The 106,997-nt window shown below is 40.0% G+C and overlaps 1 protein-coding gene and 1 long non-coding RNA gene across 6 annotated transcripts; one reads left to right on the forward strand and one right to left on the reverse strand.

Annotated features, from left to right (window-relative positions):
* Window positions 1-1,403: 1,403 nt before the first annotated feature.
* Window positions 1,404-57,993, reverse strand: KMT2E (lysine methyltransferase 2E (inactive)). 3 transcript variants are annotated; one of them, XM_059847379.1, is made up of 27 exons: window positions 57,668-57,993; window positions 49,106-49,162; window positions 39,576-39,760; window positions 32,796-32,907; window positions 32,159-32,388; window positions 30,475-30,555; window positions 30,243-30,301; window positions 25,983-26,155; window positions 24,941-24,979; window positions 23,121-23,333; window positions 21,610-21,740; window positions 20,416-20,533; window positions 20,156-20,265; window positions 19,041-19,302; window positions 17,091-17,189; window positions 16,184-16,348; window positions 14,911-15,219; window positions 12,836-13,090; window positions 12,515-12,659; window positions 11,561-11,814; window positions 11,355-11,411; window positions 9,928-10,491; window positions 6,772-7,073; window positions 4,980-5,068; window positions 4,765-4,878; window positions 4,517-4,608; window positions 1,404-3,677 (listed from the first exon to the last, which is right to left on the reverse strand). In XM_059847379.1, exons 3-27 carry the CDS (start codon window positions 39,644-39,646, stop codon window positions 2,163-2,165), a joined length of 5,559 nt encoding a protein of 1,852 aa, XP_059703362.1. In that variant the 5' UTR covers window positions 39,647-39,760; window positions 49,106-49,162; window positions 57,668-57,993; the 3' UTR covers window positions 1,404-2,162. The 3 variants fall into 3 exon arrangements, with proteins under 3 accessions (XP_059703362.1, XP_059703361.1, XP_059703364.1); XM_059847378.1 differs by lacking the exon at window positions 49,106-49,162; XM_059847381.1 differs by lacking the exons at window positions 4,765-4,878; window positions 49,106-49,162 and having other exon boundaries at window positions 57,668-57,992.
* Window positions 57,994-58,329: 336 nt separating this feature from the next.
* Window positions 58,330-106,696, forward strand: LOC132327807 (uncharacterized). Of its 3 annotated transcripts, XR_009486619.1 has the most exons (6): window positions 58,330-59,299; window positions 59,479-59,545; window positions 87,581-87,721; window positions 93,515-93,650; window positions 101,496-101,698; window positions 104,758-106,696. It is a non-coding gene; the product is annotated as an uncharacterized LOC132327807 (long non-coding RNA). The 3 variants fall into 3 exon arrangements; XR_009486620.1 differs by lacking the exon at window positions 93,515-93,650; XR_009486618.1 differs by lacking the exons at window positions 87,581-87,721; window positions 93,515-93,650.
* Window positions 106,697-106,997: the final 301 nt, after the last annotated feature.

Here is a 106,997-nt window from a genome sequence, read left to right on the forward strand (position 1 = left end):
GCCACTCCTCCAGAGAACTGCCAAGGCACCGCAGTGAGAAACTCTCTTGTCCAGTGCTGAGGCCCCCACGGCAGTTGGGTTTCAGGACCGAGTCCACCCTCTTCCTGGAAGTGATTTTAGTGGCTGCAAGGACAACGCTGCTCAGGATGATGCCACAATGGACTCAGCTGGAGGTAAAAATTATGATCAGCTTCACATCCAGCCCAGCTCTGTAATGCCTGGTTGCTGCAACCGGTTACAAATGCATTCTTGACTACAGAGAGAATGCTGGCACTGGAGTGAAAAGTGCCAGGGGCAGCCCAAGGCTGGCACAGCTCTGCCCTCTGCCTGGCCTTGGTGCTGCAGCAGCAGCACTGGGGAGCCCTGTCCAGGCCTCGTCCCATTCTGCTCCCCAGTGCAGCAGCTCCCTATCCTGCACTAAGACCTTGCCAAGCACAGGGGGGTATTTAACATTATCTTGTATTCAAAATGATTCTGTCACTTCTTGAAGGTATGGAAGAGGGGCAGACAACCGGATCTGAATGCTGGGCTAGAAAGGATGATGCACATCACAATCAGTGTCTGAGCAACTGCACAGAGGGTGGGTTGGGTTTTTTTCTGTTTTTGATAGCCTTATGCTGTCCTACCCTACAGCTGCTAGTGTAAAATGTGAACTCCAGTGTGCGTCCTGCAGAGCTAGCAGGTGTTGAGGAAAGCATTTCTAGTGTATGGTTTTAACTACCAAGATTCTTCTGTAGTTAGATGCAAATTAGAATTTAGTTGGCCCCCTTTCTCTTTTTTACATGTTAAAAAGAATTACCACTTCTTTCAGTGGGTGGCAGCAGCCACTCTCCCTCCTGTGCCCTTTCAGCGTTCCTCACACACGGGTTCTCCTCTCTAGTCTGAGGTGGAGCCACTCAGCACCTCCTGCTGTGTGAGCAGGACTGACAGCAGTTCCTGCTGAGATGGAAGGACAGCCTCACCCCCTGACAGAATAACTGCACTGAGGAGCACAACAGCACCATCTTAGTGCCGCTTGCAGCAGCAGGAGTAAATCACTTCCCTTAGGAAAACCCAAACTGCTGCACAGCTCCTCGCACCAGGAAGGTACTGCAGCAGGCAGGTGCTTTCCTGCTCTGTAACCAAGGTCATCTCTAGCATAAAAATGCCTATCAGTGCCCCTGCTGACCCTCTTGGTAAAATGACCCAGGACTCTGCTGTGCTCAGGGTGATTATTCCTCAACCTCTGAATGGAGCAGGGGAAAGAATCCCCCTCCTCCAGGCTGTTCCACACCTGTCTGTGCTACAGAAGTAAAGCCACAGCTGGAAACTGCAGAGAAGTGAAGAGTGTCAAAAGGAGCAGGGGAGATCAGAGACTTAAGGCCACTTTCCTGCTGATATAGCACCCTTTCAGGACAAGTAGGTAAAACTGACATAATTGTGATTTATTAACATGAATTAAAATGCCCAACCAGTGCTGCAATGTGACAGTATATTAAAAAAAATTAAAGATCATATACTGTACTACTTTCACAAAGATCACACCTTTTTTTTGCAAAAGACTTATTATATACAATACTATATCAAATGAAAGAAGCTTTAAGCAACTTTACAAGCGAAAGAAATACAGTATTTACAGCACTCGTCTCAGACATTAGAAACAGTCTATACATTAAATTACAATTTCTGCAAATAACTGATGAAACAAAAAGCCATGTCCACACCAAAACTATAAAAATCTGTATTGCATTGTTTCCTATCTCTATGCACACAAAAAACTGCTGACAGAAAATGGAAAAAAAAATTGTTAGTGCCATCACTTAGCCTGTGTACTTATTTAATTACATATGTATAAAAGTAATATAGAAAACTTTCACTAAATGAATTTAACTGCAACAATAAAATTTTAAACATTATGCAGCATCAAACCTACTGCCAGAAAAAACAGCTGGAATGTCCACTTACAAAATAAAAAGAAATACCTAATACTGGCTTAACAGCACATTTTCAGGAATTTTAAAAAGCAAAAAATGGAAAGGATACAATGGAAGAGCACTGGTGTTTGCTTTTATACAAAGTATCATGTACAAGCTTTAAAAAGTACCTTGAATAGGTACATATTAAATATACACAGTTTATATTACAGAACATTTTAAAAATGTTTATAACTAAAGGGATCTGTTTTAATGCCACCCTGACCCATGGTAATTGTTCTGGAAGGTGGGTGGCACCTGTGCTCTGTGAATGGGGATCTGTCCTGGCACGGGCGAGGCCTGCTGCTGCCCTTGCACTCCGTGGGGAAGGGTCACGGAGCCGGGGTGAGGGCAGAACCCGGAAGCAGTAGGTGTGGCAATACTGTTTGGTCCTTGAGGTTGGATGTGAGGACCCTGACCAGGGAGTGGGCAATGAGGTCCTGTGCCAGCAGGCTGATGTTGAGGTCCAGGTCCTAACGTTGTGTGATGTGGGGCTTGAGAGGAATAGGAGGAGACGCTTGTGTGAGCACTGGAAGGGAAATGGGGGGGTCCTTGATGAGATGGGTGGTGTAACCCTTGTGCTGATGAGGGGTGGTGCCCCGAGCCCATAACGCTGGAGGGAGGGGGCGGTGGGGGAGGCGGTGCCGAGTTTACAACGTGCTGGTGTTGTGCTTGCAAACCTTGGTGTCCCGTCGAAGGATGGGGAGGTTGGTGGTGGGGGAGAGGACCTGGTGGTGGAGGTGGCGGTGGCAAATGGTGACCAGCAGCTTGAGAATGAATGTGTGATCCAGGAGCCACTGCCATGGCATGAACTGGACCGACAACATGTGCTACAGAGTGCTGCTGATGAGTACTTTGCTGCTGGACAAGGTGGGGTCCTGGAGCAGGTGGTGGTGGAGGAGGAGGAGGAGCAGCAGATGCCGATGCCTGGTGATGAATACTGGGGTTCTGAGAGGACAAAAAATGCCCTGCAGCTACGTGGTGGCCTGGCACCGTTTGCTGACCCGCAGTGCCAGGAAGTGCTTGATTTGGTCCAGATGAAAACACAGTCTGTTGGGGTATGCTGCCCTTCAGCTGGCTGTAGCTCTGGAAGTTTCCAGAGGGCTGCTGGCTTTGATAGTAAGTGGAAGAAGGGGGTGGAGGGGGTGGGGGAGGTGGCGCATTGCTGTTTAAATTTTGTTGGTTGAACTGGCTGTAGGAAGCTGAAGATTGTCCTGATGTTGTCTGAGCGAAGAGGGGGCCGCTAGCCTGCGCCTGATTACTGGGCTGGAGGGTCGGTGCCGCCGGGTAGAAGTTCCTGTGTGTTTCCCTCTGGGGCGTTCCAACTTGAGGTGACTGTGGATGATGAGGTCTGTATGGAGATCCCAGCTGCTGTGAGTGAGGCTTTGGTGAAAGGTAACCGTGCTGCACAGGCGCATGAGGGGTAGAAGACTTGGGGGGATTTTCTACGTGAGGCGAAGGGGGGCAATGCAGCTTCAAAGGTGCGGAAGGCAACTTCTGTGAATGTGAAAGTTGCTCAGCAGAGCTGCGCAGATGTGACTGAGATGGATGAGTTTTTGAAAGTGCTTGGACGTTGTTTGTCAGCTGTTTCTGCTGCAGCTCAGATTTTGGATGATTCGCACTTTCAGTCTCGGGTGCATTAGCTGCAGTTTCCCAGTGCGAATCTGGTTTTGCGGGTGTTTTCCCAAGTGGCTGTGCTGAAACTACAGGACTCGGTGAAGAGGGCTGGAATGGAAAGAAAGGCAGTCAGTGCTCGATGTTTGAAATATTCAATCATGCATGCAATAAACAAAAAAGAACATCTCAGAACACTCTCCTCCCCAGACTGTGAAAAGAAGTGCTGAGGTGCAGGATATATATTTGGTGTGAGAAAAATATCAGTAACAGAGTAAGCTTGAGAAGGTACTATTTTTATCAAGTATATATCAATAATTCTTCCAAGTCAAAGACTACTAAAGTATATTTTAAAGTTGTAACAGAAATATGATCCATTAGGTCAAAGTCTGAATCCATTCTTTGTTAAAAGTTTTAGATTTCTGAATCTGAAAGAAGTAATTCCAGAGAAGACCACTTACAGGAATAAACAATTTTTAGAGTGATTTAACATTTGAAAGCTGGGGTAGTGAAAGCAACAGACTAAATAAGACAACCTGAATCACTTCACTACTCAACATCCTCGTCCATATTATCAGAGCCCTGACTGCAAAACAATGCCAAACCCTTGCAGAGCAAGAACAACCTCCTGTTAGGGGTAAGTCACATCACTGCTGTTGGTTCTGAGTGCCAGTTCTTCAGCATTCACACCTCAGAACAGCACAGATACAATCTCTTCACTCATCCATAAACATGTACACCTACTGAAAGCACACCATATAAACCCACTTTTTGGTGTATATGGACAAATATTCTTGCAAATGTGTACCTATGTTAAATTGCTGCACAGACAGATGAAGATGTGTGTACGTCACCAAAGTAGTAAATCCTACAATTAATAACATTTTTAAAGGTGAATCAGAGATGGATGGACCTATTCCTATGCATACTGTGCAAACACCTTGCATTACCTTGCTTGCTTTTGATGGACTCTTACAAGTCCTTTGTGAAGTATCTGGGGACGGACATTCAGAAGTTGGCTCTGGATTTTCAGAATCAGGTTCTACAGAAATAAAGCAGACATAAATATCAAAGTGAGAAAATCAAATCTTTTGCAGAAATCACTAAGCACTTTATATTTGACTTTAAAAGAGCTATTAAAGCTGTTGCTAGACCATTGAATATTTCAAGTGTCATACAAGGTCATCTGCTTACTGACCTTCCATAATTTCAGTGAAAGAAGGGGCCTTAAGCTGCAACTGGGAAATGAGATTTGAATGAGATGGAGACTGAACATGAGACGGTGAGCATGGCCTACAAGGTGATTCTCCCCCTACAGATGAAGCAGACCCAAACACAGTATTAGAATTATAACAGATTTCCACAGGGGAACTGGTTAGACTTGTGTATCTTCAAAACAATAAATCAACTCACCACTGTCCTTGTCTTTCCTATGATCACTGAGAAGTAAAGCTCTCTGATAACTTCGTTCTCTCACTTGTTCCACAGAGGTTGATGCAGTCCTGCAAGAGAAGGCCATTTTAAATTTAAGAGGATGTACTCCCATGGTCCAAATTTAGGACAAGGTATATGCAAATACTGAGTCAGAGAAAGTCTACAGCGTTGGCTGCATGTAACAACCAAATAACTGGTTGTGCATAAGGAATATTTATTACTTAAGTGGTTTGTATCTATTTTCTCCCACTTTAAATACAGTAATTTCCTGCAACCATGTTACATTAAAAAACTGGCATTTCTCTTATTAAGGAAGTATCTGTAGATCTGTGGGTTTTTGTCTAAACAACTGAAAAGAAAAAAAATAAAGGTCACGGTTACTGGTTCATAGTCTCAATTTGCAGAAAACTGTCTTTGTCCAGAACTGGAAGTAGTCATCTTGTCTGGTTGTTATTAAGAGCCTGCTCTTTAATAGCAGATGCACAGCTGTAAATTGTGTACCACTACAAATCTCCATTTGAACTTCTAAACTTGAATTGCCAGATAGTGGGTATGCAGTGACAGTCACATCTCTCTTCTAATCCATTACCTCTCTCAATCACAACCTGACCAAGAACATCGTAAGTGACAGCACTCCACAAAACTACTTTCCTTTCTGGCAGGGATGTATGGCATCACTTTACAGTACTGCTGCACTAGAATAAGCCTTGGTGCTGCTCTGCAAAATCTAAGTAGTGAATTCTTCCTGTTTAGCCTGTTTCTACAGTTTAGGGCAGTAAATTCTGCACAGTGAACTTAACAGCCACTTTTCAGTGGAACACTGAAGACTGCACTTATGTTCTCCTGTCAACTGGCTTTACAAAATCTTCTTCTCTGGAATAGCTGGAGCATCTGAGTGGAAGGATGTTCAACTCCTAAGCCCATGGTTCATCCTTACTACAGTTACACCATCAGTACAGTATAAAGAACATCAGCAGGATTTATTTTGCACTACTAATCTTTTGGAGACAGTGTCACCACAGTTGACCATTTATTTTAAAGCTACCAAAACCCAGTGAAAAAACTGTGCAGTGTTTTACACAGACTGAAGTCACTCCATCTTCTCCCCATCTACACTCTACCTCTCCTCAGGATCTGGGATTGTTTGGAGCATCTGGCATTGCACACACTGCCCATGTGGTCTGCAAACAAGGGAACCACTGAACAAACACCAACAATACTGTGTCACGACATGCTCCCACCTGAGCAGGAGCTGCTGGCCAGGCTGCATTCAGCCCTGCACAGGGCAATTAGGCAACAGCAAACATCCCACACGTGTCCTAGCCATGATTGAAAACCAAACCTCCTAAGGTCTTCCAGAAGCCTTTGCTAATCAGCATAGATTTTTCTCCTGTTGCACCTTATGCCCTACAGTACTTTTGGAAAGGCTTTGAGATTTAACATGAAGATTTCTCTTCATCTCACAGACAAAGCAGTGGAAATACAAGGACAGAAATGCTCAACCAATACCTATTTTGTCAGTAGAAGATAAATGAAAATAATTTAATAAGTATCTTCTGGGTACTTCTTCATGTAATCGAATTATTATGAGATGTCTGCTGTATTTCTGAGATAAAAGGTAAGACAACTCTTCAGTAAGCTGGAAGAAAAGCTTCCGTCAGTGACTTGCAACAGCAGTCTTAATGAAAAATAAATTTCAAATACCAAAGACTTAGATTCATATAAATAATTCTTCTGAATTAAACTTGAATCCTGTAGTTTTGTGGCTTACCACTGAACTTCTGGTTCACTCTTCTCACTGGAGGAAGATTCCTTAACTGCACAGTTGTTGCCAGTGTCTTCTGGAGCTGCATTATAAACAGTAGTTGGCAGTGGTAAAGGCAGGCTTGCAGTGTTATCAGTTTGCTCCCCATTTTCACCACTGTTGTTATACCCATCACTAGCACCATTATTACTACTTGTATTTCCTCCACCAGCAGCATGAGGAGATACAGTAACCAGGGGGAAGCTGTCTGTCTTTGAGCCACTTTTTCGAGCTTCACGCTGCCTCTTACGGTATTCTAACAAGGACACCTAAGGAGAAAAAAAAACCCACAAACAAGCATTAGAAAGGGAGTTTTGTCCATTTTCTTTCTCACAGTTTCTATTACATGCACTATATATTTCAGTAATACATACCATTTAACTGGTTAAAAAAAAAAAACGACAAAGTAATTGAAGATATTTCACCACAGCTGCAGTGGAATTTACAAAGTACTGAGCTACTACCAACTGTAAAGGTGATATTAAAAAATGCTTCTGCTAAGAGAAGCATTATGTGTTGTTCTGCCTCAGAGAAGAAGCAGATGTCACAGATCAGCAAAAGGTCCACTGCTGAAGTCATTCTGTTGGCTGTACAGTTTCTCCTGGAACTGCAGAATTTTACTATTACACTGATCTAGTAAAGCTAATTTCAAGGGATGTCACATCCAGGTCTCAGACTGACTCCCTTGAATGAGAACCCACTACCCTTCTGCTTCATATATCAAAGGATTCACTAAGCTCTTCATGACTTTTTTTAACATCCTGAATTTGCAACTTACTTTCCCCATTTATTCTGAATTTGTCTTTACTGCCCTTGAAGACAGACTGATTAAGAACATATTTTTAAGCTAACTCTATTACTAAAAATAATGACACATGGTTCCTATTTAATGTATTATGCATATACAATCACTACACCAAAGTTCAATGTAAGAAAAACCAGTTTTGGTGGTTAGTAAACTGCTTTTAGTGAAAAAATTACATGCTCAAATGTTTTCACCATGAATCTTCAGGATTTGAATTACAAAGCTGAAATATTAACCTTCAGACCTACTTTATTCAGTAACTACACTAGTTTGGTAAAAATTACATTTAATGTCTATAAATTTTCTTCTAGTTATCAACATCCTGCTCTGAACTACACAGCATCTGAACCAACAAACTAAAGTGCAATAATGAAAAAATTAATGTTTAACTGGCTTAATCCTTAATAAAACTGGACATCCATTTCTAAACAGAGAGAAAAACCAAAGCAGCTGCTGTTTCCAGTCCTAAGGGGTTTTGTTTGTTTGCTTTCAAACAGATCTATTGGAGACCCATCCATATGTCAGGGGAAAATCAGTGAAAAAACACTGATTTTGCATAAAAAAGTTCAGGTTAAGAACTGATCTCACTTTCAAACAATTTTGTATTATTTCCATATCATGTGACACTGACCCCCTAAAGAATACTGCTTTTAAAGAAAGCTTAAATGTTAAGAAACCCATGTAGTGTGGCCACAATGTACAGGTCTGTATTGATAAAGGACTTGTGCAATAGTAAGAGAAAACAGGAGCAAGTGTCCACAAAAACACAGAAATATGCAAAAACATCCTACAAAGACCTTCCTAAGGTATTGCTGTCTTACATGACCCTAGGGAAAAGGCTTTTATGAGTCCCCCTACAAAATTCCTGAATCCTCACCTTTCACCCTAGGTGGGATCTAGCCCACCACCTCTTTTTTTATACTGTCTAAGGTTTCAAATTTTTGTGTGTCCTCAGAAATCCTAAACCCCCTTCTCTTTCGGGGTACAGATGCAATTTGCTCTGGCTGTTTCTTCAAACTGAGACTTTTAGACAGGAATCCTGGAACTGGGGGGGTGAAGGGGGCAGCAACACCTTTCCTTACTGAAGGATTCCTGTAGCGTAAACTCTCAGCAGTAACAACCTGGAACAATCCTTGCCAGCAAGGGATGTGGGGAGGCTACTGAAATACTAAGTGCTGCTGGGATTTGTGAAGTCTTATTTAGCCTTCAGAAAAAGAAGACTGTCCAGTTACAGGAATTTTAGCTTATGTTTTCTTTTCATGTATGCCAAAATAGCAGGGCTACAGTAACACACACACAATCTATCAAATTCTCAGGGCTGTGACCAGGTAAGATCAGAGCTCCTACAATATTGCTCCATTTATGTCTCAGCTTGAAGCAAGTAAACAAAAATCCAGTTCTGATGAAGAACTTCTGAAGGAAGACTCCTCAGTGCTCTACAGCAGGATGCCCCAGAGCAGCAGGAATCAACAAGGGGCTGCAATGTGACCAAAAAACACCAAACCCCAGTGTGCAGGCATGTACACATGCAGAAAACCCCACCCTCCTCATCACTACTTCTGTAAAGAAAATAAATCACACCTTTGAAACAAGAAATATTACTAGAGTCTGTGATGAGGCAGAACAGGCAAGCTGGTACACTGGAGACCACTGCCTTTCATCTCTGTCATTCTTTCTGCAAACGGAGTCAACCTGACAGTACAATGCAGTCTAAGAATTACACAAAGTAACCTGCAATCCTGGTTTGAGTTACCCATGACAACATCACTTAACTACAACTGTTCCATGAGAGTAGCAAATTTAGATTGTGCTTATTTTTCAAACAATAAAAAAAAAAAAACCAACCAAAAAAAAAAAACCAATTAAGCCAAGAAAAATATTTCTTGGAACTAAGGATTTCCGTACATTTTTAACTTTCAAGTCTGAGTAATGTAAATCTATTCTTGCAACTTCTTGCAGTAATTCATAATAGATATTCACAGTATGTGGTCTCTATGATGCTAGTATATATTCTGCATAAGAGTACTGTAACACCAGGCAGCATAAGCAACCATTTTCAAACCTGAAAACAATTATTTATTGGGCAATTCATTTAAGATTCATATGAAATAGAATTTGTATCTTATACGTTGAAAAAATAAATTTACTAATAGTTTTATGCAGCTTTGCTCTTTGCCCATCATTATTTCTCCTGAATGTCTACTACACCGTAGTATGTAAATATGAGTTGGTTTTTATTACATTGGGGTTCTTTCTGTTATAGAAACATCATTAGCCAGACAATGGAAGACAGACCAAATGATTCTTAAATGTATAACCTTTTTCTTTTGTGGAGGGTTCTGGGGTGTGCAATTTCCATCCATCAAATTGTCGTTATTGACAGTCCTTCCAAAGCCAGGTGCAATTCCATCTTCTGAAGTACAAAAAACAGATGCTTCCATGAACATGCCTCTTGCATCGTCTTGAATCAGGCACTTTGACTCGTTTATTCTGAATCCACCTCCTACCTCCAACTGATGTGAAGGGGTCAAGTCCCTCAAATTAGAATTCATTGAGAAATTTACACCTGTCCTGTCAGGACTTTTTACCCAGGAAGAATAAATTGTGCCCCGTCCACAATGAGCAGTTTCTAATTGGCTGTTTGAATCAGTCCTATCATGTGTGGGGGCTTCCAGGTTTTTATGCAGTGCACTTTGCTCAATCACTTCGAGTCCCAGCTGGAGGTCTGACACAGATTCCATTTCTCCAGTGCACTGCCGTGTGACATCAGTCCTATTCCTTGGACTAGAATATCCAATAGTCTTTATTTCTTGCAGGCCCATTTCTGTCAGGTTGGAATTTCTGAAGGAATTCAGTGCTAGAATCGATGCTCTGTCATAACCCTACATGAAGAAAAAACATGTAACTATTTTTTCACACTCCAGCAAACCTATTTGACATTCAGATGTGCCTTTAAATGGGATTAAAGGCCTTCTAGTAGCACAAATTTATCAATTTTTAAGAAACAATTCTACAGCCAGACTCTTAGTTCTACTATTTCCACATATTACGGTAAAGCATTTTAATAAAATGTACATTAACCAAAGTAAAAATAAACAGTGCCAGGTTTTATTTATGACTGGCAGAGGAAGGGGAAGAACTTCAAAAGGAGCAAGTCCCAGGCCAGGACGCTAGAAAGCAGTTGCTTCAACATAAAAGCAATCCTCCTCAGTGTCAAAACACCTATTTCAAAGAAGGAGAAGGAAGGAGAAGTTTTTCGAAGACACTTCTGAATTTTAGGATGAAGCTCCATGGCAGGACACATGCCCCCTGCAGGCTGGGAATACCCAGGCATATTCCAACAGCACTTGCTCTTCAACTAATCCACCACCTATGCTAACTTAATAACCTTCTGCTCCGTTCTTTCACTTTGAGCATAACTGGGATCAACAGAAATAATTAAGAAATGCTGGTAACAAGGAGAAATGTTCATGTGAATCTAACTACAGTCTGGAAAGCAAAGTGTTCTCTCTCTGTTCCTATTTACAAATAAATTGCAGTAGTTACTCCTTTCCATTACAGAATGTAATCCTGATCCAAATCACAATTTTTAAGTGATACAGAGAAAAACCAGTTTAAAATAGAAAATATAACAGGTAAAGTGGAAATATGAAGGAGTAAGCAAGTAAAACCTATGGGGAAGTTAGCCCTCAAATTCTCAGGAACTTGCAGTGATACCATTTGCAGGTTTTGCTAATTTCCTTACCTCTTGACTGTAAGCTCGCCTTTTTATTTCTGGGGAACTGTCAGGTGAGGAAATATTCTAAATAAACAAGAAAAAATTGCAAGTCAATTTTTTTAGCCTAGAGAAATACCTCCCCCTCATTTTGTAGCAGGAGTACAAAATACTAATTTACACTGCAATGTCTGAACACTTTCTCTGAACGCTCTACAATTCATTATAAATCTCACCTCAAAGTGCATGGTATTTCCATGTATACATGGAGTTACAGGAGTAACTGGTGAATAGATGGGTTTGTAACCATTTCGACAAGCTTCATCTTCTGTTTTTACCCTGGGAGGAGTAGCAAACAACGATGGCTCGGAGGCAGTGATGTCAGCATGCGTTGGTGTGGCATAGGGAGAAGGAGTAGGTGTGGAAGTTTCTGAGAAAGCAGACTCCAACAGCTGATACAGTCTTCGTTTTTTTAGTGGTGTGGTTAGATCTGTATTAAAATTAGAAAAAAGTTACGTGATTTCTAGACATAACAATCACGCTTGTTTAAGTACTTTAGGTAATGAAATTGCGAATTCCAAATTAAAGAATTCTAAGATCAAAAAAATATCTGAAGGGCAGGCTTGCTGACAGACAAACTTTTAACAGGCTTCCTGAAAAATAAACTCTTAACAGCCTACAGACACATCAGTAAGTGAATTCCGTGTGCTAGGATGCTGGGAAGAACTGCCTATGTCTCCAGAGAAGGCAAAGTCAACTTCTATGCTTTTTTAAGTCTGTTCAGCTAAAAGGTGGTTTTAGTGCACTCCAATTATCTATTACACCTAAAAGATTACACAGCTTTTCCCCCTGTGTGCTACACTGGCCTACTGAGGTTTCAAGGCATTCTAAATATATAGAAAGCATAGAAAATTAAATTTATAACCTGACCTCTTCATACTAATACCAAAACCATCAGTCTTTTGTTGACTGTAAATGCTAGGACATATAATGGTTTCTTATCTAATATACATTAAAGGGAGAAAAACTCCCAGGCACTATGCAACTAAGCATTTCTTTCAAAGAAAATATCAGGAAAACATGCAAATACCCCTGGAATTTTCATCAAGTCATCAATTTAAAAACACAGTGCTCCACAATCAGCTACTTGATCATAGCTCTTATGTAGTATTTTTACAAAAGCTTCACACCTGTTAAGGAACAGCTGTCATTCAGTAATAAAGGACTTTTATGTTCACCATTGATGGCTGGACTTCTAGATCTCTCTTGTGATGGTGAATTAAACCTATCCATCGTTGTTGAGTTTTCTTCTTCCAAAGCCTGCTTCAACCAACGCTGTAAAAAACGAAGAAGTTCTAATTAGCAACTTAAAACTTCAATGATGAACATTTCAAAATGTGTAGCATGACTGGTTTGCCAAACAGCATTTTTCTGCCTGAATTTATGCTAATAAATAAAGACCTCTTTTTAATTAATATGGGATAGAACACTGTAACAAAGGGAAGCATTACCTTCTTACAAGAGCCAGTAATGTTTTCCACAGGTTCTTTTTTCCTCCTCTTTTCTGAAAGGAATGGAGAAGTAAAACGGATATAGTGCTTTGGAGTTGAATACACGTGTGGACTGTAAGTGAGACCAGGCAAAGAATTCAGCTGGGTAGCCAGAACTTCAGGGTCGGTGGTTATGCGTAGAGGCCTTTCTGGTAGAGTGTCTGTAGGCTTCCCTGCTTTATCACTCTTTTCACTTAACCATTCACTAACCAAGTGCTAAACAGAGAGAGAAAAAAAAAATTAGTGTTTTATGAGTGTGTTTACCAGTGGCTTTTTAGAAGTGTTTAGTTCAATTATTCACCTAGTTAACTACTGCACAAACCAGATACAGTTTGTTACCAGACTCCAAGTTTAAGAATACCTGGTAAGAATAAGCTCAGTTTTAGTGAAATCATGGGAACAGCACAAGAAATCAGTACAGATTTGCTTACACATGAGTTTGGGGGAGGGGCAGGGGTGTTTATTTATTTTCTTTTGTAGTAAACTACACTTAGTTCTTTTGCATTTAATTCTCACTGAACATTACAATACAAGTGCCCAGATCAACAGTATTTAGGATGTCAATTTAGTAACAGAATTCTAAAACAAAATTTAAATTTGTGCCTGAGTATCCAGGCTGAGGAGAAACAGCTAACAGAGCAAAGTTAAAGAAGCCGCTCATCAGATTTCCATACTGTCAGGACTGTGCCTCAGTCAACATGTCAGGCAGCTGCCTTCAACACTCTTCAACTGTAGAAGTAAATGTGGTGTAATTTAACACAAAGACACACTGGTCTAAAAAGGCTACTCTTTCCTAGCTAGTTCAGTGTTTTTAAAAAAATATGCCAGTAGATTTTAGTTTTTATTAACAGATAAACTAACCTCCTAGATTTTACAGAGATTCAAAATTAAGGGCATGCAACATTAAATAATATTAGTATGATATTAAGACTTTAACACAAATTATCACAATATATTTTATTTTGTCTTTTAAAAACCCATTTTTATTTTATTAATTTTTAAAGCAAGACCTTCTCTGCACTTAGGGTACACTGGATGCAATGCAGAGACATTTCACTGATACCTGAAGCCTGAATTTTACTGCACTTTTTTTTGCTGTCTCAGAGTATTAAACATTTCTTCCTTCTTTTCTGCTATGTAACAGGCAAGAAAGGAAGTGTTCCCAACCACAAGAACGTAACACTGATGCAAATAAGCAATGTTACAGAATGACTCAGGTACCTTTTGGAAAAAGCCAATCTAAATTATGTCTGGGGGTTTAAGATAGAAAATCATCTTAAAAATGTTATTTTTCTTTTGACAAGAAATTTTGATCTAGGACATCCCCCCACCACCTTTTCCTCTACTGATTAAAATTTTCAGGACTTCTTGCAAATAACACTATAAATACTTCTTAATGCATTCTGTGAAATTTAAAGCAGAAAGCTGTACTGCTTTAGTTGTACTTGCAAATTTAAGATTTCTGAGTGCCTTTTAATATTGTACCATTTCGTACAACTTTTTTGCAATGCAGTCTAATGGAAAGAAGTTTAAAAGCAAAGCATTAAAGAGTTTTCCCTCCATGCACATACACATTCGGGGTGTTTAGATCCATTGACTTCAGAACAGACATCTGAGAAGTACTAGGAGTTAGTGAGTTCCTTGGAGATACTGTTTGCTATCTGTAGCAAATAGTGAACAAAGGAAGAAAGGCAACTTTTATTTCCTTGGGTTTTTCTTTAAATTCAGCTTTAATTATATTTTGGTTATGTATATTATTTCAATCAATTTAGAAAGTTCATTTAGAAAACATTTTGTTCCAAAATTGCTCTGAAGATGTATTTAGGAAGTGTCTTAAATCCAAGCTAACTTCCACCACACGATGTTACACATATTTTAATCTAGTACCAATGAGTGACTACAATGGTGATTTTTCAAGAAATGAGTAAACATTTTAAAAACAACCCATACATACAGTTACACACTGATGAAGCAGCCTATAATTTTTTTAAAACTCTGTTAAGGTCTATATTTTCCTCATCCCTCAAGAGACTTACCTTCTTTGTTTTTGGATACTTTGTAGGGCATTTACTAAGTGCTGGAGCTTCTGTTTCAGTAACCATTTCTGTAACAACAGTTTCTGTTTCAGGCTCAGCTACCAGTGCTGCATTCTCAGTTTCGTTATGCTGCGAAGTTACTTCCACATCAGGAGAGGAGGGTTGGATATCTGAACACATGCTGACGGTCCTGTGCCGCCTGCGCTGCTGTCCGATGTGAGTTCTACTCCGGGAGAAGCTTTTCCTCTGTTTAGTTCTATTAACTTTGGCTGGGGTGGGCTTGGCGGCAGTTTCTTCTTTTGCCGGTTCCTGGGACAAGACAAAAGTCAAGTAAACAGATCATACATACACTTTTAGAGCTACTTATTTTTCTTAGGGGAAAAAAAGAAGTCAGTTCCCTCGTCTTTTACAGAATAAGTCTCAATCCCATTTTTGATGTCAGAACGACAGTAATTCTCTCCTTCTTGAAGGCAAATGACAGGATTTCCTGTAGTTTCCTCTCAAGCATGTGCTGTATCATCAGCAGTGTTCACACACACCCATCACCAGTCAGATCGTGACAGATCTGTGTAAGAACTGACATTCATTCATCCATAAGCTAGAAATCAACTGCTTATATCATGATGTCTTTCAGTCCAATATTCTTTTGGCAATTCATAGTTTACTAGGTGTTTAGATTTGTCTTAAGAGAATGCTGACACACACAGCTCAGGGAAACAATGCAGATTGAGAATCGTTATATGAGTATTTGCAAACTAAGAAGCATCCACTAACAACAGAGTTAAAAACTGTTTATAAAATATTAAGTATCATCTGCAAGAACTCAGAAGAAAACCAAACTTTACTAACTCATTTCCTTTAAAATAACAAAGATTATATTACTGTGTGTTCCTGAAAAACCCAGTGAAGAAACAAATGGTTCTCCATTGGTTACAGAGGGTGCCCAAGGATAGTCACGTCCCGTGGCTAAAGTCAACACTGATAAATGTTCTATCCTGAACTTTGAAGACTGAATTACACAGCAGGTGTGTGTGTGTGTGTATGTTTGCATAAATTCACGTAACTGAAATTCTTCATTAAAGAACTCTCTATGTATCTTATCTGGAAAAAAATTCAGGATAATAAAATGCAATGTAAAAGAACATTTTGGTTACATGTATTTGAGTTCAGAGAAAAAAAAAAAATCATACATCTTAACATGCAGCTTGCCATCCAAACTGATAAAATATGCAATGTTAAAAGCTAGCTTTAAAATAAAGCTCCAGATAACTACCTGAATAAATTCAGCATCATTGAGAATCTGTGCTTCCTTGCATTCTGATTTAACCTCCGTTTTTGCTGTGCTGATTCTTTCCAAAGCCTGTTCTCTTCTTTTTTCTCTTTTTTCTAGTCTGGCAAAAGCTTGCAGGATAGCTTCCATTTTCCGTTCTTCTCTTGTCTGATGGATTTAACAATAATCACGATCAGTTTTAGTCATTACCTTCCATATATATATAAATATGTAATTACTCTCGCTCCTATTTTTTAAGGACTTCTACACATGTTCAGTATATGTCTGACATGAAGATCAAGTTCAGCAGAAGCTCAGATTAAAGGGATATGTCACAATCACTGCAAATACTACTTCTGAAGAAAGGCTTGCATCCATACCAGCTTGACAAACAAGAAAATCCTACTCTGAATTTAAGAACTTGCCTGATTTTTTGAATACTTAACAAAAAAGGGCAGATTTTAAGATGCTAGTTTTATTAACACTGTTCTACCAAAATCTGAAAATTAGGATTTCTGAAACTTTTTATTCAAGAAGGGAATTCAAATAAAATAGGGGAAAATCTTGATTCCCAATGCTAGCTATAAAAATGGCCATTACAAATAACAAGCAATTATAAAGAGCAAATAATGAGATCTACACCAGGCATTGCAGAAATTATCTAAAGACACTAAAAAAATGATATACAATTGAAGAGAAAAGCAGATTTTGTCAGAATGCAATGATGAACCCAGATGAACTGTTCTCAAATAGCAAGCCTTGCATTTTAAGGCTAAGTTCATCTAAGGATCTGACTTTGCACATGCGCAGATCCTACAAGCCCACAAAAAGGCAGCAATTAGCATGGGAAGAGCAGGTGTCACCAAGCCTTAATGATGCCTTTTAGGCAGCTACTTGCTTTCCAACTTACCATCTTCCTTTTCCTTTCTGCAATCTGCTCCTCTGATTCCATTTCTACTTCATTGCTAATGGGAGTTTTTTCTTCTATATCATCAATAAAATCTGGCTCCTGCAAAATGGAAATTACTGTTTTACAGAAGTTCTACTCTTGCAAATTAGAGTCAACTAAAACCTACACAGAACTCAGAATCCTCAGATCACTACATGAGAAGTAACCAAACCAACAAATCAGGATGAAAAGTGTTCCATCCCCACTCCCTTATCCCACCGAGCAAAATGCAGTATCAGAATTAAACCTCTGAAACAAAGGAAACTTTTGGACACTAACAATGGCCACTGCTGTAACCACTTTATAATCAGTTAAACAGTTAGGAGCTTTATATCATCCACCCACAAAAAGTATTACTTTTAGTGAAACAGAATGAATGCCAAAGTAGATGTTATCAGATGTTATCAATTACACCAAAGTTTTACTCAGCTCTGAAGTGTACTCAATTGAAGTCACATTTTCCATTTGAAAAAAAAAAAATATATAATGATGGTGGCACATCATATGCAAACACAAAAGCTACCTACCTAACAACGGTTTTCTGTTTTGAAAGAAAAAACAAGCAGGAAAGTGTATCTTTGAAACTAATTAAGTGTTCACTAGTCCTATATGCAATTTCACTTTTACATAAAGGACTAGAAAAAGATTTAGAGTTTGTCCTAAAATATATATCTAAACATAGAGACCAGGCACATAGTAGTTTTTTCCTGGGGTGATATATTTGATGCTCCCCTAAAGAAAGTGTATGGGAAAATGTAAATGTACTTTTAACAGCTTTATTCTTCCCATAATTCCTACTCTTCAATTTTGAAAAAAAATACAAGTTCTCCTGTGAATGTTCTATATAAGTACTGTATATTATATTAAAAGATTAGGAGAAGATTCCATATATCAGCTATCATTTCTTGAAAACATGACAAAAAACACAAATCAAAAATCACTTTTGATCAAAAATCCCTCTCAATATGAGAAAGTTAAAATACTACCTCTCTGGAGACCATAATTTGCAAGTCACATGCAAATCTCCTGGACCTCCAAGCATTTTTAACCTATTTATCATCTTAGGAAAACTGGGTGTCAGTATGCTCATTTTTACCTTCCTTCTTTGAGTCCTAAAATGATGCTAAAAAAACTAGGAATTGCTCCCTCCCAGAGTAACTCCCTTTTCTCTGCCCCTAAATCATCATCAAAAAACCATCATATTAAAAAAAAATTATCACCACTACCTTCAAAATGAAGAAATGTAGACATTTAATAAGGTAACAATCTAATAATGTTGAATAGTTATCATTAATAGCTGCTCTGCAAAATTAGTAATTTATGTCATGGACCCCTCCCAACAGTTCTTTTAAAGCGACATTAAAAAAAAGACTAATTTAAAATTTACTATCACAGTACATTACCAGATAGCTTTACTGTACTACCTACACATTTAGTTTCAAAACACACTTTCCTCCTCCCAACTGAATTAAACACAGAGCTGCAGAGCTCCATTAAAAATGGAGTTGCAGTCAACACTCAGTATTCTGGGCTGGAGTTCTGTTTTAAGAGCAGGGCTATGTAATGCTGTGTTGAAAATACTTCTGAGTAACGGGCAAACTAACCAAAAGGCACTTCAAGATGGACTGGTATCAGACTGGGAGCTCTTAAAACCATGACATGAGGCCTTCACATCAGCAAATCACAAAGACATTCAGAGGAAAAAGGTCCAACACAGCTTTAATTACAACTGAATATTAAAGAAAACTGAAAATAATATATAAAATTCTAAACAGCTTATCCATCATTCTGACTTTTGATAAATCTCCACATTTGCTTTTCAGTGACTAGTTAAAATTCCTTTAGTAGCTATATAAAAGGAAAGTACCTATATTTAAGAGCTTTTATTTCTGAGCATCTTTGTGTCAGTACCTGATTATTAGAAATGGACAGCCTGAGGGGAGAGAGCTTCCTTTGTTTATTATCAGCAATTTTTATTTTGGTAGCTGCTCCTTCACAATCCAATGTGATGTTCTGATTTTGAGTCTCTTTCTCTCTTGAAACATCTTTCTCTTTCTTTCCCTTTTTCCTTCTAGTTTCATATCCAGTATTGATGTTTTCTGTAGGCTCGGAACGTCTGAAAACTGGACACTCAGGATTTTCTTTGAGGCAAGCACAATCCACTTTGTATTTACTGCAAGTAATTAAATGCAAGAAGGCATATTTGATTAGGTTGTACAGCAATAAGACCCTTCAATACTAAATCACTGATATTTCACATTAAACATGTGCTATAATGCAAACCAACCATGTTAAAATCCAGGTGACTCAAGTTTTCACCACAATATACAACATCACTATAACTCAAAAACCTTATCTACTGGTTAATTCTTTAGCTCTGCCACAAAGAATTCTTTTAAATGCAAGGTTAGTATTCTGCTTGAAGGCCTAAAGACATTTAAAAACCTGAGTATAATCCTAGGTGGAAATATAACAACACAAAACAGACGCATGAAGTCAGAGAGTTCATTTTATATGCAAAGATGGCAGACACAGTTTACAGCACGAGCACACCAAACTCAGAGTCACTTTGCACAATTTTAAGCTCCACTTGAATACACAGGAAATTCAAACATGTTCAAGTGAAACAGGCTGCCAGTTGTTTCAGGTACTAAACACAACTACTATGTATTTTTAGAAGGAGTATTTCTCTAACTCTTAACAGTGCCCAGTATCTTGAGACAGTCTGAACCCGTGCTGATTAACGCACGTGCTTTGTGGTCACACGCAGTTCAGGTCAAGCAGCAAAGGCATGTCTGCACAGCACTGCATCCAAGTTGGTTTAAGAGCAGGCCACAGAAATGCAGTAATAAAAATACACAACTCTGCCCACACACACATTGTTCATTGTAAATGCAGTGCCTAAGGAGCTTTGTGTTATTAAAACATGCAAGAAAGTAAATGATGCAAAACCAAAGCCATTCTGAATTGCAAAGTAACTTACTGAGCATTAGAGGTATTTTAGAAGAGCATTCTCAAATACTTACCAATTTCCATAATCAAAATCAAATGCTATGGTAATCTCTGCTCCCTTTGGAATGTTATGGATGGAGTAAATATAAAGATGAATTGTTCCATCTTCAATTACATGCCTCACCTGTAGACAAGAGAATATTATTATATTATCATGAATTACTTTCAAGTTCTTGTATAAAAATTGTAGGGATTGCTCAAATTACCAGGAATCTCATGGAAAAGGAGATTCCTAAGCAAACTAAACCTAGTTTAACTTCCTAAAAGCGCTCACCTCCGCATTTGGTGTACACGAACGCCTGATAAATCGAGCTTCATTTCCAAAAGTCCTTGCATCAACACACATTTCTAGCCCATGGAATTTGGAGTAAAACAAAACAAACGGGTATGGCCTGAAAAACACACAAGAAAATTGGGAATTTCCTAATTTTTGAAGATGCTAAACAGTGCTTATTCTCCTTATCAGTCAGCTTTGTAACATGATGCTTGGAACAATACACCAAATTTGGAGGTTAACCTAAGAATGACATGTTTAAGCTTCATGATTTTAGCAGGTACATTCCCCACATATACTCTCAGAATACCTCAGGATGGAGTTACAATCCTGTATCATCTGCATAGGATCTACAGGGAGAACATTAACAGAGCAAGCACTAGACATGGAAGACACACAGTTAAAGTTTTTCAAATTTCTTAAACTTTTTTTATGACAGGTCCCAAAGTGAAACTCAGAAATTTATATGCCACATAGTATAATTTTTTTTAAGAGTAAAACCACCACATCCCTGCCTAAGACCTGCAGCATCACTAGCACCAACCCTCCTGAAGGAAAGGGGCCTCCAAATACTTTATGAAGTCATGCTTTAAATTCTGCTATTTCAAGTGCCAAGGAATCAACCCTTCTATCTTTACTGAGCAAACGCTGGGTGTTCTATCTCCCCCAACAGGCCTCCTGCAAATTCCCGAGGAGGTGTGTTCATGCAGTTAGCGGCAGCATCAAAACCAATCCACAGGAAGAAGGAAGCAGTCACACACTGCTCAGTAAACTAACTGGAGAACTCTGGCACTAAAACGGCCCCAAGCTGACCTGTGTCCAATTTCATTCTCAGCCTCATGGACTTAAAATCCATTTCTCTCACAAAAGATAAAGCCTTTACCATTAATATATTCATTACTTTATGATGGCAGAACCTGTCTATTTCCTGGTTTAAGGTGTACAACCACCCAACTGAGCATGCAGGAGTTCTATAATCAGGGAGGAACAAAAACGAGAAAACCAGCTCCTGAACAAATCTGTAAGGATATCCAGAAGAGAAAGGGACATAAAAAGTTCCAGCTGTCACTACTTCTAATAAGACAATAAAATACAAGACACTGCTGGTAACTAAGATCCACCTGTACTTGAAGCAACAGTTTGGCAAACACCATTTTAACAATCACTTGACTGAAACACTAAGAATAAACAAACCTTTTAAAGAAATAGCCATTAGCTTCAAATTGTTCTCTCAGCATGAACTTTCCTCTGTATTCAATAATAAGTGCATCGGGAGGCAAGTCTTTGGCAGCCTTTAAAATTTTCTTGTTTTTTTGCACATAACTCTGTAAAGACATAGATTCATTCATGAATTTTTACTTTCTACCATTTTTCCATTATTATTAATAGCATATTGTATTTTCACAACTATTAAACAATTTTATATGAACTAAAAAAGCCCCTTCTTTTTATAATTAAACCTCAGACTGTCTTGCTCTCCTAGAAATGCTACTAGTTATCAATTTAGACACTGGAATGCTTTGGTCCTAGCTCTCCAGGACATGGCTGAAAACCAACATATTCATGTTTTTACAATTCAAGTACTATAGCCTTTGGGGCACTTAACTCTCACCATGACTAGGATGAATTGCTGCATTGTTTTGCACAACTTTCAAAAAACTTCAATTCCTTTGAACAAAACAAAACATGCAGACATAAAACATCAATTACAACTCATTAAAAAAAAAAAAGAACAGGAAAATAACATTATAATTGAAAAAAAAAAAGAATCCTGACAGAGTTTCCAAATTCATATCTTTAGATGGAAGGATGGCTTTAATTAAAAACCAATACATACCCTGGCAATTAGTGAACTCACACCTCTCATAATTGTCATCACCAATGAAAAAGGAAGTAGCCTCTATGTAGGCAAAAGGCTCTGTAAGTAGGGATATTCCTCTAAGGAGGGTGTCCCATATGCCATGATGGTCTTTGAGAAAAAGAAGCAAAGATGCTTCCATTAATCTGCTACAATAACTACTCCTCAAGATTTCTGCTACAAAATGCTAAGTTTTTTATATGGTTCTGATTTTAAGCCTGTAAGTAACTGGTAAGTTACTGATAAATAAGGCTAGAAAAAAGCATTGCACCATTTCTTCATAAACTAGAAATTACAGGATCATGAGTTAAAAAAGAATCAGTATCAGAAGTACCACCCATGAACAACCAGAACACCTACCACACCTTAAGAAAAATGAAGACAATGAACATCTTGATACACATAATAGGGGGAAAAAAAAATATTCAGTTCCAGTGGTTCTTTCTACTCTAACCACTCCAGGTATGTCTCAAAGAGAAACAGCAGCAAAGTTGACTAAAGCTGTGTGTCAAGAGACAGTCTAAGGGCAACTCAATGTTCAGGCTAAAACTAACACCTTAGCTACTTTTTAGGATAAATGATATGCAAATGTAAACATAACCAGCGTGGTATGGAATGCATAAAAATCTGAAAAATATGTTAAAATTCTGATGCTCAAATCTGGTGAGACAAAGAACAAAAAGTGAATGTGAAGTCCCTCTTTTTTTTTTTTTTGTGTTTTCTTCCTCTGGCTTTTTTTTGTTTTGTTTTGTTTTGGGGTTTTTTGGTTGTTTGGGGTTTTTTTAAGGCATCTAATGTCACGACACAAACACAGCATGCAGTAACACAACAAGGCACAGCTCATTACCTCTACCGGAGGTTTGAAAATCAGATTGCTGGTGCTGACTTCTTTTTTGTCATTTCCATTGCCTAATCTGAGAGCTATTTTTTGTGCCTCCCTCTGGACACCTTCACTGTATTGGTTATTATTTGCTTCTTCATAACGATCCATCCATGCCTTGATTTTAGTTTCCCATCCAAAGTTCGAACTGTCAGTAGGATCAATCTCTGGAGCTGTGCCCTAAAAATTGAAGTAAGTGACCAGATATTAGAAGGCAAGATACTAAAATAAAAAGAAAAATTCTATAACAAGACACAAAATGATGGGCAAAGGTATGCCACTGATTTATGGGTTGGGTTTCTTTAGCAAGCCTAGCATAAAACTTTGTATTGCTTAAAAACATTGAGTTAATTCAGTCCCATTACATTTGTCCTTCCAAGAATTTTATTATTTAATAAGTATCACCCGAGTTCAGGAATGCTTTCCCTCCTCAACAGTGATTCCTGCTCTTAGTGGGAAGAGAATGGAGAGTGACATTGTTTCCTCCCACAACTGCACTGCATCACGAATCTAAGTGCAGGAGTTGGAGGGTCAGATCTCCCTGCCCACTCAACTTTTGTGAACATATGCAAATATAGAGAACTCCAGCTTTTATCCTGTAATACACAGAACTTGATATTCCCCTTTCAACTTCAAAGATCATGCTGTATCTTTTCTTCTGCTGCATAACTTACTAAACTTTTCTAATTGTACACCTGCTACATTAAGGTTGTGACTCTAATGTTACAGGCTTTGCACATAAAATTTTTCTCTCCTTATCTGCTCCTCACTAGACAATTTCCTTCTGCAGTGCTTCAGATCCTTTCACTTTTAAAGAAAGTGCCATTGTACCTCCAGACCTCACAAGCAGCAGCCAGGCTGCAGCCAACCAAAGCTCCTTACGGACAGCAGCAGCCAGCCAACGCTCCCTTTTCTATCCACCTGAGCAGAGACACTATTAAACATTAATAAAACACAAGTAGTTCAGCAATTCAATTTACCTGGTTACATTTCTTCTGTGCATGAAGAAAACCATACACACAAACAGCATTTCAAAGGTGTGATGCTAAGACAACCATGAAAAAAACAATGGAACCTTACAAGCACCATATTAAAACCCCCACAAAATTAGAGATTTTTCTTCCCCAATTCCATCTTCACTGTTCCCAAGGCACATCTTAGATATTTGAAGCATAAATTGCATCCCACTTTTTTTTTATATATTCCAAGCATGAATGAACTGTGGAAATACCTAGTTCTCACACCATGCACATTTTTATGTCACAGAAAATTTAAAGACGGCTGTAGCATTTCAATCTTACAAAGCAGACATCCCAATACGATTCCCTCAGACTATGCCAGAACCAGTGAGTAAAATCCCGCCAGATATACAAGAGTCCCACGAGGCGTAGATGGAGGTTTGACAGAGCAGAACTACTAACTTAGCTTTCAAATTCAATACAGTCATTTCATGATTTCACTGCTAAACAGTTATGAAAAGCTGGAGCCACTAAATTCAAATGAGGCGTTCACTCAATTTTACTCCCTTGCATAGCACACATGAGCCCCAATTAATCCACTGGCTCTTGAAATAAAAATTTGCACTTATTTCAGTTAATTTTGCAGGACAAAGATGTAGTGCTCATACCTTAATTTAAAATCACTGTGATGCATACGTAATGTATTAGTTACCAAGAAGAGAATATTGTAGTTCTTAGTGTATAGCCCAAATCATACTCTTGATGCTTATTATTTAAGTAACGTACAGTTAAGGTCTGAAAAAAAAAACTCAAACAAAATCATATTACCTTTACTCTTGAAGATTTCCTGGATCCTTCTCGAAATGCCTGGAATAAAATTAAGATATTCATATTCACTGGAGGAAATACAAAATCTCTTAAGGAATTGAATACCTATAAATGAACAACTTTTCAATTAAACATGAAAGATGAAAACAACAGAACAAACTAAGCTGAAATTTCAAGAAGGTAAGAGTTTACATCTCACAAAATGTATTTTAAAAACCATTCAGCATTCCTACCTAAGTGCACAGTAGTCAGCTACCTCTACCTTTCTCTCACATTACAACTTGATTCTCCAGAATTTCAGAATCCAAGCCAAAATATCAAGAGGTAACAGAAGAATACATGGCAACAGATTTGTATTGAGAATTATTCAATCAAAAGGAAACATTTTACTAAAGATTTCCAAAAAGACATCAATAACTTATCCTGACTTTGAAGTTTTAAAGAACAAATTTCTTATCCAAGCCAAGGAAATGAACTACGAAAACCACTTATTTAGGAAGTTCCATGTACTTCACAAATTTTTTGTCTTCACATATTATACTGTTTATACATCTGTAGCTAAACAGCATAATGTCAGTATTTTTTACTCTGATTTGTTTAGCAGCTAGCTTTATGACAGCATACTTCTACACAATTTCTACTCAAATAAATGAAGTCACATCAGGACAACTGGTGGCAAGTGTTTCCGTACTTAAAACCACCACAAATGAAGACTTCCAAGGAATTCTTCTTCAGGTAACCCAAAGCTTGTTCTGCACCACCTCTAACTATTTCAAACGGTCCAGTAAATACAATTCCTGTGGTGAGATTCTGCCTCAATTATAAAACTGAACATGCCCAGGCTGGATATATTAACTTGAAATAAGGAGGAGTACCAGGGGTCAAGCACGCAGGAAGACTAATCATTTATTGCAGAGTAATACATTTCAAGCTAAAACCAGGTACTAAAATGCCTGATTTTAAAATCAGTGTCTCTTGGTAAGAAATGTCACATAGCTATAATTTATAACACAAAATAATAAGAGAAATTACAGTCACTTACTTTTTTGCATTTTGCAATGTTCTGTTCTTTCTCTCCACTTTTTTTCCTCTTCTTATCATTGACTTTTGTAACTCTTGTAGCAGTTAAAGTAATTGTCGTTGGTGTGTGTTGATAAGCTGTATACAGTTCCACAGGAACCTCATCACCACTCTCTGTTGCACTGGTGTCCCCATCTTTAAAACAAAGAATACTCTGTAAATAATTAAGTACTGCAGAAAGAACACTCACTAGCTACTCTAAAATTCATAATGACAAATGCTCCAAGCACTCATATGCAAAATTCACCAACAGTTGCAACAGCATAAAAATGAAGGACCAATGAGAAACTGGTAATTAAGACAGGTTTGTAATGCAAGGTAAGAAAAAGGTACCAGATTAAATTCCATTCTTTGAATGGAATTAATGACCATATTCCCCTTTATAAGCAAAATTAGAATCAGAACAAAAAAGGTTAAAAAAATCTGTTAACACATTCACTTATATGTAGCTTTTACTTGTAATACAGCATTTGGATTCTCTCAGATGACTGTATTCTAGAAGGGATTAAAATTAATGACTGACCAGCTTTTCTTGTGAAGCTCTATTAATTAATCACGTGTCCTAGACATAATCAACTATTTCAGCTGCAATTTGCACTGTCAAGTGCCTTTTTCAGGGTTAATATGTCAATTTAGCCAAAAGCCTTTTGTAGTCAAAATCCCCTAACAGTAACATTCTGCTACTCAGGAAGAGAAAAGAGACGATCAGACATAAACTGACAGATACTTTTTCTTTGTGCTGGGCTCTCAGAGACCTAAAGGCCAAAGCCTGAAATCTAGCATACATCAGCATTTATGTCAGACAAACACATATCCTGACCTGAAACAGGATTACCCTAGTTCTGTCAAGATGAAAGGCTGTGAAGGATGGGGAGGATTGGAAAAGAGATGATGCACACAGATAAGACACTGTTGTTTGCATGTGCTCAGTACAGGCTTCTCAGATTTTAGCAGCTTTTCCAAATATTCTGCATTCAGTAAATACACTTCACACTAAGCAAAACTTTCTCATATGGCACAGAAGCAGGCTTTACAAATACTTACTATGAGAGCAGAGAAAACGTTCCTTCTGCTCTCAGAAGGATGTTGCTTTAATCAGTGCACTCAGTCCTAATTCTCAAAACCCTCTTTACTAAATAAAGAACTCCAGCTACTGGTTACTCAGGATTTTTCCTGCACAATATTCCTTAACAGGATTCTTCTGTGCATAGCAAATCCCATTTTACCATCTTGGTTACTCTTTTGAACACCGTATACTTCATAAGCTAGGAATTGATGTTTTCTGAATTTGTTAACATCTCTGCGAAGAATATTTTCTAAATGAGCATAAAAAGCACATGGAAAGAAGAAACGTCTAATCAAAGAAGAATAAATAGCAGAATAACCAATGCCTGAGATACAGAAACCCCAGAACAGAAACTTAAAATTGTCAGTGTCTGTAGTCCATACACTAGTGCGTACAGAATCATGGCATCACAGCCACATGCCTCTCCCCCTTGCCCCAAACCCCACAAAACACTGTCTTCCTTAGGGAAGCAACATTTCAGTATTGCTGTCTACACTGTGCTCTAACTTACTGTAAAGAATAATTACCTCAGCTGAACATATAATTACATAGAGTTGTTTTGAGACACTCCTTTCTAACCTACATAACCTGCTTTCACTTTGAAGAGCCTTGGTAAAGCACTCTAAGGGGAGATCTTGAGTTTGCATGTCAGAAGCAAAGACAACTCTCCAAATTTCACAAGTTCTGGGCCCAGATTCATTTACCCATAAGCAGCAAGTGATCTTGACAGCATCAATTTCTAGATCAAACAGCTTAAAGCAACATCCTTGTTTAAGTTATACATCTAGATATTTTATCTCAAAAAATAAAAAAAAACCAAAACAAACTAACAAAACCCACCAAAAAAAGCCCACCCAAAAAACCCGAAACAAACCCCCTGGTGAAACCCAAAACATCCAGTATACAACTGAGTGAGTACTGGCTTAACAAAGGTGCCCAGTTCACTGAACCATAGTCGGTAATCCACTGCACATTAAGCTACACCAGAATTGTTTTACACCAGAAAAACAAAATCAACACCATCTCATACAACCACAGGACCCAGAACAATGGGCTAAAAACTTTGCTAGAAAAAATGATGTGATTACACATAAAAGCTTACACACAATTTTCTATCATGTGAAATGTTCAATTAGAAGCTCTTGAAGCAAACCAACCAATCTACTACTTTCTCCCCACCGTTAACCTTTGGATGAAACACAGCTAAGCCAGCAACTCTTAAGAAATCTTTACAACAGAAACATTTTACTCTAAAGAATTCTCATATTTAAGTGAAAAGCCCTATATATACAGACTTATCCATCAAAGAGCATCCAAATTATGCACTTACTTTTTATCAAACACCTGTAGTTAAAAGTAACATTCTGTTGGAGTATCTAAACCATTGAAACGATCCATTCAAATTGATGCCACTTTCGCTTTTCCTACTTGAAATCATCTGTGAAAACTGCCCATTTTACTAATATCTCACACGTCTCAGTTTAGACCCAAAATCACTAAGTCCAACCAAACTGTATAGCAGTCAACATAAGCTACATTCACCCAAGATAAATGGAAATTAAGAGGTCTAAGCACAGACATTCAAGTTACGTATTATAAATCACAGTAATCAATACTGCACTTTGATCGCATTTTAGATTAAAGAGAACCAGAATTTGCCTTTTTAACTGTTTTGATACTTTTGCTTTACCATTTAGTATTTCCTTTCCTACTGAATTCATGTAGCACATTTAGAACACTGATCATCAAGACTGAGGAGGGTTAAACATTAACTTCAAAGGTAAGATCTCATCAGCTCCTCCTAAGATTTTTAATCTCTCCTCCCTTAAGTTTACAGTAAATGATCAGATAGTGTGTCTGCAAATAGATTATTTAAATATAGCTCAAATCATAAACTTTCCCTATTTATTATGAAAATTCAAGTTCAACCTCACAGTATTATCAGACCAGTCAGTGAACTCATTAACTACAAATGAGTTATAAATCTACTTGTTCTACTATTTCAATAGAATAAACAAAAATAATTTTAAATTCCAAAAATGTTTAGAATTTAAATTTGGTTGACCTAGTAGGTCAATCAAAACTCTATAAAATAAGCTTGGTTTTATTAAAATGAAAACAGACAAAACAAAAAATGATCGCGGTTTTTTAAGTAGGTCATTAACTTCTTTAAAAGACTTTAGGCAACATAGTACCAGACAACACCAAGTGTCAACTGCACCAAGAAGCACAGTTGTGCCACACACCACTCAGACTTTCTGAAGCCGTATGAAGTGGGCAGCAGGACCATATCTACATGGTAATTTTAAAAGAAATCTTAAAACACACACACACTTCACTACCTCAGAGACATGATCTGGAAGTAAACCACGTTACATTTAGGAGGATGACCTCCTCCCAAGTTATTACTTTTGTAACAGAGCTTGAAAGTACCAGCTGTCAACCAAGAATTCTACAACACGCTCTGGTAATGGCCAGACAGAACTCCTGACAAGTTAGGCCAGATGAGTTTTGAAATCCTATGAACAAGTTCAAGAACTACTTGCATAAAATACCCAGACTGAAGTGGGTACTTGCACTACATGCCGCCTTGGTTATCAAAGGCAAAAAGCCCTCAAAACACCGTTACTACCCACATTGTATTGGCTTGGTTTAACAACTTTTCCCATTGTCCAAAAAAACCCAGAGCCATATCAAAACACCCAATCTACATCCAACATGTAAGAATTAGGATTTCTTCCTGAAACTTTCTTCCAGAATGAAAGTAGACTTAGAAACCCTCCCTCATTCCAAAAGAAGAAACCTAAAGCTTTTCCACTTTATTTTCAGCACCTTAGTTAAAGGAGTTAGTTATTATAAAAGCAACACTGCTTACTAATAAACTCCAACACTATTGAACAAATTGAATTATTCTGCACTGCTATAAAAAACCCACCGTGCTGAAAACCATTAATAAAACAGGTGGAGTTACCACAATTCTGATACTATGTTATCTTGGTAACAATACAGTCAAGTAAAAGGCAGTGATTTACTGAACTTCATATGCTGAAGGCTCTCAAAACTGTGGGAACCATGTATGTATTCTGAAGTCTTTATATAATAATTTAGATTTATTTTATCACCTTTACTAAGAAAAGACCTTTAAATTTTACTCACCTGACATATTTTCCCGTTTCCTTCGTTGCAACAGCACTGCTCTTTCTTTATCTAAACTCCTGAAATTAGAAAATAAATCAGTGCATTTAAGTATTAAAATAGACCTCTAGCATTTCCCACTGATTATTACAGAATAAATAGTAAAGTACCTAAATGTTCAGATACTTAGAAAAATAGCAGTTGTGCACTGTTCCATTCCATTTTAGAGTTCAAAATCAACCAAACTACTCACCTGGGTTGGCAACGTTCACACAGATATATGTCAGGAATATGCTGTCTGTCAATCCCCATGCAGTCAATGTGCTGCCAGACACTATGAAAACACCAAAGCAAAACCCCAACTTTAAAGTACAATTTTAAAAATTGCATGGACAATACACAGAGAAAGCAAACGGCTCTTTTTATTTCATTGTCATCTTTACTCAGATTGAATTCTGCTTAACACTACATCTCAATCACTATCTTTGCCACCACTCTGCTAGCAGACTTGGAAATTTTTCTCCAACATCAGAAATAAAATGGTAAATTATCACAATAGAGAACAAGATAGAGACAAATACCCTCAGCAACAAGACTTACGATTTACATAGCAACAAGTGGCTTGGTTTTAAACAGAAGGATTCAATTCCCTTTTAGAAATGGGTACATAAAATATTTCTATATAAAGAAATATACACTAAGGTACAGTTTGATTTCCTTATATATTTTAAGAAAAAAAATAAGTACACATTTTTATACACCCTGTTATAAACTGGTTGAACAGCACAGAAAGAGCTTTAACTTCTTCCCAGAGTCAGGGGAGAGACTGCTTGCTAGACTGAAGGCTAACACAAAACACTAGTTTACACTCAGCCCTACATTGCTGGAAGGATGAGGGACACAAAAATAATTATCTTCCCACTTGGAAAGAGTTGTGGTAAATTCACAACTCCTCACAGAGTATTTCTTCTTCAAAGGAAAAAGACTCTACCTAACTGGTGACTGCCTACAACTCCACTGCTGGAAGAACACCTTGATACATTTCAAAATAATGAGCAAGATTATCAGAATTTAGGACCATCAGAAATTACTAACAAGCTTTTTACATAACAGAAGAATGGAGCTCAAATTAATATTTTAACTAGCTATGACTATTATTTTATAAATACACAAATTTATAACAAATCCAGAAACATTCATTAACCAAATGTAAGAATACAGGATAATATTGAATAGAAACATACACATTTGTCTTCTCCTGCTAAGTGTATCAGCTCTAAAAACTTCTAATCTTATTTTTTCAATTCCAAGTATTCAAAAGCAGTCTCTTATTATACTGTGATCAAGAAGGTGCTTAAGCATAAACTCAGATGTCTAAATATTTAACTTCTGCTTCTTCACTAAGAATCTAGGTTAGTCTTTTCATACTTATTAACCAAATCCTTCAAAAAATGAAGAGTAATCAGAAAGATCATGCACACAGAAACCAATACTCAAGAAGTTTCTTTCATATAATTTTGCATCCTTCAAGTTCTTTGATTTACATATACATAATTCACCAAGATGCTTTATTACTCAGTACATGTACATTAAGTAATGCCTAGGTCTTCATTTTACCCCACTAACAAATAACTTGGGATAGAGCAGCACAGACATCCCTTTTAGAGGGAAAAAAAGGTATACCCTTATTAAGCAGCAATGAACAAGCAAAGGCATGACCAAATTCATGAGGAGTCAAGACTGACTGGAATTAAAATTATAAAATAATCACTGACCTTAACTATGTTGCCTATTAGAAAAATACACAACCTTCAAGCATTTTTTGATGGAAGGAAATTTCTTGTGACTCATTGTAATTAAAACACGATTTAGTTACATTTACTTTCAGTGCAGCCTTAAGTTATTTTTACTTTTTAAGTGATTTTAATATGCATTACCTGCATTTGTCACAACAGATCATATATCCATCATCATGTGTAAAGCCACAAATGCATCTGGTAATATCTGTTCCATAGCTTCCATCCTCTGACGTACTGATGGTAGTAGCACTGGAGGTTTCATCAAAGTTGGGAGTAGTAAATATGCCTACTTCATTCTTGCTTATAAGCACTGATGGAGGAGGAGAAGCTGGAGGCGTTGGAGGAGGCCGAGCACCATAGTTATGGTCCTAAAATTTTGTGAAAAGGTAATTAATTGTAAATGCTCACACACTGATGGTTATTCAAGCCAAAACATAAGAATTCATTTGGCAAAGAACTTCAGGCTTAATTTTGTAGTAAAAAGTTAAAATTTTAATCTTTTTATATCCCAATTTTATATATTTAAAATATTTTATATCTATATTTATATTTTAAAATATTTATATTTTATATCCCAATTTAATCTCATTTTCTAACTTCTCAACTATGTTGTACATTTAAGTGCACTATGTTCTGCTTCTGATAGACCATTTTTATCCAACTTACCCAACTCCCAATAAGATATATAAAGATAAGCATAAATCAGTTTTTCCAGATAAAACCAGCAGATTTTTACATAATGTATTTTGTACAGAATACTTTGCACAAAACTTACTGCATAGGGCAAACCAATGTAACTGTGTGAATGTGAGCCGCTGGTATACAACTGGTGCGGATAACTGTTCGATTTTTCAACTACCACAGGGCTAGCTTCTACAGATTCTGGTCTGCAAGGCAAAAGACAGAAGAAGAACAAATACAATTACTATGTCGTTTATTTTAATAAATTGGAGGTACTTGCTGCACAACTTCTAATTAATTTCCTGCTGATTCTGTTTAAAGCAGTGTATGGGGGCAGCAACAAACTTGCAAGCCCCCGGTAGTCCCCTGATTGAGCGGTAACAGAAGCTGCCAAAGGGAATTCTGCCCGAGGAGTGACGCTGCATTCCGGGGGCTGCACAACCATCGAGCCCTGCAGCGACACACAGCGGCAGTGGCGGGGCACTACCGCACTGACTGCTCCTACAAGCAGAAATCTAACTAGGACAAATTATCTAAACAAGGCAGTTTCTATTTAGTTATCTTTAAACAGAAAGAAAAAGGTGATAACAATTTGCAAGACAAGATTTTATATCAAAGGCGGTGCCTTGTTCAATATACAAACTATGGCTTATATGCACTAAACCACAATACAAAACAAGAAAGATAAAGGAATACTAGAACAAGAACTATTTGAGCCCAAAAAATTACATCTTCATGGCCTTTCTAGAGCAGTTGTTCATGTGAGCATGACTGAGATAACTTGCAGTTTTTTCATTGCACCATATGATTTAATAACACTAAGACAAATGAATCCAGATTACTAAAGCGGGTTTCTTTTAAACAAAAAAAAGGCACCACAAAATATCAACATGTAGAACTGAAGTGGACTTGATTCACATTACAAATCAGGTCTGGTTCAGTTTTCTAATTTTATTTTTGTTATGTGTGAATTCCATTGTCTGTCACATATCTTACTAATTCCTTGAGCTAACTTTTAAAATAAACTTGGCGTTTCTGAATCTTAAATTAAAATAGATATTGATGGGATTTTTTTACACATTAATAGAGGCTTTTTTACTGTGCCATGAAGCAATACTAGTTTCTTGTAAAAGGACACCAGAAACTTATATTTGTTACTTTTTGGAAAGGATATAATTAATCATTAACTTTCTGAACAAAATGCGGTATTTTCACATCTCTTTGAAAGTGTCCTACTATTGGGTTTGGTGGCCCATTTCTTCTTAAGAGCTTTTTCCCATGTGAGGTTACTACCCCAATGATAAAATTGCTTAAGAAGAAACTCGTTAAAAGCACTTCTTGGGGAGGGCTTTAGTTTCTAGAGTTCAAAGAAAAAAAAAAATTTAAAAAGATTATGGTGCCCAACAGTCATCAGCTGCCTTTTTTTGAGTGACCTAACACATTAACACAAAAATCATGTGAAGTACTAACGTTAAAAATACAACTTCTGATTGGCATAAGAAACCAAATCTGACAGCACTTGCTCTTCGTTACCTCATAAACCCAGAAAAATCTTTATTTACTCTCTTACACTCTTTCACAACTTGAAAACACAATTTTATTTGGAGTTTGTTATAATTAGATTCTAGAAGAAGCTTAGAACTTCAGCTCGTGACTAAAATAAAGACAAAAGACGAAAAAACTGTGCCTTTCCAACCAATTTGCTTTTACCTATTTACCAACACATCTGTGCAGTAATCACACATCTTTTCTGTGCTCCAGTAATCCTTGTGATGACCCAGCCAACTAAAATGCCCGTGAATGAGGCATTAGCTACACATCCATCATGACTGTGGCAGAAATTAGCTTCTCCAGGAACAAGAATGTCTTGACCACTGTGTTGCTCCTACTGCTATTCCTCCCCATTTCCTGAATGGGACAAGCAGTAGCACAGGTACTCTTATCCACTCTGTGTTCAATGCTCAAACTAAGCCTTGCTGAAAAATACTCTTTTCAGAACAGGAAGGCTTACTAAGGACAGGCAGGAGGGGATTCTGGTACAATCCATCCTGGATTAATTTAGCAGAGTTTCCTTCATTAAAAATAATATTACTATGACCTAAATACCAGCTACTTAAACACCGGAACATTCAGTGAAAGATACCAGAATGAAAGTGTCCTAAAAGAGAGATTGTGTATTTCATCATCTGACTACAAAAGTCAAAAAGATAGTTCAGGTCCCTTTCAAGATTTGAGGCAAGACAATACACCCAACACCCTACATCCATTTCTTATTACTGCAGCCATTTATAAACCACTTAAGAGAACAAAATTTAATATTTAGAGGCGTAACAGTGGTGGGAAGCTAAAGTGTAAAGCTTTCAGAAACATTAATTTATCACCAACTGTTTTAACACTCATAAAACAGATTCAGAGAACAATGTTACTAAGAAAATGTCACATCTTTACTTGAACAAGGAAAACCAGAAAAATGGTGGGAGCAAAATCAGGTGATACAGAAAGGCAACCATTAAAAAATATTGGAGCACAATCAGCTTTCAGTAAAACTTTTTTTAAATGCTTATCCAGGCACAGACACTACTTTCAGTTATAACAGATGCTCACTAGAGCTCTGAATGTAACTGTTACTGTTCTATTTACCCACTGCACTGGGCTGGGGAAGTGGGGAAGAAACCAAGAACTATGGGAAGGAGCTCCAAGAGCATTCACTTAAGCTAGAAATTAACCATCATAGGTTTGCTTTACAGTCAACAGGAAAGTGATACAGGTGCCATAAAACAGTACAGAATGAGCACCATTCTTCCAGAGAGCCACAGACAAAATCAACTTTGACAAACAGGTTACTGAACTCCTTATCACTCCTGGTTTTGCCAACCATGTGCATGACCTCAAACAGAAAAGATGCCCTCTACACTCCTGTCTGCTCAAAGGTCAAACCCTTCTTCTGAAATAGGCATCTCAGAACTGCACAGCTCTGAGAAGAAATGCCTCTTGGCAAAATATTTATTTGTACAGATGATTAAAGCATGAGATGCTACCTAATTTAAAAATCAAGTTTTACATTTTTTGGGCTCAAGTACCAGGGCCCAAGCAGCAAGGCACTAACTACTGTACTGCAGACAAACACTCCCCTCATTTCACCATTGGCATTCCTACAGCCATCCCAGAAAGCAACTTTTCAGGAGGAAAACACGTAAGCATTTAGATCTCTGAAAACACTGTAAGGCTTTCCTTGCTTGTATTTTGGACATTAGCCAATTCTGTCAGAGACTGAGGTACTAAGACTGTCAGTCCTCTGATCTTACCACATTTTCCAGCTTCACCTCAAACAACTGCTGTCTTATCACATAACTAAAATATATTTACTGTATTTTTGGTTTTCATCCAAACTGCAATGTTTGTATTACAACAAAGTATATATGAAGCTTGATCAAAATGTCAATATTATTTCCTAAACAAACAAACACTGTGATAAAGTGACCATATTTTGCTAAAATATCGCATATATCTGTTAAGCGTTGTGGTCAGCAATTCAAATCTGTGCAAAATGTTCACAGGGAACAAAAGAAAAAGCTCTGCACAAAAGCTCTCCACATGCTCTTGGGCTGCAGTGATTTAAGATATTCCTGTACCTTGAAAACAGAAATACAGTATTTTCTAAAATCAGTTAAAAAAGCAAAGATGCCCATATTTTAAAAAAAAAAAAAAGAAGCCTTGAGAGCATTTTCATTTAGCAAGTGAAACAACTTCATGTTCTGAGTCATTTCCTACTGTTCATACCTAAAATGGAAACAAAATATTCTGCATATTGCCAGCAGATGGCATTACTGAGAAACTAAAAGCAACACGGGAGGCCTGTTAATTTACAAAACCTCCGTCACTACACTTTTATAGTTAGTTAACTTGTATTAAGGAAATCAACCTGCAATGATTCAAAGGATTCAAATTTGTCTCTAAAACATCATCTCCCCCACTCAACTCCTTTTAAACATTGTTTTGTTTCTGACCATTTAATAATAAATTAAAAAAACAAAAAAAAAAAGAAAATTTTAAAAAAGCACACAATTTTTGACTAATACCCAAAATACAGTCAGTTAGATTTTGGGGCCATCAACCACTTCCATAAATATGTATATATTCAAGCAGGAAACAAAATCTAACTAAAGTGCTCAAAGACAGATGGGGTATCCAACCTTTAGGCTGTGAGCTAAACATCCTACGAGTACTTCCTGAACGTGTATCTGAACTCCAAATGCAACCTCTCAGCAACATCAATCTTCCACAATCCAGTTTGATAGGTCTAGTTTTTAAGGAGTTTAGGTTTGTTTTCTGTTTGTACCAGCACACCCGAACAGTATCTAGCTGAAGGCCATCTCAGCTAAAAGAATACAATATATTTTGCATGAGAAACATTTTCTATTTTAAGACACTTCATCTAACCAGACATTTGACAGGCTTCAATACCTAGACAACAAAAACCAAGGACTGCTTCCCTACCAGGGAGTGGGTTCTGCTACCTAAGCACCTTGTAGCAGGCCCTACAAGTACAGGCTGGCCCGATACTATCTGTATGTAAGACTGCACCAATAGTCTCTTTCTCCTGGATACTGAGCTCAGTACAGTGATCTGTACACTGTGATTGTGAGGTTTATTACACAGGCATTCTCCCTAAAAAACAAGTATGGATATAACCAGAAAAGATGCACCATCAATGGCATTTCCCAATGTGTAGCTTATACTTATGCTCTAAGCTACACAAGCACTCTGAAGCCTGGAAGCATATTCTGAACCTTCAGAAATGGCTTGTTCTGCTTACAAGTACAAGGATCTTACCACTAAGAAGTCACAAATGCCCAACTTTAGTAATATCATAAAGGCCAAGTATGCGTGTTTTGACTACGATAACACAAAGATCCATCTGGAGACCCCGCTTAAGTACATGTAACCTAAGAAACAAACTATTTCACCCCATTTTTAAGATCCTTAAACCTCTTAGTAGGCTACTCTACACACAGAGATTTGCTACAATTAATAAAATAATATGTGGAACTATTAGTCATATAAAATATACCCTCTTTTAATAGGCTTATGCGTTGATTCGAAACATAAGGAAAAATCTTTAAGCCCTAGGAGACTGCACGGCACAAAGAGCCTTACCCTAAGCTTCTTCTCCTGCATAATCAAGTTTGCCACTCCCCCATTCTTGCGTTTGCTCATGCTTCAGCAACTGATGAAGCAATATCTGACCTGCCAGTCACAGTGGAAAAATTCTAGCTCCTCCCTCCTGGGAAAACCCCCGAACTTGCTCAAAGACCATCTAGGACTGGTACTAATACACTCCACATCCAACATGCTACCCTCTGGAAGAAAATGTACAAGAACAAAGACTAAGCCACACAGATTGTGATAGAAAAGATTTACAACCGTGTAAACTGGTAGATTAGGGACACGCCTTTGTGTCACACTCCTTGTGACAGTAACATGGCTTTTAAATCAGTGTACGCCAATCATGCAACACTTTTCAGTGTGAGTACGGCAGAGATGACAAGAATTAATCTAAGTGGTAACAGCCACTTAACATCTGAAGAAAAGCAGCTCCTAACTGGGTCGCTCTGCCACAGTATCAAGCAAATAACACACTGTGAACTCTATCTTGTTTATACTGACAACTAAATTTATTTATTTTAATTTCAGCATGACATGCTGTGTCGGCAAGGAATGTCAGCAACCTCAGGAATCATGACCCTCTCTAAACATAAAAGAAAAGCAAAGGAAAAGAATGAAAAGAAATGTGAATGGTTCACTACAGTCAAAAATTTTCTGCACCAAGGTTAAGAGTATTTATAATATGAAAAGATAAAACAACTTTAAAAATTTAATGGAACAAAAAATGTTGAATTGTAAATTCTTGGTTCTCTTCAAATAAACGGCACAAATCCAGAATAGCCTCATATATAACTGGAAGCACAGCAGAGAAACATCCCTTTAAAAAGTTGTTCTAGAGTTCTCCTAAAACTTTCCTTCAAAGTTTAGAAGAAAAAGCACTTGCTTCTTAAACATTCTGTGCGCTACACACAGAGAAAGGTTCGTCTGACAAGAAAAGTATGCAGTCAGAGATCAACAATTCCTAAACCTTAGCCCATCAATACTGTACAGGAGATTAGGGGGAAAAAAATAGAAAAGAACCACAACACAAAAAACCACAAATGCACAACAACAGCTTCCCCCCAACCGTAAAAAAAACTCCCACAAGTCACCCTTCCCCACCCCCCAAAACCCAGAAACTCACTACACTACAATATTTGGTGCAAAGCCAGTTTACTGAATGCATGATTTCACTGGCTCTTTTGTAACCCTTTATGCACAGTTACTAAATGATTTTCTACTAGCTTTACAATTAGAAATAACTTTGTGAAGACATGGTATTAGCATTTCAGCTAGGCCTTCAATTTTCATTAAGAAATGCACCCTTGTCTTCATTACTACTACTTTCTTGCAGTTTAATGCACCAAATTATTTTACCTTTCTAACGTACAAAATCAAAAAAAATTTTTCCATGTAGTTAAAAAAGGAAACTGAAATGGCAAAATATTTGAAGTATGAGAAGTAAACCAAGCAGCATCCTTATTTGTCAGTCTGATAAGCAAGAAAAACATGCATTTGTAGAAACATTTAGCTTCTCTCCTCTGCTCTTCCTAAAGTGAAAGAAACTGACATAATGAAGTGACAGTTATTAATTTAAGTAATTAAAAATTCAACAAAACTAAGGAAACTCTTAAGTTTTCTCCAACTGTATTCAAAAAACGGCCATGAAGGAAAAAAAGTAATTAAAAAAACAGGTAGGAGAACTTACAAATTATGTTCACATACTTACTCTGAGCCTGCAGCCATTTCCAAATAAGAAGTATCTGCTGTGTCAACCCCCAATGGGATCACTATGCTCATGACGTTCGTTTCTGATAAATTCGATTACTACGGAGTCCTATGCATTGGTATCCAAAACACTGGGGCATGCCAGCCACAGTGCTCATTGCAAACATCTAAGTGCATCCACAAACCCTGTCAAAAACAAAACACAACATGCAGGAGATTAAGTCAGTTCATTTTAAACCCAGGCAATTTTACATCAAGTATTAATTTTATCTTAAAAAATTTGCCATTTATATCTGTCACAATTAGTTCTTAACTAGTTTTATTTTACACAAGCAAAAGGAGAACATTCAATCTTCTCCAAAATGAACTGCAAATAAACATCTTTAAAGAGTGTAATGATCTTAACACCTGAACTTCAATATATTACAAATGGACAGTTGTCCAAATTTCTAATTAAAAACCCCAGCACAATCAGGGACATGCCAGAGACTGGCCCTGTATTGTCAAAGCTTAGTAGCTGTACCTTTCCACAGAAACCTAGTTAGAGAATTTGCAAGTAAGTCTTAGCCAGCACTGTTCCCTTTTGTTTTGCACTTAAAAAAACCCTAATGTCTTAACTACCATTTAGTATTTTTTTTAAAAACAAAATAATTCTAATAATTCACATTAATTATAGGAAATATTTTCCATTTTAATAAATTAGAAGATACTATGCCCATTCAGTGCCATTTTCGGAAGGGATATTTTTAAAGGAGTAAAATAAAAATAATCAGTAGTAGTTTTTAACTGTAGAGCAAACTACATTCTGCTTGACTCACACAAGTGAATGTAGGATCCAACCTGTATGCCAGTTACTATCAGTCCCCCACTTCCCTTACTAGTACAAGAGAAATGTGAACAGCTCTCAGCTATTCACAGATTAGTAAATTAATGCACTTTTATACACTAATATAGACCAGGTTTTACACGTGATTAGGTAATTTAAGTAAAACAGCACAGTATTGTCAGTAGTTACATAATTAATTATTCAAAGCTGCAAGACCACAAACCACTTTGCAATGAAGCATATACTGTGCCTAATAAAGACACTCCCCTCATACCACAAAACGCTGTATCTCAGCTAATGTCTACATGAGCACAAAAATTTTGAGATCAATGTACTTTCACAGAATCACAGAATGTGCCAAGTTGGAAGGAACCCACCAGGATCATCAAGACCAACTCCTGGCCATGCATGGCACCATTCCCAAGAGTCAACCCATATGCCTGAGAACACTGTTCAACCCTTCTTGAACTCTGTCAGGCTGGTGCTGTGACCACTTCCCTGGGGAGCCTGTTCAGAGCCCAACCACCCTCTGGGTGAAGAACCTTTTCCTAATGCTGAACTTAAACCTCCCTCCAGCACAACTTCAGGCCACTCCCTCAGGTCCTGTTACTGGTCACCACAGAGAAGAGATCAATGTCCCTCCTCTTCCCCTCATGAGGAAGCTGTAACTGCAGTCTCCTCCAGGCTGAACAGAACAAGTGACCTCAGCCACTCCTCATACGGCTTCTCCTCAAGATCCTTCACCACCTTTGGGCACTCTCAAATAGTTTAATGTCTTTTTTATATTGTAGTGCCCAAAACAGCCCCCAGCACTCGAGATGAGGCCACCCCATTGCAGAGCAGAGCAGGACAATCCCCTCCCTTGCCCAGCTGGTGATGTTGTGCCTGATGCCCCCAGGACACGGGTGGCTCTCTTGGCAGCCAGGGCACTGCTGACTCACGTGCAGCTAGTCACTGACCAGGACCCCCCAGGTCCCTTGCTGTGGGTACTGCTTTCCAGCCTCTCATTCCCAGTCTGTCCATACATCCACGGTTGCCCCATTCCAGGTGTAGAATCCATCACCTATCCTGGTTGAACTTCATTTCAACATGTTATCCTTGCCAAACACTACGCTGACCAAAAGTGCAAGCCCCCGGTGAGAAATGGACTTCATATAAACACTGTGAATTGAATCTGAATTGTCTTTGATTGATTAGGTCAGCACCTTCAAGATGACAAAGTGGCATGTACAAGACATCTCTAAAGTACGAGATGGCAGCAAGTCTTCATCTAACTTCCTAAATTTTTTAACACTAGAGAAGATTGGCAATTAACTTGAGAACAAGACAAGATGTCTGAAGTGCCTAAACCTACAGCTAGTTCACTCTCCTTCTAGACAGCAAAAGGTGTTTTGGTCCTATTATGTGAGACACCAAATACAATGAGGTAGAAAGCCACTGGGCCAAGTAGCCATTGGAATATTTTGCTTTCCTCATTTAAATACTGAGCATTTTCTTACTAAATACCACAAGTAACAAACTGCATCACTAGCTATGCAAAAAAAAATTAAGAAAAAATATACTATTTTCAAGAATAAGTAGCAAGAAAAATATGTCAAATCAAAAGCAGTTATAGAATATTTTCAGTAGAAGGCTTGAAAAAAAACATAAGCCCCTCTAACAGTTTAACTGAGCACTCATTTTCCCACCACAGCTAACTCTACTCATATAGGGCAGAACCCTGAATGGCTGTACCTACAACTTAAAGGAATCATCCACTCACCATTTAGTCCCCATCTTCTGAAAAAGTAAAAAAATTACCCAATAACTTTAAAGAAACCATGAATTTTCTAAATCCAGGTAAATCAGCCAGCCTAGGGTTAATTGCTGTTCCAGTACTCCCTGCAGTGTGACCTATGCTACCAAATCATCAGCAGAATGGAGTTTTCGCTTTATGCCTATTATTAGGTAATTCTTAAAAAACACCTTTAGTGGTTCAATGTAGGTCTTAAAGTCATATTAGACAACATTATCTGGGATGAAGATCCTCACTTAGAAAGGTGTTTCTTGCACTTAAACTTGATTTTGTAGGTGGTGTGGTTTTTCTTAAAACATTTTCTTTAAACACTTCTGACCAGGTAGAGCATCAGCTGTAAGATAACACAGACAAAAATGCCCTGGAGACTGATGGAAGTGAGGAACACATTTAGAAAGCTGTCTATTAGGCTGCGACATCTTCAAACTTACATAAAACAACTGAGGCTACCAATCATCATAGAGTCAAGTGACCTCCACTGTCAACACAGAAAAGAGATCTGCTTACCAAATCTGATAATCAAGTGGTATTTGGGGCTTTTTAAAAAAACATTATGCTGAAGAAGAAGAGCCATGCATGTTTTATAGCTACGTATAGATTGAAAATCAATGGTTAATGCACAACCCCATTCATGACAATGCAAATACACCACCATTCGTGCTAAAAAAACCCAACAACAATCAAAAAAAAAAACCAAGTCGGGGGGGGGGGGGGGGGGGGGGGGAACGGACGGACGACTCAACCAGAACCAACTTCCTGCCCTATGGCAAGTTATTCAAATACAGCTTTGTCAGAATTCAGAAAAAAATTCTAATAACCTGATCTACACTGAATAAGGTCAGAAACTTGAGGAATCAAGATTTTTTTGCCTGAAGAGCACTAAAAAGATGTTTTATCTAAAAGGAAGTGGAACATGATTTCAATACTAACTCACTGGTTTTTACCACTCTCTTCATCACACACACAGACCTCCCTAAAGCTTTCCCTTTGCCTATATTCAGTAGGGAAGAAGAAGGCACTCACTGGCTTGCAATACCTACATGGCCAAGTTAATTCAAACAAACATTGCTGATTATTTATGAGTAGCCATCCTCAACAAATGCCCATAATGAGAGTGGGGGGAGATCTAGGATAAATTAATAACACTACACCCACTTATTAAACAAAACTGTGACCTTATATATAGGCCATGCAATTATGATCCCTACAGTGATGTTAAATTTGGAACGATGGAAAATAGTTATTTTCCACCATGTCAGAATCTGAAGCATTGTCATGACATACTAATATTCCCAGTATTTTTATAAGTTCAGAAAGAAAATAACACAACCACTGGGGAATTTTATCTATGAAGAGATTGCTTATCCTTTGAAGCTTGGTATTTTACATGAGTCATAAAATACTATCTGCTGTCATGATGTGGTACTTTCCAACTCCTGCAAGTATCCATCTATTTCAAGTAATTATTCTTTCAGAACTCTGACAAACTGTCATCCATGGCCTTTAAGAAACTGTTTTCATAGGTACATTCATTTCACAACTTACTGTTTAAGAAAGTCTTTCTTCAAGCAGTACATGAATTTGAAAGATAGGAAGACCACACTGGTTTCTCCATTAAATTTCAGGGTCACAGAGTTAAAAGCCACCATATAAAAACTGCTAGTCCAAAGTTCATTGATCAGTTCTTTACTGGGCAAAGTGGCTCATCTATTGCATCTTAATTAACAACAATTTTGTTCTAGTCTACTCCATTAGTAACAGTACACTCTAAGCTCTTAAAGCATTTTGGCAATTTCTTAAATTCACCAAATTTTCTCATAATCACCCTACAGCTTTATTATAGAAGAAAAAAAAATCCCTTATTCAAATAAATTTTGCTTTTATTTAGTTGCAGTAAAAAAGTTTATCTTGCCCTAATAATAAAATGTTCATCTAAAACCCCAAATTTCTGTTCAATCTGCTTAAAACATTTATCTTGTGCAAGACCAACCTCTTCACACCCATCACACTTCACCATTCACTCCTACTGGTTTACACTTTTAATGGCACTTCTCTATGTCTCTAGAGAATACAAAGGAGCTTTTTGACTCAACAGCTGCATCAAGTCTTAAATACCTGAAGCCTCACCATACTTCTTATGATCCACTCTGTTTATGACACCAGGACCCTTTTTTGTAGAAATTAATTGTACTCAAAAACCAGAAGTATAAGAGCGCAATACATTCCAAAATATTTATCTCTGTGGCTTTGTACGGAGAACACAATTTATGCTTTAAGGAACAGGAAATAACTTATACATTATCCCTGAGGTATTCCACTAAAACAACATTATTCTGTGGTCTAGCAGAGACCACGTTTCCTTTCTCTCATGTCCTACTAAGATCACTCGTGTCACATCAGGAGAAAAAACTTAACTTTGCCACTGGTACACAAAGGAGGAAAAACCCCCAATATAGACAGCTCAGCTCTCGAATCAGAACGTAAGGGTGTGTTCTCCTGAAATTACATCAGTAGTGTTAAACCTGCTAGACCCTATGCTGTATGCCTAAGAATATTAAAGCTCTCGTCTAGGTGCACATACAAAACTTTTCATAAAAATCAGTAAGAGATGGTGGCAACACCAGTGACAATTTATTTGTCTTAAACATAAAAAAATATCCTAAAGAGACATTAATATATCAAGACAGCATAACTACTTATAATACTTACAGTAATATTATTATTACAATATGATGAGGGTTTCTAGTTTGTTGGGAGGTTTTTTAAACAATGTTTAGGTCCAATACTACAAAAACCAGAGAGGAAAAAAAAATTAATAAAAGCTGTTTCTGCTATTCGTCACGTCTCTGACAACTTTTTACAGACAGTGTCACTGTTCCTTGTTTTTCCCTTCCCACGAACAATTTCCAGATTCTGTTGTCATGTGACAAATACAAAAAGTATGCAGAAGTGAGAAAAAATACATTTACTATAGAAGTTAGGAACAGATTCAAAGCAACTTGAAACTTAGCATTTGTTTTCTAATTTATAAAGGGACCTAAGTGGAACCATGAATTAAGCTTACAGTTAAATTATATCCTATCTCAAATATAAGAATTTTCCCACATACACAGAAGACTACATTAACTTAGTACACGGATTCCGAGATCAGTTCAAGTTTCTTACATCACTTGGCATTACAAAAACACTAAATCTTTTTGTTTCTGTTTTTATGAATTTTGTATACACTGCAGTTATCACCCATCAACAATTACAAGATAAAAAAAAAGTTATTAGATGGTTTAGATGTTTCAAGATTTGGGAGATTTCATCACAGAATGGCTCTGCAAAGCAAATTACAAGATCTTCCTAAACAGAGAGGTTTAAGGAGAGAAAAAAAAAAAAAAATCTAATTTTAATTAGTCAATAATTAGGCTATTTCATTAGACACAACAGTGCTGGTTTAAGATAAATAATTATTTAGATTTTAACCTGACGCATACAACTTCACCATGAAGTCCCTAACTAATGTCACTACAGAAGTATTCATATACTAACCAAATTACCATCTCTATTCTCTGTATTTTCACAAGGTCTATATACAAAATCCACATAACTACAGTTAAAGAAAAATTAATCAAAACCTTCTACCCTATCTACATATGACAACTATCCTTCCTTAAAAGCAAAATTATGTAACTTGAAATGTGTATTACAAAATACATAAAAGGTGAAAGCAGTAACTTTCCCATATGTAGTAAATTGAGTACCTGAAAGGGCCAGGAATAATTGTCAGTTCCCCCCGCTCTACCCCAGCACCTAAAAAGTTACACTGTTTCCAAATTTACCCAGCAATGGACAGTTCACCTCATGCTTACGAAAAGTTTATTCCCCCTCAACACCAGCACAGAAGAGGCTCCCTTTTGCTAAACTCCAAGTACTCGGAAACCCCTCCCCTCACACCTTTAAATCCAGGCAAGAAATGAATAACCATTTCCTGGAGTAATATTAAGTATCACAATACACACAGTCTATACATGAAGGCTCATTTTCATAAGATGTGTACAAATCTTAAGGGAATCAACTTGAAGCAACAAATGAAATTGCTGAAACAGTCAATTTTCCACCCAAGCACTGACGAAGGAAGAAGAGGTTTTTTTTTTTTTTTAATCTGTAAATCTCATAAATCAGTGTTAAAGCACACAAACATGACAGTCTTGACTCAAGCAAGACGTTTCAGTTTAACCAGCATGAAATACTAACCTGGTTGTAACTTCAAGTCAATCTGAATGTAGAAGTGTTCTACTCTTAATTTCCATTTGCTCCCAGTAGAAAATTCACACTACTGTGAGTCCAGGTTGGCTCCAAAGTTACAAAGGACCACTACAAAACTAATTACTGTCCCCAATATCAGTAAGGTCTTCCAGGCAAGATGCAAAGATTCCCAAGATTGTATTACTACCTTCAGACCTCTGCTGACTCCTGCATATCTTATTGTCACTTGTTTATACAAAGTCATCTCAAGTAATAGATGACCAAAAGTTAGTATTCTGTTTTATTGCATTTTATTACCTCACCATGCATCTTCTATGCATGAGCTGCATTTATTGAGAATGCAATATAAACATTCTCCTCCTCCCTCCAATTACATCATATGTGTACACACATTTTGCAATCATGAGCAAAAGCAATTCTTGTCATACTTTCCTTCAGATTTACAGGCCAATAATTTTAACCCATGGTCATGGGAACCACCCTTGACCACAAGAAAGTTGATACACCTGTGCCCTGGCATAATCTATACAGTAGAAATCTAACTAAAAATGCAACTATCAATAGCTTGTCAGACTCCACAAACACAGAGTGAAAATTAATGTCCTGAACTGTCACAAGGCCAACAAACTAAGCTTTACTACTTGGCTTTCCTACCTACAGGTTTTTCCCTGCTTTGGAATTTTTCTGTTTGTTTTTTGTTTCGGAGGTGTATGCTGGGTTCTGTTTGTTTCTTGGGTTTGCTTGATTTTTTAACTTTCTTTTTAATTGGAAAGGAATAAGAGGGAAGATCTAAAGAAAATTTCATTAAATAAAATCATGCTCTTCTAAACTGCTGCTTTCTACTACTGCTCTGAGCATACAAGTGTAACAAGAAATGAGACTATTTTTAAAATTAGCAAGAGACACTGGCATTTTAATAGTACACTCTAGGTATCATTCAAATAATGAACTATACTGTGCACGTGTATATATGTACATACTTTTATCAACACACAAATATGGAAAAAATATGCAGCATATATACACATTCCACAAAATAAATGTATAAAGCAATCAATATTTATTCATTGCTGTCTGTTTCTCAGGAGGTAACATGCCTTTAATCAGACTTAGAAGCAGAATACATGAATAAATGACTAATCTTACATAAAAGGAAGTTTTCTCTGTTTCCCCTAACATGCTCCAGAACTGTACAGATTTCCTAAGAGATTAGGATGGATATCCAACTTCCAGATGTTACACCACTGCAGTAAGAACTTCACAGACTTAAAAAACAACTCCAAGTCCAAATTCAGACCTTTGCTACTGTTTGCTGCTTTCTATGGTAACCTTACAGATAGCTTACTTCTAATCTGTGCTGAAACAAAAAAAGGGGAGTAGGAAACAATAAGACACAGTAGGCACACTCAAATATACAAATTAAGACAAATTAATGACCAAGTCCTGCAAATCATATAAAAGAAACAACCTGTTCTAGAAGAAATCTGGTATTTGGAGCGTGTGCTCAAACATTCACACTGATTTAATGCTCTCCATATCCCTCTCAGCAGTATCTTCTTCCACATCACAATATTAACTGCTTCTATCCTCACTCACAAGCCCTCCAAGATCATCTATGCTGTTCAGGGTCACCTACACATTGTCAGTAATCATGTCCATCTAACCTCTTTCTCATGTACCCTGTCAGACAGACAAAAACCCAAAAAAGTACTTGCTATGGCTGGTTTGAAGTCACACATGACTAATGGCAAAAATCATTATGCTTCCTCTCCCTATTTCTCACAGGACACTGCTCATAGCTGCCCCCACCTCCTTTTGGATTTTCAGTAAGCTTCAGAGAGCTCAAGGCTACTAAGTTCCCAGCCCTGTCAAATTTCTGTTTTATCACATTATTGGTTGTACTGACACAGACCTACTTAATCATTAGACCAACTTATTTAAGAAACAGTTATTACAACCAACTACAAAGTAAAACTCCTCCTCCAACTATGCTTTTAAAATAGTGCCAATAAGCAAAATTTACTAGCAGAGAATCACAGAAAGGCTTGGGTTTGAAGTGACATGAAAGATGATCCAGTTCCAACATCCCTGCCATAGGCAGGGACACCTCTGCTACCAGGTTGCTCAGGTTCCCCATCCAACCTGGGCTTCAACACTTCCAGTGATGGGACATTCACAACTTCTCTGGGCAACCTGTTTCAACTTATGAACACCCTGAGACAAAAACACGATTTTACACTCAATAAAGATCACAGTCACATTTGGATTGACAGCCAAACTTTATGAACAAGTCAGACTTTAGTATCTAAAATAGAGAAAAAAAAAACCCGTCTCCTTCATGGTATCCAAGATTTATGCATAAAAAACTTGAGTTTCCATGATGTCACAAGATTTTCATGAGTACACAGGTCATAACATGCACTACACAGACTCTAGCCTGCACAAAGCAAGCCATGCTTTGAGTACAAACCAAGAGTCAGCCTGCCAGTTTAGCCAAGCCTCTGCTACACACCAAAGCTGCTTTCCATCGGACACAAGCTATTTTCCTTTACTATCTGGTCCAACAGTGCTGCTCTTGCTTACTCCTGTGAGTGAAAGCAAGGTCTCTTCCTCAAATATTTATGCTAGTCCCTTAAACATGAAGGCTTGACCTTACCTCTTCTCTCTCTTCACTCCTTTTCTTCTCTCAGTGGAAGTTAGACAAAATATGGGACTAGGAAGAGAAAAAGAATGAGTGGTAGAAGGGAAATAAAGGTAAAAGCAGTTACAGAAAGAATAAGGATTAGTTTATTGAACAAGAATCAATCAAAGAAACAGTAAACAGAGATATACTAACACACACCACACTTACAGATTTTAGGTTTTCTATTTGCAGAACTCAACACGCAGGACTGAAAATTAACTACCAATTGCTTGATGTAAGTTTACTAAACACCTGCTATACTTCTGAAAATAATTACACAAAAAAAGTCCTAGCCATTCAAAAACCATCAATTATTTGAGCTGGAGAGCCAAGGAACAGTAACATACAAAACAAGTTTAGGTGTAAGATTATTTTTTCATAGCAATACTGCATATTGCCTGGAGAAGTATATATTAGCTTCCTAACATTAGCCTGTTATAGTCTATCACTGAAAAATGTAAAATGCCTTTAAAGAAAAATGCAAAGGCTAGGAACACTAATAAAGTAGTTTCCCAGTAAAAATATCTTGGCTTTATGTCATTTTTTGCATCAGCTATTTTACTGCAAATGAGTATTTCCTCATCTAGCACAAAATGATAAAAAGCTGTTGATTAAGCTTAGACAAACTGCCTGTATGTGACTTAGCAATTACTCTCAATGAAAACATTTTATCTGTTATCTTACATTATTATTCTTGACAAACATTCTAAAAAATTGAAGGCTTTCTGCAAGTATATACAAATCCACATTCTGTAAGAATACCCAAATTAATGTCTAAACTGTATGGGCAAAATTTACTTATTTTTTATTAAATAAAACAGTATCCCTCACAGCAATTCAGTCACCAATATTCCTCCCAACAAGTACAGATTTTGGGGGTGAAAAAAATATGTGGCTAAAAATAAATACTGCCATTGCCTTCAATACTGTAAATATTTTGCAGGCTTCATGATCCCAAATAAGCTAATTAATTTTTTCTATGCAGCTCAATAAGAATTGGGAGTCTACTGCAATTATTAGCTACCCACTACAGAAGAAGTAAATTCTTTTTATTTATTTCAAGTCTGACTTCAGCTAAGCGTATTTTTGTTTTGATATGTTTTCACTTACGTAGATTTCAAAAACTAGCTCTTTTTTATCTGTGTGTGACATTTTATTTACCTCAATAGCTCAACAGCGCTTCTACTTTTACTCATGGAAGCATTCTGTAGACATTCACCTAACTGCTACACCTATGCCTAGCAATCAAAACACAAGCAAGTCAGAAAGTCACATTCTTTCAAACATAAACTTCTAGTTCTTTCTGTCAGTTAGAAGAACCTCATTAACTACAGTTCAACCTGGACTATATCTTTTCATAACAACTTGGCAGTATTTCAATGTTCTTTACAAAAACTTGGGGAGGATACTGGCAAGAAAAAATGAGAGAACAGATGGAGGGACTATTTCATGTTCAAGGACACACAAAAAATTACAGAAGTGTACGATCAAAAGATCCTTCCAACTTTCAAGAAAACAAAACTGAATTTATTTTCAACTACAATTATTTTGCAAAACTGTATTATTTGAATTAAGAAAATTCCATTTCATGCATTTTAACTCCATAGCTTTGTGTTTTCAATGGAGGCTTCCATACATTTTTCAATTATAGTAACAGAGACATAAAATACCTGATTTTTAAACAAGCACAAAGAAATTCTGCCCAGTTATGGAAGCTCAATAAACAGCTTTAATTTTCACTACTACTGCCACACAGAAGGGAACAAAAAGCAGTGCTGGCTTTTGTCTTTCAGCACAAAAGATATCACTGGAAAGTAAGACAGGGAACTAGCATTTAAAAGAACCCCACAACACAGTCATTAATAAAAACCCTTCATAATATTAAAGATTCGCATCAAACATTCCTATCCTAAGCAAAAGAAAAAAAAAAATCAGTGGAATCACTTGGTAAGGCATTTAAGGGAGGAATCTAACCCTTATCACCAGTAAAATAACTACTGTATTGTTTATGAATTTTATATAAAGTATTCATGTTTCTTTCACAGTTCTAGAATGATAGGTTTGGAAACCAAAAGAGATGTGTAATCACTCTGTACCTTCCTCAAAAGTTATATATAAGTTGCTGTAATTCTCAAGTCTTCAGTTTAAGCAGAACTGACTAAAACCACTCCTTATTAGAAAATTTTCTTTAAACCAATAATTAAAACAGGATTAACCACCTAGACTTGACTATCATCTGTTTTGTGATACAGTTTTCAATTCAGGCCCACTATAACCATTCTAATAAGAAGTCAGGTCCCTCTGTCTACCTCAAGGCAAGCTAAGAGCACCACCAACTGTCAAGAAGTATCTTCAGTCCTATCAATTTAGAAGAGTTAAAAAGTAATGAACGCCAAACAAATTTAAATATTCAGAACTCCTCAAGGTAAAAGACCAGAATCTACCATTCTATATAGAAGTTTAAATTCATGAGTGGCGAATACAGGCTATTAGTTTTATCAGATTCTGTGACTGATATATAACTGTTCTGCACAACATCTTTAACTCTAAAATGGAGAGACACATGAATGTGATGGATGGACCATTTGGTGTATAAGGAACTGGCCACATGGCTGCACTTGTACAAGCTGCAAAACCCGTCAAAGTGGAGACAAGTGATGAGTGGCATTCCTCATGAACTGGTATTGGGACCGTGGCTGTTTAAAATCCTTGCTGGTGACACGGATTAAACACATTCTCAGCAAGTCTGTCAATGACATGAAGCTCTGTGGTGTGGCCAACATGCTGGAGGGAAGGGATATCATCCAGAGGGACCCTGACAGTCTTGAGAGGTGGGCCAGTGTGAATCTCAAAGTTCAATACAGCCAAGTGCAAGGTGCTGCACCTGTGTCCGGGAAGCACAAGTACAGGCTGGCCAGAGAATGGGTGGAGAAAGAGCCCTGAGGAGGACAGAGGCTTGCAGGTGCTGGTTTACAAGCAGCACGACACAACTCGGCGGTGTGCACTCTCAGCTCAGAAACTCAACCATGCCCTGGGCTGCATCAAAAGCAGTGTGGGCAGCAGGTCAAGGGAGGTGATTCTGCCCCTCTACTCCGCTCTCAAGAAATCCCACCTGCAGTTCTTTGTCAAGCTCTGGGGTCTGCAACACAAGAAAGAAGTGCGCCTGTTAGAGCAGATCCAGAGGAGGTCACAGGGACAATCCAGAGGCCTAAGCACTTCTCCCACAAAGGCTGAGAGAACAGGTGTTATTCAGCCTGGAGAAGGCTCCAAATGCCTTAATGAAGCCTTTCAGTACCTAGAAGGGGCTTATAAAAAAAGAGGGAGAGGGACTTTTTCCATGAGTAGATAGTAATAGGACAAGGGCAAACAGTTTTAAACTGAAAAATGAGAGATTCAGATTAGATAGTAGGAAGAAATCCTTCACAGCGAGGGTGTTGAGGCACTAGAAGCACGTTGCGCAGGGAAGCAGCGCATGTCCCATTCCTGGAAGTTCAAGGCCAGACTTTGATGAGGCTTTGAGCACTCTGGTCTGGTGGAAGGTGTCCCTGCCCATGGCACGGGCACTGGAACAAAGTGGTTTTGAAGGTCCCTTCCAAGTCCACACCATTATATGATAAGGGGGCCAACAACAGATTATATGGCTTCCTTCTTAAGTTGCAATAAAAAGTACGATAATGTCATTAAAATTTAGTCTTATCATCTTGTCTTTGAACTTGAAGGCAATTTACTTTTGTGATGAAGATATAAAAGTGAATGATTACCAAGATTATAATGGCATAAAATACAAAAAACACAACTACAAATGAGAATAAAATAAAAAAGCTTTCCTTAACCTGAGCCTGCAATATGAAATTTTAGTATCTAAACTATCCAAGTGCTAATTTTAAACTCTCAGACAAGGAACAATACTATTTTGGAATGCCTGATTTGCAAAATTGCTGGTCCCTTTAAAGTCTCACTTAGGTTTTACAGAACCAGATCTCCATCTAAGCAGTGTATGAACTATCACATGAAACAAGAGGTAGCACTCTGGTAATACAATATGCAAAATTAACAAACATACTCTACTTGCACAGGATGCAATCTGTGTGCTACTATAATATATTCTTCACATTCACTTTTGAGACTCATAACTTGACTGGACACTGATTTACTATAGTTCTTACCCCTATTTTAATTTTGAAAAATAAGATACAAAACCACTTAGGTCAGGCATGTTCAAAAATATACTCTATGCAATAAAACTAACTGTCTTCAGAGGTTTAGAGATAACCTTATTAAAATTTTCTAACTACCAACACAGCTCAAATCTTTCCTGTTTCATTATTACATTAAGATTTGCAAAAGGAAATAAATATAATCGCAGTATCTCCTAGCAAGTAAATGAAACCTTGAAAAGGTTTCTTTTAAGTACTTGTTTGTTATGCCTTAAAGGTTAACAGCAGGTTTTCTTTGAACACAACTACTGCAGGTTTTTTCTGTAATGTGAAGGTCATGAGCAGAATTTTGGATCCTCAAAGAGACTAGGTCTTGTGGGTACAACTCTTCTAAGAAAGTGTGAACACTGAAGTAGATAGAAATATCCATCTTGCACCATTCAAAAGACAACTACAATTAATATTTTAAATAATCCAGAATTTGGAAGCATAGAATTGAGGATTTTTTCCCTAATCCAGGTTTCTCATCTGTGGAAATTTTTTCTCCCCAGAGATGCCTTAAGTGTCACTCTCAGCAATAAATCAGAACTATCTGCACAGTGGAAACACTTAAACAGTGTACCTGTTGAAAAAATACTGTCCAACGAAATCTGTTTTTGAGAGATTCACAAATGCTCATTTGTATGGAAGTCATGAGGCAAATAACATAGATGCACTTCTTTAGGATCTCTGCAGAAGTCTGAATTGGGTTCTATTTTATATCTTTACCCATCTATACCCCTCCCACTAAATTTTGTTAGAATGTCACATGACAACAGCAAAATACTTTCATTAAACCTTCATTTACATTAATCTAGTTAGAACAATACCATGATTCTACAATTACATACACCACTCCTTAACTCAGTCCCACAAATAGTCCTTACTAAAATTAGTATTAGCATGCATGCAAAATTAAGACTGTCCTTAGTCAAACCAAGAACAGAACTGGAGAAACACTTCAGCCTTCAGTGTGACACTGATTTCTGTATTACTGCTGCTTTCCAACAGAACTTTAACAGTTGTGTATGCTGAAACTGTCCAAGAGAAATCAGGAGTTGCATTACCTCAAAGTAACCTGAAGAGGTTACTTAGTCCTAAGAGAAACTTTCCCTAGATTTAGTCTAAAGAGTCAGTATTATTTCCCCTCTGGAATTTCCCAGATGGCAAAAACAATCACCCAAAAGCCTAAGTAACAATTAAGCAAATTTCTCCTTTGGATATGAAAAACTTTAAGATACATAAATGGATTCAGAACTCCAATCCATATTCTTGCATTTGTGACACAATGTTTGTGGAAAAGAAACATGTCTTAAAATAGAAGGAATTTCGATTTCAGACCTTCCTTCTTTCAAGAAGCTTATATTAGTTTTGAGGGTGGGAGGGTATTTCATTCTTTAAGAATATAAAAATAAAAACATCAATGGAGTTAAAAAATAAAGGTAGAATTTGTTTTGTAGTCTCATCTCCTTAAAACAAATCACCGATCTGTTTAGACAAATGGAGAAACTGAGTCACGAAGGCAAACTGAGTCATTAAAACTCATACAGGAAAACTCTGGAAGATCTCTAAATTCCCAAGAGGTTCTTCGTGCATAAAATAAACTGTAAAATTTGAAAATTAGTATTTCTTGGGTTATTTCATTACCCTCCCCCAAACACTTTTTGTAAAGTGTACAAGGTTATTTTCCTCTAATTGTCAATCAGATGTGATGTCTGCTTGAGAAGATGACAGAAGCCATGAAGAGCTGCAGACTGCATAGCATCAAGAACATGAGATTTCAACTGAAGGCAAGGAAAGAAAAAGGCAAAAGGTTTCCATAAAGGCCCGTATATTCTTTGTCTTTTTCATGTACTTTTAAATAGAGAGAATAAGACATGGCTTAGAAGAAAAAATTGTATTTATATAAATAAAGATTATGGGAGCATGGATTACTGGAAAATTAATGAAATCACTCAGCCTTTGGCCTCAAAACACACTAAAGGCATGCATTAACAACACCCTAAAAGTCTATCTTACTGTTCAAGTTTACCTTAAATCCTACATTAGTGCTTCTAAATGGTATTCAAATTAAAATTTGTCAGAGATTGAAGACAGCTTTGTCACTTCAATACCTCACTTTTGATTTCTTAAATCCAGAAGGTTCTAAAGCTATACTGGAATAGGAATTCATATCTCATTAATTTAAAGGACAAGACTAAAGACAGGCATTAAAAAAAGGTGAAAATTTATTTTTTGTTATTGTTGCTTAAAACATACAATTTGCAGCTGCTATAGTACATATCAGAGTACACTACACCAACTACCAAATAATGAATCCTTGTGACCTCCCTTCCCCCCACTCAAACATATTTATAGTGGTGATACTAAATGGTTCATATTTCATTTAGGAAAAAAATTAGACGTTACGAATTGCACCTTCCCTCAGTACTTGTATGTGTATTATCACATATACAATTTATATAGCAATATATGAAATAAACTGAAGAAAAACAAAGTAATGCCAAAATTACATGGCAGCAGAAGAAATTCTGTGTCTTTAAATAAAGTAACAGGTTATAATCTTGCGTGCATTATTGCCTTAAATTCATTCTGTATTCTCTAACTATGAATACATGGAATTACTATACCGATGTCCAGTGAAGGTATTTCCTGGAAGATGAACGTGACGTTCACAAATGTGTTACCACAAAGAATTTAGCTGACTATCTTAGTGATCATAATCCACGACTCTCGTTGACAAATATTACTGATTTTACGTCGTTAGTAGGACAGATAGCCGTACAGCATCGATCACAAACGCAGGAGCCTTTCCAATTTACTAAACCGACATACATACTACCTTACAGCACCACATACACACCCCTCGAAGGAGCTGCTTGAGTCTGTTGCCTCTTTCCACCCCCCTTCTCCCCGACAAGAGTGGTCTCGTTCACTTGCCTTTCACACACATAACCAATAAAATTAATCAGCTGGAACACAACATTTTTAAATCGCAGTAAAGTCAAGAGCTGTTTTGTACGTTATTTGAAGGGAACAGCCTTTTCATTTTAACATAGTAAGACACTAATATGCTGCAGACAAACGCACTGCATGGGGTGTGGAGGACCCGAGCTGATTAGATTACCACAACATCAGCCTGAGGCCGCCATTTTTAGAATCTCTAAAGGACAAAAGAGGGAAATTAATAAATTTGCTCCACATTTTTAAAAAAGTAACTTCAAAAGTATAGTGTTGATAACCAATTAATCATGCATTGCAAGTACTGCCATGGATATCTCCTGCTGTTCTCTGATCTGAACCCTAAGTAACAAAAATGCTTCGTTATTATTCCTTTAAGCTACTGTAAATAAACATACTAAAACATTCGTAAATCTAGATGCAGCACTGAACTTCTGCTTTTGACGATACGTAGTATGTAGCATTATAGGGACCTCAGGGCTTTCAGACACCGCACATTCCCTAATAGCCGAGTATGGGGGAATACAGGACCTTTATAATCAGGCTATATTATGTTTCTCTACCCTATTTAGTAGTACACAGTGAACCGTTTGTTTCTCCTCGCCTGTGTCTGCAGCAATACGGTCGAACCTACCAACACTTACTGGTTCAGGAAAGAGAATGAAATATGCCACCCAGGGAACAAGAACACTGGATGCAGAAACTAAAGCAAGAAAGGGGTGCACCCGTCTAACTACTTACAGCCTCGAGAAAGGGGGTGGGGAGAATGATCCCCTTTTAAATTGGCACAGAAACTCCTGGGGACAGCTCTCCGTTTGCCCAGGTTACACCACGAAGCGGAGATATTAACAGGGAGGCAGGCAAGGAGGCGGGGGTGTGGAAGGCAAAGAGATTAGGCCTATAACGAGCCATTTTAGTACCACAAAGCAAAAATATACAGGATGGAGGAAAAGAATACGCTTCCCCAAGCTTCATAAAACTCAATACGCAGTCCCAATAACGCACAAACCCGTTCTGAAAACCGCCAGCCCAAGGAAGCCTATGTTGTCACATAACAGCTCCTTTTGGCTCATTTTCCAAGCATAATGCATAAATCTGGCGTAACTGCCAAAAAATTCTCCTCAGCTCCTCCAGTTACAGTAACCCGCCATATTCATAAGATATAGCGACAGCCTGCCATTTTTTAACCAAACCCCACAAAAGGAAAAGCAAATTCAAGGCAACTTAAACAGAAATTAAACACATTTCAGGGTGGGAAGGAGTTATACTCGCACCGAAGGTAATGAGACATTCCCGTCGCATTTCACTATTTTTCCACCCCCCCCCCTCCCCCAAAGCACCCACAGCAGAATATGCTGGTAAATAACCAAAGACTCACCTGTAATGGTCACAGGCCAGGCAGCAGGACCCCTCAGCTGAGCCCCTTCTCTATCCCAGCCAAAACAATGCAACAGCCCCACTGCGGATATCCCTACACTAGGCAGGACTCAGCCCTCAGCAGGCACTAGTAAAGAAAGGGTAAGAGGAGACCCCCCCCTCCCCCCAAACCTAGCTCAGTGCGCAGAACCCTACAGGGACCAGCTCAAAGGCGCCCTTGCCCTGGGACCTGTGTACAAACCCCGCTGCTGCTGCCGCCGCTGCTGCTCCCGTGCCTCCCTCCCTTCAGCCTCCTACGCTCCCTTCTATGTCACTGCCTCTCTCTGGGAAAATGGCGTCCGCTCTCCCCTCCCTCCCCCTGCACGGGGCTCACCCGCCCCGCCTGACAGGGGCAGGGTTACCAAGGCGAAGCCAAACAGCCGCCATTTTGCTTACGGGCCGGGAGCGCAGCCCTCGCCCGCCGAACCCTCAGAGTCCATTTTGCAACACGCAGAACGGCTCCGGGGTCTGGGCGCGGCCGCGGCACCAGACTGCGGCAGGGGCTGGGCAGGGGGGCCCTGAGGAGGGAAGTAGGGCAGAGGAGGAGGGGCGGCGGCAGCGGGGGCTGGCGCCGGGGGCGATCCGCAGCCCCGGCGGGGCAGCCCGCGCGGGAGGGGCGGGGGCTCCGTCCTGGCCTGTTGTGGGGCCGAGCGCGGGCGGGAGCGAGGGTGTCTGAGTCAGAGCTGCATCGACGGAGGAATAAACGCCAAAACTCCTTTCTCGGCCGCTCTCACACCCCCAGCCTCCGGCTTCTTCCTCACGACCGTCGATGCTGTCAGTATACGTGTTCTTTATGAATCTCTAACAGCATATTTTCGGCCTAAACTGCGCGAAAAGCCGGGCAGACCCGCCGGATCTCACACACGCAGAAGGACTACCTGAGGGGAGGGGAAGAGGGGCGCGAGAAAGGAGCGGGAATTTTTGCAGACCTGCTCAGGAGGTTTTGACTGAAACTTTCAGTAAGACATTCGAGGCTGAAAATCTTCCCCGAAGCGTTTAGGACTCCAAGGCAAGTGGGAGAAAGCTTCTTTCCTTAGAGCGAGTGCGAGAGCATTCGCTGAAGGCATTTCTGTTCTGCAGGGAATGAGACAAGCAGAGAACGAGCCTCGTTTGCTTGTTAGGGAACGGCGCTCGGGGAGTAGGAATGGCGTGCTTCCATCCAAACCAGCGGGCGCTGCCAATGCCAGGAGCTCACTCAGCCTTTCAGGGCAGACACAGCTCCGGCCATTCGTAAGCAGCCCGTCTTTCTAACCACCATATCTCCTCCCAGCTCCCGCTGTACTCCTACGCCGCCCTGCCTCCCCTTCCCGGCTTCAGCCCCTCCAGCGATACGGCTGGTGGAGGGAGGGGAGGCGGCGGCTGGGGTTTCGTTCGACGCCCACCAGGGGCTGAGCGAGCCTTCTTCAGTGCGCAAACTCGGGGCACCAGATAAAAGCTGGGCTGGCAGCTCTTACCCTGCCTCGATGGAGCCGCCACTTTCGGGTGACTGGAGAAGCAGTTAGCAGCAGCGCCATAGACTAGCGTCCCTCCCACACCTTGGGCACAGAGAGTTTGGGGCTCTAAACAGCTGCTGCTGCGGCAGGAGGGAGCCGAGGTGAAGGGATCTGCTAGCTGGTTGGACGCAGAGGAGGCGGCTGTAATGGGGCATTAAGTCTGAGGGAGGAGGGGGGGCGATTAAACCTCTTGTGATCATGGCGGAGTCTATGGGTATTTTTTTTCCTGTCTAACTCTTCTGTGCGTGTGTCTCTTGTTTCTTTCTCTCTCTCTCCTTAGGGCGCTTGGCTGGGGCTGCTCGCTCGGGTTCTGCCTGTTGTTGCGCGAAATGGCGGCTGGCGTCTTGGTGGGTTTGGTTGTCGGTTTTTTGTGTAGGGTTGTTTTTTTTTTTTTTCCCTTCCCCTCCTATTCCCCTCCCCGCACTTGTGCCTTGGCTGCGGCTCCGCAGCGAACCGCGGCGGAGCCCGAGTCAGGAGGGGGGCGGGAGCGGCTCGGCAGCCAATGGCCGGGCCGGCCCTGGTGGCCCGGCGCGCCCTGATTGGCTGGCGCTGACATCATCCTGCAGCAGGGGCAGCCGCAGCTGGGCAGGGTCGGGAGCTGCCGGGGGAGGCAAAGGGAGAAAACGGGCGCCATGATCTCAGTGCCAGGGAGGACTCTGCGGGCAGGGCGTCCCCGAAGAGCTGGCGAAAAGAAAAGCAGGACCAGGCCTGGGCTTCTTCTTCCCGAATAGTGCCGGGGCTGTGCTGCGAGGAGCGGGAAACGAGCGAGAGGGGAGCAACTCATGCCTGCCATTGTAACTGCGTCAGTACAAGATGGCGCAGGGTGTCCCTGGAGAGGGAAGGGAGTTGCACGTCCGCCGGAGGTCATGTGACCGCGTTGCATTCCTGTGGGGTTTGGCTGCGGACCAAGCTGGCTTAGGCGGCGGCGGCGGCTGCCCGGGAGAGCCCGGGCTTCCCTCCCCCTCCTCCTTTACAACGTCGTCGGTCCCGCGCTCGTTTCCCTTCCCCCATCAGCCTTATGCACGAGGGTGTAGCTACTGCCGAGGAAGGTTCTCGCTTCTCTCTTTACTCTCCACCCACCTCCAGGGTGTAGCTCCTCTTGGGGGAAGCTTTCTATTCCGCTCCCTCTCTGCGCAAGGCTTTACCCACCGCCAGGGAAAGTTCCCCCTGGGTGCCTGCTGGCTCCGCCCGAGCGTGGGAGCCGGGTGCGCTCACGGTAGTGCCGCCCGCTCGGTGCGAGGGCACTCTGCTCTGAGTTAATTTGCAGGGTGTTATGGAGTGGTTCTTCCTGGAACAGTCGTTTTAAGCGATGTCTAAATGACCTCATTAAAGCCGCTGAGGGAAACGTACAGGCCATGCGGACTTGTTCCTCTGACGAGGAGGTCTTGGCTGTTCTAGTATTGCTCTGCTGGGGTACTGGTGGGGGAGCCAAGGGAAAAATCTCTTAGGTGTTTATGACTTTTTTATGTTTGAACAGGGAAAGTGGATCGCTGTTCTTTGTGTGCTGTTGAATCCTATTGCAGGAGTTGAGCAGCTTTCTGTGGAGCGATAGGTGTATTCCAAAGTCAGGCTGCAGATGGCCTGCATCTTTAACACGGGAAGTGATGTATATACTTAGTGCAAATGAAAAATATGGTCCGCAAATATTGTGCGGACTCTCCATGTTTTACTTTGAGGTCCATAGGCAAATGAACTTGTTACATAGGCCTGGAATGTTGGCAAATATATTTTCCAATATATTTTAAAAGAGTCTTTTTAAAAGAGTTTCAGTATTTGCTGGATGGGAAGTGAAAAATGTATGTTTTCCAATCCTAACTCTTTTCTTTAAGGAATGCAACTCCTGCTACTGTTTGGTTGAGCTTCTCATATTTTCAAAGCAGTTCAGTGCTAGCACTGAACTGCCATATCTTGTTCTTGTATGCCACAGTGTAAATTTAGCCATGGCATCTAACCCAATGAACAAATTAACAGTTAAAATTGTTGATGATCTAAAGGTGTTGGTTTGTTCTATTTGGAAATGTTTCACTTTTTCTATTCTTAGTCTGTCCCTGGATAGATAGGATTTTTCTTTTTACCTCCACAGTAGCAACCTGATAGGGCATAAAGCTTGACTATTCCACAAATGTGCTGTTTGAGAGCTGGAATGAAAGTAACTGAGTGTATGACTAATAGAGAAGATTTCTGTATAATAGCTGCTCTTTAATATGTGTTACATAAGTAATATGGTGAGGTGGAGTTCAGTTATATAAGAACTGACTGGGGACTTGGGAGCTGTTCTAAGTAGTTCATATTGGTCGCATATATAGCCTGCAGGGCATCCCTGTGTTGTGGGAGGAGGGGTAGAAAAACAGGATTGGAAGCATCTAACAGCACTACATTTTTCCTTTGTAGGTTTATAGAGGATACCAGGAAAGAAAGGGAGAAGGCAGTAATTAGGAATGACAGAGTGTGAAGGTTTCAAATGTCTGTAGTCTCATTTGAGCTTAGGTTTTAGGATGTAATCACTGTTTTCTAAAAGAGCAGTCTCCCCTCTTTTGAGTGTCAGAAGGTGGCTGCCAGCTGAGCATTGTGCCAACTGACTTCTGTGTGGACTATAAAGAGCAAGATTCTTGAGTCCTAGAGATTGTGAGGCTGTGCCTATTTTTTTTTTTGTTATCAAAGAAAAAAAAATTACTGGAAATGGTGTTAGGAGTAGGCAGTTCGTTTGTTGATCAAACATTAAAATTACTGGATTACTGATTCTTTTTGTGTAGGCATCATATGACACAAGGTAAATACTCTTTTGTAATGGAAGCTTCCAGAGAGGCTTTCAGTGTACAGTGATTCTTTAAGCACAGCACTGATTTATGTGGGACTTGACATTGTGAATACTTCATTGCAGATGTGTTAAAGGGAGACCATTAATTTCAACTAAAGATGAGGGGAAAAAACATTTTATTAGTACTTGCATTTAGGCATGCATTCTGTAATTATGAAACAGCAATTGCCTGCCTCACTGTGTAAGAATTGTTTGAATGTTTATGTTATAGAATAGTTTATATAGCTAGAATTTTAATTCTTAAGGCAGCCTTTTAGGTAACTCACTTTGATAACAGATTTTGCTTGAAAACCAAGAAATTAATTACTTTAAAAGCTCTCTGTGTAACTCGCAGCTTATTGCAGCAGTACTTGAATGGAGGTGTGGCTGTACTTATATGAAGGTACAGAAATGAAGGCAAGTTTTAATGAGCTGTTAGTATTTTCTTGTTTGCTTCAATGTTGTTTTTATTAGCAATTCTCAGTTATCTTGAAAGAAGCAGTAGCTCTGGTAGTGTTGCAATGCAGTCTCAAAACAATGTCATATATATTCTTAATTATTTGTGCTGCAGGAGATGCGTAAAAACAAAATGTGTGTATTTCTTTGAGACAGGGCATTTGCCCTATGGCTGTTCTGATGCAAGCTGTTTTAATCTTGAAGGGAAGAAAAGAGCTGGAGGAGACTGGGTAAAAAATGCTGTGTTGTTGACATTTATGGTAGCTTACCAGGGAAACGAACAATTTCTACAGAACTTCAGTTTGTTCCTTAACGAGGATACTTCAGTGGGCTGGACGCTCTCCAGCAGTTAGACTTGTGTCTCTGACTTGCCGTGGTAGCCTGTCTGTGCATGCATGTGTGGTCTGAGCCCTTGCTAAGACCTGTTATTTAAACAGTTGTTTACCTTTAGCCATACAAAGGGACTGACAGGAGTTCAAGGGTATTTAGGGGAGAAAGGAGAGAGATACTACCAGTGTAATAGATCCAACTATGCATTAATGTCATAGTTGAGACAGTTAAAAGTGCTCATGCTGAAAGATGATCCTGCACTTTTTCAGCTGTTCATTCTTGCTTCTGCAAGTGATCATGGGGGAAATAGAAGTGAAGAATGGATGAAACATAAGCCTAATAGTAATGGATGGTTTTCTAATGTGACTCTTCGTTGTGTGGCTTGACAAACATTCCTGTTTAAATGGGAGCAGAACGAAGCACCTGGTGGGAGAATGGAAATATGCAGGTTTTAATTGTTAGTGAAGTTAGTATGCTTTTTCTCAGGAAAGCTGCAGTTATTAAGGAGTTTGGAGGGGTGCCTCTTGAAGGCTTTTTGCTAGTGTAACTAGAATCACTGGGACAGGCAGTCTCAAAAAAAAAAATATCCTAAACTTTGAGTTTATAAGTCATTGCTAGATTGACCTTCAGATTATGGGTAGTGAAAATACTTCAGCTTCACTGAATTGGTAGCCTGTAAAATTAAGTGAAGTGTTATTCTCAGCTACAGGCTAGTTAAGTGTTCATAGGATTTTAGATTTATTTTGTTGGAACAGGGTAAAACTTGAAATAAGTTTTGCTTCATCCAAAAGCAAAACTAATAATCTAATTAATGGCTGATAATCTAATTAATAGCTGGGGTATTCAGTGAAGAATTATTCCTACAGGATGAGTTCTTAGCTAATCATAAAAAGTGATGCCTGTGGGTCACAGTAGTCATGAATTTGGCAAGTAGTCACTGGCCAAATGATTTTGCATTATTTGCATGAGGAAAAGGAATTCCAGTGACTGACAACTGATCAGTTTATCCACCTGGATTTGGATGGACTGTGTTCCATGATCAAACAGCAGCAGGATAAGAACTTCCTTTGCACACTGCTTTAGGCTTTGTGTTACAATGAATCTTTCTGAAAAAGTTGAGATTAGTAAGGTTTTGCTTGAGCAGGAAAATAGGTTATTGGCTGGTTCTACAGTTCCTAACAGTTGAGTTCCTCACTTAAAGAAGCAACCTTAAAGCTGTTGTGTGGCCTCTTAATCCAGGAATTAGTGGGAATTTGCACCAGGTTCACTGCTGTGACCTCTGTGTAGTGAACTGGGGCAGGCATTGGTTTGTTTTCTCCTTCCAGCATGACCTTATTACTTGAAGTAGAGTCTTTCTTATGAACTGCAGGTTGCTTTGGAGGGCATTATTAAGGTCCAAGTAGCTACTTTCATAAGTGAGGTTGTGCTCAGACATGATTATAATGCAGCACTAGCCCTGAAATGCTGTCAATAGCAGTACTTTGATGAAAATAACCACTGATTGATTGAATAGCTCATGAACAGTTAATGCAATATGGTGCTTTTTGAGGATCTTCAGGAAGAAAATGGGGGATGGTACTGACAGTTTGTAGACTTGAACTGTGCCAGAGTTGGGAAATTACTGAACTGGAGACTCTAGCACCCCATAAGTACAGCTGAAGGTGGTTCTGTCACAGAAGGCAAGAGTTTTTGTGTTCCTTGTAAGCTCAGAAGCCAAGCAAATCTTAGCTGCTGGGTTTTTGTGCTTATCAAGTGTTGAAGAAAAGAAACTGTACTGAAACTTATTGTGACTGCTCCATCTGTGAGCTTCTTAATGTGGCATGGTCATGCAGTAGATGTTACTCAAAAGTAGAAATGCTGCAGCTTTATTGCACCAGTATATTATGTCTCTCCAAAGGTTTAGCTTGTGGAGACTGCTGCAGTCCTACTCAGTGTTGTCTGTTAAGAGGCAAAACAGAAATACTCAATAGGCTGAGGGAGCTGGGGCTTTTCAGCACAGAAAAGAGAAGGATCTTGGAGAGGCCTCATTACAGCCTTCCTGTGTTTAAAGGTGGCTTATGAAAAAGTGACTTTTTACATCAGCAGGATGTTAGGAGGGGATGCTTAGAGGATAGTGAGACATTAGGAGAGGTTGTCAGAGAAGTTGTGGGTGTCCCATTTCTGAAAGTGCTCAGGGGTGGATTGGATGGGGCCCTGAACAGCCTGGTCAAGTGGAGTTGTCCATGTCCATGGCAGGGGCTAGTAACTTTATGATCTTGCAAGTGCCTTCCAACCTAAACCATTCTGTGGTGTCTGACAGCAGAAAGGTACACTAGGAATGGATACCTTCTTGACATTGAGTACCACTCCTTCTAGTAATGAATTTGTCAGTAGATTGGTAAATAGTGGATAATTTCTTTTGGTATTTTTTTTAGTATTTTATTGACAGAAGTTAGTATCCTTCTGTCCAGTTGGCTGTCGTATATGGATTTTCATAGCTCTTTGATCCAGTGCTATAGATGAACCAAATAAAAGTCCAAAAACAGCTTGTGTGGCAGATACGAGGTGTAAGAACTAGTGTTGAGGGCAGAAGAACTTAAGCTGAAGAGGTGGCTGAGAACCAAGCATTAGCATCCAGTTCTTGTGCTAAACTCCCTCCTTCCACATTCCTTCCTTTACTTAGCAGGTTAGTCATGACACAGGACTGTCATATGATTCCCTGAATTTTAGTGAAGTAAGGTAAAAAAAAATTGGAGGTACAGAACTGTGCCACTTTATTAATGCAGATAAAACAATCCCTCAAAGAGACTGTGGCTGGTTATGGTACTGAGATAGTAATTTAATCTCTAGCCTAAGAAGTGCTCTACCAGCTGTATTCTCTGGTACGTGATAAGCGATGGTTGTGCTGCTTCGTTTTGGTCCACTGTGTTTGTGGCCCAGTTTGTCAGGCTGATGATAGATTGTGCAGTATGGTCTTTTCTGTTGAGCCAGGGTAAGCTGGCTGTCTCAAATTCCATCCAGAACAACTATGGGTCTTCTAATTAGAGATTTATTAAATAGTACTGGATGTCATTGTCACAAATATCCTGATTTAGAAGACTACTCTTCATAAAACAAAACTATTGCTTTTATCAGAGTGGTGCTACTTCAAATTCATCTTCAAAGCTGTGCTCCATTACCCCAGCATACATATGCTGGAACAAGCTCATAAGCTTATAAAGGCATGCTGGGCAGTTGTCAGATCCTATTTTTAAACTGTTTCTGAGAAACACTTCTGCTTCCCTATCTCTGCATAGTCGTAGGAAAGACTGTACTTCATGCAGGAGCCATAGTGTCTGGACTCAGCTAACAGTAATTTTTGAACTTGAGTGTCTCCTCTTCAGAGATAGTAAAATTGAACTGTGCTGATTGCTGTTGCAGAGGGGAGATGACAGGTCACTAGGAAATAGTGGTACTGTGCTGATTGCTGTTGCAGAGGGGAGATGACAGGTAACTAGGAAATAGTGGTAGTGGGCTGTCGACTCCTTGACTCTAGTAAGGTATCTTCACTCCTGTGGCCAGTGACAGGGCTTGAGGAAATGGCATGAAGCTGAGCAGGGGAAGTGTAGGCTGGATATCAGGAAAAAGTTCTTCACCCAGGGAGTGGTTGAGCACTAGACTGGGCTCCCCCAGGGAAGTGGTCACAGCACCAGCCTGAGTTTGGGAAGTGTTTGGACAATGCTCTCAGGCACATGGTGTGGTTCTTAGGGTGTCCTGCATGTGGCCAGGAGTTGGACTCCATAATCCTGATGGATCCCTCCCAACTTGTTATACTCTTATGATTCTAGATCTCTGGTGCTTGACAGCCTAGCCAAGCTTTTATTGGAGTCCTGCTGCCTAGTATCAGAGCACCTGCTTTGCTGTGTTCCAGAGAGTGCAAGAAGAGTTGAGAGCTTTAATTACTTTATAGTATCTCTCCTGGTGAATCTTGAGTACAACAGGTTTGGTTAATCTGCTACTGATTTGCAGTAGCCCACTTTCTGTAATTGTGTGACACTACTGTATGCCACCTTTACATTTTCAATAACATTGGAAAACTGCATAAAAATACAACTGGGTTCTGTAGGCAACTAGTATTTTAAGGCTTTTTCTCCCTGTGTCTAACATTGCCTGCTTTAGTCTAGGCCTGAAGTACAGACACTAAATACAGGTGTTCACGTATTCCTATGCTGGAGAGGGAATTCCAGAATTGAAGGACTTGTAGATTGGGTCAAAAAATGAAAATACCAATCAAGCATTTAAGACTTGATTTTGTTTGTTTCTTAAAACTGGCAGGCAGGGATATTTCAAACTAGGGAAACTACTATGAACAGGAAGAAAAAAATCATGCTCCTATGAAATGAATTATACAGAGCAAATTAACATACTGAGTTTGTGTGTCTTAAAACTCTTTCAGGACACTCCTGGGACCCTGCAATTGCTAGTGCAGACCTAATTGATGGGGAATTGTAATTTGAAAGTGTTACTAGGACTGACGTCTGAGGGCTGTAGCCAAGCCTACTCTGCACCTAGGAGTTGACAGTGCAGGGTCTTCTGATTTCTTTTTTTCTAGAATAGGCAAGCCCTTTTTCCACACTTCCCACAGATTGTGTGCTACAAATATTAGTGGCCTTATAAGTGCAGCTGTTAGTTAAATTATTTTGTCTTCTGTTTCAGTGGTATGACTACTTAATAATCTTGTTCCCCTTTAAGTAAATTGAAGTAGTTAACAGAAACCAAGGGAAAGAGCAGCTGCCTAAATTTTGCCTTGTAGGCCAAGTGTTTCTGCATAAAGGAAGGAGAGGAACTTAGCATTGGACCTATTTTAAGCTCATCCTACAGTAAGCTAAGCAGGGTGATCTGTTTGAGGGGTATGGTACCTTTTGTCTGTTTGCTTATACATGCCCTTTAATTTCAGTAATGTAATGACACTGAAATGGGCTATAGAACTATTAACTCACTTAAAACCTCATCAATTCCACATATTTGTGTAATCTAAAAAGAATATACTTATATACTTACTGTTCAGTGTAGTGGCTGTGCCTTGTGTTTCAAGTTTCTCCTGTAACTGATCCTCACAGCCTTCCAATGCAGTTGTAGATACCATATTACAACTTAGAGGTATTGAGCTGTGTACAAATGCTCCTTACATATAGAAGTGACTTGCTGAAAGGTGCTTCTGTTTGTCTGTAGATGCTGCATTAAGCTTAGATTTTTTTTTTTTTTCCTGTAGCCCACATATGTATTGAACAAAGTGTCTTGCTATGGGTGCTTCTTCTTTTTGCTTGAATAGCATTTATGTACTGATTGCACTCAGTAAAAGTAATGCTCTACATTCTGTTTTGGATGTGTGTATTAATACGTGTACATCTGTTGCATCGTTCTAGAAACAGCATGTTGCAGTCTTGGATCACATTTCAAATCTGAAGCCTTTAAGGGATATCTGAAGTAACAGTTTATGTAGTGGGGTTTTCTTACATAATGTAACAATGAGTGTTGTTTTAGTATTGGTATTATCCTTCTGCATCATCAGTCCCTACTATAGAAATAGATCAGCAAAGAGCAAAGGAAAAACTGAACTGGGTGTCCAAAAAAAGCAGGTCCATTAGACCTTGGTTTTTCTTCGGTGTTTCTCAGATTCTTGTGTTGAATCTGAATTTTGGATGTGCCCAGTTGGCACTGGAATGGAGGAAAGGATTTTTTTACTACTAAGAAACACTTCTCCTGTAGTTCATAAGCTGAAATATTGTTTGTCATATCATAAATAAAGATATTTCATTAAGTTAATTTGCTTTTCTGTTACATGAGTCTAATGTAAGCGTTTATTTTAATATGTATTTCTGAATCCCATTAAGCAGTAGCATGTCTGACATGTGATGCCTTTTTGAAACTCCTTTAGCTTTGATTTTCAACTGGAAATGTTTGAATGGGGATTCCTGGTCTTTCTGGTTGTTCCAAGGAAAAGTAGGAATTGAATATATTCTTCTGTAAATAGTGGATATATGCACAGTATACACCCAAGGTCCATTTAGCCTGTTTAGCTGTTTTCTGCACAGGGGAAGCTGAACCAGTGAAAATGTGGAATACCAGTATATGTGAATGACTGTGCTTAGGATTACACACTGCCAAAGGGAGGATGATGGAGGCCTCTACCAGTAACTGCAGCTCTTTAGAGGGGTGGGTAGAATCAAAAGTGTATTCCTGATGTTAACCAGAGAACAGTTGCTATAACAGTATTTTCATCAGCATTTGTAGGTTCTCTAAGCTATTGTTCACTTAGTATTTAAACAAGGGAACTGAAAAAAGCTCAAAATTGAATAAATCATCAGTGGAGGGGTGGCCCCAAACTGCAGCAACAAGATGGATTTTAAGATGGGAACCTGACTGAAATCTGTCTTCATTGGAAAATAAACAGGCCTAACCCGTAGTTCTTGAACAATGTACAACTTTCAAGTAGCTCAAGGCCATATATGTCTGTAATCTACTGATCATAGAAATTATTAAAACAGAGGCATTGTATGCAACTATGGAATTCTGAAGGACTAGTTTAGAGGAGATATGCATGTAAGTAACATTCTTATTTCAAGCAGTTATGCTACATCCTGCATCACATAATTCCTAGCTGTTGTGCAGCAGGAAAGCTTAGCCTTTTTCCATTCACCTTCTGGAGCTTGTGGAGGGAAATGCAGATTGGACTTGTATTTAACTATAACTTCCTTCCCTTTGGGAACTCACGTACGGATTTCTGGCCACGTGGTATACTTTGATTTCCTGCCCATATGTGAAATTTGAGTAAGCTTTGGAGTCTGAGTGGAGAGGGTGACTGGGAGACTTCTTTCTGTGGACATAGAAAGTCATTCCATGATTGTCTCCTTCCCCAGCTTTCTGCATGTGTACATCTAAGTACACTCTGTATGTCATGGTCAGCTCGTAGTATGTATGAGCCGACAGTATAGTATGTAAGATTTAAACTTTCCTGTTTTCAAACTTAAAGACTCTTTCAAAACTTCAGGTAGTTTTGCTGTATCTGAATGAAATTATTATTTCTGATTGTCAAAAGAAAATGCTGGAATGAAGGCTAGTTCAAAGAATGGCAGTTTTATGCCTAAGTTTTCACCTGCCAAACAGACTGCCGAAATCAGCTTGCAGCTTTTCCATGCAGTGAACAGATTGTGAGAAGTACATAAAGAAATCATGGATACTGGCTGAAGAATGAGGGATTGCAGTACAGAAAGGAAGGTGCTTATGTTTAACTAGATATGCGTTTTACTTTGAATCTGGTTTTGGAACTAGATGTTCATGTCCAGTCTTTTGTAGCTTTTTGAAAGAGAAGAATTTCTAACAACCAAATCAGTCACCTTTTTAAATGCGGGAGAAGTGGAATAAAGAAGCCTGTGAGCATGCATGCCTCCAAAATCCTGCAAATGTTCTTTCACTTTAATTTGTCTAAAAAGCATAATCAGTCTTGTGTTTTACAATGCTCAATTACTAGGAATTTAAATTCCATGTTTATAGATATTGTTTTCTACCTATTTTGTAATGTATGCATTTTTTTTCCTGTCAATTTTCTCATGGTGTTTAGCTTCATTTTTTTCCCACAACATTGTACTCAACTTTATTATTGTGGTGTTTATTTCCATTGCTTTCTAATGTGAAAGAGAAACTCTGCTAAACCTGTGGATTTTTCAAGACAGAGCAAGAGGTGCGTGAAGACAGGAAGCTAGTGCTCAAGTTCACAAACCAAAATAGGCTTATAGTTACAGCTTAGCTGACAGGCAGGAAAAAAGCTGTAGTTTAACACAGCTGGCAGCAGGCTCATGCATACCCCCAGAAAAGTAAACTTTTCTGCCACAATGTCCAGATCTGTTTGGATAATGATAAAAAGATACTGGGCAAAATGCGAGAGTTCTCTGACTGTTTGCCCAGAGTATAAATATTTCAGGCTTTGAGTGCTTGTGTGGCTTAAATGTTGCAGAAAGACTGTCTCAGTTATTTTTAGGTTGGGGGAGCAGGAAGAGTACTTGCTTCCTGTCTTCCCCTCCCCCAGGAACCTTGGGTACGTTAATGAGGAGAAGAAATATAGCAACCCCTGAGTTGGTTTACCAGTTCCTATTGAACAAGGTCAGTACATTTCCTGACCGGCTTTGTGGAAGGAGTAGTTCAACCACTTAGACAGTATTCTCCCTTTTGAAACAACACAAAGGCCATCAAGAGTTTCAGCTGAAACAAGTCCACAGTTTACTTGATAGTTGTGTATGAATAGTCTCCAAAGCAACTACTAAAGCTTATAACTAGAATTAGTCTCTAGTTGCTGTTATGTGAACTTTGGTGCTATGCGCAGGCATGACTAACTTGAGAAATCAGTGAAACTAAATACTCCAGTTCCTCTTAGCTATTGTAACATTAATATATTTAGGCAATAACCATTAATGTCTTCATATCAGCTGTTTCTCTTCTACATAGCTACAAATTCATCCTACTTGTAGGTGTTGGTACATATTCATGCTATAAAACAAAGAAATGTGATAACTCGGTAACGGTACTTGTGCAGTTCAAGGTATACCAACCAGACTGCTTCACTTGGCAGTTCAGGGTTTTTTTATTACTTTGATCCAGAGGAAAAAAAAAGGCTGTAGCAGTGCCTTGGATTTTTCCCTAACGGGGAGAGGCAAAAAATGCATTTGGTCCTGGTTACTGTAAAAATCGTGTAAGACAATGTAATTGCTTCTTTTCCTCTTGCATGAATATTGGCAGCAGTACACAGGTGTTAACTTTGGGAGAAAAAGTGTCTGGGCCTATTGTATGAATCTTGTTGTTTGCCATCAGTGTGCATATATGCTTCATAAGTGATCACTCTTCCTGACAAAAACCAGTCTGTAGCAATCCACCTAGAAGTGCAGAGCTTCTTGGCACTGTGCAGCGTGTGCAGAACAGGCTTAGAATCACTCAGGCAAGAAGCAGAAAAATACTAGCTTTGGCATGCAGAAGTGTCCCCATGTGTGGAGCCAGGATAGAAACACCAGGCTTGTCCTAGCATGCTCCTCCAGCAGCTACACAGAAATGTAGCTACACTACTATGCAGAGCTGTGCTTTTTTTCCAGGCTTCTGTGTGTTTTCCATTTATTTAGCAATGGTGGTAATGCTGTCTTTGGGGATATTGGTTTGCAGTTAGGTCTTTTGTTTCATTTAAAGTTAAGATGTTAGAAAACTGAACAGCTCTTTCTGCTTACTTTGATCCTTCCTGCTGAAGCAAAAATTTTGTGGTGGTATTAGCTGCCTTGGGAAACAAATTGTGCATGTCTGGTGGTATTAGCTGCCTTGGGAAACAACTGAAAGTGCAATTTTTGATAGCTTGAATTCTGGAGAAAATGGAATGTCTGCTTACAGAGACTTGCAACCTCTTGCATCACTAATTAGGCACAAGCCATCAAATCTTAATCTGATGTCTGAATTATACTTACTCAGTTAAGAAGCTATAGCAGAGTATGTTTACTTGACTAGTGAGAAAGTGAAGCAATTCCAGTTGGCTTCAAATATATTTTTAACTTGCTGATGAAAAATCAAGAATTTTGATGCTAGCAAACTTTTTTGTCAGTAGTTCTATGGACCTGTGCAGTTTGCTCTGCAGGGGATTCCCATTTTCTAACAGTTTTATTCAATACAAAATGAATAATAAACTAAAAATTTTGTGAACAGTTAGCTAGTTGAATATTGGTAGGAGAACCCCTATCAAAAGATGAAAAGGAGCCTTTGTTGTTAAAGAGTATATAAATAAAGGCTGAAGCTGTGAATCACATGAAAGATGGGCATAACTCAATATCCACTGCTTTCAGACAGGAAGGTCTGCATGCTGCAGCCAAGTTCTTTGTGGATATTGAACAGTCTGAGCATAAGGAGGGCTGGTGCCATCTCCTGTTGTTTTTGATGAAGCTGTAGATAGTAGAATTGAGGCTGCAAGGTGAATCATGTTCCAGATATTCTAAAGCATCAAACCAGCCTTGGTTTGATGCTTTAGAATAAAGCCTTCTGCTGCTTGTTTGAGAGCTCACCGAAAACCTTGTCCAAGTTGTGAACCTTTCATGGGAAGAGAGTGTATGGGGAGTGGGGTGGGGGGTGTGGTTTTAATAAGCTTGTGTTTCAAAACAAGCCTTTCACAATTCCTGCTTCTGCTCAGATTGTACGTACTTCAAGTGTGAAACACGTGACTTAGCTAGATATAATGTAGCCTGTTGGCATGTATCATTTGGAGGCTGAAAATAACATTTTCTAGATCTAGAAGACTGGGGTAACTTCTTCATATGATGGTCACCCTGAGCTGCTCTAATCTGTGCATGAACATATATTACTGGTAGTTACTTCTAACTGCACCAACATTTGAGAGGAAAGGAAAGAAGAAAGCACGTCGGTACAGCTTTCTGGTGGTGTTGAAGAATCAATAATAGGATGCAAGTGGTAGATTGATATATAATACACACAGTAAGGCTAAAGGGAGTGCATTAAGAAGAAATTAGGGATTTCCAGTTAGGAAGATGGAACTGAATGCTAGAGGAAAGGGGCAGGGGAAACTGGTGAGGTGAAATGATATCAAGAAGAAAAGTGTGGTGAGCTAATCCAAGAGTAAGAGAAGCACCCATGATGGAGGGAGCTGTTTTTAGAAACAGTGAAAGAACAGGAAGCCTTGCATGAGAACCTGCTGAAAGTTAATGTCTGTTAGCTAATGATACCTGTCATCAGGGAGTCAGTACAGAAGTCTGGAATCATGGGATGGCCAAAACCAGCAGTGAGACAACTTGATGAGGCTTTCAGCTTGACTTGTGGGTTGGAGGAGGAGTCATGGACCTGTGGTAGGTGGTTGGAAAAAGACTTACTACTTGGGTAGTAACCCAGCTTAGTTATGAATGATTAGCAGTAGGGCCATATTCATCAAGGTGGCTGGAGTTCAACTCAGCCTTGAAACACAGCTTCATAATGTGCCTGAACTAGGAAGTGTTATGTTGGGGCAGTTATAGATGCCAGAGGCAATCATGGCTTGAGATGTTCTCTTTACTAGTCCTATGGGCCATTCTGAAAGCCCAGTGTAGTGCTCCATGACCCCAGTTACTGATCATTTGTGTGACTATGCAGTGAACAAAGGACTGATGTGTTATTAAGGAGATCACTTCTTCCTACTCTTATACTCAGTTTTAGAGTTGGGGCTGACTGTGGTCCTAAGATTAGTCAAAACAGAGTCCTGGAGGGACTGTGTTTCACAAAATGCAAAATCTCTGCCCATACTGCTGCAGAAACACCCTTTTCCTTTTTTCACTGTTTAACCATGTGAGTGGATTTCCAAAGCACATCGGTCCCTCATGTCAGGGGTGCAGTTAACTAGAAACTATTGGCTTGAGATGGGGCAAAGTCTTGTTCAAGGCATATTGTTAAATATTACCACGAGACACTCTTAGCTTGTACTTCCATTATTTTGTCACAATTTACCAAAACTATTCCTGCGGGAAATGGAGGGACCTTTTACTGATAACATGACAAGAAATAAATTAGGCAACAGTATGCAGCCTCTAATTACAAGCCATATAAAACAAGGTTGCCCAGTGGCCCAGGCAGTCTGTTCTGACTTTTCTCAACTTTCCCCTATTTTCATAATGTTGCAAAACAACAGAAATGAGTAGAACTGGATTTTCTGCAAGTGTGTGTCTTCTGAGTGTCAAACACTTTTCATTTTCATTTCATGGATTAAAACAATGCAATAAAATGAGCTTAATGACAGAGCAAGTCCTGCTTTTTCATAGACCTTTTTCTCCTACCCTCCCCTTGCCTTTCCATGGTAACTCTGGAACCTCATGAGTTACTAGTAATGCTGGCAGAGGCTAATGTTTACAACTCAGTCTGTTTCTTGAATACAGGCTTCAGTCTTCTCTAGCAAATTGAAACCAGATGGGAACAGCAGGGAGCAGAATGGAATTTATTTCTCTTATGTGGCTTGTGATGTTAACAAAACTCTTTGGGTATTTTTATTGTTATTTTGCCTAGAAAATGGCTTGTACCTTCTTTCTGTTCGGTCTCTGTAATGTGGAAGCCTACAGCACTTAGCCCAGCACACTAAAAGCCTTCACTGAGATGTATTGCTTTACTTCCATTGCAGTGACAGACTGTGGTATAATCCTATAACATTTTTTGTGGGGTGTTTTAGATTTTTTTTCAAGTAAAATGATCAAAACTAGTTAATCCATCCAGGAGTTTTTTTTCTGCTGTTCTTGCACTGCTGATGGAGGTGAAATGCAATTGTTTTGCAACATTTAACAAGTCTTTCTCTTTTCTCCAGCTACCCTAGGTGAAAGTACATTAAAGGAAGACTTGCTGAAATCTGAAGAGGGAGACAGGCTCAGTCACTCAAACTACAGTGGTTCCAGAATCTGTAATGTAGACAGGATAAGGATTTTTTTTCTGTGCAGTTAATGCTGTGCTTTTTTTGCTGGTTTCTCAGGAGAAAAGACTCAACATGTTGAATCACAGAGATGTTACTTCCTGCTGGGTTTTGGGATTTCCTTGCAGCTCTCCCCTCCATGGCTGCAGGAGCTGTTTTTGCATAGTGCATGTTCTAAGGCAGGAACTTGCTGAAGATGAAGACAGAAGCCAACCAGTTCTGTGCTGAATGTAATAGTTTCTGACTCAAACTGTGTAGTAATTGTCAGAATATCATAGGGTGTTGTAAGAACTGCTGTGTTGAGCATGGCTGAGGATTTATTCTTTCATAATTTGCCTAAATGAATATAGGATGCTAATCTGAATTAACATATGAAACTGGGGGGGAAGATTTCTTGATATTTTCTAGCCACTTGAAACCTGATTGTGTGCAAAAATAAATTTCAGTGTGCTGAAGTAGTCATGGGGTTTTTTCCCCACTTGCTCAATCCTAACTCCCATTCTTTCTGATTTCCCACAGAAAGAAAGAACAACTGCTTGCTGTAGCTTCAAAAATATTAACAAAATACTGTAAGCACTGGAAATATGATAGAGTTTCAAATTACTATCAGTTTCACTAGGAATTAAAAACCTGTAATCCTGGAAGTTATGGTAGTAAATTGATATCAAGTATTTTGACATACATACCTGCTTCATACAGCTTGCTTTCCTCATAGAAGTATTCCTAGCAGCTTGTTACAGTGCTGAGTTAGAGTGTCATGTATAAGATTGGTGTGGTTACTATGAAGACAAACTTTAAGAGAATTCATATGAACTCTACTTCTTCGGCAATTGTTTTTGATAAACCAGGTCTTGCAGCTCCAAGAGGCAAGCAGGAAAGGGATGGAGGGATGGTAGTCAAATTTTCAGGCAGATCAACTCCAGTTGGAGTTAAGCTCTCTGAATGTGGAATAGTGTCAAACACTCCTGTATCCTTTTTCTTCAAAAATGGCTTCAGATGTGCTGTCTTTTTACCCTGCAGTGCTAGAGGAGAGTTCTGGATAAAGCCATTTCTCTTTTGTGTTTTAACCTCTGCTGTACATTGTCCAGTCCTTGTTCAGCAAATGGTTCCATTTGGTGGACTGTCCTCTGATGCTGTTTGGAGAAAAGGGAAAGAGTTGATCTATAGTTGAGTATCTAAAATATGGGACTTCAGAGGACTGCCTGACATTGTTAAACCTAATGACTTAGAGCATCTAGAAAAGCCACTTCACTGGATAATCCTTCCCAGCACATTCCATGATAACGTTTCCAGTGCCTTTGAGTTTTTTTCTCTGCGCTTTAATGATCCTAGGATGTGAACTGTCACCTAAAGCACTATCAGAAGTGCAACTTCTGACATAATTTTAAATAAGTGAATCTTCCATCCCTAGATGTAATTCTTGCTTCATTAAAAAAAGGCTATATATTTTAATTAGGTACAGTCTGTGTTCCTACTTTGATGTAAAAAATGCTTGAAAAAAATAATATTAATGAAAATTTTTCTTAATGGTGGATGACAGACGTGTAAACTACTGTTAGACTCTGTGTGTGTGTGACTGACTGTTTGTTAAGGGGAAAGCATGTTTTCAGAGTGTGGTTTTTGGACTTCCAGACAGATTACACAAACTCAAGGAGGCCCAGCCCACATCCTGTGTAGAAAACCAGCTCACAGAAATGCTCATTGTTCTTCAGGGTTATAAGTCACTGCATTTTGTGCCTCCCTTTTATTTCAAAATATTGTATGGAAAATACTAATGCAAAGGAACCACAGCAGCTTAACAAGTGCTTGGTCCTGCCAGGTACTGAGCACTGTGCTCTTACCAGAAGGCTAGGGGACTGAGATTAAAACATTAGGCTCCCTGGCTAGAGAACAAAGAGTTTGTGTTGGTAAAAGTAGCTGAGTGTTTATCAGGTGAGTAAATCAACTGATAATTGACATACTTTCAACCTGAAAGTTGTGTGCAGCTGTGCCAGTATTTACTATCCTGGAGTGGGAGTTACAGGATATGAAGTTTTCTTCAAGCAGGATGAGTTCTCCATGACACTGATTCACCTCTGCTCATCCTTCACTGCAGAAAGAGAGGATGTGGGGTTTCCAGATCTGATACCCTACCAGAAAGTGGTTAGTGTTTCTGAATCTCTACCCATGCTTATTGCTGGGTTGTGGTTTTCAACCTGCAGGCTAATGGACCTATCCATGAAGGCAGCTATCAAGTCAAAAACACTAAAACCTGTTCACTCTTCCCTTTTTTGAATGTACATTGTCATCTTGGAGGTTATTTTTTAAAAAGCTGAGGTGCTTTCATTTTTAACTTTTAAACAGGAATAGTTGTATTATGTTTTTCTTCAAAAAAGCAACCGCTTATATTTTTTGCTAGAGTTCAGTACCCATTTAAGACTAAAATATTTGTTATGATAATCTGGCTACAGCTAAGCAGAAGGCTGCCATGAGAGTGTTTGAGGTTGTGGCCTGCTTTTCTACAGTCCTCTGAAAGGAATCACTTCCCTTTAGTCTCTGCCAGTCTCCTGACTGTGCAGCATTCCCAAACCACGTGGACCATAAAATGGGATTATAGGGGAGGCATTCAAGTAAACAGAAGTTCCCTCGGGATGAGATTTGCTTTTTCATACAGAGTTCCTGTGTGCTGTAGCCTGGCACTGGAGTGAATTCTCTTGGTGACCCCAAGGGTGGGAGAGCACCCAGGCCATCCTCATGTTTTGGGGATAGTTTCTCCTGGCTGGCACAATAAAGTCTCCCTTTGCAGTGTTTTTGGAAGGACACACCCAAGTTCAAGTTTCTTTCTGTGTCTCTTCAGTGTCTTTCTGTAACAATAAATGACCAGTCTCATGATGCAGCTATAGCTGCCAGAAATCTTCAGTGAACATACAGCTGTAGCAGTCATTAATTGCACAGTATTGCTGGAGTGCCCCAGTGCTTTTGTGAGTTGTGTTCAAGGGTAAGTAGCTGCTTGAAGAGAAAAACCTTTGTCCTTCTGTAGAAGCACGCAGTTACATTGGTGGATGATATTGTATTTCTGTGATTGCATGGTCCTGTTCAGCCTGTTCTGTTGAAAGTATACAACCTGGGCAGGCTCAGTCTGCAGTTTGAGTGCTCATGAGTTCTTTGTTGAGACTAAATTGTGTTGGTCTCAGCAGGGAACATTTCCAGACCATCCATCCTGGCCTAAATAACTCAGGCTGTCATTGTTGTTCCACAGGATGATGCAGTGTGGGATATCAGGGCACAAAGCCTTCAGACTTGTGTTCATTTTGCTGTAGCTATGTTTCATATTTTGAAAGAACTTGCCACAAATGGATGTTGTCCTTCTATCTCTCTAGTGGCTGCTTGTCACCAGAACAATGATTTAGTCAGTAGTGATCCCCTTATCATAGAGTCATAGAATGGTCGGGATTGAAAGGGATCTTAAAGATATCTAATTCTACCTCCTGCCATGGACAGGGACACCTTCCCCTAGACCACATTACTCAGGGCCCCATTACTCGGTGTGCCCTTGCACACTTCAGAGGTGGGACATCCGCAGCTTCTCTGGACAATCTGTTCTAGTATTTCACCACTCTCACACTAAAGTATTTCTTCCTGATACCTAATGTACACTTGCCCTCTTTCACATTGAAGCCATTCCCCAAGTCCTATCACTGCATGCCCTTGTATGAAGTCCCTCTCTGGTTTTTCTGTAGGGTCCCTTTGTATACTGGACGACTCATTGTTGCCAGTAGCAAGGCTTCAGATGCTGGTGGCCTTGTCTTGGCTTCTTAGAGGTGCTGCTCTGTACCACAGCATGGCTGCTTTTGTTCGGGGAGAAAGCTGCAATTGTAAATACTGTCCTTAAAACATCAGGAATTCATGTATTCCCTTAGGTGGCTGTATTCCAGACATGGCCTGTGTTTATGATGTCCTTGATGTGCTACTGGGTATTAGTGAGGAACATGATAAGAGATCCCTCCAGACTGGAAGACTGCCCTCTGCATTTGATCAGCACAGCCTTGTTTGTACTGACTTTACCTTTCTTTAGGGGTAACTCTGAACAGAAACTGTTAAACTACTTCTAATTGTGAAGCTTTGAACCAATAGCAGCAGTGAGAATTTTCAGTTATCTGAAGAAATGTATACATCAGAAATTCTTGGGGTTTTTTTCTGCACCTGGTCCAAAGAAGTAGAACAGCCCTGGAAACAGGCAAGACAACCCACTTCCTGCTGCTGTCAAAAGCAGCAAATCCATTCATTTGTGTACTTCCTATTGTAACTAAAGCAAAGAATTACTTGCTATGGGTTCTAAATCAGGAATCTCTATTCTTTCTCTTGTTTGGTTTCTTTTTAAAGCTTTTTGGCTTTAATAGGGAGCATGCTTACAAAATTAAGGGAGGTAAATTCAGGGCCTGTATCTCACACCACAGGTGGCTGCACTCAGGAGTAATGTCATTGTTACAGCTGTACAGAGCTTTTGTTTCTAGAGGGTCTGATTCTCTGCCCTCATCCATAGGTGGGGTATAAGTGAGAGAAAGGCTGACTTAATTTGATGGCAGACTGTTGATAAGAGTAGTGGTTATTTGAAGACTGCTTAATCCTATTTAAGGTTGGGTTTTTTTTTGGAAAGTCTAATTTATGGGTGTATTTTGTACCGGAGCCCATTTAAGAGCTGGGTCTGAATAAATCTGTCATTTGCTACATCTCCATTGGTATTTTCATCATATCTCAACTGTATGAGAGTTAAACAGGATTATTAAATAAAATTTTCTGAAGGTCAGGGAGATTAATTAATATTTTTAATACCTGCAGGTTTTAGGAAAACATGCTGAATTATGAGGCGAAGTACCAACTTATTTAATAACTGTATTTTTCTAATAAATATAGATGATATAGCTGTAATTGCAGGAAACTGAAAATGTCATGTCAATAACAGTAGCACCTGCTTGTATTTAATTTAATTTGTGTGTGGGATTGGTTATGTTGTAGAAAATGGCAGTTTAGGAACAAGCTTTTGAGGGGAATGATACATTGCCAAGGCTGCAATATTTGTATTACACTGTACAGACACTATATCATAACTCAGAGTGTTTGTGAGCTTCCTTCCCTTTGCAGTCCACCTGCTTACCACTGCTGTCAGGAAGGTGAAGTTGCAGTGAGCTGGGTCAGCAGGAGAAACCTCACTTTCCTTGCAGTGTTTGATTGATGCCCATGTAGCTCTGTGAATTACTTGTTACAGAGTCAAGTAGGTGCCAGTGCAAGGGAAGCAGGAGGGGCAATCTCCTGATTTGGCAGCAGTTGGCAATCAAATTGGCTTTATGGTTTCATCAAGTCCTGTCTGTAAGTTATGCCCACATCTGTAACTATCTGGAAAGCCATGGTTGTTGAAGGCTTTGCTTCCCTGCTGCCAAGTGCCAGCCGTCTCCTGAGCACTGCCACTGTTGGTCAGCTGCTTGACAAAAAGGTAGGTAGGGGACACAGCGGATTGCGAGCTTCCAGGATCTGGTTAGAGATTTCTGGGACTGATGGACGAAGAACATCTTGACACATCAGGTTCAAATGGGCCTGTGTGTTCACATTTCAAGATGAAATATGTGACCCTAAAGAAGCATTAGCTCAGACCTGGGCAGCTGCAATGTTGTGGAAAATAAAGAAATCTACGTAGTAGAAAGACAGATAAAGGAATGGCTTACCAAGACAGTTGGTAATGCACTATTGCTAACTATAACATGGGGGAAGAAAAGAAAAGGGGGGGAGAGATTTAAAAAATCCCAGCCAGTTTATCTGGATCTTTATTCTGGTGCCAAAGTACTGTGAAATTTGTGGACTGGGGTAAGACAGTAGAAGATCACCATCACCTTGGGAAAAAAAAAGGACTAAAAGGCCCTAAGCAGTGTCTTTCCAAGGACCTGGCTTTTTACTATCTACTGTTACAAGTGACACTAGAGATTACTAAAACTGGAAGAAATTAGATGAACCAAACCCTTGTCTTGTTTTCTGGTTAGCGCCATTGTTAGCATTCTTGGCAGAACTTCACAGATGCTTTCTGTGGTTTTTCTGCTTGGTTGCACTTCCTGTCTCGTTTATTGGCATAATGATGTCATTCTCACACACCACTGGGGAGGAGCACAGTGGTGGGCTCTGCCCCAATTCCTGCAAGAAAAGCTTTCTCGTGCCCCTGCAAGAAGACCTTGCTCCTGCTCTGATGGCTAAAATCTAAATGGAAGATGTCTTTTTTGAGCCTCCCCTGGCTGGAAGTGGGTGGCAGAGCAGGAGGAAGAGGCAGCAGGAGAAGTGCCATGTCATGTCATCTTTGGTAGGAAGCTACTTACAGGAACATCTGTGTTCACCTAATATAGGTGAGCACCTGGAGCCTGTGTGGAGCTGTAGAAGAGAAGACAGGGATAGGGAATATGCTTTCCCTAAGCAAACAATGCAGTGAAAAGCAGGAACGAGAGCTTCAAACACATCCCTGCTCCTCTGGCCAGGCAGCCTTGCTCATGGGAGGAAAGCACTGAGAAAGTCCTATTTGCCCAGTGTTCTTTCATAGACCAGAAGAGCAGCAGGGTTTGTTTCTCTGGTTCTCCTGCCTGTCCCAAGAAGGCAGCGTGGATCAAGCAGTTTGTCCTTGGGGATGTTGCTGCAGGAGAGGGAGGAATGTGGCTTCAAGAGGGGGAGCAGGTGCCCCTGCAACTCTGGGGAGCAGCCTGGGCCTGCTGCTTGGTGAGGTCTGTACCTGTGCACAGGCCAGGTTGTGCTGTGCAAGCTGCAATTATGCAGGGAGCTTTAAAGTGATAGAAATCAGTGTGTTAAAATGAACCTGGGAAAACTTAAATCTGGCTCAAAGGGGCTCTTCAGCATGAGTCATCTGCAGCTGTGGAGAAGCCCTGGGCAGAGCCTCCCTCCCCACTGCTGAATGGAGCTGTCAGAGTGCTTGGAGCCAGGGCAGGGAGAAAAAATACCCCAGTTCATTTCCTAACAAGGTATGCATGGGAGAATTCCCCACGGGGGCACTGGTGGGGGTTTGTGGCTCTGTTTTTCAGTCCCTCAGCTCCACATAAGAACATTGTGCAGCTTGAAACACCCTGAGCCCATCCCCAGGAAGCAGACAATGGTGTTGATATGCCTGTTGCTGCAGAGGAAGTGGCTTCTGTTATAACCAACAAGCAATCTGCCAAAGTCCATGTTTGGGTGGTTGCCAGAATATTTTTGACATAAAATTATTTTGCCTCTTTGGCTTTTGTCTTGTTGTCTGGAGATGTTCCTTTTGCTTCCTAACATTAAAATCTCACCAGTGGCAGGATTTCCACCCCCCTCACATCCTCTGCCCCACCCAAAAAAAAAGTAATACAGACTTTGAAATTGTTAATAGAGAATTCAGTCTTTATTAAATAAAATGATGAAAATATTCCTAGATGCTTTCAGGAGGGTAGCAAAACTGAAGCTAAACCATATGTAGCTATGCCATTGCTCAGGGCTTTTGTGATGCTGTTGGAAATATGACATATTACTGCAGAAAAGACAGTCTGGAAGTTGGACTCGAGATGTTGGAGGCATTAGGCGCCCTCTTGTGCTGTTTCTCTGGGAGCAGTGTAAGGTGAGCAGCTTCCTGGGAGCAGAGGCTGAGGCAAGCTTCAGCCTTGGTTTTAGTTTAGTTTGGGGGGTAACTGGTGTGTGCTTTGGCATCATGATCCAGGGTGGTTCTGATGTGTAGGAGTTACTTGTTGATGGGTCCACAAACTTCACTCTAGCTATACAGTGTGGCCATTCAAAATGAAGCTTTGAACAGAAAAAGAGACTTGGACTTATATCTTCCGAAAGACAAAAATAAATCTTTAGTAGTTTTTCTGGGTATTTTGTGAAGTAACTAGATGAAGCTCTTCAATAGGCACAGGACTTCCCTTGTGTGGTTTGCATAGCAAAATAGCTAATGTAAATGAATTCAGAGACAAATCTCCCAAGCAAAATCAGCCATTCCTGAGAACAGAATGTTGTCATTAATAATTTGAGCAAAGTGTGTGGTCATTATTGTCTTCCGTTAACCCTAAATACCTTAAAGTATCAACAAAAGTCTCCTTGTGGCTGCACAGCTTTATGTCAGTGTTTAAAAATTTTACAGTGCCAGGTATGATGTAGCTGCTGGGGAAAGATCATTCACAGATTTAGTCCTAAATTGCCCAATGAAATGAAGCAAAATATGAGAAAGGGTTCGGGGAAAGGCTCAAACAAATCCAGCATCTTGGGAGTGAGTAATCTTTATAGTTTTTCTAAGCATCTGAATTACTGCTCAATGAATAATGGAGTAACAACTTGCAGAAGACTGTCAACTATACAGCTGACAGTAATGCTTCGATAAAACAAAGAAATGCTCATATAAGCCATAGGCTTGATAAGTCTGTGGATTCAAATGTGTGCACTGAGCATGTACAAGAAGTGACACTGCTGAAGTACAAGAGCAACACTCTGTAAAAGACTGATTTCAAATTGCTGCTTCACATCCTATTCTGCTGTTTCACAGGAGGTGTGTATGTATGCTTTTCCCTAAAATATACAATGATGTAGTAGACAAGATGGTCAGTGCTCACAATGGCCCAAATTCATCAGTGCAACAAGGATGTTGTGAATGTAAAGGTTTAGTATTACACAATTTATGACATAACTGAAAAGTAGCATCTTGCATTTACAGGAAGAAGGCAGGTGGCAGGCAAGAGTGTGTGTAGCAGAGCTGCTGGCTTGCAGCAATCCTTATTCAGTATTACAGCAGTTAACTCCTGCCTTTTAAAAAATGAGTTGTTTAATTCCACTTTCCTAGATGTGTCCAGGAGCCAACTCTGAGCTCTGACTACTGCCACATTCTGTCCTTGCGTGCGAGATTATATTTCCAGATAAGCACGAATAGAGTTCAAATGAATCTATCAATAATCAGTGGAAAGGATGTCATAATGCAGAGTCTGATACTGTACAAAAATATACAAGTCCTGAAAACATGTATTTGGAAAGGAACTGCTTTATTCTTAACATAGCTGCAGGTCTGGCAGCAACAGCTCATGAAGAGGTGTGGGAATTAGCTGCACAGACTCCCTGCTGGCAAGGAGAGCTAGGAGGCTGTATGCTACTGATAGGAGACTCCTCCTTTTTAAGTCCCTTTGGGTAAAGGAAGGTAAATGGTTTTTCTTTGCTGATGAAACACATTGTGAGGCAAAGCTACAATCGAGAAGAAAAAAGTAAATGTTGAATGGAAATAAAATCTCAAGTGAAATAAGGTATGTAAAATTCTGATTTCCTTTAGGTTTTCATAATCTCTTAGATTCATCATAATGAATTCAGCTAAAAGAAGATGTATTAGGAAGGTGGGGAAAGGAAGAGATGGCTGAAAATAAAACACGCATTTTTAATTACTCCATTGCTAATTCTCTGATTTGGATCTGCTTGTAATTAAGCTAAACTATTTTCAATGGAATTTTTCTTTGAAGTATTTGCAGCAATGCAGAGTATGTGTGGTACTGTGCTGAGCCTAAGGAAAGGGCAAACAGAAATACTCCCTTGTCCTATGAATGCCACAGTCTCTCTAAGGACTCCCATGACTATTAAGCAGGCACTTTTCCCAAAATCTACATTCTTACAGCATCATTTATAGGGAACTTAAACAGCACTCTGTAATGATGCCCTCTGGTGACTCCCAAGAATTTTTACACTATAATGAAATAAAAAACAAGATGGAATTTGGCCTGCTAAGTACTCTGGCAAGTTGGACTATTCATTAAAGATTAATGAGCAAATCAGAGTTCCTAGAGCTCAGGCAATATATATAAACCATACACATACAGAGGTCCAGGACTACCTCCAAGTGTTGTAAGAGCAGAGCTGTAATGTGTAAGACAGTCTCTCACCCAGCCATGCAAGTAATCTCTTGTACATTAAAGATAAAAACTCTTGTTGGCACAGTAAATTGATAATTTCTCTTCTACTGCTTAGAGAAAAGATGAAATAAAAAACCTCTTGAGCTATTTGGAGGCAGATAGTGTGGGGGATGTTAATTGATTGTATGAAATCTTAAAAATTAGCCAGCTGTGCAAAGGAATGTCTCTTGTTTATTTTACACTTACTGTGGCTGCCACACAGTCTCTGGAAAGCTGATTTTTTTCCATGGACTGTTTCCTCTCCTGTATATTGCTTTTTATATGCACAATCTGTCTGTAGCATCTAATTTCTCTGCATTTCCTGCCCATCATTCCCCTACCATACAGGCACACATGACTAGTGCTGTACTGACTCTGGAGCTTGTGTGGTTCTTCCTGTGTTCTGGTTGAAAAGGACTCTCTTTATTTGCAGGGTTGTGTTATTTTACAGCTGGATCTGTAGTTGTATAGTGTCTGCAGACTAGTGCAGATGGAAGGAAACAAGTAATTGTGGCTGGGAATGGATGGAGTAGGTGTGGGCATCCCCTTCTGTATTGTTTCTCTTTTAAATCATGACTATAAAGCTATGTCCTGATCCATATGGATGCAACACTGGCAAGGTAATGAGATTATTGAACTCAAGGGCAGAAAGCCATTCACAAGCACATACAAGCAAGGTAATGAATAAAGGATAAACAAAACAAAACAAAACCCCAAAAAACAAAACAGAAAAAATCCCAAAACCAACCCCCCCCAAAAAAAAGACCCCATCTCAAAACAAAACAAAAAAAACCTACCCCAAATCTACCACTCAAAACTGTGTTAGTAACTTTGTATGAGGGATGAAGTATTAACTAATTACCTCATCTTTTTTAATTGAATTGTCAAATTAGGCTTGTACTCCCAATAACTATCAGCAACTCCTCTGCTTTTAAGCTCTCTTCCCCCATGCCATGCTTGGGAGAGGATGCATCTCTTCCCATTCATGTCTTTTGCAAAACAGCCCCTTAGGCACAGTGTAGATCAACTGGGTTTTATGCATATTTTCTCTAAGAAAAACTAAAGGAGTAAACAAAATATTTGTTCTGACAAGATGCCTACTTTGATCATAAATGTTAAGATCAGGAGGTGCAAGTATGATTTTATTCTTACTTCCCAAACAGTATAATCTGTAGAATCTTCTTCACTAACTTCTTCATTAAGCTAGTAATTTCCCTTTCAACTGCAGTTTGTGTTTTAGGAAAATACCTTATCTTGATTTTACAGGCCATTTAGTACCTGTAGAGAAGTTTGTGATATCATTTTTAGGTCTGATAATGCATCAGGGAAGGGCTGTTTTTCTGAACTAGCATTTGCAGTGTTTCAGTGTACGTGTCTTGCAGTCACACAGTGCTTTCTCCTGGCCTGAACAGTTACCCAGGTTTTCTGAGGAGGAGAATATACCCTTTGATGAATTCATACATCTTTAGTGCAGTATCTATTAATGTAGCACACCAAAATTAGTACTTTTCTTAGTGGCCATGCCCAGCCTTTCATTTCTAGCTAAGGCGGTGTTTCAAAGAGCCCCTGCTTCCTTCATGATCAAAATTAAAGTTGCTCACTCTGTCTGCTGGCCTGCTGATTCTTTCACACAGGCTCACGTAGCTCAACCAGTTATCTTCAAGCTCCTATTTCTATTGCAAATTTCTGTTCCACATGGTGTACTTGAGCAGTGATTTTTGCTGTGTCCAACCATCTTCATAAAGGAACTTCACTGCTCTTCAATTCAGCTCTCAGTGCCCTGTCTTCATCAGCTGGGAACTGATCAAAGGCACGTGTCATGTCTTGTGCTTTCCACAGTCTCACAGCCTTTGAGATCGTGAAAACAGCAGTAGAAGGAGACATGGGTTTTGGTATGGTTGTACGACTGACTGCTTGTAGAATATTGTCCATTTGTACATATCTTTTCAGCTGTACAGTAGGTCAGTTGTACAGTCTGCTATCACAACACAAGGAATGTATAGAACTGAGCTGATTTGAGTGCAATGCCCATTAAGTGGTCTGCTTTTATTTTTCCAGTCCTCTCTACCCATGAGTTATTCTGGTTTAGCAGCTGGAGTAAGACCAAGAAAGGAACTTGTATTCTACAAGGATTTGGGGGACAGCTCTGAAGCTCGTAAGCTTTTGGATGTAAATGTGGTTGTATATTTTTTCTTATCCTATGCAGAGAGAACTCTTAAGGCAGCATTTTCAAGATTAGGCCTTTGGGTAAACTGGTATAGGGACATTGCTGGTATAGAGATATACCAGCAATATAGATAGCTCCTTAGGGGAGGCTGCCGAAGGGAGATTTTTGCCTCAGTTGTGATTCAGATAATTTGCCCCCTTACCTATCAGTGTGTCAGCACCCCCCGCCCCCCCCTTGTTACTTGCCTTCTCTCCCTGTGGTTTGTATTTTTATTCTTTCTCATAACAGTGTTGGCTCCATTTTTCACAGGCTTTCACTGCACTGGGATTGTTTCTTACACAGCTGAAAGAGCTGCTCCTACAGGTCATCGTCCTGGGTGGGAGCAGCAGCAGCTTACTCCAGGACAGGACATGAAACTTGGAATATAGCTGAAGGTGCTGTGCAGATCAGGTCAGCATATCCCACTTCTCTCTGTGCTTTGTTATGGTAGGTTTACAAGTTCTGGACAGAGAGGTATTGGCTACAAGAGAAGGGTTGTAGAAATACAGAGAACCATGCGGAGCTATAGAGAAGTTTCACACCTGAGGTGTATGGAGAATTATCCTTCGATGTCATCGATGAGAGGGAGTCTCCAGTCAAACAACTCCTCCACTGACGTGTTGAGGCAAGTGACTCAGCTCTGCAGTGGAGAAGAATGTCCCTAGTGCAGCTTTCCCAGAAACACCTTCACCTGGAGGTTTCTTGCTCAGAATTAATTTGCTTGTGAAAACTCATCAGTCCTCAGAGCCTGGGGTGACAGAGTTGTGGCCAGATTGTTCTCATGGGGATGAGGATGCACAGCTGTAAGCAAGCCTAATTAAGGCCTCTGACGAACTTTCCAGCGTAACTGCACCAGTAATTGTCAGGATCTATCAAGTAAATAAAGGTTAGTTGTTCTCTCAGTTCTGAGAGTTGCAGAAGTTTATAATCATCCTATCTTATCAGGAATGAAATACATTGAGGCCTATTAAAGCAGGCAGCGGTTGCTATTCGCTGGTGGTTTGTTAACAAATAAAAGCTTTCAGAAATAACACAGGATGAGTCTGGCAGCAGTCAACTGACCTGTAATTTTAAGATTGGGGAAATGATTAGAAAAAGGAAGCAGAGCATAGCAGAACTCACAGCCTGGTAATTCCCATGAGCTTATCTGGAGCTTGAGCTGCTATCACGAGTGAGACCCCGAGTATCTGAGTCTCCTGAACTATACAGGTTTGCACTGCAAGTCACCCCTCTGGGAAAAAGAAAAGACATGAATGTTTCTGACAGAATAATTTTGTGAGCAGCTTTTTCCCTTCTAAGACATCAGCCTTAAATAGGACTGCTACCAAGGTCTACTTACTCTATAGACATTATATCCTAGCCTTTTTTTTTTTTTTTTAAAGTAATTTGCTTTTGAAGATGATTGTTGCAGGGAGTGGCCCAGTTATGAAGATACTTGGGCCAAATCTTCTGAAACTCCTGTAAACAAGTTTTGCTTGATTCTGGCAGCACAAACCAGTTTTAAACCTGGTTTGAAATGGCTAGCATTCATGGAAGTACACTGCATATGGCAATGGACAGGAAAAGAAAAAGTGCCATCTCAACAGGTACCTGCTACCAAGAAGCCCAGTTGGCAAGCATTATGTAGGAGAAGCAGTCTGGAGTCAAGACCTGAAAGCTGACTTCTCATGTGGGACAGGAAATTATTGAATGTCTGGAGTATCTGATTTATTTGCTGTCAGCTTTTCAATCTCCTAAACAAGATAAATACAGTGACACATGGAGTTTGTGAGTCCCTGTGCTGGCATTATGAACACTCTGCATAAAAGAGGATGGTGAAGCAGAATAATTAAAGCATCCCACTGTGCCGCCAGATGTACAAATTTATGTCTTCATTTGGTAGACCCTCACCAATGAAGGTGAAATAGGTATTTTGGGATCAGTTAACTCCAAGGAAGGCAGTGGTATATTAACCTGTCTCCTCCAGGACAGGGTTAACTACAGAAATTGAAGTGTCCTGTCCTTGTTCACCTGTTAGATTACTCCAATCTAGCAAACATTTGAACTTTTCAGCCTGGATTCATTCAAACTCTTAAGTTGGTATAAAAAATGCATCTGTTGCCATGTACCCCTAGGATGTTTCTTGACTTCCCAGGATCATGTGTCTTACAGTAATACTTTCAACATGTGCTTCAGAGTGAGGCACAAACCCAAAGGGATTCACTGGTTGTGTGACTGCAAAGGCACATTCTTCTTTCCTGGCTCTGACATATATACCTTGGGGAGTATTTGATTGATGCATATGGTAAGATATCAGCATGCATTGATTAAGCGTATTCAGAAAAGCGTGTTCAATTGCTATTGCACAAGAAAAAAATCAGCTTGTCCTTTTGAAACACCCTGGCATGGTTGGTTTCAAGAATTATTTATTATGGAGACTTTAGGATGAAAGTAAGAAATCCTGTGAGAAAAATTTCTGGTTGTTTCTTGTATTTTCTCCACTCCTCCCTCACCCTGAACTGTTCAATATAGTTAGAAAAAAATCCCTTAGAAACCCTTTCCATATAAAATATCATCAGATGGAGCAAAAGGAAAGCTGAATTTGCCCCTGAAGCATTCCCACACTGAAATATTAAATACTCCAGCCCCAGAGCTTGGGATACAGGGAAACTACCATTAGCAAGATGTCCATGCTGTTTGTGGAGGGGGGAATCACAGAGTGTCTCATGCCTTGGATGCTTCAGGGGACAATTTGGCAGAGCAGAAGTTATCCTTCAGTTCGATGATGTGGTAGCTCTGGTGGCAATACCAGCCTACAGACCTCTGTCCTGTTCTCTGTCCCTCCTTGCTGTTTTCCATGCCATTGGGCACAATACTTGTGGTTGGATTAAAGCAGGTTCCTACAAACAGCACTGAAGACCAGAACACTCATGGGGTGGGGTGGTGGTGTCCTTTAAAGCCCAGCACTGATCAGATTTACAGCAGGTAATGCATGCAGGTGATGGCCTCTCCCATCGCTGGGGTGGTAAGGATGCACTTGGGCACTGTACTGAATAAGGTCCTTGCTTTAAGCCTGTAGGTATGTTCTAGAAGGCTCTGCTCCGGCTTCAACTCCATCAAATCATGATCCTTGGAAATAACACATCATAAAATGTAGTGTCCCTGTGCTTCAGAGCAGCTGAAGAGGCACAGGGAAGGTTCAGATGTAGGTAATAATTTGCTGTCTAAGCTCCACCAAAACTGCTCAGTGCTGTGACCTCTTTTATTGAACAGCACTGGCACAGCACTGCATTCAGTAACAGGATTTGAGGAGAGTTTAAATTCAACAAAGATGGAAATACGAAATCTACTAAACAGTTATAACTTTTTCTTGTCATACTGGACAGAAGAGATAGAAAACATTTCACATACTGTAAGATTAGGTGAGATAGAACTTCCTCAAATTTTGTAACACAGGTTTGGATTTCTAACTGCTTGCTAAAAAAAAAAGAAAAAAAGGCTCCTTCTCTTACTCTAGTCAACTATGACTACAAACAATTATGTAAAAACTTATTTTTCTACGACATTTATCATGACAAAGAAAATACGAGAAACTGCATGCCAACATTTATTATAATTTCATTAGTATCCAAGTAGATCTAATTTATGTGGAGGTTCTGTTTCCAAGATGAGGATCAAATGAATCTCATCTGACAGACAATTGAGTTATAAAGGGTTCACATGAGAACTGTTCTCCAACAGAATGTAAACAAGACATACTGATTAATAAGGTCAGATGTACAATAGGGAGCTAAATTATGGCAGAACTCATCAACCAACAACACATGCTAGACCTTCTCAAATGGTACAAGTTAGCATGCAGTAAAGCAAAAGTTTTAAATTAACCCTAATATTTTACCCTCTGGGCAGTAGAACTAGAAGTTAGAGGAAGTAAGTTTATAAACCATAGAAGTAATATGATTCCATGTGACAAGTTGTAAAGACTTGAATTTCTCCCAAAGACTCACGGATTTTTACAGTGTTAAATATCACTGTAATTATTAAATCTTGCATGAAAACCCCAAGGAAACAAACTGTAGCATAAATGTAACATCTGAGACTTAAGATTTATGTTCTGGGAACTGACTGAAATGCACAAGTAGAAGATTCATGTAGCAAAATGTTGCAAGGGCATCCCTGCTAAATGCCTTGTGGAAATTGCTAAGCAAACTGGAATAGTTCCAAAATATGTAGGTGGGATTGCTCTTCACAATGCTGGGATTTACTCCATTATTGTCCAAGTGACTCAGCTGAAATTACCCACAATCTACTAGACATACTTTATTTCAATACATTTTGCCCTGGCCTTTCCTCTCTGTGGCTACATGGCCTTAATTCACCTAAATTTCTGAAATGGTACTGCCAAGTGGTTCTGATAACACCACTACACTTTCCATAGCCAAATATGATGTAGACTCATCTGCATTTTCAGAACAGTGTGTCACTGCCTTCTAGCAACATTTTCTTTGTTAATCTACTGACAAGAGAAATATACTGCCTTCCCTGCTTTTGGACTGAGCTCCTTCTCTTCTGTGACTTTGCCAGTTGCTAAATGACCTTGAAACTGATTCCCAAACACAGAAAAGTAGTTATTTGAAGCCATGATGCTTAATTAAACAGTCAATCCAGGAATCCTGTTTGCTTTTACTGTAGCAGAGCAAATAGGCCTTTTGTTATTCAAAGATGAATTGGGCTAGATCAGCTTTGTGCAGATAAAAACACAAGGTTCCCACTTCGGTATCTCACATCTGTATCTAGCTGGATGATATCCCCTGATGCACCACTCTTACAGAAAACAGGCTGTTCTTCCTGCCTTTTTATCTAGAATACTGTTTAACTTAAATATTGGATCAGGATTTGGTCAGTCAATTCACAGCAGTTTGTGTAACCTCAAATGGAGATTAAATCCAACCCAATGCATGGATTGCAGTATTTTGTTTTTAGGGCAGCCAGTGCCAGCTGCTTCAGCAGAAGGTTTAAGAAGCTCCTGAGAGGACAAGTATAAAATAGTCTTGAATTCTACCACTGAGCATTTGAGGGACGGAGCTCTGAAGCATTATGGTTTATACTTCTAGTAGTTTTTCAGTCCTGTCAAAAAAATGTCAAACATCCTCATTACCCTCTTAACTGTCCAGTGGTGTTTTGGAACCTAACTTTCCACAATACCTATTGACAGGGATTTGATAGCTTGGCTTAAGGTGTCACCTTCCTCTGCTCTTACAAATCTGTCATTTGAAATTGGCTTGCTTTCAATTTCACTGTGTTTATTCACCTGTTGTACCAAGATACATACTGGTGCTCCTAAGCACTTTTCATCTTCTGGTTCAAGTATTTCACTCAGTAAATTGGATGCCTATACTCTAAATGTTCCCCTCCATCTCTCCTGGCTCCCCAGGGAAGGAAGCCTAGGCATGTTGGCCACCAAGATATGCTTTGGCCAGGTACCATGCAGGTCAAATCATCCAGTTCCCCTAACTGGATCTAGGTGCAGCTCTGGTGCTTTTCCTCTATATTCTGTTTGGGTAAAGTTCCTTGTATAATATTTTACTTTAACATAAAATTTCCTATATTTATCTCTGTTTTAATCAATAATTAATTCTCATATAAATACCTTACTATGCTCTCTAAGATGAAGCAAAACATACCATTGCTCTTTAATAAGTCTCCTTAAGCACATTGGGTGCCCCAATGCCAAAACAGCCACTCTTTTATTTTGGATGAGGGCCACAGATCCTAAAAACTGTGTAAGCACCCAATTCCTTAAAAAAATTTAGTCATAAAAATAGGTCCTAAAAATTCTGTAAGCACAGAATTACTTTAAAAAATTTAGTCACACAAATAGATTCTAAAGTACTTGACCACTTGTAGAAATCCAAGCCAAACAAAGTGTGCTGAAACTTGCTTCTTTGATTGTGAATTTGCAAGACGAAACAAGATAAACTGTATTTCACAAGGGTTCCTGTTACCAGCCAGGAGAAGGAAGAGGCCCTTCCTGGAGCAAGCAGCCAGGAAGAGACAGGACCTAGCAGCTGACAGAGAAAGAAACCTATAAACTGAACTCCACTAGTGCTAGTAAGCCAGATTGTAGGGAGTGTAATGGGTGATGATGGGGGACTGCAGGAAGAAAACAGGTGGCTGACTTTTGAGGTATGTGAAGAAATTAAAAAAATAATGTGTATTTTTTAGGATACTGAATGGCACAGAAGAACTATTGGACCCCAGGCTAACACTTTCCAAACCACTCTACTGACAACATGTCATAACCAGACCAGAACACAACTACAAATAACAGTAGGAAATCTACCGACATCATGCCAAGAGAGTGAGTCAGTGTTAGTCATTTGGTGCTTTTCTTAATAATTGGGGGTTTTGCCCAAATACTACTGAAAATCATTCCTCTCCTCCCTCTGTAGTACCAGAGGGTATTTGATGTATATATACATGTATATTTTTTTTCTCAGATTTCATGCCATCACTTTGCCTGCCCACAACATTTACCAAACGTCTTATCATCTTTATTAAAAATTAAATTTGTTTCTTAAAATAAATTCCCTCAGAAGCTTTCCAGCAAAGTGTCTCAGCCCTTTGCAAAGCCCAGTTAGCACCGGGGACAGAAAGCTCTGTGGAGAAAAGGGAGAACTTGTGCTGTTTTGGTGACATTAATTCCCTTCATCTTTATACCTGTGTAATCACTAGTATACAGAAAGCATGCTGATCTAGCAGCATCTTCTTAGTATTAAAGTATGCTGTACACAAAACAGTGAAGACAGCCCTTCTTACATTCTTTGACTATTTTTTTTTATTTTCAGGTTTTTAAAGCACTTCTTCTGAGATTTATAATAACTGATTAAATATCAATATATTTAATAATGCAACCCATAGTTACACTTAAGTATTTTACTTTCTCAGCATTCAGTGCTTTGAAAGTCTGTACTACCATTTGAAACAAACTAGGAATAGCTCATATAGAGGATTTTGCTAGAAGATCCACTGATCAACACTTGTAACTTACTTGAAATGATTTCTCATGCCTCAGCTAAAAGCAGCCTTTACTAATGGGTAACAGCTTTCTGTGGCGTTGATACTCCCTCTTCTGCAAGCAAAGTCACATGGGCAGGGAGCTGCCTACAGGATGGAGCAGAGCCCACGGGAACACAGGGCACCACGGGCTATTCTCACATCTATTGTGGCAGGTCTGCACTCCAAGGGACTGGTTTCTGGAGAACCCAAAAAGGTGTAAGTTTATAACATGCTTTAGAGATCAGTTGCAAGCTTCTTCTGTCCCAAATGTGGAGAGCACCAAGTGGGCTGTTTTATATGTAAAGCAGTATCTTAGGGGAAGGAAAGTTTGGTCATACTGATTGACTAAATTTGATCTTTTAAGACCAAGGTTGAACTGAGAAATCTTCAAAGAACATACATCCATAAAAATGCCTTCTCTTCATTAAGAACAGTCAGTTAAGAGTGTCACTGAATTCAGGATCAAACATCATCTCTGTAGGTGTCACAGTCCAGTAGCAAGGTAAATTTGGTTGAGAAAAATGTATTGTGTCAAACTAAGTACCATCAGGGAGCTTTTTGTGTGGCATGGAGCTAAACCATCTCTACCAGTACAGTGGTTCCTAGTCTGCTTTTGGCCTGAGGCAAAGATGGTCACCCAGATGAGGCTGAGCTAAAATTAGGGAATTAGCATATGCCAGGCAGCCTTTCCAGTGGGTAGCCTGGGTGAAGCCATGCTGCTTTAGAGGCTGAGACTTCAATAATAAGGGTGTGTGCCATTCTCTGCCAGAGAATGGTTTCAGACAAGTTTAATTTACTTTAATAAGTTAATTTTAATTTATATACATGGAACTGTGGAGTGTGGGTGAAACCTTAGAGGGACAGGCATTGCAGCTGCTTTGGCTTTTCTCCTGCCCCAGGGGATTCAGATCTCCTTGGTGTTCATGGATTCTCTGCTGCTGCACAGCAGGAGAGTGTCTCCTGCTCCAAATTTTGAGTAGTTTGGTAGCAAACAGAGGTGTTTGGAAGCAGGGTGGCCATTGCAGGAGTGGTTTCAATACCCAAATACATTAGTGTTACCCTCTGCTCTTGGTTTCCTGCCGGAGGCCCCAGCTACAGATCAGCTTCTGAGAGGGAAGGGAGACCTTTCCAAAAGGAGTAGGACCTTATGTGGAGGCTTGCTGTCCTGTGTCTGTGCTGCTGGGGACCAGCTGTGGACTGTGTGTCAATCACTGATAAAGGTCACTCATGAGGTATATTTTAGCACTATTCTCTGTGATGATCCCATCACTACTGACCCACACAGGTTGGCGGGATGGGAAAGGTCGCAGTGCCTGTGACTGCACATGTGCACATAAGCACAGAAACTGTTTGCCAGGTACAAAATCCCTTCTACTTCCCACTGCTGTACCTTTGCAGTGGCTCTTTTGAGTCAGGACTAAGAAATTTGCAGAGCACCAGCATCCCTTGTGTAAACAAACATGCTTGCAGGCAGGCACTGGGGCCCTATCAGAAAACAAGATGATTGGCATGATAAAGTACCAGTATAGTCTTGAAGGAGCTGGGTTTGCTAAGAATGTGCAGCTTCATTAAGGAGTTTTTGTGGGTTAAAGCATGTTTGAGCTGGTAAAAGTAAATGAAGGGTAGGCCCTGATGCCCGTGCAAATACCCAAAATGGCTGCACTCCCAAGGCAAAATCTTGGAGCTGACAAGAGTTCCTGCAGGGTGAAACTGCTGAGCAGAAATTGCTAAAATGCTTTAATTAAACCACAGAGAGGAGGAGAAGGCAGATATTTCTCAGGAAGGAGAGCATCTTGTGTTTCCTCATGGGACTCAACTGCAATGGGTCAGAGAGAAGTCATTGCTTCAGACAGGAGCTCTGGCCCAAATGTCAGCCCTTGGCATCTTCCTGCCAAGAAGAATAAGGATGCAGATGTGTTACAAATAAACCTACCCAGAGAAATGGGATTGGGGGCTGGTACTGCCCCCTTGCCCTGGCAGCCCTCACTCCTGCCATGGCAGGAGCTGGGTGGAGGAATGTCCCCAGCATGTCCAGACCCTGCTCTCTTGATTATTTTTTACATGCTTAATTTCTTTCGAAGTGTTCAGTTGATTTAAATCGCACATCAAGGCGGCACAAAGAACAAACAGGTTCTCCACAGAAATCCTGTGAATTGTTGCTCTGCCATTCACTGTTGCAGGCAAAAGAGTCACCAGGAGATGCAAGAAGGAAATCTTCAAAGTTAATTATTTACTAGTTTATAGACTTTCAGCTACTTCAGCCTGGCAGGTTTGATAAGGAAGCCTGGAGCTTCAGCAGAAGCAATTAGCGTGACTTCTATGAGATATTAGTGAGTAATTGTGCCATTGTTTATTTCCTGTAAAGCGACAGACTACTAGAAAGGGTTTGTTTGCTGTTTGTAGATTATTTGTGTCAGGATGGATGAATTCACGAGGAGAATGGCAAGTAGGAGTGAGAACACTACAAAGACTTTCTCCATGACAGTACAAGGACATGCACTTCTCCCCATCTTGTTCACTAATACATCTTCTCTTGCTTTTTTCCTTTGGTGTTAATAATGGTGATGATCCTCAGAGCCAGGTTTGTTTTGGTATTAGCCCTGAGAAGACCCCAGGAGGGGAACAAGAGTGCCCTGAGTAAATTGATGCTGGCAAAGGGACAAATCACTGGGCAGATTTGTGCATCAGTCCTAGAAGACTAGCAAAAAGATGGAGGTGTCCTTGATAATCAATATTGAAGAAAACAGTGGAAGAAGTAGCAAAGGTTGTATTTCCCTCCATTTGCAAGTAGGTTTCCTTTTCCAGTTTATATCGCTTCCTGCCAGACATGAAATTGAGCCCCTTTGTATGCAGGAATAATCCAGCTCACCTCAAATCAATTCCTGTCAGCTCTGAAAATGAAACATGAGAACTACTAAAAATAAGCAACAACAGGGCATGAAATAAATAATCTACTGTTTTGTCCAGGGAGAAATACTTTCTGACTTGGTCATCAGCAAGTAATTATCCTTGCAGGAACTGGCTAAGACGTTAACATATCTAAAGTGCATAGCTGACCTTGTTTTGGGAAAGATAGTAGCCTGTGGTACTTTCGAGACCCTTTTCAGGTATGATTTTAAGATTAATGCTATAGAACTTATTTAGAAAGTCTCTTTTCAGCAGGGAGCGATTTATAATTGGTCTTTCTTTTTTTTCTGGAAATCCTGAGTATTTGGGCACTTCAGAAGTTCTCAAGGCCAATATTAAATTGTTACAACTTTTGGAAGCACTGTGAAAGATTAAGACCAATGAACCGAGGATGAATGGGAAATGTACATTCTAAAATGCTTTAGTCCAAACAAATACTTAAAATCTGTGAGTACCAGTACAGCCAGAAAAGGAAGTTGAAAGGAAAATTTTGCACACCAAGTACTGTTCAGCTTGATGTTGGGAAAAACTGATGTTGGGAATCAGCAAAGCCATCTGAAACAAACAGGTTATCCCTTGTCAAGAATACCTAAAGTTCTTTGTAATGAAAAAAGACACAATAACTCTTAGGAAATCATGTAAGTTAATATGAACCACCAAAGATATCCCAAGGATGGGATGCAAGGCAAAAATGAAAAATAGGGCCTCTCAAGGCAGTTTTGAAGTGATGCTAATCTGCATCAGTGAAACCAAGATTGCCACAGGCAGCACTGACCTTACAGTTAATTTCAACACTTGTACTTAGGACTTTTAATTCCAAGGTTTCTTGAAGGTTGAGTGGACTGAATGGCAAAAAAGAAGTCTTGTCTGCACTCCCTCCCTATGTGCTGAACCTCAGCTGGGCTAATTCTTTGCAGCTGCCCAGGCAGAGAGCCAGACCCTTCAGGTAGTGTATTGTGGACAGAACAAGAGAAGGAGCTCTGGCATCCTCACAAACAGTGCACCCTTGGGCAGGGGAAAGCCCAGAAAATACCAAAGGGCCTGGTATTGCTCTCCCACATGGGCTTTGTAAGAGCCAAGATAAAGAGCATCCAGCAAAGCAGTATAATGTAGCAGTGGGACTCCAAAAACTAGCCCATGGAGAAGGGGAAGGGATGTAGGTCAACTCTGCTCTCTTCAATCAGGACACGTGGTTTTACATATCTTCATAGGGACCTTTGATGCATGTGCACAATAAAATTAATGTGGATGTTAAAAACCTCTTTGGCACTATAGTCCTGTAATTCTGTCATCCCTCCATCCTCCCTCCCTCATGCTGACTAAACCCTCTAGTCCACTGTGTTTTGAGTTCTCTTAGTAATTTTTTTTTCTGTTTGAAAGTAGTTGGTACCCTCCTGATTTAATTTCTTTACTAGTATATTTATCTTCAAATAAATGCTCTCTGTTGTAGTCCATCTTTGACACAGCACCTTCCCTTCCCCTAACAGAAGCTGTCTCATAGAATCAAAGAATGGTTTGGGTTGGGAGGGATCTTAAAAGGCATCTATTTCCACCCCCTTGCTGTGGATAGGGACACCTTCCACTAGACCAGGTTGCTTAGAAACCCATCCAGCCTGGCCTTGAACACTTCCCGGGATGGAGTATCCACAACTTCTCTGGGCAACCTGTGCCAGTGTTTCACCACCCTGATTGTAAAAAATTTCTTCCTTATATCTAGCTTAAATCTACCCTCTTTTCGTTTAAAACCATCACCCCTTCTCCTATCACTAAAGGCAATAGGAACACATATCTGAAGTGTAGAGAATTTAGAAATGATTAAACAAAAAATCCTTATCACATTTGCCACAGAACTACTGCTCTGCTGCTGTTTACTGGGATTCAGCTGGGATAATCTCTCTCTCAGACTTTTACTTAGCTTTAATGGCAACAGGACAGTGACAGTAGGTGGGACTAGATGACCTTTAGCAGTCCCTTCCAACCCAAGCTATTGTACGTTTCCAGTTCAGAGGGGATGCTGCTCAGTGCTGGCACACACCCAAGCCCAGCCCCGGGGCAGGCAGGCTCCCTGCGAGCATGGCTGGAGCTGTGTGGCAGGAAGGAGCTGTTGTTTCCTGCTCCCTTTGCTAGCTCTTGTTCTGCTTAAAATGGGAGGCCAAAAAGAGACAGATTGGGAAAGCAAAGTCTGGTTGCAAAGTTTCAAGTGTTCTTGCTTATGAAGAATTAACCTTGCCCTTGTCAAGAAAGCGACTTGGAGATTTATATTAGCACCATCGGGACTTCCTGTCACCAGCCAAGGTCTAAGTGCTGTTTCTTAAATGAAATCAAAAGGCTGTCCTCCTGCAGGGAGGGTTGGCAGTCCCTGCTGTGTCTCCCTCAGCAGGCCTGAATCCGCCCATGGGTCGGGCCGGGCTGTGCTGGGTTTGGAGAGGTAAGTAAGGTCTGCAGGCTCTGCCCGAGGGCTGCGCGGTGAAAAGGACCTCCCTGGGAACTATCCTGCCAAAATCTGGCTCTGATAAAACAGCCCAACCCATCCTGTAAAGACTTTTACTGAAAAATCTTGAAATAATCACAGAGGAAATGACAGGAACTCGGGCCTCCCTTCCCGGCCTGGCCAGACACTCCCTGGCTTTTCCCCTCCCTGACACGCCGTGTCCCTGGGGACGGGCCAGGGCCGTGAGGGGCCGGGAGCAGGACTGCGGCTGCGTGCTTCGTGCTCTGCTCCTTGTAGGAGCAGGGAAATGTAGGGTCAAGTTCAGGGATTGCAGAGGCAGCAGAGGGAGGAACAGAGAGATTCCTCTGGCCTTAGTGACATTTTGCTTATTTATACCAGCTGCAGATCTTATCTGGAACCTTGAGAGACTTTAGTGTGGCTTTCCTCATTTGCGTTTAAGAGGGCATTCAATTAACACAAGTGCCACATACTGAAATACCTGCTTTATGAGGGGGCAGGGCTGAGCAGCTTAAAAATACACAGGACTTTGGATTATATTACTTCCTATGGAACAGTTTCCAGTTCTGCTGCCCCAGACCATGTATCTCTTTCCTTAAGGATGGATGAGATGTAAAGAAACCACTCCCATATTTTTATCAAGAAGGTGAGGTCATTGTGTTTGATTTTTTTACCTTGTGGTTTGTAACATGTTAGATCCCGGTGAGACAGTCTGAATCTGGCATTGGCTTGGTACCTTTGTACATTGCTAAACATCACAAGAGGATAATAAGGAATATGCTGTACATGCTCTACCTGCCCTCCATCCTGTCTGTCTTCCTTGGATGACCCCAAACATTATTTTAAGTGCAACATCCCTCTGTTGTACAGCTTTCCTTTAATGGTTTTTTTTTGGTGTGCACTAATGTATTCCTGTCCCAAAGCTACAGAGGAGCAATGTGTCAGCAGGCTGCAATGTTCATGAGTGTGCATGCACAGTGGTCATCAGACCACAGGTACAGAGCTGGGCTGAGCAAATTATGCTCTTGGGAGCTATGTTCCTAACTTCCCAAGATTCACTTGAAAAAACTCCAACTTTTAATTTGTAGAATTGCACAGACTGGTGGCAGCAGGACACAAGCAGGAAACATGAAAAAACAGAGAAAAAAACCACAGAGATGCTACAATGTTTGGCAGCAAGTAGGTTGCCCCCTTCCCCAGGCTTCCTTCTGAAGGTTACCACCACCACCTTCCACTTGGTTGGCTTCACAGACCGTCACCCTGCATCCTGGCTGGTGGCAGCAGCCTGCAGGACATTTCCTGTACCTTTGCACAGCTCCAAGGTTTGTAAAGCTGCTCCAGACTCTAGAGAAAGTGTGTGAAGCCTGTTCAGCCTGTATGGAGAAGCTGATGTTGCCTCAAGGCAGGGAAGGAACATAGAAACCACCAAGTGATCCAGCCAGCCGTGGGAAGAGTCACAGAAAGAAAGAAGTGAGCAGGCTTTGCCCTGGTCTTTGGGCATCTGCTGTCGCTCTGAGGCTGCAAACCACTCATGGCTTCTCTCATCTCCTGCAGGGCAGAGCGGGTTGTGTAGGCCACATAAAATGCATTTGAGTCCCAGTCCAGTCCAGACTGTACAACTGGTTTAAATGAAAACAGATTCGGGCTCTTCTTGTGCTGTGGGCAGACATCCTCTCTGGGATGTCGCGGCTCCCTCTGGGTCTCTGTCAGTGGGTTGTCCTTTTGCTGCCTTGACAGAGTGTGGGCCTTCCTCCCATCCGATGACACAGCTCCCTGGTTTTGTTCCTTCAGTGTGCAGCCGGAGAAGCGAGTGGCAGCAGCGTGGTGACCTCAGGCTGTGATGGGATGGGAATGAAAGCCTCCAGCTGGCACTGCTCTCCGCAGAGTGCCATCCTGTCTGCCACGTTTTTGGTTGGTGCCTGACGAAGACGTGAGCCCTCCTCAGCTGTTCTCTGCAGCTGCGTTGCCGGGGATGCCCTCAGATCTGCGTTCAGGTCAGGACAGGCACTGCAGGCACTCGCTAAACCCCTCCAGGAAAGTTCCTGCTGTTTATCCCGAGCACGCAGTTTGAACTGGTTAATCCGAGCGGGTGGGCCGGTCTGGCGGCGCTGCCACATGTGCTGCTCTGGGTGAAGGTCGGCTGCCGCCCCGGGGCAGTGACAAAGCGGCTGCTTCTGCCGTCCCCAGCCGGGCCTCCTCCGCCTGCAGCCCTGAAAGCTTCTCGTCCAAATCCTCTGCAGTTCTGGGCCATTTCCCATGCAGCTTTTAGTGCTTTTTGTCCTTCCTTAGTTTTAAACAGGACTTCTGTTGCTTCTCTGGTGAGATTAGTGAAGGCTAGAAGGATATTCTTCTTAAATTTTCCCATTACGTCTTACTGTACACCCGGGTCACAAAGTAATTTATCGTAAAGAAGCAGATGGTGTGAAAATATGACTGTTCCCAAATTCCACAGCATCCTAGCAGATGCCATTTTAACCTTGACCTGTGTTTTTCTGTAGCCTGGTTTATCTGGCTCAGAAGAAATTTCAGGAAGTTGTGCAGAGCAAAAGGGTGCAGCTTGGTTTTCATTGTTTTCACTGCTCCTGCTCGTATACAGCACAGGAAAACAAAGAGAAAATATTCTTTTGCTGGGACTCAATCCCATGTTTCTTGTGAGCCTTGAGTTCAATCAAGCTTTGATAAAATGGAAAGTGAAGGAATGCTGAACACATTGAGGGAAGCATAGTGCTCAGTGCAGTGCATGTGCTTTACATTTGACCGAAGGTTGTTTGCTTTTCCTGCCTCTTTCAAGTAATTCCACTAGCATCTATACGTAAATAACTTGCCATGGCAAACATCAGCTCTGAGTCCACAATTCTATCTTTGCTCAGGAATATTAATCTAAATTTTTTTTTTCCTTATAAGTCTAATGAATCTTGGAAATACTTCCTTTCCAGTTAAATAATGTTAATTATACTGCATTTGCATAACATATATTGCATCAGCTGGAAGCCAGGCTGCTTTGTGAGCTGTCTGGAGAGCTCTGGTAAATTAAATCAAGTATGTCCCCTTCCTTCAGTTTAAGTTGCTTTTCCCAAGTCATGACTCCTCTTCTCTCTCCCAACTCTTTTGTGACTCTTCCCCTCCTTCCCAACTTCTCTGCGGATGTTAATGCTCTCAGAAGAGTCACTAGATGACCCTGTATACTCATCCTAATTGCTAGTTTCTAACAATCATGACTTTTTAAATGTAAGTGGCAAACTCCCTTCTGTGAGCCCCATGATAGTCTCACCAAGTCCTGGCAGGGAGGTGCAGGGAAGAATTAGGGGCAATTCCTCTGTGAATAACAGCAGGAAGATTTGCTCAAGCCTGTCTTTCAGGGCTGTCTGGGTTTTACATGCTGTCATACACAGTCTCTGTACACATTCCGCTGCACTCAGAAATGCCTTGATCAAGGTCAAATATTGCTTTGCTGAAAATCTTGATTCAAAATTTGAAACGGAGGCAGCTCTCTATGTACTAACAATGAATGACCCTCCTACTTACACATTTTTGTCATATTTATTTCAGTAGCTTCGACTTCTAGATGTGTGGAAGGCTTTGTTGTCAGATTAAAAACCTCTGCAGTCGAAGTAATTTCCCTTCCCTGTCTCAGGTAGCATTTATAGCTGACTCATCTGTGTCTGACTCACCTGATGGCACAGCAGTTGCTTTCAGGACAATCCTGAGAATGGACAGTCAACTAGAGGTAGGAAATTTGGGATGCTGCAGGCAGAATCATGAGTGGAGGTGGTGTTGTCCTAGGAGGAGCCACCATTCCCATAGATAGATGAGAGATCCTGCTGTGTCTTGGGAGCCATGGGCACATCCAGTGCATCCTGCTGAGTGGTCAGACTTCTCCAGTACGGTCTCTGCACATTCAGTGGTCTTGGAGGTCACACAGAGATGGACTTCACAGCAAGTGTCCTTCATGTCTGACATGAGGTGTTTTGGACCACCTGTGCAAGTGCTGAGTGGGATGTCCAGACTATGCACAGTGTCACCAATGGGATCAGGATGTACCAGACTTAACTCTGCACACACAGTTATCATGTAGGGTGCTTGAACAAAATATGTCAATCCACTACAGACTTCCCTTTCAGTCCCCAAGCTCCTCAGTGCATTTTGGCACTGATAATCATGTGGCCATAGAGTGGGTTGAACCAGCTCCGTGGTGAGGCTGACTATGCACATAGACAGGCACCAGTATTGGTACTGGAGAGGTGATGGCAGCAGGCAGGGGCAGGCAGGGCTGCTCCTCTTGACAGCAGCTCATGCTTAGATTGACATAAACCAGCCATGGCACCAGATTCTCAGTGATTCATCTGGGGTTTTAGCAAGTAGGATAGCCAAGGTAAAAATGTGGCTGAGGCTCATGCTTTGATGAAGCTGATGAAGACTTGAGACCAGCAGACAAATTTCTGCTTCTGTCTGGTAAAGAGGGCATAACTGGGATATTGGGACAATTGGTAATTCTGATGGAGCTGGCCTGGATGCAGAGTGGACTAATCTGTGCTACAAGAAAGAACCAGGATCACCAAACCACAGGGCTGGACATATGTGGAGACAGAAATTGCACCTGGTTTGAGTAATGTATCTGCTGATCTTCTCCTAGTTAAACTTTCTGACCAGTCCCCAAGAAAAGGATCCTACCGATCTCTCACAGCTGTAGCATACCAAGTACATAGTTTTTTCTAGTAGCACATTTGGTCCTAAACTGAGGCAGTGAAGTCCTGTGTTGTGGTGGTCAAACACTGCTGATTCTCTGTCTCTTCCTTCTGTCATGACCCCAAAACCTTTACAAAACTGCAGCATATCAGTGTCTTTGACTGGATCTTCCCTTAACTTTGGGGGCTTGGAGGTATCACTGAGCTTCTCACCTAACAATATAGTGTGCAAAATATTCATCTTGGTCTGGGCTGTACTAGGGCTCTGGAATACTGTGTCTTCATAAATATTTCTCCTCCCTTGTCCTTCTGGAAAGTAATTTCCCTTTACTTCCTGTTGTATTAAATAAATCTCTTTGCTTAAAAAGGGACTAACCATCTCGCATCTGGGAGAGAGAAGACAAAGGGAAGACAGCAAGTTGAGTGCTGGACTGTGGGTCAAAACTTCATCTGTATAATCCTAACATGGAAACATGCTGAAAAAAGGAGGGAACAGGAGTGAGAACTGGAAAAACTGCTTCAGGCTGTTGTTTTCTGGCACAATGCCCAGCCGGCACTGCACCAGGCAGCTCAGACCTGGAGCCTGTTTTCCCTGCTGTGTGCTGCCTGCGTCATTTTCTGGCCTGGGACGACATCTGGCTGGCATGTTGTTTTCCACACCCCTGGAGGAGTGCTCTTTCTAGCCAGTTACTGCAGTGCTTGGCATTAAAATACAGTGAATTAGACTACAAAGTATCATGAGATGGGCTTAAAAATAATGAGGCTTAAGTGCAGTTGAGCTTTGAGTACTTTTTGTTTGCCTTCTGGGTTAAAAAACATTACAATATGTGATGTCCATGAATTCTTGCATTTCATCATGACTGTGAGTGTTCAGAAGTCACCTTAAGAATAGGAAAAACAAAAACCGACAGAATGAATGAACAAACCAAAACCACAAAAAACCCAACAAAATACAACAAACATAATGCACCCATATCTCTTTATTGAGAAGTCCAGGATAAATTATTTGGGTTTTCAGATTAACACTAGTTATTACAAACTCTCAATTAAAAAAAAGAGGGTAATTAGCAATAGAAAGTAGAAGGGAGATGGTGGGAAGAGAAAATTCACAGAAATGGGGAAGAAGACTCATTACCTTCAAGAGATTGTTCAAGTCCAGTAAGAAGCAGGCGTTGTGATGATGTAACACCACACAGTTGTCTCCAGATTTTATTTTCCCAGTGTCTGGAAAGACTTCTCCCACTAGCAGACAAGGGTCCTAGATGAACAGAATTCACAGTCTGGAAACAGACACCACTGACTGTAACACTGGTCTTCTACACTGCCAAGCCAGCCTGTGTGCTCCTACATCCACCAAGTTGTACCAGCACAAGGAACTTGGGCTTAACTTCTTTCACTTCCTTCTGGGTTTCAGCAGCACCTTTGCATAACGATGTGTTCCAGTTTTCAGTGACAACCTGTTGCAAATCTTCCAATCTACCCCAGCAGTGCAAACAATTTTCACAAAACCTGGTGTTTTTACACAATGTGGAGCAGAGGTACTGTGTGCTGGCAGAGTTGTTTAATGTACTGTCCAGTTGCAGGCACAGGTCTGGGTGCCACGTTAGCTCAACCTGATTTTTTCTAGCTGAGGAATTCTGGAGAAAGCTACAAATGTGAGGGTTACACACCAGTAATTTTTCTGTTGGTCTGTGTGGCTTTATTACTTCTCAACACAGTAATAAAGCTTTCTGGCTTTACCTCTTAGAGGTAGAATGGATAAGCTTAGGTGAAATACATCCCTTCCAACTACAGCAAGAAAATAATTCAGTACCAATAACAAGTTAGCGCTATTAATGCATTAAAATCTGGCCTCTGTGCACATGCCTATCAGTTAAAAACATACTGCAAGAAGATGGGAATGGTACCCTTTAAGAGTGTAACCACACATGTAGCAGCTGCTCTGATATCATGTGTCAGTGTCTCCTCGTTGAAATTTACTGAATTATTGATGCATTTGTGAGATTAATTAAGCATTGGAGTAACCTGCCCAGAAACACCATGTGCTTTTCAGTGCTGATGTTTATGGGACCTGGATGGATAATGCCCTGAACCCGTGGAGCAGGAGGTTGCACTAGAGGCCACCCAAAGCTGCTCAAACATGAATATTCCTTCAGTACTGTGACTCCGTGCATCCCAGGCATGGATCTCAGGTTCTGAGATTCTTCCCTGCACTTTCCAGTCTGTAAAAGTTCAGCTGTGGTTCTTCATCCTCTGTAATTCTTGTAAAAAGGAAAAAAAAATACATGCTACTGAAACATAGTAAAATGTGATGTGTTTGTGAGTTTTTTGAGAGTTCTGAATACAGGTATGTATGTATTTTGCTTTTCTACTTTGAAGGACCCTATAAGGGTAGAGAAGCAGTGGAAAAGGGAAGGAATATGTCAAGAATATATAATTATATATAGCATATATACAATATATGTTTAATTTGGTGACAGCTCTCCCTGTGAGTACAGAACCACAGTCTAGAAATGACTGGGAAATCTGAGTATCACCTGCTGTGGTAGTTCCTCAGAGCTCAACACCAAGCAGTGACTCTTGTTCTGCAAAAGCAGCAGGCAGAGTC

Source organism: Haemorhous mexicanus, chromosome 5, assembly GCF_027477595.1.
Source record: "Haemorhous mexicanus isolate bHaeMex1 chromosome 5, bHaeMex1.pri, whole genome shotgun sequence".
NCBI lineage: Eukaryota > Metazoa > Chordata > Aves > Passeriformes > Fringillidae > Haemorhous > Haemorhous mexicanus.

What these genes read in the sequence shown, in the direction of transcription:
- KMT2E (XM_059847378.1), bottom strand. Translation starts at nt 39,646, where the DNA reads ATGAGCATAGTGATCCCATTGGGGGTTGACACAGCAGATACTTCTTAT. An exon ending in ATCTGTTGTGACAAATGCAG is followed by an intron (nt 30,556 to 32,158) that starts GTAATGCATATT and finishes GTGTTTTCATAG; the next exon opens with TGTCTGGCAGCACATTGACT. An exon ending in TAGGAAAGACAAGGACAGTG is followed by an intron (nt 4,879 to 4,979) that starts GTGAGTTGATTT and finishes CTTCATCTGTAG; the next exon opens with GGGGAGAATCACCTTGTAGG.